General features: G+C 41.2%; 3 protein-coding genes across 3 annotated transcripts in view; all 3 read right to left on the bottom strand.

Moving 5' to 3' along the window:
• The window catches only part of LOC137267585 (uncharacterized), a 137,100-nt gene extending 114,409 nt beyond the window's left edge, over positions 1-22,691 (bottom strand). Inside the window, exon 1 of the mRNA XM_067802071.1 lies at positions 22,566-22,691. The gene's annotated coding sequence lies outside the window, so the exon portion shown is untranslated. The remainder of the gene's footprint in view (positions 1-22,565) is intronic.
• Positions 22,692-37,895: 15,204 nt separating this feature from the next.
• Positions 37,896-124,742, bottom strand: LOC137268761 (uncharacterized). The gene is made up of 57 exons (XM_067803341.1): positions 124,620-124,742; positions 123,305-123,355; positions 123,060-123,125; positions 122,497-122,520; positions 122,140-122,166; positions 116,941-117,047; positions 115,995-116,046; positions 115,567-115,770; positions 111,773-111,989; positions 109,768-109,940; positions 108,429-108,560; positions 107,481-107,632; positions 106,488-106,614; positions 105,181-105,429; positions 103,334-103,543; positions 102,684-102,785; positions 101,507-101,699; positions 88,389-88,528; positions 87,413-87,443; positions 86,831-86,946; positions 85,220-85,419; positions 84,519-84,804; positions 83,324-83,408; positions 80,927-81,091; positions 80,182-80,261; positions 79,472-79,592; positions 78,643-78,843; positions 77,525-77,637; positions 76,256-76,450; positions 74,862-75,599; positions 72,130-72,281; positions 70,994-71,175; positions 70,557-70,722; positions 68,557-68,731; positions 65,204-65,350; positions 64,889-65,085; positions 64,650-64,728; positions 64,142-64,288; positions 62,967-63,131; positions 62,547-62,639; positions 62,072-62,166; positions 61,491-61,638; positions 60,383-60,500; positions 59,314-59,512; positions 58,438-58,504; positions 57,680-57,841; positions 56,992-57,084; positions 55,718-55,894; positions 53,247-53,318; positions 52,711-52,821; positions 52,344-52,508; positions 46,077-46,337; positions 44,548-44,631; positions 43,549-43,728; positions 43,050-43,150; positions 39,339-39,493; positions 37,896-38,485 (listed from the first exon to the last, which is right to left on the bottom strand). The coding sequence occupies exons 1-57, from the start codon at positions 124,740-124,742 to the stop codon at positions 38,313-38,315; spliced, it is 8,544 nt and encodes a 2,847-aa protein (XP_067659442.1). The 3' UTR covers positions 37,896-38,312.
• A 9,761-nt stretch (positions 124,743-134,503) lies between these two features.
• On the bottom strand, positions 134,504-135,908 carry LOC137268551 (enhancer of split m7 protein-like). Its single transcript, XM_067803121.1, has 3 exons — positions 135,820-135,908; positions 135,497-135,592; positions 134,504-135,252 (listed from the first exon to the last, which is right to left on the bottom strand). Exons 1-3 carry the CDS (start codon positions 135,874-135,876, stop codon positions 134,581-134,583), a joined length of 825 nt encoding a protein of 274 aa, XP_067659222.1. The 5' UTR covers positions 135,877-135,908; the 3' UTR covers positions 134,504-134,580.
• Between the last annotated feature and the right edge of the window lie 8,271 nt (positions 135,909-144,179).

Raw genomic sequence — 144,179 nt, 5'->3', positions numbered from 1 at the left:
CCCCCTAGTTGAAGCTCGATCACCCAGTCATTCACTCACTCATTCAAGGACAATGGGGTTGCCTAGTGGTTAAAGCCATATATAGCGGTAAAGGTCCGGGTTCAGTTCCCCACATGGGTACAAGTGGGTACAATGTGTGAAGCCTATTACTGATGCCCCCAACCTTGAGAACTGGTGCCCCCCAACCTTGAGTACTGGTGTCCCCCAACCTTGAGTACTGGTGCCCCCAACCTTGAGTACTGGTGTTCCCCAACCTTGAGTACTGGTGTCCCCCAACCTTGAGAACTGGTGCCCCCCAATCTTGAGTACTGGTGCCCCCATACCTTGAGTACTGGTGCCCCCACCTTGATATTCCTGGAGTATTGCTATAAGTGGTGTAAAACCATATTCAGTCAATCCGTCAGTCAATCATTCAATCACGGGAGCCAATGTGATTGTACACGTGTTTTTGAAGTTAACTTGGACATTCCATTCATGTGCCACGAAACTACTCCATGCATATGATTCATGGTAAAACTATGTTTAACCTCAATAGAGACTACAATAGTGAGAACTAAACGCACTGTCGACCGCGTTCGCTTCTCTCACAACGTTGTCGTACTTTATAACCAAATTAAACCCTGTCGCCAGTTATATCTTTGATCTTCGCCCACACTCATAAAGGGATTGTTCCTAAGCACTTGAAAAAACTTTTCCTCTTTTGTTAGGGACTACTCAATTAGTGGAACACGGGAAATGTGATTATGTTCAGACACCAACAACAGATATTGAATTTCAGCGCCCATGTATGTTCACAGATACACGGAGACAGCGAGGAAGCTGCAGCTATACACTGTCTATATAGGACGATCGTATATCAAATAAGTCGGTTGGAAACAGCTGACAATACAAATAGGCCGGTCTCATATTTTTGTGGTAGTATTGATGTTTGTTCCATCCGGTCGTATCGATTAGCACATATGATGTGGTGTGCTTTATGTATCGTGCTTTACGATATTGGAAAACTATATGACACTAGATTCAGCTCAGGTAAACTTCACGTTAGCTTTGTTGTGTCTATATCGATGAACAATAATAAATGTTATTTAATAAGTTGCCAGTAACATTTGAACAAGGGACTACTGAATATTCAATTATTTAATAATGTTGTCTGTATTTGCAACTAGTGTAGAAATAAAGGTTTTGCTTTAAAACTAAACTCATCCGTCCCTTCTCTCATTCACTCACTCACTATTCATTATTCATGACTGGAAGTCACACATGCTCAACCCTTAAGGTGGTGGCATAACTCACAACCCAGATTTTTTTCACATTCACATTCACAAGTCACATGTAGCTATTTGTTGTTGCCTTGGCACCCAACAGTGTTACAGGAAGATGGCGGTCGTATCCCAAACTAGATTATCCAGTGATTAGAATGAGATTAGAATGTCATTCAACTTGACCCGCAAACCGGAAACGTAATAACTATAAGTATCACTCATACATTGTGTAATACCTGATGAGTGACTGAGTGAGTTAGGTATTCCGCAAGTTTTTAGCAATATTCCAGCAATACTCCAGCAGTATCACGGCGGGGGACACCAGGAAAGGGCTCCGCTTATTGTGTTCATGTTGAGAATCGAACCCAGGTCCTCAGAGATTCACGCTACCCCCACCGCCCCTCTATATTTGACGGCTTTCCAATGGTCGCAGATGAACCCGGTCTTTATACCTAAGAACCTCTAGACTTGCAAATGTGTAGAGAAAGATGACAGATGCCTAAGATACTTGACATATGGCTTGCAGTTCATGCTGAGTTGTCTGGAACGTTAGTATTTGCATACCGTAGTTAAGGCATTAGACGTCGGATTTCCATTACACGTGGGTCTCATATTGACGCCACATTACAGGCAGCATCTATCTGTTGTTGAAAATAATTATTTGTTTCACATTGATTTACGAAGAGTAAACATTCCCCCATTCACTTAGGGTATATGTTTCACTTCCGTTGTCTATTCCCTTTCCGGTCTCTCTTTGGTTTCAGTACTTTCAGTATGGCTCTGGGTTCACGCATTTCACTGGTTGGGGGTTTAGACGCGGGGATTGTTGCAAATAGAATCTCGCAACAGACAATTAAAGGCTTAAGTGAAATATATGACAATCTTACAGAGGAAATACGGTATTCGGTAAGGTTGTGTGCATACATTTTTTACAAACACTTTCGATATTGCCAAAGGGTGACACGAGATGGCGTTATTGCCATGTATGCCTCAGTGCTAGCTTCTGCTGTATATCACTTGAGTGAGTGAGTTTAGTTTCACGCCGCTAAAAGCAATATTCAAGCTACACAATGACGGCGGGATACAAGATATGATCTTTACAGTTCACACACTGTATCCATGTGGGGATGTTCTCTACCTGGGTATTTAAGAATGTATCCGCCCTATTGGATTCATGACGTCATCACCACCTGGACACCTGGGGTGTTTATGCATGCTGGGGCGGGAGAGGGGTTCCCTTCAGTGGATCGTAAACATAGCTTTGAAAGGCTGTAGGTCGGACTTACGGGTCATTCATTGTTGGAGTACAGTATGAATCAATCTGTTTCTTCAAATGAATGGGTTACTTGTCCAAACCCCTCTAAACATCTAAACATGTTGGATATACTCTCAATATTGGACATACCTCGATATTTTATGAAAATATGTATGCTGCTGGATACAATGTACATATGTATTCATGGACACATGCGTGTCAAGGGATTTTCGACGGATACCCAAAGGCAAGTTGTTCTCCCTTACATGTTGTTTGCACCAATGTGTGGAGGTACATTATGTTCTAAGAAACGGCACACTGGATGCTGACACAATATATCTCAATGTACATTAGAGAGGAGTGACTCATTTTCTAAAAATAAACACACCAGGTGTCCAGGTGTTGATGACGTCATGAATCCAATATGGCGAATATATTCTTGAATACCCAGGTATACAACTGAATACCCAGGTATACAACTGAATACCCAGGTATACAACTGAATACCCAGGTATACAACACGGGAATCAAACCAGCGTCACCGCCGTTCCGAGTGAACACCATAACCACAATGACACCCTACCGCAAACCCTGTCCCTCAATAGCATACTATAAATACCCGTGTAGCTTTAAAAACGCGGCCACCACGAGGGACATGTTTAAAACAGCACGGTATTATTTTTAGCATGATATACCCTCTGCCACAAAGAAGACAAATCGCAAATTAAAGCAAGTCGATGGGTGTTTAAGAAGTGAAACAGGTTCCACTCAACAATATTCAGGTTTAGTAGATGAATCAGTCACTATATACTTGTCAGAATCTTGGTGTGATAAAAGCACACCGTCCGATTTTAAATGAGGCCCATAGCACAGTAGTAGTAGTAGTAGTAGTAGTAGTAGCTGTTGTTGTTATAACCGCAGTAGCAGTAACAGTGGTAGCAACAGCAGCAGCAGCAGCTGCAGTAGTAGTAGTAGTAGTCACAGTAGCAGTGGTAGCAACGGTAGCAGCAACAACAACAGCAGCAGCAGTAGTAGTAGTAGTAGTGTTGCTGATTTGGACTTTGTCAAAATCGTGAGTTGGAAGTAGGTATATGCACAAATACGGATCTTCAGAACCGTGAAACGCAAAAGGGATACAACTCTTTCGATGTTCCCATAATGTGACATACCTAGTCAAAAATTCAACGGTCAAAACTGATAAATGAACTAAACGCAAAATAGCGAAAAAACTCACTTTTGGATGTTTCTTGCACAAATTGCCGACAAAATCCTCTAAAATCTCTCACTCGAAACTGAACTTGGTTTGAAATAATTTCAACACAGATGAAACGAAAAATCTGTTAATCGTTAATGCAAAACTTCTGTTTTATTTATTCAGATGTTTTGGCGATGTTTAACATGTAAACACTAACATAGGGGCATCCTACCTTGTAATTCGATCAGATGAGCTCCGTGATGTCAGCATTGTGGACAACATCTTCTTCTCACGAAGTGACATTAAATAGCCAGAACGTGTACATATAATAAAGAAGTTCCTTGTAATGAATACATCTAACAACTGAATTCCGAAATCAAAACACTTCGCGTCACAATAAATTATCTTTGTAAACGTTCCGACTTCTATACATATCCGTTGTTCAGTCTTGTGTTGCGATTATTGCGATAGCTGTTAGGACAGATTGAGGTCGGGAACGTGCCATGTATTAGTAGGATCATTTATCTTTATTACTATGAAACAATATTATTGCCATGGTGATATTACTGCCTGCTGTCTGCTGAATGACCTTGTGAATCTCGCGGTGTCTCGCTTTACATCCCGGGCCTAGTTTCTGGACATAGAATACTACATGTATACAACTAATTATATCTAACCTGAACCAGGTTATATATATATATATTATATATATATATATATATATATATATATATATATATATATATATATATATATATATATATATATATATATATATATATATATATATATATATATATATATATATATATATATATATATATATATATATATATTGATATTCACATTAAATAAAAGCCAATATATATAATATAATATACATAAACGTTGGCTTTTATTTAATGTGAATATTTGTAATAACATATTACAATTTAGATCATTCAGTAATCGTTTCAAAGTAGTTCATGACGTTGATCGAGTCTCTTGGCTTCGGAACTTTCTTTAAATTAGATGAAGAAAACTTCATTATAATTTATAAGCGATGACGGGACTCACGATCACATATTGCCGTGTGAAATGTGTCCCATAACGATACAAATATGCCATACCCTTGTCCCAATAGTCACTAGAACTATACATAATACATTCTGTTAGTCCTGATTCAGCATTTATTCGACACTAGATTTCCAAGACATGGGTGATTCTTGTGATGAATCTCACAGGGTAAGCGTGCGTGGGGATACCCGACAGCCTCAGAACAAAACAGAATCGTCAGATCCCCCAAACAAAAACAAAAAAGCATAAGTTCTTTGGAAAGAGTCGATCCTAATCCGCCGCGGCCTTTGGACCACGGTTTCAGACGAGTGACAATAATGTTCAGGTCTCGTATAACCCTGACTAGACTGCGAGACTAAAATGGTAGTGTGGGAAGATTGTGTATGCATGTATGCAAGCACTTGTCCTATATCAACCCGATACCTGATGGATTTGTCTCAAGATGAGGATGTTTGGCTGACAGGCACATCTATGTGATTTCAGCAACATCGACAGCACTGCTCTTGGTCGACATTGTTATTAGGGACAGATCTACAGTCGGCCGTAAAAGCTTAAAAATAGACTAAGATGGGGTTAATATCACCATGATCATCATCATCATCATCAACAACACCATGATCATCTCCGTCATCCTCATCATCAGATATGAGAATGATAGTCATGACCTCCAACATAAAATAGCACTATGACATTATGATACTGTTGTCGAATTTACGTCGCAAAGATACAGCAATTGTTTGTCGCACTCAGCAGTATGACAACTGTATAGAAGCGTTCTGTAGATAATTGAGTTTGAACCAGACAATCCAGTGATCAACAGTATGTATTCTGCAAAGGCAATGCTTGCCGCGCATCGCAATAGCATCTGGACTGCCCTCGGCCCTTCCTCTAATGCTATTGCCCTCAATGAGGTGTGTTTTATATGGACATGTGTTATTAGGCAATTCACAAATAGTATGTGCTCTGTGCGCTATTCGTAGGTAGTGTGTGAGTTAGAACAACTTAAGGTCGTTTTGGGCAATATTTCAGAAACACCACTTCGAAAGCTTTAACCTCCAAGCTGCTCCACCGCCCGGATAACCTTACATACCTTTAATTCTTTATTCACATGTTATGTTTCACAATGGATAAAGACAGCGTGCTTCAAGATCTTTAAAAGTCCGTGCTTCAAGAATTCAACATACATTGTATTTATACATCTGTATTTTCATTTTTGTTCTTACTTTGTCCCAATCAAAACTGTCAGTTCAGTTGACTTCTCATATGGATCTGATGATGTCACGTCAAGAGAGTTTCACCTCCAAGGATGTCCTAAGACCGCCACGGTCAAAAAACATCACGTCCCAAGAGCAACACGCCCCAAGTGTGTGACGTCCCAAGAGCAACACGCCCCAAGAGTGTGACGTCCCAAGAGCAACACGCCCCAAGAGTGTGACGTCCCAAGAGCAACACGCCCCAAGAGTGTGACGTCCCAAGAGTAACACGTCCCAAGAGTGTCACGTTCCAAGAGCAACAAGTCCCAAGAGTAAAACGCCCTGAGAGCAAAACATACCAAGAGCAACACGCCCCAAGAGAGTCACGTCTCAAGAGCTTTATGTCCCAAGAGCAAAAAGTCCCAAGAGCATCAGGTCCCAAAAGTGTCACGTCGTAAAACCGCCACGTCCCAAGTATCACGTTCCAAGGGTGTCACGTCCCAAACCGTCACGTCCCAAGTATCACGTTCCAAGAGCGTCACAAACCGTCACGTCCCAAGTATCACGTTCCAAGAGCGTCACGTCCCAAACCGTCACGTCACAAGTCTCACGTTCCAAGAGCGTCACGTCACAAACCGTCACGTCCCATGCCCTAAACGTGTCACGTCCAATAAGTTCTCACAGACCACGTCTTTGCCTACTTTACAAACTGGGAGACACATAGCTTTTATCCAATATTTACTGCAGTGAAGTGCGTGCATGAGAGGATTTCATTTGATCAGTCATAAAGATATGTGAAAACTGCAGGTCACGTTGTTCAGGGCACAATGAGTCATACCGTCCTGTTCTTGTTTCACTGCTTTTCCATGTGACGCGTCGACAGGCAACGGAAGATTAATTTGGCAAGGTGACAGAATCTGATGCTCTGAATTATGATGCTGGAAAACTGATAAATGCGGTACAAACCTGCACACTCAACCGCCGCTAAACAGCAGACACGCTCACACTTACTAGCTCAAGCTGACACAAAATGAATAATGAGTATTCTTCTTGTAAGTGCCATCTGCCGCACAATGTATATCGACTATCAATTACAGTTTAACCGGACAGTGTATTTTCACACAAAAACCAGCCTCGTGCCCCAGTGCACCACTCACAAGCAGAACAGCGGTTCATCTGAGTGCGTTCGTGCAGAGGAAATGGATTGCAGTAGGAATGTACCTGACTGACTCTTTATTATGCACATAATCTACGGGTTATATTATTTTCTTATATTTTAATTTCTCTTTATTTCTTATATGAGGATCGGGAGGTAAGGCTCACTGAACCGATTGAGATAGGTTATTATATCTCATGAGTTCTAGATCGTTGATGTTGATCACTGGATTGTCAGGTCCAAATTACTAAACTGCACATTGCTTACGAGACATACGATTACTAACGATAACCTATGCAAAGTTATTAACGTGGAAATCAACCTGCTGACCATATGAACTTAGGGTACAAGCCATATCAACAATTTTGTCAATCATGCGTAAGGTGTTACCAACAGTTTTGTTAATTATAATGTTTCAATCAGCCATGTTTTTGCCCCCAACACAACTCACAATGTACCCTACTTCCACTCATTCTCATTTTGACTCATCCAGGAAGATACCTGTGAAGATCTGAGTTGGACTCCAGTAATCCATGCTTATCGTAACAGGCTTATGATGCCTAAAATGTGCATTACTTTAGGCTTTCCTTCCACATACGTCGTGACCCGTGATGACCCGGGTTAGAAATGGCCTTCAACAACCCATGTTTGTGTAACAAGTAACAAACGGGATTTGGTAGTCAGGATCGCTGACTTGGTTGACCCATGTCATCGCATCCCAGCTGCTTAGATCGACGCTGATGCTGCAGATCACCGAATTGTCCAATCCAGACCCGATGTTGGGATATTGATCAGCGTGGCGTAAAACTTAACTCACTCTCGCACTCAAAGAGGACGCAGTTTGTTAAGTCATTTAGAAACTCCCATGTACAAGAATCAGATATCTGGGAGCTATCTGAGCTACTTTCCATCACTTGGTTATTTGAACATGTAAACACTACCGGCTGCCGTATTGCTCAGTAGGTGGAGAGTGCATTAAATGGACCTGGATCAATTTCCCATGGGACCGACGAGTGAGACAGAGGGCAGATTTAATAACCTGGCGTGTATACCTAGGTGCTCCGCCGTCAGGGACGTCATATTGTACGGTTACGTTACAACTGCAACATTGCCTCCCCGTTGATGCCGATAACCGGATCAACCGGGAAATGGAGAATGTAGATTTAACACGTCACAGTTCTGGAAAGTCAAATGTCCAGAAACTCTGTGTCCAGTTTCTGACATTGGATCTGTCACAAATCAAGCAAACCGTTACCATAAACATATACTGATAGTGAAACAAAGTTTTTGTCGAAAACGCAAAATTTAAACATCATGGGAGAGAATTTCTACGTTCGCTCAAAATTCACGTTTTGGAGGTTGTAAATGAATGAAAATGTAACAAAGTATGGACAATGTCTTCATCTGTTCTGGACTTGGATTCTAGAAAACTAAATGGTCACATGTTCTATTTGAAATGAATCTCACCATTACTTGTGTTTGTTAGCAGATGTGATTGACTTCATTTTCGCATTATTAAGTACAAACAATAAATAGTGCAGACTGTTACAAATTAAATTATGATTTTTGAGGCGTAAATTAAATCAGATCAGTAGCAGTTGTAGTAGTAATGGTAGTAGTAGTAGTAGTAGTAGTAGTAGTAGTAGAAGTATTTGTAGCAGTAGTAGTAGTATTAGTAGTAATAGAAACAATTGTAGTGGTGGCAGCAGCAGTAGTAGTGGCAGCAGTAGTAGTAGTGGTGATGGTAGCAGTAGAAGCAGTAGCAGTAGCAGTAGTTGCAGCAGTAGTAGTAGTAGTAGTAGCAGCAGCCGCAGTAGTAGTGTCAGTAGTAGTAGTAGTAGCAGTAGTAGTAATAGTGGCAGTAGTAGTAGTAGTAGTAGCAGCAGCAGTAGTAGTAGTAGTAGCAGCAGCAGCAGCAGTAGTAGCAGCAGTAGTAGTAGTAGTAGCAGCAGCAGTAGTAGTAGTGGCAGCAGTCGTAGCAGCAGTAGTAGTAGCAGCAGCAATAGTAGTAGCAGCAGCAGTAGTAACAGCAGTAGTAGTAGTAGCTGCAGTAGTAGTAGCAGCAGCAGCAGTAGTAGCAGCAGCAGCAGCAGCAGTAGTAGCAGCAGCAGCAGTAGTAGTAGTAGTGGCATTAATAGTAGCAATAGTAGTAGTGGCAGCAGCAGTAGTAGTAGTAGCAGTAATCATTATCCAATATGTAAAAGGACTGCCACAAAGCACGCTGACTTCAATAGGTAACATCCACACTGTTTTCAGGTTCAATCCAACAATTGTGCAGAAGCAGGTGTCTGACTAAAGAACGCCTTGTTGGTTCAATTAGCGGTAGGACTGCAACTTGGGATTTACCATACCTTTACATTATTACCAGCTCGTGTCATTCTATTCTCTTTTCAAAAGAAACGAAACTAAATACAACCAGTTTGAAGCAGCTGAACCACTAAATCAATAACCAGCGCTTGCAAAGGTATTTACAATTCGCCGCTCGTTTCCGAGCAGAAAGTACATATTTGGTGCAGACCGGTCGCATATTAAGTTGCACATTGATATTGTAAACACGAGTGAGGGAGTGAGGGAAGTACGGGTTTTGGAGTGAATGAGTTTAGTTTTACGCCACACTCCGCAATATTCCAGCCATATTGCATCGGTGTATAAATGAGTCTGGACCAGACAATCCATTGAATGAGATCGATCCACACAACTGGGACATGATGACGTGTCAAACAACGAATCTAACGGCCAGGCCATGTTAGTACCTTCTTACTCAAGCATGGATTGCTGAAGATCAATTCTAACTCGGATCTTCGCGGGTAACGAAGTATTTGGAAGGAAAGCCCGAAGCATGAAGGCCACTAATTAGTGTCCTGTGGGATGCTGCGAAGTGTTCGATGAATGTTTTGCAGTGACAGCTTCATAACACGTACGCGGACACATGCAGAGACGCAGGCGCACATGAACACATGCTTTGTCCCTTAGGAATCTAATCAACTATGTAGCCCATATCTTCAAACTTAATAAGAGTAGTATCTATGTAAATCGCTACGAACAACCTAACGGTATAAACCTTATCAAGCGTATGGTTTGACACAGTCGGATGCTGCCGAGTGAGTAAGTGAAGTAGGGCGTTGTGCAATATTCCAGCAATATCATGGTAGGAGACACGAGAAATGAGACTTCACACCTTGTACCCATGAGGCCTAGCGGAATCGAGCCCGTGCGTTCGGCGTGACGGGCTAACGCTTTAAGCACTAGGCGATCCCAACGCCCCTCCCATTGTAGAGTCACTGGTGCACTGACACCAAATCACCTCAGAATTTTGAGATAGTAAAGCTGAAAATGATCATGAAACCCCATAACAAGAACGCTTATGTGAAGGTGAAGTTAAGACACCCAACAGGTCACAGAGGGTACAGGCGTGACACCACTGATCCACAAACCAGATCTATCGCCAAGGATACCCATCCTTGACAGTCCTGTTGCTTGGTTTTCAACCTAAAGCTAGTTTTCCCACATGGCACTTCCCACTCTGCGTGTCAGTGCTCAAATGTGTTAATGTTTGATCATTAATGTTTCATCATCTCTATGCGTAATCTGTAACCTTGAACGACCTTGACCAACTTTGACCTACACCCACCTCTTATAAAAACACGTGGCAAATATTGCTAAGGGTTATACTAACTCGTTATTGCCAATCGATTACTCCTCAATACGCAGGTGATAAAAATACATTCTGTTGTAATTGTAAGCTGTTCACATTTTGGCAAAGTTAAACGCTGTATTTTGTTGATGTGACATTATCATTTCATGTCACGTAAGACAATCCTAAATAAACAAATCAGCACGTAAATAATCGTTGAAACATGGTCCCAAGATGAAATTTTTACAAGAAGTTCGTGTGCATTCGGAACACACCGGGGAAGAGAGGAAAACAAAATTTCGTATTTTTTAAAAACAGAATTTAAATATGAAGGCAATTTGTATATGATACAATATGCACGCACGTGTTTTGTTGACAGAGCAATACGCATAAAGATGCTTTGGTTGCTATGAACAATAAAACAAGATACTTTGTTTACAACTCACAACAAAATAAGATATTTTGTTAACAATGCACAACAAAACAAGATATTTTGTTAACAATGCACAACAAAACAAGATATTTTGTTAACAATGCACAACAAAACAAGATATTTTGTTAACAATGCACAACAATACTTACAATTCACAACGAGGTACAAAGTACAATGAAAATAATCGAGATATTTTGTTTAACGTGCAACGTACCAACATACTTCGCCTGCGGCCTCTAGTAATAGTGGCCAAGCTAAGTCTGAACTGAATAGTAACCCTCAATGCAAGTCAAAACTGTCGAGAAATACAAGCAAGAGGACAATCGGATATCTGAAAAATTTCACAAGTTATTGAACGATACCAGATATACGTATACAATGTCGGTGCCAAACCCACTGTGGGACGAAATTCATGTTTCTATCACCGGCAATTGAATCACTTCCCTGGGGAAATGTGAAATGCAAATATCATTCTAAACACCAATGAATATTTGCAAATATGTGTGCAAAAGATTTGCTAGGATGTCTGGAGAGTGTTTTTTTTTATTTATTTTTTTTATATTTATTTATTTTTTTTATTTTTTTTTTTTGGGGGGGGGATTAGTTCAACCGTAATCATTATTCAAGTACTATTTGTTAACTCGTTTCTGAGATGACTAAATGATAAATGTAAAACATTGGAACTCAAATCAGATCTAGGTTAGTGTGGTACATGACCTTGACCTTTGACCCAGAAACGAAACCTAATGCGAGAGCAAGTAACATACTGTCTGGCAGTCGAACCTGAACGATTTATTTTCAAAACACTAACCCCAAGAAACTTGATGTATTTATTTAAATTTGTGAAAAAGAATGAAAGATTTATCGTAATATATTTTCGACACATATCCCCACAAAGCGGGTGAGTAGATTAAACGACAATATACCATTTTATTACTTACTCGCTGGGTCGTTAGATATGTGACAAACAATAAACGATCCACAAAGCTTTCGTAAAGTTACGACATTTCTTAACTCTATACTTCATCACTGACTTACGACCGACGTAATAATGCGAACGCTCAGTGGATAGGGTCCCAGGGTCCCGATCCTCAAAAGCATTCGTTGCGCTACGACATTCGTAAGTCTATGACAAACTGTAGACTTACGACAGCTCTCAACGTTACGAACGCCTTCTGGATCTCGACCCTGGACCCCGTTCCACAAAGCGATGTTTGCGCTAAGATGATCGTAATTCTCTTTTTTTTTTCATAGACTTACAAGAGTCGTAGCAAAGCGATCTCTTTGAGCAGGGAGACTAATATATACTGATATTGTATATAATCCCTGCTTTGAAGTACAGGGTCCATTATTTGCATCACTGATTACTCAAGTAAATAATCACGAGTAACAAACATCGATAATTTTACGCACTATCCTCGGGCAATATGTTGACTTCGACCTCCCAGTCCCATCAGTTAGGTCAAATATGCCGAGTCATGACACGCCTGGGTTTAAATGTCAATAAATACTCTGAAGAATTGCCCCAGTGATGTAAGCTCAAGCTGATAATGGCTTCTCCATGCTATTATCGATGTAATATGTAGTAAAGCCCGACAAACTATTAGCATGTCGCAAGATGCCTTTGTTCATAAACATGTACAGACAACCACCGCTGTGTCGAAGATGACCTTCGTGACTTCTCCTTCTTCCAGTTATCCCATGTTCGACAGAACCGAAAATGAGGATTAAATGAGGAATATGCATGGACTATGTTTTTGGTTCGAGACGACAGTAGGTTCGTCACATCAAAATTCGAGCTAAGGGTGTTTGGAAATTGTTTAGCAAGATTTTTGTTGTGAAGTTGTTGCGTCTCGAACACGGCAGGATAACCATGTTATACAAGATGAAAACCACCTACGTGTTGACAGATTCGCACAGGAAACCAAGGTAACTCTTGGATTTGGACAATAGCCACCATTTACCCAAATGCCGCCGCTTTATCTGGGAGTTGTTTTTCTAGGCGTTTTTCCGTGATGCAACAAAAATATTACGACTGATAAGTGAAAAAAATATTTTCACCAGAATTGCAAGGCTTGTTTCTTACGCTAAGGGCAATGCTTCTACAATATACTACTCTTATAACGAATACCTTTATTTCGATCTGATTTGCACAACGAACCTGTTTGTCTGAGACAACTTGTATGTTTTATTCGGAATGCACCCAACGAACTAGATGTATATTTGTAACGAACCAACATGAGTTGGACCTTTAAATTCTTTAAACCCATTGTCTGTATTTCGAACATGGGTCCCACCTGTAAAGCCCAATCTCAGTGTGATATTATATAAAATATTCCTGAAACAGATTACCGTCCCACACTCAAAGGTTATTAATACGGAAAACGTCAAGTACAAATCCTAAATAGACAATGATTCTGATTTCCTTGGCCAATCAATTTCTTTCTTGTTTCTCTTAATTTCACCGGAAGCGAAATGGTCCAGATTCAAACCTGGTAATCATCACACCGACAAGTAAAAGCCATGACATAATTCTAACCAAAAAGCCTCGCCATCAGTCAGGAAGAGTCGCCGTAGTGTCAGAGTGGGCTATTTTGGAGACGATGACCACACTTCCTGAACCAGCAAAGACCATTAACCATATACTGTGATGGACAGCGAGATAGCCGTGGGAGCCAATCACTCTCGCCCTCACTACAAGCAAATTATAGGCATACACTCCCATAATACTGATTCTAACATTTCCGGCACGATAAGTAGTCTCGGGGTTGATTTCTCTCTGACCCAGATTCCACGTTGCAGGGAGTACTTCTGGTATCGTCTAGGCCCAGGTGGGATAAGGTAACTGCCGATAAATTGGTTGCTTAGTAACAAGTAGACTTCGCAGCATTTGGTGTCTGAGAAGTGGAAGTCTGTATGAAATTATAGCTTGTGACTTCATGAAAATTCACTCCGCGACAGTGAAAATGAGAACCATTGTGTTATAATTTATAGTGTGTAATTATCTTCAAGATATTTACCGTGATATTCATCTTCAAGATATTTAAACGGAAACGTGATTTTCTGTGAAAATTTGAAATGCTTATTTTGTCTTGACTTAGGTTAAATATAAAAAAGTGAAATGAAGTGAAAAATTCACTCCGCGACAGTGAAAATGAGAACCATTGTGTTATAATTTATAGTGTGTAATTATCTTCAAGATATTTACCGTGATATTCATCTTCAAGATATTTAAACGGAAACGTGATTTTCTGTGAAAATTTGAAATGCTTATTTTGTCTTGACTTAGGTTAAATATAAAAAAGTGAAATGTTTCTCGGACTCCGGCGTGTTACTTTTATTTGTGCGCGTTACAGTTTTTTATTTCCATTTGAAAACAATAATTTTGACTTGGCAGCGTCACGATCATCCATTTGCCCACTAGAAGAATGAGTGTCTGTAAGAACGAGTGTCACTAAATCTTCAACTCATAAACACGTGCTAAAGTTCCCAAGCTGTATTTCTGAGAGGAAAAAATAAAAATGTGTTTCTCCCTCGTTACTTATTTTTCTATCATTTTTTGTAAAGTCCTACCGTCCTCGTCACTTTTGAAAAATAATGTGCCCGAGAAGCATTTATTTTTATGCAGCCTTATATGGTATATTTTGTGGAACAGTGTGTAAACGTGAAGCATTTGTTAAGTGTGTGCACAAAAGTGATGGTGGTGATGCGTGGCAATATGAAAATGGGAAATACAGTGTACAGACATATGACTAATAACAGTATATTTTTGTTTTGTTAGGAAATGATTGACTCTGATTTGCGTCTCTTTGTGTCAGTTCCACAAGCGAAGTGGATCACATGGTATTATCTCAATGTGATAGTGATTCATAAACACATGTCAGTTACATCGTAGGGTCTCTGACTTGGCAGAGAATGTCTATATGCTTACTGAGTGAGTGTGTGAGTTTGGTTTTACGCCGCTTTTAGCAATATTCCAACAAAATTACTGCAGGTGGGACCAAAAATGGGCTTAACATATGGGGAATCGAACCGGGGACTTCGGCGCGACGATGGTTACTGGCATGACTTTGAAGCTTTTTAGAAATATTATACATCATCAATATCGTCTGTCGTCCTCCATAATATAAAATATATTACATAACTAATACAAAAATGCCAAGAAAAAATCAAAATTATCCGAATCTGACCAGGAATGTCGTTGTTGTCGATGGCGCCTGTTTCTGGCAAGCCTTAACTCTTGCCCTTTGCAAATACCACAAACAAGAGACCTAATGACGAAGGTATGTTTGTCATGTGCTATTTAGAAAGTGGTATCAAATAAACAGTATAATACTTCTCATCTAACCACAAAGCAGGGCGAAAACCTGGGATGCACACTTATTTTCACCTGAGTTTCAATGGCCATTCAATACACTTTCAGGACAAAAGGGTAAAAGGGTGCGCACCCCTGCACCAACCTCCACATACACCTATCACAAAGATGGCTATAGCCAGAGGGTTGTTTTGTATAGATTAAGAGTCTCACAAAGACAAATATGCATGCGCAGTACCACAAATTATTAATATGTTTACTTGCTCCGGTTTAAACGGATTGATCATGCGCAGTGATGACACATGTAACCGGAAGCCTGTTTTAATCAACCCGACATCCATTGATTTAATTTTTGTATTTTGTTATGATTATTGATAAAATTCCCATTATTGTCTTTCCATAAATGATGAAGCCAGCTGATCAGCTGACCACTGGCAGGATTCGTAGATGTCGGATTAATATCCATCAGCATTCCCAACTTGTAGGTGATTCTCAACGAACTTTATGTCTTTTGTTTTCCGCCCAAATGCAATGGCATATATACATAACTAACACATGGTTCATCGCCCATAATTCACTAATACAAGATCAATAATCATATTTATTTAGAGGTACGTGTGTGCCCTGGAGTGAGTGAGTGGGTAAGTGTGTCGGGTGAGTGACCGAGTCAGTGACAGTAAAGTGATATAGGTCTCAGACACACAGTACACACAGGAACACGGATATCATGCTCACAAGTCTAGAACCATAGTATCGGTGAACTGAGATTCGAACCCATGATAATGTTCCCGGGGTACCAAGGGACGGAACTTTTGCGAATTGCAGCACCCGCGTTCCAGAGTATTGAACCTTTTCCCAACAAAATAAACTACTCAAAAAAGAAATGCATAGGGAGTAGTTTTCCATGTAACTTTTCGAATTTGAATCATTGGTCTGTATGTAATCACTATGTAATCTATGGCGAACGCTGTCTGCAAACATTTCCGGGTTTGAATCCATTATCATTGAGGACAACTCGCCAGAACGCACCAAAATCTGTTTTCCTCAATAAAGCAATAAATTGTGAACGGGAAGAGATTCATGCAGTTACTTTTTGCAAGAACATTCCATGCATCATTTCCACTAAAAGTCGGGGGTGGGGGTGGGGGTTTCAATGCTCTTGCGACAGTTGACAATCTTAAATTTGTAAATGTAAACTTCCTGAGGCTCAGCGCAACAATGCGATTTGTCATTTGGAGGCTGGGGAGTCTCAGTCTGTGATTGCAAGGCAACTGAATGTGTCATAGAGCACCGTAGCAAGATTTTGGCATTGCTACCAGCAGCAAGGGTCAACACGTGATCGCCCAAGTCAGGTCGACCGCGTGTGATCACGCCCGCTCAGGACAGGTTTATTCGGCTTCGACATTTGCGGAACATGTTCACCCCAGCATCCTCAACAACATCGGTAGTGCCAGGACAGTGACCAGAACAATATCTGATCAGACTGTGAGGAACCGCTTACGTGAGGCTGATATTCGTTCCAGAAGACCTTTGCGAGGACCTGTCCTTACACGTTAACATCGGCAACAACGCGCAGACAGTGGTGTCTTCAACATCTCCCATGGCCATTGCAAAGGTGGCGAACTGTTATCTTCAGTGATGAGTGACGTCTTCAGTGATGAGTGACGTCCGATGCTGCGACGTCCCGATGGAAGAGCACGTGCATATCGACGTCGTACAGTTTCTTGCAGCATTGGACCGTTAATGTTCATTCAGGTTTGCTTCATGACTGTCCTGTATTGCTGAACCTTAAGTGTAAAAGCTGATGACAATTTTCAGCTATGCGTTTCTTTTTATGACTAGTATATATTTGGAGATAAAATACAGATTGGAAAGATGTGATCAATAATTCAGTAGAGTGAAATAATTGTAAAAATTCATGTGGAAAACCACTTTCAATCTGCCTAAATGTCGCCCTGCCTTTCAGTCAGATCATGAAGTTATGAACTGCATTGGCCAGTTTGGTTTTTGTCCTGTTAAAAATCTAGTCTCGTTTCCTCACCTGACAAAGATGTTTTCTTTAAAAAATCTTGACGAATACCTCTGTATTTGAAAACAACCTAAGCAACATCACATTAAAATTCATTCCAAACATTAAGGGTGGTCACCAGTACCTTGAGTTGTTCGAAAAGAGACCATGGATTCGATGGTTAAATGTCTGGGTTCGCTGATCGTTGATCAGTGGTATACTTGGTCTAGAGTCGACCACCTGCAGGATACGTGCTGCTGATGGAATAGTGACGATTGTTGGCCAAAACAGAATCACCTTTGTAGCAGTGAGTAAAGTATGGTTTCACGCCGTTTTATCAACATTCCAGCAATATCAGGTACACCAGAAATGGGCTTCACACATCGTACCATGTGGGCTTTTGAACCCGCACCTTCATCGTGACGAGAGAACGCTTTAACCCCAACCTCTGTCACAGAATAACATACTAACCACACAGAATCTCAAACAACTGCATAGCGCCTCGCTTTAGTAATATCGAAAACTCCGGTTATAACGACCACGCTAGCTTGTGATGAACTGACAACGATTATGATGAACTACGATTATAACGAACTACGATTATGACGAACTACTATTAACAATCACTTTGAGTTCATCATTTTCAGTAGATTCAGAATCCTATCAACACATTTCATGGATAACTGTAAAACACAATCGAAATCATAGATTGATGTGTGGACAGGGAAGTGTTATTTTTATCTTAAAAGTTTCTTCAGAAAGAAAAATTTAATTAAACTATTACGTGGAAAAATCGATAACGTTTTCATTTACTTGTAACGTTCTTCACTAGACCTCACAACATTAACGGAAAACATTTCATTTCGACTGGATTGTTTCTGCCTCTCACATTCGAAAGAAAGGAAAGCGGTAAAAATCAATAACATCACATTCATGCAAATTTCGTTTCATTGTCTCTGTTTTCTGATGTTTTTATTTATGATTTGGTGTCAATAGTGGCCTTTGTTTTGTTTATAATTTACGAAACTGTAACCTACGTGAATATTCTTTTGATCCAGTACTGGAACCTGGTAAGAGAGTAGCGCTGGTCGTTGTTTTTGACGTTAGTAACAGAGATATTGGATCATATATCCCGTATAACGAGACAAGAACAAAATGAGATTCAAATTCACAATATCGACTAGGAATTAAGAAACACAACATCAGACCACAAATAACAGGAGGCTTGTAAGTGATTTGTCGATCATTGCCAGCTTGCAAAGGAACAACGTGTTGGTGTTCTCTGCCTGCGTTTGGCCACAGTTAAATGCTAAAATTCTACAAATTGTACAATTCGTAAAAAAGGTATTCGCATTCGAACCAGATTGTTCGTTTCATGTTGAAACGTACCTCTGTATACTACACAGTATCCATATCTTTTACTATTGATGACCCGAGTGAAGATCCCGGATTAAATAGGTTTTCAGCAACCCATGATTGCCGCAAAAGGCGACTACGCTTGTCGTAGGAGGCGCCAAACGAGAATGGTTGGTCAGGTTTGCAGGCTTGGTTGACACATGTCATCGCTTCCCAACTGCGCATATTGATGCTAATGCTGCTGATCACTGGATTGTCTGGTCCACACTCGACTATTTACAGACCACCGCCATACAGCTTGGAAAGTTTGCTGAGTGTGGCGTAAAACTAAACTCACTCACTCACTCACTATATAATTGTGCTCGCATGTGCTTAATTATATATCTTTCTGTTTTGTTTTACCAAATTGTTTGTTTTTCCACTAGTGAATATTGATGAAAACAACCAAACTGGAAATGGGGGAAGGCTGTTCTCAACAGCGACAGTGTGACAGCTGCAGCACACCGCTTGCATTAACAATGAATGGAATATATGAGAACACGGGCGTTTGATAAGAAAGTAGCAAATAGTTGAGAGTTGCACTGCATTCGTCGTCACTCGTACTTTGCCGTAAACACCAAGAAAGGTCGAGTCGCTTTTCGGCTTGTCCGGAATTATCCAGGAAGGTAACAAATGACCCAAGAAGACAGACTGTTACACTATATATTTTAAACACACTGTACGTTACAGTCATTAATGGCTTCTAGGCAGCATTGTCTAGGATGATTTCAAAGAGCACCATGTGGTTCTTGCTTAACGTTTAAAGCGGTACATGGTTAAGAAACCAAAGTAAGGATTCTTGGAGATCAGTTGCAAATTGAGGTCACAGTGATCCATACAGAAAATCCAAATATATCTTAAAAACTTTGCAAAGACTGCCACCACAGGAGCTCATCTTATTGCCGCTGTTTGGCGATGAATCGTCGCTTCTTGATTTTATGTTTCATGTTTGTAGTTTCTGCGTAAATCTGCACATGACGATTACAGGCACGCAATTGGAAGGCCTGAGCTGCAATCGGCGCTTCCTTTCTCCTATTTCCACTGAAAGCTGACTGACAAGAAGTCATTGAACTCAAAATAATGATTGAGCAGCTGGTGAACACTGAGTTTTTCCTGGTGTAGCGATGAAGGAGTCAATTTCTGGAATACTCCAACTCACACATTATTCAACAAATACTGTTATTAAGATATCATATTGTGGAACATCATCCAAGCTGTTCGGATCGGAACATTTTGTTCGGTTGTTTGTTTGGTTCGCTGCTGCTTGTACGATGAAACACAGTGAACCAACTCACCGGCCATCCTGACCACGTGATAAATTTAGTCAGTGTTACGATATCAAAGGTTACTGCAGACCTCTATTCTGACCCAATCTTTCTAGTTCCAAGCCATAACTCACCATTTCTCTTTAGTACCAGAAGGAAAGATGTACACTGTTAAGAGAGTGAACAGTTTACACCGCATCCAGCACTTACTATTTCAGCTACGCCACGGCGGCCCTTTGAAATCTATGGTATACGTCACGAGCGTCGAGTCAGTCACTCTGAGTGAGTTGGTTTTCACGCCGAATTCAGCAATATTCCAGCAACATCACGGCGACGGATACCAGAAATGGACTTCACAATTTGTGGGAAATCGAACCCGTGTCTTCGGTATGACGAGCCAACGCTTTAACCACTAAGCTTTTCCACTGGCCCAATAACTCGTAGTAGTAGCAGTAGCAGTGGTCGTAGTAGTGGCAATAGTAATAGCAACAGAAGCAGCAGCAGTAATTGTAGTAGCAGTCACTATCCAGTATGTGAAGGGAATAAACCAAAACACGGTGTGACGAGCGAACGCTATAACCACCAAGCTACTCCACCGCCCACATTCATTCAGAGAACACCGTCACACGATCAATCACGTTAACGGCAACTGGATACCTAGCAAGGCAGGATGAGACTGTAATGTGACAAGGCACCTTGTGTTCAGTGCTTGCCATTAACCGTGAAAACATACAGGCCCTAAGGACCATGTAGAGGTGTGGGCCCTGATCAGAATGTGTAGGCCCAGTATTTTAACACGGAAATATTACTCTTGGAGAAGGGATAAAGATAATAATAGGGGATAAAGATAATAATAGGAGATAAAGAAGCTCATGGCCATAAGAAGCTGCAGAAAACAAAAGCTGTGGGCCCGAGTGGTTTCGCACCTATATCCCGACGTTAATTTCAAACGCTTCTTGTAATATATATTCCTCATGGAGTTGAGAAAGAAAACTGATCGACTGATGTACTAGCTTAGGAAACAATAGTCTAAGCGCTTTGATCATGCCTGTATGTGGGTTTAGTATACAAATTGTTCATTATAATCATCATGACCACATTTAGTCTATTATTCTTCGTGTTTCATAAATTATACCCAAGAGCAATTGCTGTCATGTCCTTCACGGCCATTCCCTTGGGCTCGTTTACACGAAGTGATATAAGCTCGACGACTGTTTGTATTGATAAGTTAACATGAGTCGGTTCCCGATATGGCCGCTAATGGGAGAACTGAATTTTACCACCTCATATCACACCAAGAACGCGTTGTAACAATGAAATGTCACATATTGCACTATATAACATGTGCGCTAGGATTCCAACCAAAAACTAAGCAAAACCGTCGTGTCAATGGACCGCATACACCTGCTGACATAACGGAATCCGGTGGTCAGTCTTGCTGACTTGGTTGACACATGTCATCGCTTCCCAAGTGCGCAGGTCGAGGCCCATGCTGTTGGTCACTGGATTGTCTGGTCCACACTGCATTATTTACAGACCGCCGCCATATTGCTGGAATATTGCTGAGTGCGATGTAAAACTAAACTCATTCACTCACTCACTCACTCACTCACCCATACATAATGTATGAACCTGAAAGCAACATATTCCTAAGGCTGAATGGGGCTGGACTTCATGTGAAAAGAAAGATGATGTTCCTGTTGTTGACGGTAAATGATGTCAGACAGATCTACACATAATATGCCGCCAGAGCAAATTGTTTCGCCGTGAAACACAGTAATAATAAGTCTGTGACCTATTGGAAATGGACAAAACCGAGATATGAGATGCGAATGTAACGGATTCAGACCGAGTCATAGGTTTCTGGTACACTCAAGGGAGGCAACCCCGTGCCATAAGATACATAACGAGACGTGACAATCGGGTAGAACAGTTATCTTGAAGAAAATATTAATATTTTATAATCACCGTGCGCCTTGAGTTATTTTTCTGTAACTGAGACTTCTGTAACGCCGTTTGTACAAGCACCTTTATATATATACATGTATACTCTCTCAAGTTCATAGCAACCGATGCTACAACATTTAAAACATTTATGTCAATAAAACAACAACCCCACGGCACGATTCTGGCAAACAGGTAGACTTGGTGGACAGATCGATGCTCCGACTGTGGAATAATTCTCGTTATAATAGAGGACTGGCATACATAATTAAAATCATTGTATCACGATACTCGATAAACGCACAACCAGACTGGCGAACGTCGAATGCAAAGTTCTTGTGTATAAGCGTTTTGTGTTAATATTTTCATAACATTAATATATTGCATGGAATATTTACCAAAACAGGAGTATTTGAAGGTCATGCAGATGTTTTGATCGATACAAACATCCTACCTTTTCATGCTCTAAGTCGGTGACATCACAAGCAGACGACAACCGGGCTCATCTCGTCTGCTCGCTTGTCATCTCGTCTGCTGCTGAAATCTGGCGGCAAACACTCGGATGCATTTTCCCGGTAAATGGTAGCAGATCACGTGACTCTCCGCTGTGAGACTGTCGCCAGCAGCTGTGGTGTTCAAGCGAAATAGGTGTCATTGCAAATTTATTTAGTTTTGCTTCTCTAATTTCCTGGAGGTGTCGTGCTATGAGAATACAAGTTCACGGTGAGTATTCTCGAGAAAAAATGTCCTTGTTAATTGTCGCGCTCTGACGCTAATCTCTTTGACGTATAACCAAACCATTTGCCTGTTGTATTTTTTCTTGTAGTTTCGTTGTTATGTTTTGTTTGTGTGTTGTTCAAAGCGTACTTTTCCAACATTATGATGGTGATGTTTAAATATTCTGGTCTGGACCGGTCTATGCAATGATTGATATTGTGAGCAACAACCTGTGCTATAGGCACAAGTTGTCAACCAAGAGAATCTATCAAGTCATCGATTCTGACCATCCAGTCGATAAATATTCATCTTGCTATGAACAGAGTTGTTGGAGGCCAGTTCGAAACAACAAATTGACTATAGGGGTGAGATTTATGTTTCATACGCTCCTTACTGCTCATGATCACTTTTGGGGACAATGGTGAGACAAGATATTTTCACTATTTTTGCAAACACGTTTTCGTCAAAGCTACATGACAGTTATACACAATGCCTGCTCGTGATACTATCGGGATCATTGAGCGATCTTTCAGCTATATTCCGTCACCGAATAATCAAGTCTGGACCAGACAATCCAGTGATCAGTATAAGAGCATCGATCTGCTCAAATAGGACTCGATGGCATGTGTCAGTCAAGCTAGCCTGGCCACCCGATCCAGTTAGTCGCCTCTTACGACAAGCATGGGTTACTGAAGATCAGCTCAAACCCGGATCTTCACGGGTCTTTTTGAAATCAAGGATATAACCTAGGATTAATTGTATTTCGCAAAATGATGAAAAGATCTGTCTTTGTTAACACACTCTGCCTGTATAGGTCATATTTTGTAAGTAAGACATATTTGTACTAAGGTGACATACATATATATCTAAATGTGGTAAAATGCGAATGTTCAAAGATAACAATATAATGGTGAAGCCAGCTGGATTTACAGGGCAATTAGTTTCGAATAAGTGTACTGAAGATGTACATTTGCGACAGTGAATGAAAACAAGTTATTATTATCCATAAAAAGATGCCATATTTTCCGTTATTATCGTTTCAATACTATATAATCTGTACACGTGAAAACTCTCTGTAGATTATTTCTGTGACATCGTGAATTAATAGTCGAATACAGGTTTTCTGTTTGCAACAAATGACAGCTCATGGAAACAATTATATGAAATACGCCGATGACAGACTTTACAGAACACCAAAACGTTTACAGCATTGATGTGTGTCTCTTATTCATTATTTATGTCAGATACATTGCAGAAAATAGTACCTTAGGTATTCGACTCAAATTTATCCCAGTAACAGTCTTATTCACTTCCCTAAGCCCGGTTAAATTTGTTCATTGCTTACACTGTAAACCGAACATCACACGCATAGCTGGAATGTATATGTCAAGACCATCATTGTGCTTTACTGTAAGAGTATGTGCTCTTGTACACGGGAGAATATTTTGTGTATAGTGCGTTGTGCTTGGGGGGTGTCATAGTTGCCATTGTATTCACCAACGCATGTAGTATATTTCAAGAGAATCTGATTTCACAGAATATAATAAGCGGGAGCCTGCGTGACAACGATACAAGAACTTGTATCGAAACGTCGCATTAAGAAGCTGTTCATCCTTATCTGACTCTCCAACCGCCTCTAAAGGTGAACATCATGTCAAGACAGAACATCATGTCAAGGCTACCATGGTGCTTTACTGTACATGTACCGATTATGTATCCATACTCATGCGCGTGTATTGTACGAGGTGCGGACTGCATATACTATTGTATTATTCATGCGGTGGTGGAAGTCTTAGAAGGGACAGGATTTGTACAAGATATTTATGTCTAGATATTTTGTATGATGGGTCAGGAAGGAGACAATTATTATTTTTAAAAGATGAGACACACACGTGTCACAGCTGCTTCGGTGTATTGTAAACTCACCCATCCGAGGACTCTCCGTTACAACGTTGCATAACGTCAACTGATTTTTGACCTGAGCTCTGTGCACAGGACCTAACACCAGAATGAAGTTTCCTGTGGAGTTAACAATGAACAAGAAATTGGTCACCTCAGTGACACCAGTGGCAAACAGTGACCTATTTTGATCTAATATCCATCAGAACGAGGAAATCAATGTCTGGAGATTCGTGGCATCAGGTCAAGGGTCATGATCAAGGCTACAATAATGGAAAGATTATCCCAATGACAGCGGACTGAAAGACGTTTTTGACAAACGAAGATTAAGTTACTTGGTTAGCTGTGCCTACCGGTACTTTCACGGTGTAGAATTAAATTACACTATCCCAACCACAATGGAAAGTTGAGCCCTTCGACCAGAAACAAACCGGTTGTTGGTTCAAGTTCAAGTTGATTCCAATCTTTGAAGGGCATTTAGGTGTGGAATAAGCAAGATTTATGGGTGTCGGTTTCTTTATTGTGAATACAAGGACGTTTTGGTGATGAAGGTGCAAGCATGCACTCAAAACGTACTTCAGGTGATGAAGGTGCAAGCTTACACTCCGAAACGTTCTTCAGGTCATGAAGGTGCAAGCTTACACTCCGAAACGTCCTTCAGGTGACGAAGGATCAAACATACACGCCGAAACGTCCTTCAGGTGACGAAGGAGCAAACATACACGCCGAAACGTCCTTCAGGTGACGAGGGATCAAACATACACGCCGAAACGTCCTTCAGGTGACGAAGGAGCAAACATACACGCCGAAACGTCCTTCAGGTGACTAAGGAGCAAACATGCACGTTTCGTCAGGTGACGAAGCAGCAAACATACACGCCGAAACGTCCTTCAGGTGACGAAGGAGCAAACATACACGCCGAAACGTCCTTCAGGTGACGAAGGAGCAAACATACACGTTTCGTCAGGTGACGAAGGATCAAACATACACGCCGAAACGTCCTTCAGGTGACGAAGGAGCAAACATACACGCCGAAACGTCCTTCAGGTGACGAAGGAGCAAACATACACGCCGAAACGTCCTTCAGGTGACGAAGCATCAAACATACACGCCGAAACGTCCTTCAGGTGACGAAGCATCAAACATACAAGCCGAAACGTCCTTCAGGTGACGAAGGAGCAAACATACACGCCGAAACGTCCTTCAGGTGACGAAGGATCAAACATACACGCCGAAACGTCCTTCAGGTGACGAAGGAGCAAACATACACGCCGAAACGTCCTTCAGGTGACGAAGGAGCAAACATACACGTTTCGTCAGGTGACGAAGGAGCAAACATACACGCCGAAACGTCCTTCAGGTGACGAAGCATCAAAGATACACGCCGAAACGTCCTTCAGGTGACGAAGGAGCAAACATACACGTTTCGTCAGGTGACGAAGGATCAAACATACACGCCGAAACGTCCTTCAGGTGACGAAGGAGCAAACATACACGCCGAAACGTCCTTCAGGTGACGAAGGAGCAAACATACACGCCGAAACGTCGTGCTATTGGCATCACTAACATTTGCTTTACTCATAGGTTGTTTGCATTAATTCGCTATTCACGTGTGAGAAGGACGAGTATAGTGAGGAATCGTTTTCTTTGTCGCCGTGGCAGATGATGACTATTATGCAGTGGTGTTCACGTCCGGTAGTGACGAGTGTTTCATGTATTATCATTTCATTTTTGTATTATCATAGGATATTTATATAGTGCATATATCCATGCAACTAGGGCTTGATCAATGCGCTGATATCATTTTTGTTCGATCACCGGATGTCAGTCTCCACGGCACATCGTATTATCAATCTCAACACCCTTGGAAGTATGCAACTGTTACTGCCTCCAGGCGCACAGAGGCTATTGTGGCTTTCTTATCCTAACGAGTTATTTCATAACAAGAGGTACGAGGTACATCATAACAAGATCGAGCTTGAATAAACAAAACCATCACCGATATTGTCAGCACAGTGTTATACACTGGTGGGTTATTGTGACAGTCGGAACGTCGCCGATACATCATGTGGTTTACAACGTTGTGGTTCCATTCATCTGATCTGATTTCACGTGCAGCGTCTAAATACACAATCTGTTGCTCCTACAAGGCCACGTTGGTCTATGATTTCACAGTGGCGACTAATGGATTGAAAATCACAACGATTCAGAATTAATGTCAGGTTTAAAATTTCAGCATATAACATGGGTAAAAATTAACAACAAATTCACGCATCAGCGGGCACCTGACTGAAAATGGCAAAGAAGTCGGAGCCTTGAAATCCAATATGGCCGCTTTCAGTCCATGTTTAGAGAACTGCGAGATGTCAGCGGTCGGGAGAGCCAAGGTGGTTCATTTATCATCGTTATTGAATAATCACCATAAATGCAAAACCTATCTCAAGTTGGCATCATTATATTGGAATCTGTGATGGTGGCGATACAACCTTGCCGAGAACACGGATGGGAGCAGCGTGGCACTGAAAGCATGTAATTACATCAGAACCGAAAGAGGACCATTGAGAATTCCACTTGCTTGTCGACTAGCAGCAAAATACCTTCTCTTTCTGTCTGTAGGCGTCCGATATCGCCGACTGTGACCTCCCTGTCACTCAGTGCGTCTCTTTGAGGATTCCCACGCGAAATAAGGTAAATTAAATTAAGTTTGCTGAAATAATGAATCAACACACAAAGTAATTATCTCAACATTGGTTTCTCTCGCGTGTTCAGCACCCTCGTCTGATGGTCTTGGAGACATATTCGGAGCTGCATGCTGTAATTATAGAAATGTTTGGTTGTATAACGCAATACTCCAGGTACAATGAGTAGTGTTAAACATAGGGCTTGAAGCCGCGGTGGCTGAATGGGTTAGATCGCAGACTTTGTGCGGTAGCAAATCGGTGGCTCACTCTGAGAGTGTGAGTTCGAATCCCAATTGGGATTCAGTTAAGGATTGAAAGTTGTTTAAGGAGCTATCATAATTTCAAATCGCTGTTACTGGTTTTCATTACAAGGCGGTACGTACATAAAATGGAACACCGAGAACAAGTTGCGTTGTTCTAAGTTAACGTTCATCAGCTACCGCACATGCATTTGCTTCACTGTTCCAACTACTGCGCTTACCCCCTTGTAATACAAACTAGTAACAACGATTTGGGTCTATGATCGTTCGTTGGACGACTTTTATCCTTTTATTTGGATTATTCCATTATAGTGTGTAGGTAACAGGTAGTAGCTAATATGATCGTATCGTTGAAACCGTAAATGTTGTTGTTTTAAGGTGTCTGCGAACTGCCTGTCTGCGTTATGGGAGGACACCTTTAGGAGGTGAGGGTCAAGGCTCGCTTACAGGGGAATCGTATATAAATGAATAACCAGAACCTCACCTCTTCTGGGATGATGATTATGTGTCTAGTACGGTGTGGACAACCGTCTTGTATCAACACAGCTTCTGGTTCTACTTCTAATGTTCGGCCCGGGAAGGTCCAGGTTAGAAAGTTACAGATTATAAGCACCAACAACAGATTTTAAGATGAAAGAGAATGAAATATACAAAAGCACATGTGATGTTGTTAGAACGGATTAAGTGGGTAAGTGAGATAAGCCAATAGGTGTTCAATATGATGGCTTTTTCATCTCACAAACCGCTGTTTATTGTATTATGTATGCTCAAAATCATCACTCTGGCTTCATGTACATTACCTGTATATATCCTGTTTAACTGTTAGTTAGCATCCACCTGACGGAGGGGCAAGGAATAGCCCAGGAATGTGGTGTAAACAACAACAATAGAGAAGAGGTTGACATCCATAACATTTTGTTGTATTCCTAAATATCAACTTCTAGAGAACCCACTGTCATATTGCGGCGCATAACTAAACTCACTCCCTCGCGGGGTGGACACTGCCTTCCGCTGTGGGGCATCGAACCCACACTTTGGGGGTGACAGATGAGAGCTTTAACCACTTGTCCAAGCATTTCCACACTTCATAGGCAATACTATTTAAGCTGTGGCCCCTGATTAAAGTGTTCGCTCGTCATGTCGAAGATATAGGTTCAGTGTTATTACAGTGTTACCAGTCAAGACATTACTAAAGTTGATCTAAACCCGTGCTCATCAGGAAACAAACTGACGACCAAAGTGAGTGAGTGAGCTGGGTTTTATGTCGCTTTTAGCAATATTTCCAGAAATGGGCTTCACACACTGTACTCATTCAAACCCGTGGCTTCGGCCTGACGAGCCGACGCTATAACCATTAAGCTATCCCACCGCTCCTGACGATGTAAGTATTTTATGTGAAGCTGTAGATAATCACAGACACCGACCTACGCGGACGTACGCACGCACGCACGCACGCACGCACACACATACAACCGTCCAGAAAGCTTTTAGCGACCAGTTATAAAAATAAACTGCCAATCATGCAAAAGTCAATGATATGTTGTATGAGAAAAGGCCGAAGCTGTGAGGTTAGTCGGAGGTACCAGATAAGGTATCAGTAAATGATACACCAAACTCCGTGGAGATACAATATTGTACACAGAGAACATAATTCTAAGTATTCCAAAGTGTTAACGGTTTCTACAAGAAGTTATTTCAGAAAGTATAGAGCAGTGTTGTCATGGTATCCCCGATTACCATAGTGACAACATTTCAAACCAGACATTCCCTCAGGAAACATTTCTTGGAATCATTCGTTGGTATTACATTAACGTACCAATATTGAACAAGATGACAGAAACAGAAATTCGCATCTTGAAAAGCATTACAAAAGACTTTGGTTATAAGGAGCTTCGTCTAAGACATCGCTAATTTTTGTTCGCTTTAAGCGAAGTTATAGGCACGTCGACTAAACATTCAGTCACAGGACCATGAGACCGAGACTGAAATTAAACATGTGGCTTGTATCGAGTAGTTCGTTATAAGAGGGTTCGTTATAAACTAGTTTACTGCATTACTTATGGTTGTGATTTGCATATAGCCACAATAAGTAAAAGTAAAGAGAACCCGGTATAGGCATATACACGTTGTATGCGATCAGGTTACTGTTGCCCAGATCAGTACAGAGGCTTGCTAGTCAGATTGCAAAAGTAATGCAAGTCACCATATGGTCCCTAGGATAGTGATCTACTTTTAGTTGTTGTCGATGTATAGCCCATTTTACACTGTATTGTCCAAAAGTAGGTTTCCACTTTTAAAGAATAATTGATGCATACTAGTTAGTTTTAACTCATATCGTGATATTCTGGTAAATCAATGTCCTTCGTTGACGGGGTTTTACTTATTATATATGGATTATGAACTTAAAACTAGTTTTAGTTAAGCTACTTTAAATCTCAACTCACTCACTCACTCACTCACTCACTCACTCAGGTCCCCGGGAAGCCAGGATTCGCTGATTCTGGTTGAGCAGTGAGTTTGTTGTTCACCGTGACCTTTAGGCAGATTCCAACGTTTGTGACACAAGTCATTATAACACACTCCCAGGTTATGTGCTGAAACATTTTTTAGCACCGACAACCGTGGTGTCACTGGGATACTTATTATGTTTTTCTTATTTAATATTTCATTTAATATCAGTAGCTGATGCACATAACGCACACAGGATAGTGCTTGGCACAAATCCAGAAAAGACATATACACGCAACCTTAGAAAATAAGATCAAGGTTATTAAATGAACAACAATGACAACACTGGAACATTAGGGACCTGACAGCAATGACGACACTGGGACAATAAAGAACCGACAACAATGACGACTCTAGAAGCATAATGAACCTACAACCATGACGACACCTGGACAGTAGGGAAGCCACTACATTGGCAACAATAGAGAACCGACAGCCAAGACGACACTGGAACAGTAGAAAGCCGACAACAATGCGCCAACAGTGGGACAGTAGAGAACCAACAGCTATGACGACACTCGGACAACAGAAAACCGACAAAAATGCGACAACAGTGGGACAGTAGAGAACCAACAGCCATGACGACACTCGGGCAACAGAGGACCGACAACAATGCGACAACACTGGGACAGTAGAGAACTAACAGCCACGACGACACTGGAACAATAGGTACCCGACAGCCATGACAGAACTGAAACAAAAGAGAACCAACAATGACGATATCGGCACCAACTACGGTAATAATGCCGTGACGTTTCAACAATCATGGCTTCAGTGAAAGCGTGATATTTTAAACCAATGACAATAATGAGTATTATGTCGGCTTTACAAATTTTAAAGCAAGAGCAGTTTAAACTAAGCAATGATAAGTACTACATACCAGTAACCCATTTTGAGTGGGTGAGTGGCTTGGGCTTAATGCCGGTTTGATGCAAGCCACAGACGTTTACAATTGTGGATCGAACGGCAAGGATACAATGGTGGTCGACCAATGTCGAACGCACCAAAGGGATTCGAACCACTATCATAGCGTTGCGTACAGTGTCTTGGTATGTGATTCTTCACAATGACTACCCATGTCACTCCGGCACGCCACCTCTCGTGGCCTTGTGTACGACTAGGTCCCCGTGATGGAGATTAAAACAGTCTAATACTACACCAAGGAAAGATAACTCTGAACTTCCAAACATGGGTCCCAGAATATCCTATATGCCGTGGCCAAAACAGCAATACAGTCATTGCTTTCGTAAATACATTTCGGTGTTGAAAGTTGCTTATCCTTTAGCTCAAAGTTTTTGTTTAAATTGTGCGTTGCGTTGTTCAGGGCAGGTTCGAGGTTCGATGTTAGTGAACGCTATGCATCTTAGCTAAGTTCGGTGGTGCTGCCATTTTCATGCTTGAAATTCATTTTACTACACGATTTGATTGGTTCGCCACGATTCTCGACAATATTGGGGTTCGAATCTTCTTGTAGGTCACCGAAAGAGGCGAGTAGTTACGTATGTGAACTGCGCCCTAAACCATTAATTCTTTGCAGAAAGTCCTATAGGAAACTGCCATAATTTGTATCCTTCAGGAAATACTCCTTTAGTGAGCAGCCATACACGCCTGAACGCATATTCTTAAGTTTTAATGATGATTAAAACTTCGCAATCAGTAATACCAGTTCATTATTCCTCTGACATAAAACAGTACTTCTTGCATTGCTCTCCCAAACTCTAAGGTTGTTCCTGATGTTTTGCAAAAATTGTCCTTTCAGTGTAGTGACTGCACCGTTTGATTTCCCGTAGAACATATTACGTGGGCGTAACGCGTGTATGTGCGTGCTTGTCTGTGTGTGTCTTGTCTTGTGTGCAGGATACGCAATTATAATAAAGACGTCAATGCCACAGAACAAACAGTCTCGGTTGTCTGTGCAAACTGGCTACGTCGCTGCCATTACGTCATAGCGACCGTTTCTGTGAACACCATAACGCCTAGAACCAAAGTTCTGTGCAACGGCAGTTACAGCATATCCTTTGCAAATATGTGGTGTAACGTTTACCAGGTTTGGCCAAGAATTGTTTTAAGAGTCTAAACACTTCAACCATTCACTCTTTCAATAGTCTCTATCCCACGTGTAGTGTGTATGTGTGAGACAAGTTTTCACTCCTGGCGACTACTTTTTTGCATGATCTAGATGACCCTTACACCAGGCCAAAATGTTCGTACATTTTCATGTTTGATGAAAATTCAAAAACATTTTTCATTTCAGTATAATACAGTGGAGTCTGCACATCCGGACTCTGCGTAATCCGGTTTTCTGAACAGTCCGGACCACTCCTTGAGCCACGACAAAATTGCTCTTAAGTTATTATTAAACCTTACTGTATAATCTCTTAGTTACGGATTACGGACTAAACTATCAAGAATCATCTTGTCATAAAAACAATGATTTACAACCCGGACTTAAATAAAATAATAATACAATAAAATAACAGCACGTTAGGTGCATAGGACTTCGTTAGCAGAATATATTATACTGACTCCATGGCATAATAGAAATACTGTTCTTCATGGCATTAAACCCAGTCGTTCAAATATTTTCCTGTTTGATATAAAATTTTAAGAACCAAAGGCACTATTTCCGGTGACACATGTTTTTCACACATAGTACCAATATGGATTCGAACCCAAGCCTGCAGCCTGACTGAACTAACACTTTGGCCAACAGGAACTCGACATGAGATGAGCCATATCACAAACGCTGGCCATCCGATCACCATAGCAACAAGAAGTAATAACCAAGAGATGAAACAATTAAGGCAAATACACAATCAACAACTATGTAGTTCAAAATCATTTATTTCTTGCCAGAGTCTTGTAAAACAAAAAAGAAAAAGGGACGGACAGTAAACTGAATGAAAAATGGTGTATTGCTTTACCCAGTTTGGGGGCAGTACTCCGCCAATATCACAGGCAAACTAGAATAGAAGAATCACATAACTTAAAAGACAATATTTACAAAACATGAATTATTACTCTTAAACAGTATAAACACAGAAAAAGCTTATTACACTGTAGACCCGTGAAGAACAAGCAAATTTGACGCCACATCATCATTCAATTGTTCTAGTACAAGTCTCAAGTATTATGACATGTCACCATTTCCATGAACAAACGAACTAATCAAGGCATCTTGGCAGAAAGAACTTGTAAATTTATAAATATGTTGGTCTTGCCAATGTATAATATCAAATATGTTGCACTGGTTAAAAAAACCCAGTACATTAAACAAATAATGAAATTGTGGAAAATATAAACAGAGTATTTTGTCTTCAAGGTTTACAAGTTACTTCAAGAAGGGTAAACTTAAAGGCTAGATGCGATTTCAACTACCTAATACATATACATTTTTTAACCAAACTGACTAGTGCCACAAAAGAATAATCATGCATTGTGTTTAGTAACTAACAACAATTTAAATTATTTCTAACTAATTTCACTAAATCTTCACACATTCGTTTTACAAAAACTCAACTGATATACAAATATACTGAATTTATGAAAATTATAGAATCAATAATGCAATAACACCCTTATGGCATGTAAGTTTTGTATATTTAGTCAGACAACAAGATGTAAAGTGTTCAATACTTGTTATTACAGAGAATTCCACAGGGGGCTTTAGAGTTAGTGAGTGAGTTTAGTTTGATGCCACTTTTGGCAATATTTCAGCAATATCAAGGTGGAGGGAACCATCGTGCTGAAGTAAGGAATCAAAGCCAGGTCATTAGTGTGATTGAACTATTTAACCACAAGTCTAGCCCACCATCCACAGAAGCTATAGAATTAGGGTACTGTATTATCAGAGGTCAGTGGTCAAACAGAAAGAATTTCACTTTTCAGAAAGAACTATATTGTAAAATAGTTGTACTTTTAGGTCAAGCCATGCTTAACATATAGTAATCCAGTATCAATACTTGTTCGTCACACCAGAAAAAAGCACTGCCATACCGAGTCACACCAGGTCTAATAGAATGTAGTATCAATACTTCCAGGTCACATCTGAGACACATCACAATGCAGTATTCATACTTGAGGGTCACACCATCAAAAGTTAAAAAGACATAATGAGAAACACTTGTGTAAAAACACAAGGTAGTACAACAACTCCTGTTTCAAAACATGACTGCAAAAACCCATATAGGCCATAAAAAATGAAAACTGAAGATTCTATCTTTATGAAAGGTAAATTTGTACAATTTAGGTACCCTGTTTGGAGAGAGAGTGAGTGAGTGAGTGAGTTCAGTTTTATGCCACACTCAGCAATATTACAGCTAATTGGAGGCGGTCTGTAAATAATCGAGTCTGGACCAGGCAATCCTGTGATCAACAGCACGAGCATCAATCTCCACGATAGGGAACTGATGGCATGTCAACCAAGTAGTCAAGAAGTCTGACCACCCGATCCCATTAGTTGCCTCTTACAAGCATGAGAGAGAGAGAGAGAGGGAGATCGAGAGAGAGGGAGAATAAAACTTAACACAGATGCTAGAGAGAGGTGGGAGGGAATATGGGCCATGTATAGCAGGTGTGAGCAGGTTGTCACACTGACTCTGTATATATACAGAGGGTGTTTTATGTATATAAAACACCCTCTGTATATATACAGAGTCAGCGTGACAATATAAAAGCTGTCACATACAGTAAATATATTCCTAATCAATTTCAATGTTGATCCAGTGACCCAAATGCATTACTTTGGACAATGACAACAACGAACAATACGCCTCACTAGTAAAGGGAAGCAACTCTAACTTCCTACTCTATACTGTCAACTAGATCTATTATCAAACACATTATTTTCTAGCCCAGCCTACATCATACATTAATATACAACACACTCACATGAACTGTTCAGGATAGGAATGCATCATATTACATTGACATCTGTTACTTAGTGTAACATCCAGAGAGATAGAATCGTACTATCACCTGTTGTAATCATTGTCTGATAGAATTCCACTGAAAAAGGTTTATTATATACTTGGAACCATTCAGTGAACTGTGCTTGTAGTGCAGATTTATCAGTATTGAAAGGATCTTGTTATCTAAATCACATTTCTCATATGGTGATATATTATGTTAATTGTCAAACAAGTATTCTAAACAATGTAAATATCCCAACTTGTGAACATCTTCTTGGTTCAACTGCTTCTGTTGTACAGAGGCTGTTTAGAAAAAAATCAGCTGGCTCCAACAAACTATAAAATAGCTGTATCGCTATAAATAAATGACATTCAAAGCTGCCATGGAGACTTGCAGCATTTACACCTAGTCTGATAATCCATCTGTAAAGTTCTGAGAGGGACATTCTTTTAAATACTGATTTCAGAGAGGAAATTATACAAAATCCACAATAAGTCTCAACCATACATGAAACGTCACCAAGTCATCCTGATTGTTCAATTAATGTTATGCCTTTACGAGTGGGTGAGTTTTAGTTTTACACCGCTTTTAGCAATATTCCACCAATATCACAGCAGGGGACACCAGAAATGGGCTTCACACATTGTACTCATGTGGGGAATCAAACCTGGGTCTTCGGTGTTATGAGTCAAGGCTTTAACCACTAGGCTACCCCACCTCACTCCCCCCTGAGCTTTGATTTTATGAATTGCATATTTTCATATCAGGTGATCTTCAACAATGAAACAGTTTCGTTATGTCAGGCAGGATTCAAAGACTGATAATGAGAAATGTCATCAATAGAAAACATTATCAATAATCCACTGATATTGAGGTAACATATTGAGGCAACTATATTGATAGTCAGCACACATGTTATGACATATGTCTTCACTTGACTTACCAATACTGTGCAACATACACATAAGGAATGTTATGACACAATATCAGCAATGTTATAACATAATATCATTTGATACATAATTGTGGGTAAAATTTGAAAAACACAAAACATGTTTTAAGTAGGAGATAAGAGTCAAAATGCTGATGTAGTTAAAGAAACCAGTTTGAAAATTATATACAGAGACATGACAGTGCAAGTGTTTGTTATTCTTGTCCTTGTTCCTTACTAGCTTGTGTGGCACTGAGGGTAAACATCTTGGAACACATAAATGAACATTGTAATGAAGTGCTACCCCCTTATTTTCCTTTGTATACATACATTAACAAATGCACATTGATTATCATGCTGTAATTGTCTGTGCCAGAGCTTGCAAAGGAATCATAACCTTAACAGTACTTTGTGGAAGAACTGCCTTGGGGGCTGTTTGAAAAATGCTATCGGTTACTAGAACAATGTGCCATGCAATCTCACCACTGTTGTGTCTTGTCATGTCATGTCATCATATGACATGTCATGTCACCTATTGTCATTTCACTAAATGTCATGCAACACATCATGCCAAATGTCATGCCACATCATGTCACCCAATTTCATGCCACATATCACCAAATGTCATATCACATGTCAAGAAAGGTCATGTCATGTCAAACCTCACCTCACCTCACCTCACCTCACCTCACCTCACCTCACCTCAACTCACCTCACCTCACCTCACCTCACCTCACATTACATCACATCACATCACATCACATGTCATTATTACACAACAAAGGGAGAAATGTCACAAAATGAATACAACAACTTGTTGTGTGAGTCATCAACGCCAGGTAATTGTCACCTACAGAGCATCCAGTCTGGCACAAACAGTCCAGATCAATAAATATATCACAGCTGCCACACTGGCAAAATACTGGCAAATAAACAATGAATTAATATCAGCCATGCATTATGACCAGTTACCCTGAGATACAAGGTTTCAAACCCTCAGCATACATAACCCTGTGGCATAGACAAGCACATGCTAGATGTCATGTGCTGAAGTCACATGGTCTCCATGTGAGTAAATATAAAGGTTGTGTAGGTGAGAATAGATGTAACTTGACTGAACTGAACATAGTCTCCTACACAGTTGAAGACTCAGGTCCACAGGTCCACAGGTCCACAGGTCCATCATGTATTATCAAGAGGTATCAAATCACTGAAGAAATAATAAATCTCTTCTTAAAAGTACCAAATCCCTGAGGAAGTATCAAATCTCTTTACAAAAGGTATCAAATCTCAACATGACATATCAAATCACTTTTTGAGAAGAGTCATGTCTTTTTAAAGAGTATCAAATCTCTTCCAAAAGAAGTATCAAATCTCTTTCAGAGACGTATCAAATCTCTTTCAAAGAAGTATCAAATCTCTTTCAAAGAAGTATCAATCTTTTTCAGAGAAGTATCAAATCTCTTTCAGAGACGTATCACATCTCTTTCAAAGAAGTATCAAATGCCACACCTATCACCAAGAAATGTACAAACAAAACGTGCTGTCATATTGAACAAGCAAGTCTAATCATATTTCATAACAGCCCTCTGTGTGAAGTGTAAAGGCATCTAAAATATGTCTTACTAGAAAGCTTTAACACTGTAACAGTAATAATACCAGCAGGTATGAAAGAGTCATAAATCAGCTACATATGCGCAGCCTCAATGACTCACTTCAAGTTCTAGACATCACAATTATAGCCTTGTGTGAACTGAGACTTGTAATAAGATAAACTCTTATTATTAGACTAAACCTGATACTTGCAGACATATAAAGTGCATACCGAATGGCTAAACTTAATCCGATTCTGTTGATAATCCTATCTAAGCCTTGGGACATTGCTTCATAAAAATGCTTATAATTATCAGTCAGAATAATACCATTTGTGACTGATGGAACAAGCTGGAATCGTTGGAACACTTCATGAAAATAATAAGGTGACACATGCACTTTCCAACGAAACAGACATTTGATTGATATTGGAATAAGCGAACTGTTTTACATTGAAAAATATAGCAGCTATATCACAGAGTGTGATCTTAATATAGACTAAAGTGATTCATGTCTTTGATTTTGATCAAAATGTGAAATCTGCACGCAAAGATATGGATTCTTATTGCCGAATATAGATTATGTGACATCTCAGGTTTGCTGGGCTGGTCTTTTCCCCATTTTGAGATGATTTGTGACTGGCAAGCTTGCGAAGTCTGTTGTTTCCTACTTTGAGGTGATTCCTGATTGGCTAACACAGATCACATGACACTGCAAGCTTGTGAGGTCTGTCTCTTCAGTGTCTTCTTCACAGGTATGGGATCTGGTTTGGCAATTTCTGCCACCTGGTCTTCCTCTTCATCTTCATCATCACTGTCATCATCATCATCATCATCGTCATCATCATTATCATCATCACGTTGAGATTTTTTACCTGAAGAAAAATATTGCCAGTTGTGTCTCACATTTACAGAGTTTGAATTTGCAGGTTATGTTGTAATTTCGTCATGAATTGACTGTTGTATCAGAAATCAGCCATAGAAAATGTTGCATTCCAATGATTACATTTACACATTATATCTGTATTTTCATTGGTTGAGGGCCACAAGACCTATAAAATGAGTTACTGCCATTACACTCATGAGATAGCAGAGAAAAGCTATCAGCCAATCAGTGACAGGGTACATCAAAACTTGTGATATCTGTGATTCAGTCACTGTTGAATTTGTTGTGTACTTAGAAAACAATCTGAAATCTAGTTGATGTACTAAGATATTACGGACTGACTGTTGGCTTCTGTCAATATCAGTTTCTTTCATGCACAAGACATGGTCATTAAATGCACTCAGTGTTTGATCAATAATAAATACATGTTTCTTACAGTTACACTGATCTAATAAATTCATGAAATTCTGAAAATTGGTGCTATGACTGTGTGAGCTTGGTTTTACATCGCTTTTAGCAATGTTCAAGCAATAACACAGTGGAGGACACCAGAAATGGGCTTAACACATTCTACCCATAAGAGGGGAATTGAACCTGGACCTCTGGTGTGACAAGCGAATGTTTTACCCTCTAGGCTACCAAACTGCCCCTGGTGCTATCAATATTCATGTTAATACATTAGGCAATTAGAAACACATGCATTACACCCCTACAAAACATTTGATGACTATATTTTATAAAACACAACAATCATCACTAAAAATTGATAAAATTGTGTGTGTGTCCTTTCTTTATATCACGACAGTCTAACATGATGTTCCACAGATATATTTTAGTCTTACCAGCAGTTCCTTCCCCTGGTTTCATTTCTTCTTTGGCATCATCTTCCTTTGACTTTTTCTCCAGCTGTTCCTTGTATCTGAGTGCTGTGGAGCTGTAGGACATCTGCTCATGTTTACTGCACAGCCACAGCGTCTTCCCGTTGGCCATGTGACACCTGGATCAAACAATGTATAGTGAGTACAGGATCTTCCAACAGGCCACGTGACACCTGGATCAAACAATGTATAGTGAGTACATGGTCTTCCCGTTGGCCATGTGACACCTGGATCAAACAATGTATAGTGAGTACAGGGTTTTCCCTCTGGTCATGTGACACCTGGATCAAACAATGTATAGTGAGTACAGGATTTTCCAACAGGCCATGTGGCAAATGGATCAAACAATGTATAGTGAGTACAGGATCATCCCTGTTGGCCATGTGACACCTGGATCAAACAATGTATAGTGAGTACAGGATTTTCCAACAGGCCATGTGACACCTGGATCAAACAATGTATAGTGAGTACATGGTCTTCCCGTTGGCCATGTGACACCTGGATCAAACAATGTATAGTGAGTACAGGGTTTTCCCTCTGGTCATGTGACACCTGGATCAAACAATGTATAGTGAGTACAGGATTTTCCAACAGGCCATGTGACACCTGGATCAAACAATGTATAGTGAGTACATGGTCTTCCCGTTGGCCATGTGACACCTGGATCAAACAATGTATAGTGAGTACAGGATCATCCCACAGGCCATGTGACACCTGGATCAAACAATGTATAGTGAGTACAGGGTTTTCCCTCTGGTCATGTGACACCTGGATCAAACAATGTATAGTGAGTACAGGATTTTCCCACAGGCCACGTGGCACCTGGATCAAACAATGTATAGTGAGTACAGGGTTTTCCAACAGGCCATGTGGCACCTGGATCAAACAATGTATAGTGAGTACAGGATCATCCCTGTTGGCCATGTGACACCTGGATCAAACAATATATAGTGAGTACAGGATTTTCCCACAGACCATGTGGCACCTGGATCAAACAATGTATAGTGAGTACATGGTCTTCCAACAGGCCATGTGACACAATGTATAGTGAGTACAGGATCTTCCAACAGGCCATGTGACAACTGGATCAAACAATGTATAGTGAGTACATGATCTTCCCGTTGGCATGTGACACCTGGATCAAACAATGTACAGTGAGTACAGGATCTTCCAACAGACCATGTGACACCTGGATCAAACAATGTATAGTGAGTACAAGATCTTCCAATAGGCCATGTGACACCTGGATCAAACAATGTATAGTGAGTACAGGATCTTCCCACAGGCCATGTGGCACCTGGATCAAACAATGTATAGTGAGTACAGGATCTTCCAACAGGCCATGTGACACCTGGATCAAACAATGTATAGTGAATACATGGTCTTCCCGTTGGCCATGTGACACCTGGATCAAACAATGTATAGTGAGTACAAGATTTTCCCACAGGCCATATGGCACCTTGATCAAAAAATGTATAGTGAGTACAGGATCTTCCCACAGGCCATGTGACGCCTGGATCAAACAATGTATAGTGAGTACAGGGTCTTCCCATTGGCCGTGTGACACCTGGATCAAACAATTTATAGTGAGTACAGGATTTACCCACAGGGCATGTGGCACCTACATAAAAAAATGTATAGTGAGTACAGGATTTTCCAACAGGCCATGTGGCACCTTGATCAAAAAATGTATAGTGAGTACATAGCCTTCCTGTTTGCCATGTTACACCTGGATCAAACAATGTATAGTGAGTACAGGATCTTCCCACTGGCCATGTGACACCTGGATCAAACAATGTATAGTGAGTACAGGATCTTCCCTGTTGGCCATGTGGCAAATGGATCAAAAAATGTATAGTGAGTAGAGGATCTTCCCACAGGCCATGTGGCACCTGGATCAAACAATGTATAGTGAGTACAGGATTTTCCAACAGGCCATGTGACACCTGGATCAAACAATGTATAGTGAGTACATGGTCTTCCCGTTGGCCATGTGACACCTGGATCAAACAATGTATAGTGAGTACAGGGTCTTCCCATTGGCCGTGTGACACCTGGATCAAACAATTTTTAGTGAGTACAGGATTTACCCACAGGCCATGTGGCACCTACATAAAAAAATGTATAGTGAGTACAGGATTTTCCAACAGGCCATGTGGCACCTTGATCAAAAAATGTATAGTGAGTACATAGCCTTCCTGTTTGCCATGTTACACCTGGATCAAACAATGTATAGTGAGTACAGGATCTTCCCACTGGCCATGTGACACCTTGATCAAACAATGTATATAGTGAGTACATCAAACAATGCACAGTGATTATAGGGTTTCCACTTTGGACTTGTGATACCTGGATGATATATAGTGAGTTATGATGTGAATCAACATTTCTTTTTACACAGGTTCCAATTATACATCTGATAAATGGAAAATATACACGCTTTCAATAGATGGTACACATTGTTCTAGATTGAGAAAATATTGCTCCATATACAGTGATCACAGCCATTGTTATGGCAAATGTAACCATAACAAATTCTCATGCCTGTGAAAAAGCCCATGTGCGGTTGACAGATTCTGCTAGGCAGTTTTGGTAACATCTGGACTCTTTGTGCACTGCGAAACATCAAGCTGGTATATGTACAGTACAAGTTTGATTACTGAGGTACCAAGCAGCAGTGTATGCATATATATGTATATAAAGAGACTTGTAATGCAAAAAATGGCATTACGATACATATTTTCAATAACAGGATCTTAGAAATATATATAAAAGGTTACATTCCTGAGACCCCATCTGTGACAATATATCCTTGATTCCAGTTTCTAAAGTAATGTAAACAATGCTATGAAAGTGGTTGCTGGCACTCATTCTATAATAATATATACAGGAAAGTGTTTCATACCATATATCACATAAACCAAACCTTACCTACAATGACCAACAGTTGTTTGGGAGATTGTTATCAGATAAGTCATGGTTTACCCGTAAAAAATCGGAAAATCAGAAATATCAGCAATGTACATTAAGAAACAGACCATAACATATGACTCGAGTCACAGAGATTTTCATGCATTGCATGGGAAGCGGTCATCTCATGAGGTAGCTGATCACTGTACAAGACTACTGGACGCCATGCGCACATAAATAATTTCAGGAGATGAGAGTCTGAGTGCATGGTGAACTGTAGAAGAGCGTTATACTGCTGACGATGTATGTGATAAATAAGTGTTTTTACAAAATAAGAAAGCAGTAGTTTACTTTATCCTCTGTAAACAATGGTACTGGATTAGTGATATAATTAAAGCTTGAAATCTCCCTTGCCTTTTGATGAGAATTGAGATGAGAAAATACAAGGCGATAACCATTTTTGTAGCACTGTTTACAGTACTTTAGCATTAAGCTCCTGTACCTGCACCTGGCAGTCCGAGGACTGACATTATAAGCCAAGTGGCCACCCAATCTTGTTAGTCTCCTCTTGGTTGCTGGCATGGGTTGCTGGAGGACAGTCTAACCTGGACCAATTCTTCATGGGATTAAACCAAATGACTCCCCAAAACTGATGGTACCCAAATGGTCCGGGGACCGTTTCTAAGACAGCATGTTCTTTGACACTTGGTTACAACATGAAAACTCATGGCAGAACTATTGAAGCTTGGCTCTGAACAAACTGACCTTGACAGTCCACACTTTGTGCCATCCTTGTCCTGCTCCATCACAGTCTGCAACAGACTCTTGTACTCCTCCTGGAAGATGCTGTCTGTCCTTGCACACCACTGCAACATGGAGAATGAGGAAGGATATTGAAAGGAGCCAGATACAATTCATCACACAGGAAGTGGGCCCATTCAAACATTCACTCACCCATTGACCCACTCATCCAGCCACCCACCCAGCATCTACCCATTCACCCACTCACTGACTCTCATCCATCCAGCAGACAGCTCACCTCATCCAGCTTCATCCTCAGCCTCTCCCCCTCAGCAGTCGTCAACAGCTTCATGTTCATACTACAGTGTTTCATGATGGATGGATAGACTGACTGATCTACCCACTCACTCACCCTCCCACTCACTCACTTACCCACTCATTCACCTACCCATTCACTCACTCACTCACTCACTCATCCATTCATTCACCCATTCACCCACTCCCTCACTCATAGACAGCTCACCTCATCCAGCTTCATCCTCAACCTCTCCCCCTCAGCAGTCGTCAACAACTTCATGTCCATACTGGAGTGTTTCAGGATAGACTGCAGGCGGGCCAGGTACGGTGCAACCGTCTTCAGGTAGTCGTCATCAGGTACGTCAAGACCGGGAAATGGGATGGTGTCGGGCACAGGATGCCATCCCTGAAACACCAGAAGTTAGTGAGGAGGGGCTACAGGATCATTAAACGGGTCGGCAAAATGTCCTTCAGGTATTTCACTAATGTGGGAACTCAATTCATTTATTCGTTTGTTCATTGTCTAACAGGATTAATTATGCACTCAGCAATATTCCAGTTATATCACGAGTGTTATCAATAATGGAGCCTGGACCCGATAATCCAATCACTGACATGTAGGTCAGTTCTATAGGGGAATAATGACAACTAAGACAGTGAGCTAGCATTCGTCATGTCTTACATGCTCACTGTAATGCATGAAAATATATATGGCTAGCATACTGTAATGAAATATGTGAAATATAATTACTAAGGATATTTGAGTAAAGCTAACACGGGTGAGTAAGTGAGTATTGTTTTATGTCGCTTCTAGAAATATTGCAGCAACATCCTGGGGACGGAACCCAGGAAAGGGCTTCATACACTGTACCCACGAGGGGAATCAAACCCGGGTCTTCAGCATAATGGGTGAACGCTTTACCACTAGGCTACTCCCCAGCCCCTAAAGCTAACATGAAATAAGAAGGAAAGCGTAACAAAACCAACATTCAAAATTATGGTTGTTGACAGCTCCATTGTTCAACTCCCAATATTCCAACAAGATGATACTGCTGCAGGGAGAGCCCTTTTTGAGTGAGTGTTTTTTAACTGTTCTTGAGAACAAAAAGACAGAGGTATTCCCAATACTTCAATAGGAAAGGGAAATAAGGCAGTAGCATATGAGTCAGGGTAAGGAGAAATCATCAAATTTCAGGAATAATTCCAAGAGCCATGGCAACTATACCTGTTCATGTTCACACAGCAATCTGAAGCAGTATTTGGATGCAGCCAGTTTAGCCTCCGCCTGCTTGAGGACCTCCTGGTTTTTCTGGAGACAAAGAAGCATGCTAGTAATTGTCCACTTATATATGGCGCTCAAATCCAGGCACATTACCTGCTCATGGCACTACGTACATTACTATCCATGCTCATACGACACCATCATACTTTCCGATATGTGTTAGACGCAACAAAGTAATCACTCACATTGCCAGCATATCCACATTGGTACCCATTTTTCAGCTGGGTGAACAGAGATATTGTGAATCTACATTTATTGTCCAAGGATACTATGCAAATGTGCCCACCTCAGGACCCAAACCTAGCTGCCTCTACCAGTGATCAAACCCAGGCCTTCAGTGTGATTGGCAGACACCTTATCCACTGCACTGTTGCACTCCAAAGGGGAGAAATTTCTCTATCTAACTTTTACCAAAGCCGCTTAAAGCCACTAAACGATGACATCATTCTTCTAGGGAAACATTGATTCATGTAAAAATATAGACCAAAACCGAAAGTGTTGTGATTAACTTGTATAACACAGTGTATGAAATAAGATCTGTCCACTCTCACAAAATGGGTTACATTTCTGACGGCCAGTCTATATTTACATTTAGTCAGCCTAATTGTCTGGCAAAAATTTCAGATGTTCCATACAGCTTAGTAAATTCACCATACCTTGATGTTTGGTCAAGTCAACTTTGGTCTGGTAGCATTTTGAAGTTACCAGTCCTGGCTGGATTTTGTTAATTTCATACACCGTATAATACAATTCTCCCTACGTCACAGTGTAATAGCAACTCAAAGTCTAGCATGAGAGTTTGTTGTTTACACTGTAATGCGAGAAGTCATAACCTTCTTACTCTTATCCATGGTAGGGACTGTCGAGACAGAATGTGCCAAACTGATCAGTGTCATAAAACAAGTGGCAGAATTCTTGCATTTTCAAGAAATAAAGATATAGAGGTGAGTCCCCACTGGAGTTAATGGTATCAGTACAAAAAGACAAGTGTCACTATCAGACTATTTATCATTATTCTGTAATCCTGTAGGGACCGTTCATAATGAATAGCCAGGGAAATAATGATGATTTTAAGGGGGCATCACTCATAATCTTCAGCTATAGTGTTTCTAAATGTGTGATGTCTTTTTCTCCTTGAAGTCTTATTGAAGTCATTTCCCAAATGAATGTATAGTTTATCTGAAATAAAGACACTGAAGTAGTTTCAAGCTCTTTAATAAATGACAAGAAACATGAAACCGAGAACAAGTAAACAGTTAAAACATAGACGTTTTGTTATTCACACTATAGCCTTGTTTGTTGCTATGTTTGTTAGCAGGGGAATCATCAATGAAAGTCAGTCACACATACTATCAATGCATGAACTGGTTTTTGTTTCTATCATGAAGTACCTGCTCTCAGAGACCGAACGATTGCAATCCATCAATAGTTGGATGCATCGTTATTGCACTAATAACAACACACCACAATACCTTCTCAATCTCCTTGTAGATCTTGTTTATCATCTCCTCTTGTTCCTCTTCATTCATCTCCTTCGTCTCCTCCAACAGCTTCTTATACCCCTCCTCGTCCCTGTCAGAGTTTCCCTCCAGAGCTCGTTTCTCCTCCTCCGTTAGTTGGGGTGGAGGGTTTATGTCCACCACCACAACATGGGGGTAACCTTCACCCTCCATAGTGTCTGCATACGTCATCAGTTGACGCAAGAACTTCCTCTCTGCCAATTCCAAGACCTCCTGCAATGAATATATAGCGGTCATGACATTTCCAAGTCCCAGAATTTGAACCATTGGCCTTCTGATCTGAAGGTGGATGCCTTGTCCTCATGACAAAAGACGTGAACCCCTCAGCAAGATGATAAGATAAGGATGTCCAGTGTGGGATGACTCCTCTATGCTACACATATACTACCCATACAAAGTATAGACTCACTAGTGTAAATGCAGCCACTTACTTCAATCAACTGTTCTAAACCATATTTTGCAAAATATTTGATACTGTTTAAAGGACCGTTTACACATGAACTGGAGTGTGTGTAAAACAAATTCGTAACATTGAAAATATTATTGTTATGAATTCAATAATTAGTGAAACTCAGTGAAATTTGGTGAATTCATCACAGAACTTTACAACAAAAAGCAGTTGTTTCACATGCACCATATTTACACATGCTTTTCAGCAATTTGATGCACGATCCTCGTGCAGTTCATCTGCACATGCTTGCTGTTAGGTTTCCCAAGTTAGTGGAGAAATTCGAACAAACCTGTAGAGGCTGCAGATTCTTTGAATAGAGTCCTGATTGGGGTACTTATAAGCAGTTAAATGTTCTTTAAATTCTTGCGACAGTTGTAACTATATTTTTTCAATGAAATATATACAAAACAAAAAACATCGTTTTTGTCTTGTGAGACCACCCCTACAGGGCCCCTGGCCCCGTGACAGCCAAGAGCAGGTAACTCTTCAGACTACAGCCTCCCGCAAAACACTTCCGTTCTGTAAGCAATACAGAGAGAATGTGGGGAGGTGGGTGGCCGTACCCCAAGGAGGACTCTATTCAAAGAATCTGCAACCTCTACAGGTTTGTTCGATTCTTTTTCATAGAGATCCTCCTTGGGGTACTTATAAGCATAAGACAGACTCCAAAAGACTGATCTTAGGGAGAGGCATTCTGTCTGCTCATAAACCTGACATAAGATGATAACCTTTATTACGAATTGAAAGTAACAAGGAATCAAACTTACCTGGTCACGTGACCTTCTGTGCCTTGAGGCAGGGGTGCGGACCAGGGCCAGGCTATTACTCAGTCTAACCCTACCATTCTACGAGAAAGTCGTAGGGTGCTTAAAAAATTGTCCCCCTCCCCCTTTTTTTTCTGAAAAAACAGGAGCCGAGACAGGCGACCGATATATCAAGGTCCATTCTCATACACCAGCCAGGGTGCTAGGGAAGGACTCAGACAGTCTAGACTGGTAAAGCAAAAAATACCACCACCATAATAGAGCCCACCACCAGGATAAAAGATGGAAAGTATACAGTAAGACACCACCACCATTCTACTTGTTGCAGCTACAATGTCAAATGATCGTTCGTCAAATGATCGTTCGTCAAATGCAAGGGTAGCTCAATCGGCTAGGGCACTCGTGCCCTGCCCACTGGTGAGAACTGACTGGACAAACCGAGCCCGCTCGCTTGACAGTCTGTCTAACTGGTAATGACGGATGAACATGCTCGGTCAGCTCCAAATAGCCGCAGAGCAGATCTCCTCAATGGGCAAGGCAGACGCATATGCCTTAGACGTCACCACAGCCCTAACCGAATGAGCTTTCAAACCCTCTGGAGGCGTACAACCTTTCGAGGTGTATCCCATACAAATGGCAGAGACAAGCCACCTAGATATTGTCTGCTTGTTCACCGGAAGGCCAGCCTTGCCACCACCATAACAGCAGAACAATTGATCATTCTTCCTAACGTCTTTTGTTCGCTTGATATAAGCCTTAAGGGTGTTACGGACATCTAAGATGTGAGCACGTCGAAGAGAGGTACCAGGCGGCGAAGGCTGTGTGAAAGCAGGGAGCTCAATAGGCGCTGTTACGTGAAAGGTGCTATCTCTCTTAGGACGGTAAGTATCTGGCAATCGAATGCTCACTCTGTCTTTGTGAAACACCGTTAATTCAGGGTTGGTGGACATAGCGTGTATGTTGCCTACCCACCTGCCCGAAGTTACCGCCACAAGAAAAGCAGTCTTCCATGTCAACAGCTGGAGGGACACAGCCGACAGATTGTGAAAAAGAGGACCAGACAGCGAATCAAGAACGACTGGCAAGTCCCACGCGGGACTAATCCGCCGGACAGACGGACGGATTCTGTCCACGCCTGCAAGGAAGCGCTGAACTAGAGGGTGCTGCCCCAATAATGCACCATCGACAGGAATGTGGAAGGCAGAGATTGCCGTGGAGTAACCTCTAACTGTAGAAGCGGCCAGACCGGCTTCCAGTTCAGATTGTAAAAACTCCAACACAGGTACTAGATCTGCAGAAAAGGGATCGAGAAACACACCAGCGCGCATAACAGGCCCATCTATCCTCAAATTGAACGTTCGTCGAATCCCTCCGCGAAGCCATAATTGTGTCTGCAACTGGTGCAGGAATTCCTCTCACATGGAGGCGATTCCGGACAGCGGCCAAGCCACCCACTGAATCCTGGGATTGGGGTGTGGCGCTCCGTTCTGGGATAGTAACTCCGGTCGAAAGGGTAATAGAACAGGAGGCTGAGCCAGAAACCTGAGAATTACTGGAAACCAGCTTTGAGCCGACCAAAGCGGTGCCAGAAGCACAAGTAGCCAAGCTGGTTGTGCGGTCAGCTGCAAGAGGACTCGTGAGATCAGAGGAACTGGTGGGAACGCCCACAGCACTCTGTCCGTCCAATCGAGCAGAAAGGCGTCGTTGGCTATCGCTCTCGGATCCGGTATCCTTGAGCAAAACACAGGAATCTGATTCGTCGCCCCAGAGGCAAACAGATCTACCTGGAACGACCCGAACAACTTGGAAATAATCCCAAATATCCCCCGATGCAGCATCCACTCATGTGGGGCTAGTATACGTCTCGATAGCGCATCCGCGCGGATATTGTCTATGCTCGTGAGATATACGGGGAGTACCCGAATGTCGAACTGGTCGCACCACAGCAGAAACTGCCACGCCTCCTGAAGGAGGGACGGAGACACTGTGCCGCCTTGCTTCAGGACATACGTCATAGCGGTCTGGTTGTCCATCTCTAGGCGAACCACTTGACCCCGCACTGACTCCACAAAACTCTCGAACACCCGGCGGACTGCTCTCAATTCCAACACATTGATGTGTAGGGTAACTTCGTCCTCGGCCCAGCCTGTGAGGGAGGCGTCAGTCTGAATCGAGAGGGAAGGTGTCGGTGTCTCTAAGGGGATCCCCCTGGACAGATTTCCGACTTCCATCCACCACCGCAGGTGAGGAATCAACCAAGCGGGAGTCTCGAGAACAGTCTCGTAGCTCTCCGAATGGGACCACAAACAATCCCCTGAGCCGTATTGAACCGTGCCCCCAAGATCACCAGATCCTGCGTGGGGGTCAGGTCTGATTTCTTGAGATTGATGATCCAGCTTCAACAGGATGTCCATCACTTGCTGTGTGGCATCGTGTGATAACAGGAGCCCAAGGGCCCTCAAAAGCCAATCGTCCAGGTACGGATGACAACACCAGCCCTGTGACCTGGCTTGCTGAGCTGGAATCAACATAAGTTTGGTGAGCCAATCCCCTGTCTCCACAAAGAGATCACTGACCGCAGTGTCTCCATCCTGAAGGACGGAACCTCTATGAGCTTGTTCAGCCCCTTGAGATTCAAGATAGGTCTGAACCCTCCGTCCTTCTTGGTCACAAGGAAGTAAATGGAATAAAACCTGTCTTCTTGTTGACCTTCCAGAACCACCTCGATGGCAGCCTTGTCCAGTAACGACTGGACCTCAGCACGGAGGACCTCAGCTTTTTTCCCGGGAGAACGGCACCGGCGTGTGCCGAATCCCTGAGAAGCGTGGAGAAGCGTGCTTCCACTGTGGCATATGGCCATCCCTGACTGTGGACAGGACCCAGGGATTTGAAGAGGCTGCCTGCCATTCCGAAAGGAATAGTGACAGCCTGGCGCCTACAGGGACTTCTGGCGCAAGGCAATGTACCCCCACATTCGGCAGTTCTCCGGCTGCTTGTGCGGGGGACACCAAAGGCTCTGGGCAAATGTTTAACAGGAAGCTAGGGCAGGCTTCCCTTTGCCCTGAAAAGGCTGCTGTTGCTGCGACTGCTGCAACGCAGGCCCCTTGCCTTTGCCTTTTGCCCTCTTGCTTCGTTTGTGCTGCAGCGGAGCAGTCCACTTAGCACCTTCCTTCAGGTAAGCCGAAGCAAGAGTGAGAGGCCGTTGGCGAGACGAGGAGGGTTGCTCTAACAAGGGCTTAGAGTCCTTGAAAGTGCTAACAGCCTCTGCGGCCTCCCGCACAACCTGCAGTGCCCCAGGGAAGAGAGAAGACCCGAACCTGTAGGGCAGTGCTAGGAGTGCCTGCTGGGTAGCGGGGCAGTACGTGGCTATGGATAACCATAACCGACGCAACCCCAGGACGGCCCCCATCATCTGGCTGGCACAGCACCTAATGCTGTCCAGCACCAGATGAGAGTGCACGTCAGTAAGCTGCCGGCCCAACACTGCCGACGGAGAGTCGTCGGCAGTGCTCCCATGGTCCAACCGCTGCCCCTGCAAAGCAGAAAGGTAAGCTGAATGGACAACTACTCTCAGCTGCTGGGCCGCACACCTATACAATTCCTCGAAGGAACGATAGGCGGACCTCAGCCCTGGAGCGGCCGTGGAGAAGGGCGGCAGGCGCCGGCCCTGCCTGGCCGAGGCCAAGGAAGAGGAGGAGGACCCCCCCAGGGTGACCGAGGCGTACACACACTCGTCCACCACCGGCAGATCGAATAGCGAATCCTCATCCAACTGATACCGGCGGCTAATCTCTGGGAGATCAAAGCACGACCGGGTACCCGAAAGGAGCGGATTCACTATCTCCCCAACCAGCGATGGGAGCAGGCGCAACCTCGCCTCGGCGACTTTAGTAGGCGCGAATGCCTCCCCAGGAAGCCGAAACTCCAAGGGGTCGGGCTCTGACACAGGAATAGAAACCTGAGGTAAGACCTCGGCAATTTTCTCTCTAACCTGTTTGAGGGACGAACCGAACGAGTACGTTCGCTACCGAGACGGAACTCGAAGGAACTGAAAGACTGAGAAGGGCCGAGCCACTAGGTTCGCCCCTGCCAGAGCCTGAACTAGGTCGCCTGGGCAACTGAGGCAAGCCCCCCACCGGAGGGTGACTCGAGAGCCCAGGAAATGGGTGGGGTGTCAATGCCCCCAACGGCTGGGCAGCACTAGGCTGCCTGCCCACTGTGGCACTAGGCGCACTGACCGAGGTCGAGCCGCCGACACCGGGCGTCGTTGCCCCACTTGCCCCACGGGACAAGCTGGGGCCGACTGCCCTCGGCAAATCCGACCGAGCGCCCGAAGCGCAGGACGGCTACCCAGAGGGAGGAGCGTTCTTCGAGCCTAAGCTCGGGCCGCGGCCTCCCTCAAGGGAACCACCATGGCCGCTCAATGAAGATCGGGCGTCAAGTTCCTTTCGGAAACTGACAGCGCCAAATCTATCATTGATTGGACCGAAGACATCTGTTGCTGAAACAAGGCATTAATTGAATCAACAGAGATTAATGGTGCTTGCGAAGTGGGGGTAGAGGAGCAGAAGATACAGTGGCAGGAGAAGGGGAAGGGTCCCTAGACACCCTGGCCTTCTTAGCCGACCCCTCCGAAGAAGAAGCTGCGCCTTTCTTTTTGTGGGAACGCTTGGATGGAGGACTCTTCGAAAACAAAAAAAGATCTTCTTGCAAACCACACCACAATCTCTCTCAGACCATTAATAAAAGACTTGGGCAAACAAACCAGTGGTTGCTAGAATGAACAATACTCCTGCTAATTAATGGTGACCCATTCATAAAAAATTTGGGCAAACAAACCATTGTCTGATAACATAAGCAGATGACATTTAATCAGTCACACCAGACATTGCTACCACTTCCATCCCTGAGATTTGCTGCCAGGAATTCATCCTGTAAAACCAGGAGGAAATGTCCGGAATCACAAACAAATGCCACGTAACCTTGATTACATGATTTCTTTACCTGGAAGGCAGTCTGTCGCTGGGTGTCTGAGGTCTGGACCTCTGTGTCCTCCTCCTCCTTGGGGATGAGTTCCTGCACCTTACTCAGCACATCCAGGAGCCCAGTCTCGTTCTCATACTGCAGGTTGACCTTCGGACACTCGTGGCCAACCGCAATCATACCAACCTGAGTCATAGGAATCAGTGAGGTAAATTTTGCTAGTTGGATATCATTTTAAACTTACTCAGCAATACTCTAACTGTTATCACCTCTGATCTAGAAGATCAAGAGATCAATATTACGAGGGACTGTTCATAACTTGTGGCTAAGGTGGGTTGATGATGATTTTTAGGTGGGGTCAAATACACGACCTTGACTTTGGACCTACCTCTGTACTCTCCCATTTGTAACTGGTTCCAACAACAACAAGGATGACAGGAATCTTCAGTGTGGAGATGGCAAATCGGAATTCCATTTTGCAATTCTTTGACTCTGCGTACTGAAATGACAGTTGGTTCATGTTCTGAGAAACATACTACTACAGTGGAAATAATGTTATTATCCTGATGCTCAGTTAGAAGACTCTTGATTGGTTAATAGCCAAGGCATATCAAACCAAACTCTGAAACATCGTTATCACCACCATCGTCATGATCATCATCATCATCGTCGTCATCATCATCATCACTACCACGATCCCCATCATCATTACTACCACAATCCCGTCATCACCATCATCGTCATCGTTGTCATCACCATCATCATCACCACCATCATCATCATCATCATCATCATCATCACTACCACGATCCACATCGTTATCATCACCATCATCGTCATTATCATCATCATCATCATCACCATCATCATCACTACCATGATCCCCATCATTATCATCGTCTTCGTCATCATCATTGTCATTACCTGCTCAGAGACACAAGCAATCATGACCTTGCACTTCCGAAGTCCATCAGCAATGTCTTCAAAGAAACCCTCCTGCAAAGACAACAACACAGTGATGACAAAAAAAAGTGAGCAAATTAGTGACTGTGTATGATACTGACAGGCCACCAAGATTGCCGTGAACAATCATCCCACATTTTTAAAACAATTTTTCAAATTTCTATCAACAACCATTCTATCCCGAGCACCTGGAAAACTTCAAATATTATCACAGTACCTAAAATCCCCATGCCCACCGTCAATAACGACTTCCGTCCAGTTGCTTTGATGCCTATACCTATGAAATGTTTGGAAAGAATTGTAAAGCGTTTGCTCCTGCAAGAAACAGAGCACCTTCCTCAGTTTGCCTACAGGGCTGGGCGTCAAGGACGCTACCATCACTTTATTAAACAATATTTACAAACATCTAGAACTTTCCAGGTATTCCTATGTATGAATTCTGTTTGCTGACTTTTCTTCAGCTTTTAATACCATCCAGCCTCATATTTTAATGCAAAAGCTATGTAATATGTCAGTCAACCAATGTGTTATAAAATGGATAGAATCTTTTCTTGTAAAAAGACCCCAGTTTGTAACTGCTAATAACACCCATTCAACAACAACATTCGTTTCCACTGGTGCCCCGCAAGGTTGTGTCCTTTCCCCGGGTTTATTTATTTTATATACAAATGACTGTATCAGTAGCTTTTCACAATGTTTAACTGTAAAGTTTGCAGATGATGCCGCACTTGCTTGACTTATAAGGCACTCAGAAAATGACTATAGCTCCGAAATCACAAAATTTCTTGATTGGTGTAACATCAACTTCTTTAAATTAAATGTTAAGAAAACAAAAAAGATGATTATTGATTTTCAGAAAAGTAAAAGTGAATTACTGCCAATTACCACTGATAACAAAATCATAGATAGAGTTGAGGAATATAAGTATCTTGGCACAGTGATAGATTCTAATCTCACCTGGAACAGCAATACTGACTACATATACAAGAAAGTATTTTAGTTTTCAATGTAAATTGCTGGTATAGGGGTCTGTCTGTTCAAAATCAATGTAAACTTCCCAAAATTGTTAACACAGCAAGCAAAATTTCTGGACTTAAAATGCAAGATATCAGCACTATTTACAAGCAGCAAATTGGAAAGAAAGCACGTAAAATTATAAATGACAGAACTCATATCCTATTTCCGGAATTTCAACTTCTTCCTTCTGGCTGTCGAATACATACACCGATATTCAGAACAAAAAGGGTTTGAAATTCTTTCATACCAGCAAGCGTCAGTGTTTTAAATGAATTATTTTAATGTTTGTTAATCACTTTACAATACTTTATCACTAGTTTCAAACTGTTACATAAATACTTTTAGAGCTAATGCTCCTCAGCAAAATTTTTTTTTTCTTTCTAATGTCGCCTGTACATAGCTCTGATTCTTAAATTTGCTATTATACATTCACATTTATCTTTACCTCATATACTGGGCCTTGTTGCTAGCTGTTCTAGCTGTTTTAGTACTACTTGACATATGAATGGGTGTTTTGTGTCCTTATGTATGTGTATCTCTTGTATTGTATGTGTTTCTCTTGTATTGTATGTGTTTTCAATTTTAACCGTGCAAAGCAAATTTCCTTCGGGATAATAAAGCATTATCTTATGTGAGTGGTGTTGAACATGAACACATGCCAAAACATATCAGTTGATAATCCCATTACCAATTGAAGGACATGTTCTTTATATCAATCTCACAAGATGCAATATGAAAGTGGTAATATGGACAACTAATGAAATGATGAAATGTTCTAAGTGATGGGAAGAGCTACCTAAAACACTCTCCAGAACACTATCATGTTTCAGCCCTTGAGGCACTGTCTCCAGAACACAATCATGTTTCAGCCATTGATGCGCAATCTCCAGAACACAGCCATGTTTCAGCCCTTGAAGAGCAATCTACAGAACACAGCCATGTTTCAGCCCTTGAAGTACAATTTCCCGAACACAGCCATGTTTCAGAACACAGCTATTTTTCAGCCCTTGAAGCGCAAGGTATGACAGGTAATGTCAATGCGGGCATGGAATGCACCTTTCCAGAGCCAACTGAACCAAACTCTTGGAGTATGATACCTTATTGTACACTATCTGATGGAGACACCACATTAGTAACACCGAGTATATGTAAAATGCATGTTCCAGAGCATGAATATCATTCCCACAGACAATTTTATGACACATTTGAAACATTACCTCAAATGTCATGCATGATATTAATGAGACAAACATACTGTATCTTGGTCATCTGTTCATGTAACTGCATTTATTTATGAACAAAAAATGTACGATGAAGTTTGAAATGTGAAATTCAGCACTTTTGGAAAAAGTAGACATCATAACTTGAAACATCTGTGGGAATCCTTTTACCATATTCTAGGAACTTTATCCCACCTGTCCCATCCTCTCAATGTCAAGCCAGCACTTGATTCCCTTGGCCTCCAGGAAACGCTTCAGTCTGCGAGGGTCACCCCAACCTAGCGCCCCCGGCTTCCCCTGGGACCCTTGCTCCACAGCCTCCTTTGAGTTGCACCAGCAGTAGCTGATGAAGCACTTAGGGAAGTCCTGTCTCTGAAATATATCAATATAACATCAGCATTACAGTCTAAGATGGGTGGTGGAGTAATCTTATCGTTAAAGCACTTGCTTGTCATGCCCAACACACCGGTTCAAGTTCCCATATGGGTACAAAATGCAGTTTGCAGTGGTGGAAAGATGTAGAAAATCTATCCTGTCCACAAGACTGGCTGGTCAATTTTTTCAACAGTCCAACCAAAATGTAGCCTGTCCTCTGTTTCCTTACTAAACTCATTTTCAAAAGCTAAGGGAGAGAACTCGGTTCTTATCGCAAACATATCTCATCAGTTTCGTTTGCAATGACTTTATCTGTTTGATTATCCTTGTATCCTTGGGCAACATTCAAAAAGGTTATAATCATTATATATATGTCACTGGTTTGTTAAAACTGACCTGACATGAGGACAGACTTGATTATTTTTTTTCAACCAGTCCTGAACAAAATTAACCAGTCTCAGACGTTAGGACGGTCTATCTTTGCTACATTGAAGTATATTTCTGGCATCCCCTGAAGTGATATTGCTGGAATATTGCTAAAAACAGCATGACTCAGCCTCATTTACTCATTGTCCACGGAGCAGTTGACAATGTCTTAGAAAATACCAACCACTCTGCAATCACTGACAATTCTGCCAAAAGAGATCACAGCAACCAAATACTTCAGCAGTTAATTTTCGTCTACAAAAGACACAGCCGCATCTCATTATTAATGATTTCTCCCAAAAATTTACTGTGAAATGACCTTCTTAAGAGCCTGAATCCAAATTATTTACTGTAGGGAACTGAGATACACTACCCTGATAACTGAGGATGTATATCCCCTTGATGAATGAGTGAGTGTAGTTTTACGCCGCTTTTAGCAGTATTCCAGCAATATCATAGGGAGGAACACCAGAATAGTCTTCACACATTGTACCTATGTTGGGAATCGAACCCAGGCCCTTGGTGTGATGAAAAAGTGCATTAACCATTATGATTTCCCCAATCCCCTATCCGTGATGAGGAGACAAAGAATCAAAATATTTCATCGGCAAAAAGCATTTTGTTTCCATCAGGGATGCGGACGACTCTGACAGACAGGGAATACATACCTTCTTCAGATGCCCTGCCTTGACCTTGACAGCCTCTTGGAGCTCCTTGATCTTGATGGCAAAGCGTTTTGTCTCGTAGATCTTTACATAAACCTACAGGGATGGATTGAAACAGGATACAGTGTATTGCAAGTCCATCTGCATTGTGTAAACTATGTAACACAAACTTCAAGAATTGAGCAAAGAAAGCTAAACAAAAGAATTATTTTGAACTAATGGGTTACGATGTCCAGATTATCTGTCTAAAGAGAATGAATCCACACCAGTGTCAGTTGTACGCTATGATGCTGACTTTAGTTAACCATAGTGAGGTCAGCGGGATGAACTTGGGATCAATATCATGAATGTTTGTCAGCATCATTGTTTATGGAGATTAAGACTAATGCCATTTTTAAAGTACTAATAAACTAAGACACCATGCAGAGTTTAACACTGACAGCCAAGCCACACACACCATCCTGATTATAAATCAACCAGTCCCTTTTTATCCCCTTTCTGATCAGTACCCTTTCAGGGTAACAACAAGTTCTGTTTGTAACATCTGTATGAAGCCACTAGGGATAAAACAGACACTCCAACTTGGGCACCACAGTTGGTATCTCCTCTTCACTTGTCTGGTCAAATGGTAACTAAAATACACTTGGAGCATTTTCTGTCCGAATTTCCTACACTTCATAGTTAAACTTACATGATCTGCAAGTAAAAGGTTAAGATCAGATTTCTGCCATTCAGTCGAGCCTCCCACCAGCGCCAGGAGGAGAGGTTTCTTCAGCGTCTCCTGACAGTACACAATCAGGTTCCGGCACTGCTCAGTTTCAATGAACTCGTCAGACATCCCAACCACCACCACCTGTCAACAACACGGCTGAATAACTCAGGAAACCGACTTCTGTCACATGAAAACATGACTTCAGACACCATCTGCGTCAGTGAGACATCATCTTATTGTTTTCCTTGATTTTGTGCATTTGTTTTTTCACAATGAAAAACCTGAAAATGCAGTTGCTATTCTCACTTTCTTCAAAAAGTTCTGAAGAGTGTTGTATCAAAAGTAATTATAGGCATATCACACCTCAGTGAATTGAATTATCTTTGTTCACAGATCATGAATCATGATTCTTGATGCTAAATTTTGTATCACTATGGTCAGCATGACAAGTGAAGCAAAGGTGTGCATGTCGTGTCATGTTTCGTCATGTCACGTGATATTGTAATGTGTCATATCATGTCATGTCATGTTGTGTCATGTTGTATCATGTTGTAACAAGATGTGTCATCTGTTGTCTGCATGCCCCCTAGTCTTTCTCTCGCCCATTGTAAGTTTTAATTATTCTGTATCTGGTACAAATCGGAGTGTCACAAAACATAAGTAACGAGGACATAAACTTGACAGAAGGGAAGACAAATGAATAATAAATGTTTGGCGTAGTTTTTTTGAATGCCTACCTGTGCTGCCTTCATGGAGAGAGTGAGGGTCTCCATGTCCGTAGTCTCTGGAGTGTCGCAGAATGATCTGTCAATGACACAACAGAGAACATCAAGTGAGTGTTCTGGTATTTTTGTATATATCATGACATGATGGTTGAAGATTCTGTAAGCTTTCTAAGATCATTTATCAGTTAGTGAACAGCAATAATGTGTGTCTTCAGCATAAAGTAAAGAGAAAACAAGCTCCAGTTACAGAGAGATTGTAATGTGTGTTTATGGCCACAGGAACTGATGGCATCAAAATTCTCTGCAGGGATTGTGATGCACTTTCATCAGATTTGAGATTTGGGGATCTCATAGAGATTTTGTTAAAATCACCCTACTGGGTACCCATCTCATTCTACCTGGTACCCTCCACATACCACCATGTGCCCATCTCATTCTACTGAGTACCCATCTTACCTACCACTTACCCATCTCATTCTACCAGTTACGAATCTCATTCTACCAGGTACCCATATCATCCTGCCAGGTACCAATCTCACCCTACCAGTTACCCACCTCATTCTAAAAACGTATCTCACCCTGCCAGGTAACTACCTCATTCTACCAAGTACCAATCTCACCCTACCAGGTGCCAACTACATTCTAAAAAAAGTACCAATCTCACCCTACAAGGTACCTACTAGATTCTACCAATTACCAATCTCACTAAATACCAGTCTCACCTTACCAGGTACCCACTTCATTCTACCAGGTACCCACCTCACCCTACCAGGTGTCCATCTTATATTACTAGGTACCCTTCCTACCCTACCAGATACCTATCTCATCCTACTAGATACCTACATTATACTACTCAGTACAATAAAACATCCAAGCCATGTAACTCACACTTTGTTTCCACCCTCACGAAGCCCCTCTATGATGTTTCCAGGATGGACCATCTTGTGCTCCATGTCCAGACTGGGGATGTTCTTCCTGGAGTAGCAGAAGAATATGCTGATGGAGGTATCCTCCAAGTCCTTCAGCTCCCGGACTGTTCGGCCCAAGTGGTCATCAAAGTCGCTGTTCCGGTCCGGCGGCATAATGGCTGGTTAATCATAGGTTTAACTCAATCAATATCACAACATTTTACATACAACTGATCTCATTCTTCGAATATTTCAAAGATGACTCTACTTCAGTATTTGCTTAATCATGGTTCCAACGTTCAAGGCAGGAAAGCTATCAATATGTTTTATGGCTGCAACATTGAGAGATTTAACCTAAAATCAATATCACATATCAATATCACACATCAGTATCACATATCAACATACCACATATCATTCTGAAGTACAATCAAAGACCTTTCTTTAAAAGATTTCAAAGGGCCTCACACAACTCGAGAGCAAAGTATGCTTAATCATATCTACATCATTAAATTCTCTTTCAGAGGCATCTTAAGAAGTTGGACAATCAGTTAAGGACAAAATGTATGGATGAACAGCTTCTGTATTCAGGTAATGCAAGTTTCAATAAATATCCCTTCGGGGCATATCCCCCAAAAAAATTTCCTTGAAGAGCATTTTCCCATAACCTTTGGACTTCTAGATTTATGCGCACCCCTCTTCTGCAAAATCCTGAATCATTGTCTAGGTATCTGCTCGACAACGATACAAGAATCTATTTCGAAAACAAGTTGTTCATCCATAAAGTTTATCCATATCTACACCATTAAAACTTTAAGTAAAGCTTTCAGAAGTTATACTGTCAGATCAGAGGAGCAGAAGTCCAAATGTAATGCACAGTGCTAAAACCAAGGCTTGACTGCTTGGTTGACTGGATACAACATCTCTTAATGGCGTCTACTGTTACTCTTGATATCAGTCACTGAATTATCTAGTCTATTCACAACTATTTACTGGCTTCCGTTAAACAGGTGGATTGATGGTGGTTGTGTAGTGCATAACTGCATTACCTTGAAGCTCAGGGATGGACATGATATGAAACGATTTGTCACACTGCAGGAACGGCGCCTTCATCTCTGCTGCACGCAACACTTTTGATGCAGGAAACATACATGGGTCCACAATGTTCTGCAAAGAAGAAAACATATTGACTTTTCTCACTGTTTTAACATGCTATATAAATGACAGAGTTATCTCCCTTTGTACTCCTCACAATAGGACTTCCTGTTTACTTACATGGCTTCAATTCCATTTTGTGTACATACATTCTATGAGATTTTGATGTAATTGTGAGAATGATGGTGTAAGTCCAGACTTAAATCATTCCATTTAGACTTAAAACAGGACTAACATTCCAATTTCAAAAGTCACATATCCTTGGTTCCTTTATATCATTTAGTCTCATGGTTGTAGTGGTCCGGCTCACTGATGTCAGTTGTATATTGTAACAATTTGGTGAATACGTAAATAGAGGATATTGTTTGAGTGCCCATGTCACACTCGTGCATAAATATCAGCAAATATCCCACACTCTCACTTGGGAATTACCAATATTCAGGCACTCGTGTTGTAAACATAGTATGTTAAATTATGGGCAGAAGCACTGTGACATCATGGCATTGTTCATGGTGTCATGTTACCTTGACAAAGTGATATTTTGCCCTAGATTACCATATGAAAAATATGAACCCCTATATGTTTGCACTCATTGTTAATAATGTTATATATTTCAGTGAGTCCTTTTAGCAATATGATGGCGGGGTACACCAGCAATGGAATCAAACCAGGTTCTTGGAATGACAAGTGCACACTTTAACCACTTGGCTACCACAAGCCCCATTAATTTGGAGTGAGTGAGTGAGTGAGTGAGTGAGTGAGTGAGTGAGTGAGTGAGTGAGTGAGTGAGTGAGTGAGTGAGTGAGTGAGTATGGTTTTACATCACTTTTAGCAATACTTCAGAAATATCACAACAGGGGACCCCAGAAATGGGGGTCACATATTGTACCCATATCGGAGACAAACCAGGTTTCGCTACAACGAGTGAACACTTTAACCACTCAGCTACCCCAGCTAATCTGTATTTGAGAGAAGAGCTATTTTGGGAGTTGTTCATCTTACCTCTGACTGGCAGTCCATGCAAGGCACAAAGTAGTCATATTGCACACCACTGTAAGATTCGGAAATAAGGCACTCAAATACTTCATGAACCAGGAAGAGGATGTTCTCCGGCTTGTACCCTTGAACCTTGACCAGAACATCAGTAGCACTGAAATATCCAGGGACTAAATTATTACAGACATTTGAAATCCCATGCAGATCCACTTAGGAATGATTTTCAGCTGTGTTAAACAACAAACAAAATGGAAACTAACGTTTGGTTTTATGACATGTCCTAACATTTAAAATTACCTCACTTGACCAGATTACTGCATTAGCGCATTAGCGCATTAGCCCTAGCTCAGTGAAGTGAAATCTGCATGTATACTGTACAGGTCTGCAGCAAACCAATTGTGTTTTCACAGGCAACAAGCAAGGTGGTCAGACTTGATGGCTTGTCTTGGGCATGCCAACTTATCTCATTGGTATTGATATTTACTTAGAAATTTCACTGCATTCATTCTGAAGCAATTAGCTACAGATGACAATAGCTTCAATATCAGTGTAGCATTAACCTAACAGCATAATTATTGTAAACATACCTGGTCTGCAGTAAGAGGGCAGTGTGCTGATTCTTGTTGAGCAGTGACCCCTTTTTCCACATCACCGACCCATCCGTCAACTGATGCAGCCGGACCTGAAACACAACCACAGATTTATCCTTGTCAGTCCCTCTCATACCCATGCTTGTCGTAACATGCGACTAACGGGACAGGTGGTCAGATTCACTGACTTGGCTGACAAATGTCATTGTATCTTAGTAGCATAGATCGATGTTCATGCTGTTGATAACTGGATTGGCTGTTTAAAACTTGAATATTTGCTGCCTGCCACCATATAGCTGGAATACAGCAGAGAACGGTGTTAAAGAACCACAACCAGTCATCCACTAAAGTCTCTCATGCCTGCATCAGCGTTTTCATCATCATTTCAACTGGATGATGAGAAAATGTCAAATTTTTCTGCCCATCAGAGTGCTAATTCATCATTCATCCTGGTTCTCTTGAGTATTCCTACCTGGGCTCTGTTGAAGAGTCCAGCGGGCAGGTAGTCATATCTGTACATCATTTTGGTCTCTCGGTACCCTGTCTTCAGCGCGGGCCAGTTGTACTGAAACATTACAGGGACAACATACGAGAACACAGAACTGACCATTATGTATCTGGAGGTATTTGGAATATGTCTCAACCATACTCTATTATTTACAGAAAAGTTAGAAGCTGACAGGGCACAATCTTGAATGGCCATTCTTACCTGCTATATCCACCTCTCATTATTACAGTTATGATATTGGTGCCCTCGTCCTTCAGTGGACATGACAGGAAAAACGATCTATGACCCACCTGTGGTTCTATGATAAGCAGTTTACAAGGCAGGATCTTAGTGTCCTCATCATTTAGAGGACAAGAGAGAACAAATTCTCTATCTATGACCCACCTGTGGTTCTACAGTAGGGAGCAGACAAGGCACAATATTGGTGTCCTCATCCTTTAGGGGACACGTCAGATCAAACTCCTCAGTAAGTCTCAGCAGCCAGGGATGAAGCTCATTCGAGTACTGACTCCAGATCTCGGACATCTGGCTGTGTTTCAGACGACCATTCTGAAAATTCAAGAAGGTTGGTGTCACACTTAAGGCAGGGGGTTTTCATACAGAAAAGTTCTTAACATTTACCAGTACTTTGCCTGGAAATGTATTCTCCTTACACAAACTACACTAACCATATCTCAGGACAAGATGGACTGGCGCAGAAAATGCAGTTACGAGAAGTAAGTGGTTCACAACAAGAGCAAACCCATTTGGTTTGTGATAGGTAGGCAGATGCAGGCATGTGCAGTGCAAGACAATGAAACTGATTCCATGCATAGCTGCACCCATCTTGCTCATAAGACACACATGGTCAGTGTAGCAAGTCAGTAATACACTACACTTGATCAAACAACCTGGGGTCCCTCTGCTCCCAATGACTAGCACCAGTGGGCAGCACTCATACCTAATTAACGGCTAATATGGGTCAACTGTCAGATTCGTGCTCAAAGCAAAACTGGGTATTGGATGGTGTCCACTCTAAGACTTGTAGGATTGTGTAGCATCGTACCCTGACCGTGTTGTTCATTCTAAGGAAGGTATGCTAGTGTATGGATGACAACTTTATTACTGTCAAATCCCAATGAGTCAAATTGCTGGTCACTAAGTAATGAATTCGACTTATTGATATATTCGTGACATAGGTATCTCTATGAGGAAAGTAAAAATGGTCAGAACCAACAGGTACTTCAAGTCCTGCATAATATTCAAGATGCTGGCATTCGACTCATCAAGATTTGACTGTACATTATTATACAACTTTTTGCTATAGAATCTATGCTTTTCTCGGTGTTGATAAAAAATGCCATTCAAACAGATCATTACTCATTATATCAACCACTGGTTTTCCTGGCCTATTTCCTCTTCCGGGGTTCAATTCACATGTGTACAACATGTGGTTCCTATTTCTGGTGTAGCCCGATATTACTGGAATATTGCTAAAAGGGGCGTAAAACTCAAAAACTCACTCACTCACTCACTCACTAATATCGTGGCATATCAAAACAACAAAAAGTCAGACTGACCTGCACTGGGCCTTCATGCACAGTGACCACGCAGGCCATGACGTCCACAATCCACTGTGGCCGGACCACGACATACGACTTGAGGAAGGGGGTGTTGAAGAACTGCACAGACCCAAGATCATGCAGAAACTGGATGGACTGAGTCAGCTGAAAGGGTTCATTGAAACATACAATAATGTTCAGAGGTATCCAACTAACAGAAACATCTGATTGGCTTTGGTTTAGGGAATACCATGCATTTCTGAGGGAGAAAGGAAAGGAGATAGAGATAGAGAAAGCAAGAGAGAGTAAGAGAGACAAAGACAAGGAGAGACAGAGCAAGAAAGGAACATGCAAGTATGAGAGTGAGAGAGCAAGAGAGAACAACAGAGGAAGAAAGAAAATCATTCTGAGGGTGAGACATACGTAAAAGGCTATCTTCTGTATAAAAGAATACACCGAAGAGGGGTAATCAGTGTAAAACTAATTCATACAAATATTTATGCCTGTCATAGCGCCTTCTACATACTTCAACTTCATCAACTATGCCGCAGACTTCTCCACTTTTCTGGACATCCTTCCAGGGCATCAGATCCTGATTTCTTGCCCTGAAACAGTGAGTGAGTGAGTGAGTTGGGCTCTATCCACCTCTTTCCAGCAATACCATGATGCAGCAATACTTTCCAAGAATGGGTAGTGAATTTGACAACATGGCCACCAATGTCTGCCCGAAAACAGGATTTATAAATAACAGGTGCATGTTCTCACTTTATGAGGACTTTCTCCAGGTTGAGCCAGGCCTCAGGAATCTTCTCTCCCATGTACTTCTGATCCAGGGTGACCTTGATGAGGTCAGACTTCAGCTTCTCAATGCCCTCCCCAGTGTACGAGCTGACTGTGTAGAAGCCTGTGATCTGCGGGTAGTGTCTCTGTAGGTCATCTGTTGGCATCCTTGGCTTCTCTACCTGAAGATCATCATCATCAACAACATCAACATCAACAGCTGTAGCAGCAGCACGACCACCATCATCATCATCAACTTCATCAACAGTTTACAGGCATGGCATGCAGTGGAGCACTTACCTTATCACAGTGTGTGCCAACCACCAGTATAGGAGCTTTAGGGGCATGGCATGCAATGGAACTGAGCCAGAAGTCCAGACCAGCATGTTCGTAGCCGAGTCTGATGTTCCACAGGAGGAAGTAGACAGCGCGGTTTGACAGGAAAAACTGAGGAATGTAAAGAATAACTCTTACCACGGTAAACTCTTACTGTCACAAACTATTACTGCCATTAACTCTTACTAACATAAACTATTACTGCCATGAACTATCACTGCCACAAACTATTACTGCCACAAACTCTTACTGCCACAAACTCTTACTGCCATGAACTATTACTGCCAGAAACTCTTACTGCCACAAACTCTTACTGCCATGAACTCTTACTGCCATAAACTATTACTGCCATAAACTATTACTGCCACAAACTCTTACTGCCACAAACTATTACTGCCACAAACTCTTACTGCCACAAACTCTTACTGCCATGAACTATCACTGCCACAAACTATTACTGCCATAAACTATTACTGCCATAAACTCTTACTGCCATGAACTCTTACTGCCACAAACTATTACTGCCACAAACTCTTACTGCCATGAACTCTTACTGCCACAAACTATTACTGCCACAAACTCTTACTGCCATAAACTCTTACTGCCATGAACACTTACTGCCACAAACTCTTACTGCCACAAACTCTTACTGCCATGAACTATTACTGCCACAAACTCTTACTGCCACAAACTCTTACTGCCATGAACTCTTACTGCCACAAACTCTTACTGCCACAAACTCTTACTGCCACAAACTCTTACTGCCACAAACTATTACTGCCATGAACTCTTACTGCCACAAACTCTTACTGCCAGAAACTATTACTGCCATGAACTCTTACTGCCATGAACTCTTACTGCCATGAACTATCACTGCCACAAACTCTTACTGCCATGAACACTTACTGCCACAAACAATTACTGCCATGAACTCTTACTGCCACAAACTATTACTGCCACAAACTATTACTGCCACAAACTCTTACTGCCACAAACTCTTACTGCCATAAACTCTTACTGCCATGAACTAGTACTGCCACAAACTCTTACTGCCACAAACTCTTACTGCCATGAACTCTTACTGCCACAAACTCTTACTGCCATGAACACTTACTGCCACAAACTCTTACTGCCAGAAACTATTACTGCCACAAACTCTTACTGCCATGAACTATTACTGCCACAAACTCTTACTGCCACAAACTATTACTGCCATGAACTATTACTGCCACAAACTCTTACTGCCACAAACTCTTACTGCCATGAACTATTACTGCCACAAACTCTTACTGCCACAAACTCTTACTGCCACAAACTCTTACTGCCATGAACTCTTACTGCCACAAACTCTTACTGCCAGAAACTATTACTGCCATGAACTCTTACTGCCACAAACTCTTACTGCCATGAACTCTTACTGCCACAAACTCTTACTGCCAGAAACTATTACTGCCATGAACTCTTACTGCCATGAACTCTTACTGCCATGAACTATCACTGCCACAAACTCTTACTGCCATGAACACTTACTGCCACAAACAATTACTGCCATGAACTCTTACTGCCACAAACTATTACTGCCACAAACTATTACTGCCACAAACTCTTACTGCCACAAACTCTTACTGCCATAAACTCTTACTGCCATGAACTAGTACTGCCACAAACTATTACTGCCACAAACTCTTACTGCCATGAACTCTTACTGCCACAAACTCTTACTGCCATGAACACTTACTGCCACAAACTCTTACTGCCAGAAACTATTACTGCCACAAACTCTTACTGCCATGAACTATTACTGCCACAAACTCTTACTGCCACAAACTATTACTGCCATGAACTATTACTGCCACAAACTCTTACTGCCACAAACTCTTACTGCCATGAACTATTACTGCCACAAACTATTACTGCCACAAACTCTTACTGCCACAAACTCTTACTGCCATGAACTCTTACTGCCACAAACTCTTACTGCCAGAAACTATTACTGCCATGAACTCTTACTGCCATAAAATATTACTGCCATGAACTCTTACTGCCACAAACTATTACTGCCACAAACTCTTACTGCCACAAACTCTTACTGCCATGAACTATTACTGCCACAAACTCTTACTGCCATGAACTCTTACTGCCACAAACTATTACTGCCATAAAATATTACTGCCATGAACTCTTACTGCCACAAACTATTACTGCCACAAACTCTTACTGCCATGAACTCTTACTGCCATGAACTCTTACTGCCATGAACTATTACTGCCACAAACTATTACTGCCACAAACTCTTACTGCCACAAACTATTACTGCCACAAACTATTACTGCCACAAACTATTACTGCCACAAACTATTACTGCCATGAACTCTTACTGCCACAAACTATTACTGCCACAAACTCTTACTGCCACAAACTATTACTGCCACAAACTCTTACTGCCACAAACTATTACTGCCATGAACTCTTACTGCCACAAACTATTACTGCCACAAACTCTTACTGCCACAAACTCTTACTGCCACAAACTATTACTGCCATAAACTCTTACTGCCATAAACTAGTACTGCCACAAACTATTACTGTCACAAACCCTTACTGCCATAAACTATTACTGCCACAAACTATTACTGCCACAAACTATTACTGCCATGAACTCTTACTGCCATGAACTCTTACTGCCATGAACTATCACTGCCACAAACTCTTACTGCCATGAACACTTACTGCCATGAACTCTTACTGCCACAAACTCTTACTGCCACAAACTCTTACTGCCACAAACTCTTACTGCCACAAACTCTTACTGCCATGAACTCTTACTGCCACAAACTCTTACTGCCACAAACTCTTACTGCCATGAACTCTTACTGCCATGAACTCTTACTGCCACAAACTCTTACTGCCATGAACTCTTACTGCCATAAACTCTTACTGCCATGAACTTGATCTTAAACTGAAACCAATATATACTCTTACAAACATAAACAATCACAAACACAAACATACACCAATATGAACTCTTACCAACATAACTTCACCTGATTTATTTGTCTGTCCATTTAATAACAACCAGTATTACTGATATTTGTGGGTTGTCTGTAAATAATCTTCACATGACAAGACAAACCAGTGGGGAATATTATGAACAACTGATTGTAACATATAACCCGACTATGCAACAACACACACCTGCATCCCCACCTTTCAATGGCTGCCATATATGTAACTGTGGCAGTTGTTTACATTTCCAACAATTTAATCAAACTGAATAAAAAATACGGGCAATACAGCATCTATGTTGCAGATAGTACCTGATGTGTGTTGTAGTAGACTGTCTGTCCTGCAAAGTCCCATGTACTGTAGGAGATGGGCTCGCTGGATCCTTCGACAGGGACATCCCATCGGGTGATGTCGATACCGTCGGTGATGTTTTCCCCGTAGTCAGTGTAATAGGTATAGCTGCCATCTGTCAGTACTCGAACCAGGCTGAGATAAAAGAAACAAAATTTCATTGAAGAGATCGTCTTCATTTCACATCCATGTCACAAGACAGGTTGGGTACAGCCATATGACAATCAAATTTACGACCTTTTTAGGGCTTTTTTAAGGCCACCTCAGCCAAATTTAAGGCCCACTGAGGATGATTAAATTGACTAATAACCATGTACTGGATAACAGATTTGTATGGAATTTCTGAACGGCATTGTTTGCTACAAATTTTGAGATCGTGTTTGTTGCCGATTTTGCAGAAGTTGTACTTTCCAATTTTGGTGGGGCTGGAATAGTGAATACTTGCTCATTGTTGGCACTTGCAAGAACAAAGGCATGGGTGACTGTATGCTTGAGCCACGTGCTCGTTCATTTACCTGATGCGAATTACTCCGTGCATACGATTTTAAAGCTGACTCGCCCATCTTCCCGAGATCAATGGTCTTGTGGCAGACATTGTATAATGCCTTGTCACAATCCCCTTTGAATGTATCCACCCAGCAGTGTGACCCATCTTGCACTGGATCAGTGGTCGTCACTAGGTCTAATGCGCGAAGCATCCTTGCTGCCAAATATGGCATTAACCTATGACCCCTGTACATGGCAGTGCCCGACAATGCCAGCTGGACACGCGACAAGTGTTAGAACGGCTGTTATAGAGCACTTGATTAATATGTATTCACAATATGTATATTCTTGAATTAAAAGATCAATTTTTTCTGCTGGGATCATTTTGTGGATACATACTGTTCCACTTAAAACAACTCACCTTTTATTTAATTGAATTATTATTCAACTACAAGATATTTTCTTAATGAGCTGCCCATCTTACCTATATTCAGCAATAGATTGATCCAATACAGGTCATGAAGTCAAAAAATGGAATGGTCCATGTTCTTGACAGGTAATGCCAATACTTTGGTATGTAAATACAACATCCCTGTTCAAAAATCCCATTAGCCCCGAACATGCATGACATTATTTCATGACGGTTTCGTGGCACACAAATGCTAATTGCTATCCTATCAGTGAATGAAATTTATCAAAATTTATTTAAAAATTGTAACTTAAAGGCTGTGTAACTCTGCATGAATCTTCTAATTTGAAAACACTGATAGTATTTTCGTAAACAGATCGTTTTAGATGCCAGGAACCCACATTTACCCTTGAGCTTACTTGGCCATGAATATGCAATGTGTGCATCTATTTTTTGCAATGACTTATATCTGATTGGTTGATAAGAAGGTCACCAACGATGATTGGGGGTTGTGCGTGAGCATTTTGAATAATGTATTTCCGTGAATGTTCGTGGTTTCCCGAACTGTGACGAAGCAAACTGTGATTTGTCAATGCATACATGTAAACTGTGACCGAAGTTTACTTATACTGATCTAGGGGCACATAGCAGTTCAACTTCCGATCCTTTACGTTTCGATAACATATTGTAATAGATCTATTTTTTTAAATATCTTTAAGATCAAATTTAAGGACTTTTCAAGGCAATCTTTTAATATTCAAGGTCTTTTTAAGTCAATGCTAAATTCAAGGTCTTTTCAAGGCAACTGTCAAATTTAAGGCCTTTTCCAGGCCCGTGCGCACCCTGCAAGATCAGCCACTTAGAAAGCACTTCACACAGTGTGAGTGCCTGATCGACAGAGAGAGAGAGAGGGAGGTTTACACACATCCTCAACTCTGCCACTGGAAAAAAACAGCAAGACTCAAAATCACAGAAAATCTGGGAATGCAAGGAGATCCTGTCAGGTAAGGCACATAACTCATGAAAAGGTTCAGATTGGAGTTTGGTAAGCTCAGAATGCATTACCTGGTTTTGCCAGCTCCTCCAAGTCCAACAAACATCAACTTCGTTCGTTTGCAGTCGACCGATCCCATCCTCAGTCGTCGCAGGTACCCCAAGATGGCCTTGAACCCTCGACCAACAACCTCTTTCGGAGGGGTTTTTAATGCAGGGCAGTTCTTCAAGTGCAGTTCTGAAACAGAGATATAAATACAAAACTTCTATTGAAACAATGTTGTAATTAAGTGACAATTTGTATAACAAATCTCAGTTATCATCAAGGTATTCACTAATTTTTGTCTATAGGGAAAATCAACAGTAGTAATACTAGTGTCTTTTTATCATAGACTGACATTAAAAATGTCATTATTTTAAGGCATAGTTATAATAGGAAGGGGATATGAACACGTGGCATTTTTAATTCACACATTCAAAATATTTTCAAATTCTGAGTTCCAACGCACCTTTCAGTGGAGTAGCTGTTATTTCTGCAGATACTGTCACCAGAGAGAAGTTGTTGCTGAGGTTTATTGACTCCAGCTTGGTCAGGCCTGATATGGAGTCTTCAATGCTGGTCAAACAGTTGTTGGACAGGTCCAGCGTCTCCAGAGTCGTGCACGCCATCAGGAACTCTGGGAGTTGTCCACTCCCTGAAATACATTTAACATGCATGGATGAGATAAGTTTCATGCGGTTTTGAAGAGAATTCAAGTTTATCACCGCCCTTCAGTTTAAATTGGTTTAGTTGGTTAGTTTATTGTTTAATGCCACACTCAGCAATACTCCAGGTATATGACAGCAATCTGTACATAACCAAGTCTCACTCCAGTGATCAACATCATGAGCATCGATCTATGCAATTGGGATACAATGATATGTGTCATCCAATTCAGTGAGTCTGACCTCCCAATCCTGTAAGTCAGCTCAATGGGGGAGTGGGGCAGCCTAGTGGTTAGAGTAATCGATCATCATTCCAAAGACACAAGTTTGATTCCTCACACGGGTACAATGTGTGAATCGTATGTCCGGTGTCCCCTGTTATAATACTGCAAGAATATTGTTCAAACTACTCACTCACACTCACTCACTCTCACTCACTCTCACTCACTCACTGAGCTAATATATGGGCTACCCCAAATATGCAAAACCAAGTTCTATGGATAGTCAACTTCCTTACTGCAATGAGTTTGACGTTTTGGCATAGTTACCAACACCATTATCAAGCAAGTTCACGAGATCTCGCACACATTACAATAAAGAAGTTGACTATACGTAGAACTTGGTTTTCCTTCATCCTTACAACATGTAAAATGCCCCTCAAAGAACACCCAGAATCAGCCTACAAACCAAGACCAGAAATTATGTATAATTCTGGGGTTTGGAGGTGTCTTTAACCAGTTCACTACATTTCAGATATTGTCATGACACATTAGCAAATTCATTACCAGATCAGAAACCTAGGCAACCAACTGTCCGTACTAACAGTGTAATGCTAAAAAGTCTCAGCAGCAAAAACATTGAAAACATTGTTTCACCTTAGATTTTTAAACACGACTCTTAAAGACAGATGAAGAAATTAATGTCTGTTCTTAAGTCACACTTACTTTTGTCTTTCGTTTGAGTGTCTTTTCGTTGTCCGAATCTGAGATATGCTTCATTGGACATCATGGTATTGTTGATCTGTATGACCCCATCTCGGGTCAGTGACCCTGTTTTACCGGGGTCAGCAGTCTGGAACAGATTCTTCCTGTCCTGCCAACCATAAGATCAGTGTATGAGTGAGTGAGCTGGGTTTGACTTTCAGGAGTACATACGTAATGTTGTGGTGCAATCTCTTGGCGTGCATTGAAAGACTTGAGTAATGCTGGTCAAAGATATGCATGGGTATAGTGCTGACAAACATAGAATCATAACTCAGGTGACTACTATCATAGTTTCCTGATATACCTAAGGGAGACAACTCTACAAATAGCAGTATTATGGTTAAGGTTTTGATGCAGACTAGGTTTTGACTGACCGTGTTTTCATCTCAAAGTAGAAATAGAATCAGACACCCCTGCTTTAAAGTCCTTGTCCTAAAGGAATGTCTATTCAAATTCATATAAACCCACCAACAACTCCACTTGCTGAGTAGCTTACATAACAGCCATTTCCTTCAATTTGATTTTAGCTTAAAATGATTACAAACAAATTGAGCTTAACTTGTTTGAACATATATTGACCAAACTCAAATATGACGACAGTTACGCTCATAACCAACTCATGTTATCCCACAACAAGACGAATAGCACCTTGTGCCCCTCTGCAAGAATTTCATATTGGTACATGAACATCAGAACTACTTCAAACAGGAACAATATCTCTATTCCTGATTGCTTCCAATGGTACTTATATCACCGAAGTTCTCATACATTGTATTGCTGTTTTTGTTTTTCCTTATTTAATTTAAAGAATTAAACCTGACATTTAATATCATATTTTTGAAAAGGGTTTAATAATCACAAATGGGATTTGGTTTACTGAACATGCAAATGAAATTTTTTAAAAACAGCTACATTAAATCCAAATGCAAAAACTCACAAAAAAAAAAGACTTAAAAACATTTCTCACACTGAACATCCGTGTATCATTGCTGTCTAGTGGAATTTTAAATGAATTTGCTGAAAAAACGAATGACCCTGGAAAACTCAGACTATGCAAAATGTATGCCCAATGTTAAAGATTAAAGTTGATAAGCTACATATAGATATAATATTATTGTTTCAAAACTCCAAGCGATTACAATTACATTTCCTAAAACTTGTTGGAAGTGCACATACAATCACCACAACAAGCCTGTAGGACAGTCATAAATACACTCAGATGGGCCAGCATCAATGGCATGATTCTAATCAAAGAGTTCACAATAGACAGCACAATTCTGTTAGCTGTGTTCTTAATACTTTCAATATGACCATATATTTTTCATGATTTTTTAAACAATAACACGCCATAAACGATTTAAGTAGTCAGGATTATTTTTATCAAGGTACCACAAACATTCTGATAGGTTTGTCATATTTTCACACAAAACAAACATCCATAGAGGGAAGAGTTTTCTTGGATGTTAAGGAAAGGTGCAAGTTGGTGATGAATATGTACTTCCAAACAAATTCATTGTCACTTAACAATGAAAATTTAGTAATGGATAAAACTTTTCTTCAATAAAGTTTAATGTAATCTCCCCATTGTAAATAAAACTGTACAGCTGAGCTTTCCATATAAACAACAGCTCTAATTACAAACATTAAGGAACAAGTGCTGTTTGTGTATATTGTTTCATAATTTTATGACATCAGGACTGAATGCACCTTTCAACATTTCATGTACTGATCCTTACTAGACAAAAATGTAAAACATCATGAACATTTTTGAATAGTGGGCACAAATGATACTTACATACAAACAATTCCTGATCATTAACCTTTTTATGCAGTTGTTCTAATATGTGAGTTTTGGTCCGAATACATGGCTGATGATTCATTGATGAACTGTCGAGGGCAGAGCCCCCGAGATGCAAATTCACTGACATATCATCAGCTACCAGGCTGTGATATATTTGGACCAGGCTCAAGTGACTGGATGAAGTAACTGCTTTGTACCTTGCTCTCATTCTGCATTCAAATTTTGAAATCTGTGTGGGATTTCTCAATTACAAATCATTCTGTATGAATGTTGGTAGTCTTTTTAGAATGTTTACATCCATTAGAGACAGACAGTTATATTTCTTCAGTGTAGCTGTGACTAAAATTGCAAAGAGCCAATCAGAGTTGCTGTCAAAGGCAGCTGGAAACCGTGGTGTAGCTATACAATACACCATGGCTGATATCAGGGGAACAGCAGTCAGAGCATGGTACTAGCCAGTATATTGTACACTTCACATACCTTTCAAAGACAATATTGTTAATTCCTTACTGGCATTATCTGATCAGATATGGTGACTACTACACAAGCAAGCATGCCATATGACTCATACCAAACAAGTGTGAAATTTTATGCGAGTATTATAAGTAATATGATACACTTGGTCAAGTGTAATAATTTCTTTCTTATCCATTTTATTCATGTACATCTGGGCAGTAAAGCAAGACAAGCAAGTGTGGCTGCCCTCTTCATTGACGTCTACTGTTTCATGAAAGATGCCAAAACACAGAAACAATGGTTGCTAGTTAAACGTGAAATGTCCATGTGATATATATGACACTACTTTCAACATATGGATAATAAATCTGGATATTATTCCGTTCTCAAAATGTTTTAAATGTTTTCAGCAGAGAAGAGATAAAATTTTACCTGTTCTGACATTTTCGACAGGACAGTGTTGTCATTGAGAAATGTTTCAAAGGACGTGTAGGTATATGTTGCGTTGGACGACGCCAGTGGCTCAATGATGGGTATTCCAGCTAAACCGAGCACTTTAAGCTGTGACGGTAAAGCAGATGGCAACTTCTCAATTATGTTGTAGTTCAAGGACAGCTTCTCCAAGCCAGGCATGATGGTACAGATTGTGTCCAAATTTGGGACTTTGCCCACATTGTCTGCGTGTAGCTCTACCAGATTCTTACACATCTGGACTACCACAGGAAGTGTGTACAGAGGATTGTGGGATATATTCAAGTAGACAAGTTTGTCCTTGACATGAGATAAGTCACCTGGCAGGGCAGCTAGTTTGTTGTAGCTAACATCGATAGATGTTAGATGATCACATTTTGCAAATGAGGGCAAGGTCATCAGCTGATTTCGCGCCAAGTTGAGGTCTGCAAGGTTGAAAAATCGGGAGAACACATCTTCAGGTAGGTCCTTTAAGTCATTGTTTCGTAGATCGAGTTTAAATATAAGATGATGATAGTTGTCAAAAGAGCTCAGGTCAATATGGGAAACTTCAGACAAAGGAGCCATGGCCAGCTCATGGGGTCTGCATTGTACATGTTCTGGGATGCCATTATTGCTCACGACGGCATTGAAGGAGTCCATCTCTCTAGCAGTCGTAAGCAGCGAGTTAACAGCAAGAGCTTCACTGGACTGCAAGGTCTGAAAATAATTCAAATAATATCGGAAATATTGTTAGAAAAACAAGTGATGAGACATATTATACAAAAATGCAGAACGCAGGAAGCAGACACAGCAGTTGAGAGTTAATGTGATGACGATGATGATGACGATGACGATGACAATGACGATGATGATGATGATGATGATGATGGTGGTGGTGGTGGTGGGGAGGAGGCGGAAGAGGAGGAGGAGGAGATTTTACATATGCTTCCCAACATGATATGTACCAGACATGCACAAGAGGTTTGAGCAGCAGGACACTTATTGTCTGTGCAACTCTTCATGGATATAAGATATGTTATATTTAGGGCAACGCTTTCTCAATAATGTACAGAATCCATACTCCTAGCAGTTAGCTCTGTTGAATATCTCAAGAGGTTTTATTGTGGTGACAGTCAAGTAAATGTGGCTAAAAACAATTATCTGTCTTACATAACGAGTATCAAATCTGAAGGTCTGAGGGAGACCCTAGTCGGTGAAGCAATTGCTCATTATGGCATAGGCATGGGTACAGGGTATGAAACATTTCTAGTGTTGCCTTTATGCAAATAACAATGCTGAAGAGGTATACTATAAATCAAGACACACTCATTCATACCATGTGATTATGTATGTAATGTTTTACAGACACCCACCAAACGTTCTCCTGTGAAAGTAGTTCTTCGCTGTAGTTTTTTGGACTGTTTAAAGATGTGCCTCCCGCTGATAAACCACAGCATCTTGAAATACATCCGCATCAGTCGACTGAAGGCAATCTCCATCTTCTCTTGGTCCTGGTCCATCTTTGCTGCTCCCGGACACAGTGCTGTTAGTTTCCCTGGCAGAGTGTGCTGTAACATTGTGTGAGTTGTCAGGAGATCTATATCTCTATGTTCAAAAGCAGGGTAGTTGTTAGGCGATCTGTATATATGTGTTGAAACAAAGGGTGAATTTTGCCAGATCTGTAGTTATTTGTTCAAATACAAGGTGAGTTGTCAGGAGATCTATATCTCTATGTTCAAAAGCAGGGTAGTTGTTAGGCGATCTGTATATGTGTGTTGAAACAAAGGGTGAATTTTGCCAGATCTGTAGTTATTTGTTCAAATACAAGGTGAGTTGTCAGGAGATCTATATCTCTATGTTCAAAAGCAGGGTAGTTGTTAGGCGATCTGTATATATGTGTTGAAACAAAGGGTGAATTTTGCCAGATCTGTAGTTATTTGTTCAAATACAAGGTGAGTTGTCAGGAGATCTATATCTCTATGTTCAAAAGCAGGGTAGTTGTTAGACGATCTGTATATATGTGTTGAAACAAAGGGTGAATTTTGCCAGATCTGTAGTTATTTGTTCAAATACAAGGTGAGTTGTCAGGAGATCTATATCTCTATGTTCAAAAGCAGGGTAGTTGTTAGGCGATCTGTATATATATGTGTTGAAACAAAGGGTGAATTTTGCCAGATCTGTAGTTATTTGTTCAAATACAAGGTGAGTTGTCAGGAGATCTATATCTCTATGTTCAAAAGCAGGGTAGTTGTTAGGCGATCTGTATATATATGTGTTGAAACAAAGGGTGAATTTTGCCAGATCTGTAGTTATTTGTTCAAATACAAGGTGAGTTGTCAGGAGATCTATGTGTTCAAACACAGGGTAAGTTGGTCAGATCTGTAGCTATGTGTTCAAACACAAGGTGAGGTTGTCAGATCTGTGTATCTAGGTGTCCAAACACAAGGTGAGTTTGTCAGGAGATCTGAATGTATTTGCTCAAACACAAGGTGAGTTTGTCAGGAGATCTGAATGTATTTGCTCAAACACAAGGTGAGTTTGTCAGGAGATCTGAATGTATTTGCTCAAACACAAGGTGAGTTTGTCAGGAGACGTGTGTGTATGTGGTGAGGAAAGTGAGTGAGTGAGTGTGTGAGTCCTACCTCCTGCAGCAGCAACGCCAGATACGTCAGTATCAGCACTGTCTCCATCTCTGTGTACCCAGCGAGACTGGTGAAGGGAATTCCAGGGTGATCCACCATGTGCACATCAAACTCTGGAACAAGAGGCTCTCAAGTTTCCTTCTGCCCTTTAATTAAATCAGTAATCTGAAATATTTAAACCCTGCCTAAAACACAGCAGCTTGTGATGCTAAAAACTAGCCACTGCTGGGGTAATAGCATTTTACAGCTAAAATTTACAGAATTGTCATTAAAACGCCCGCATGTTATCAGAAATGAGCGGTCCACTGTAACTTGACAATGCCCACAAAATGCTTGTTATGTGACATCCATACGTAGCTTAGCTCTAGACGTTCAATCACCTACGGCTCATTTGAACTTGTGTCATTAACTGATGACACATCTGACTCACATTCTTCACATGTACCGGTGCCATCATGCACTTTCTTGCTGGTACCAGCCTGAACAATTGTACCATTAACTACAACATACAACAATGAAAACCTGAACTGGAACTCTAACATTAGTGAGCACTGAAAAAAATGTTGGCTGGTAGTATCGGCAAAGGTCAAGGTCAAATGTTGTCACTGTCATCTGTGAAGATATCTGGTTTGTTTTGTGACATTTCCCTATTTGTATTAATTGTATCAGTGACCTCTGTTATTTGTTGTTAGGAGCAAATCCTTCAAAACCGATGCCGTTGTTTTTATTCTTAATTTATTAGAAACTCTATCCATTTTAGCAGCAACAATGGTAACACTATTTTTCAGTGCATTTTCATTGGCAGAAGCCCTCAGTATTTTCGACTGTCCTCCGTCATCAATGCCCTGAATAATAGTGTTACCTTTATGGTCTGTAACAATGTCAGAAGGTCATTCTGCTACATATTCAACAATGCTCACTGTAATTAGCCATTTTAAATCATGCATGAATTTCAAGGCAATAGATTCAGCAACAAAATGAGACATAGATGACAAAGAGCAAAGATGTGTTTGAGTCTTTGGAACACTCAGTATGTTGAACTCTGTCACTCCAAGTCTAAACTCATTCTTAGATCCTGAACCCCACTCATTTCCTACCCACAATGCCTCACAACTTACTGTCTGGGTGACACAGGAAGTGGATATTCTGTTCCGTGTGGTTGGCAATGACTGACATGGATGGATACCGAATAAAGTTGACGTCCAGTGACTTGGGCAGAACGCAGAACAGACGCTGGTTGCGAGTCAGAAACTCACTAAGATCTTCACGCAGATCTGGTGAAGGATCTTTCAGCATCTTCCTCACATCCTGCTCAAGGACTGCAAGTAAAAACCAAGTTATTTTGAAAACAGAACAACAAGGAATGTCCAGGTCTCTTTACACTTTCAAGAAAAATGGGATGAAATCTTCATGATATGACTACTGATTTTATGGCACTAAAACTAAGCATCTGATGGACTGTGAGCGAGTTATTTAGGTTTAACACCAATCTGAGACATATTCCTGCTATATGACAGCAGACTGGATATAACTGAGTCTGAACTAGACAATCTAGTGATCAACCGCATGAGCATCGATCTACGCAGTTGGGAAAATATGACACATGTCAACAAAATCAGCAAGTTTGAGCATCCGATCTCATTACACACCCCTTACGACAAGCAAGGGTTACTGAAGATTAGTTCTCACCTGGCATCTTCATGGGTGGCGTCTGAAGGAGATTTACACAACATACAGCTATGGAGGAGTTTCTATGGCCTAAAGTTTCATCACATCTTGAACCATCCATGTCAGTCTACTTCAAAGAGTTATGTGTTACTTGCAGCAACGTATTTATCTGGTTATTTATCATACAGTGATACAGTACACTTGGGAGAAGGAGGCTTAACTATCAGTGTACAGAAATGTGAACACCAAGAAACAGACAGTTTCCCTTTACTGATGTACCTGAGCCCCTGTTTTTCACACTCTGGCAGCGAAGATGCTTTGGTCCACTTGATGATGTGAGGGAGCTGGCCATGTTGAGACATCTCAACGTCTCATCTGGGGGAGTGCCTTCTTTCTGGATCTGGAGACATAAATATGAGACTCTAGAGGAAAGTATTATAACAACACCTCATCCTTTCATCTGGTGATGTAAATCCCAAGCATGTAACACATAGCAATATAAAACCATAAAACCAAAGAATGACAAGTCTCTCTGCCAAAACAGATTCCTCTGGACCAGAATGTAAACTAGACATGAAAATTCATCAGATCTAATGGCTCCTTCCAGGATCAGCATCTCTAAACCTTCCACATCAACGATACACTCATGAAAACTTACATATGGTAGTTTGACTGTTTGCTTACTTAAAACTGAACTCAGAAATATTCCAGCTATATGGTGGCTGTCCGTAAAAAATTGAGTCTGGAAGAAACAGTCCATTGATCAACATCATGACAATTGATCTATGCAACTGAGATACAATGGCATTTGTCAACCAAGTCAGCAAGTCTGACCATCCAATCCCAATCGTCGCCTCTTACGACAAGCATCTGTAGTCCATGATATTAACAAACAATGCAAGCCAAGTCTAGGTTTGAGCTAGTGAGGGTTCAAATACAAATGAGGACTCAGAAGTTTCATGACAGATGAGAATTCTTTTTCAACTTACATCAGAGAAGACATCCCAGGGTACCGGTTCTGCATCTTCTTCTTGAAGGTACTGCGCCCAGTCAAACTGACGGCCATAGTCTGCAATAGTCACATGGAGGACACACAGCCCATAATGTCTTCAAGTCACATTCTAGAAGTTGCTGTTTACAGTGCTGACCAAACTTTATGGATAACAACTTCGAAGCATCACATCCATGTAATAAGGAAGTTGTTGTCTATAAAGTTTATTCAATATCCAATGACAATATCCATGGCGTTATCCCATGTCAGAGCAGCGTATCAAACAGTTACACAGTCAAAATGAATTGAGGAGTCTTAAGTAATTGTTCCTGTGAAAACATGATCACAGCTAGGATACTGATTAGCCTTGAAGGTAAGTAGCAGTAGAGTTTTTTATGAAGTGACCTTGACCTTCAATGCCCTAGATGACTTGGGGAACAATGTTCCTCTGAAAACATGATCACACCTAGGATACTGATTAACCCAGAAACACTATATAAATATACACTTTCATGCCAGCAGATGTAAACATGACTAAGAAAGCAGAAAACAAATATAATCATGCTTTACAAAACTTGAATCCTCATCTTCACCTATAAACAAGATCATCAACAAATGAACTGCACTTCTTCAGTAGATGTATTCATGAATTGGGTGTTTTAATCAGTGAACTTAAGGTTTGATGTTTTCAGACAAGTGCTAAAAGAGTGCCCCCAAACATTTAAGGCTCAATTAGGACCTACTTTTAGGAGCCTGCAGTTTTGGGGTGTAGTTCTTGTTTGTGCGGCCAACAGCAGCCATGTAGCCAAGAGGATGAAGATGCTTGGCATCTGGCTCTGCCCAATAATCATATTTTGATGTCCAGCCATCAAAATGGATTAACCATTTGCCATCTTCTGCAATTTCCGCTGTACATCAACACAGAAAATATGTATGAGAGCATCAGAGAAACAAACACATGAAAGAAATACAATGGTATGAAACACTAAGAATTAAGATAGAAGTATGAGTATACCAGTATATCGCAATACACTTTTCAAACGATAAGTTTTGCAATATGTTTTCAGAGAAATGGTATATTGTGTAAAGGACGTGTGAAGTTCTTGTGATTATCTTTAAGGCTTAAATCAAATTCCATAGACTTTCATTCACAACAAATGTTTTCTTTCCTTATTCAATGACAAAACGTCATACTTAATACTGTAAATTGTACAAAAAGGTCAGCAGAACAACTGACAGTTCAACCTGATTTTGAGATTAATGCTATAAGAACCATAGCATATCCATTTAAGGAATTATAATGTAGAAAGTGGGATTGACAAGCAAATTAGTGACATTCACTGTCAGAACCTTAAAGGTCACATGCAACGTAAAACACACCTTTGCAGATTCTGGTACCTTTCGGTACGCACTTACTGAAACAAACCATAAAAAATCCCAATTCAACCTATAAAGTGGAAACAAACGCGGTGAAAAAAAAGCCCGCGAAATCGGAGTTCAAACGTTTAACTAAATTCCCCCCAGCGCTGGGGGGAAAACTGGTTTCAACAGCTGTGATGCGCTGCGTCCATAATGCATACTCAGTGAATAGGTTCGCGGAGCTTGAAAGAGTATGCATGACCAGTGTCTGAGGTCGTGAGCAGTAGTCTAATCTTGGTTGTGTACATAAACAAGTAAATAATCTACTCGTTACGTAAAACAACTTGTTGATTGTGGTAAGCAGTCTCTGTCTCAGAGAAAGCTCAGTGTCTGGTTTATTCACACCTATATGTCTGCCTGCCTGCCTGTCTGCTAAAGACAACATGCAATACACAGCTTTAATCATTGACCACATGCAATTTGAACTTAACACCTATCAGACTATACGACATAAAGAAAATAAGTTGATTTATGACTCGTGCACCCGAGTCCCGTGTCTGCCAGATTATGTAATTAGGCACGTGTGATACACATGACATGTTTTTATGTCTGTGGGTTGCAAACAAACTACATTCACTTTTTTCGGATGACTGGATCTGATGGAAACATGTGCAAACTCTTGTCAGTTTCAAGTCCTGCTTTGTACTTGGACGAATGACAGATTCCAGCCACGCAGTAGTTTACCATCTCTACTGACATGATTTTTTATTGGATCGTGCGCAAATTCAAAGAACATGTATTCTCTAAACCCAACATCTGTATAAACATTCTTCATGGATAACGACTTCTTTTCGTGTATATGATTTTGTTTGACAACAGTATATGAATCCATACTGAAACGATGCATCAAGTACACAAAAAGAAGTTGTTATCCATAAAGAATCTTACTTTCTTGTGACTGGCTATACTTCTAAAATGCCCATCAAACAGATCATCTTTCTGTACACACAATCATCCCTCAGCATATCAGCAAATGAAACAGCCAATCGGAAGCCGTCGTTACACTTGAGTGCATATCCATCCGCTATGACTGGGTTCGGTCTCCCGAGGGCTTCGTTTCGGGGGAAGTAAGCCCAAGTACAAATTATTGCACTTTTGAATCCCGATTGTACGCTTATAATTGTGTTTATTTGTTTTTTCAAAAGCAGCAATGTATATTATATATCATGAATAAGTGATAAATGTGTTTTAATTATGTTTGATTTTTTGGTTGCATGTGACCTTTAAGTTCCCAATATATTGCAATGTGTATCACAACAGAGGTACCTGAATCACAATATCGCAATACAGGTACCTGAATCACAATATCGCAATACGGGTACCTGAATCACAATATCGCAATACGGGTACCTGAATCACAATATCGCAATACGGGTACCTGAATCACAATATCGCAATACAATGTATTTGCCAATGCACAGTCCTACTAAGAATGGACATAACATATACTAATTAACATAAAAAGTAGACACTAGAAATGAACACAAAGTGTGATCAATTGAAATTAAGTAAAAAAGAAGAAACAGTGAAGATATTGCATGAACATAGGTAAGCATGAAACATGAAGATCAGGCACGGGAAATAAAAGAAGTGAAACACCAACAAAACAAAGAAGAAATTAACACAAGCAAATGTTTCTATGGAAACCTGACATTCAACAGAATAAAAACAAACTGAATCTAATGATCAAATCTGTATTTTCAACATGCAAGATAACTTACTGATAGTTGCCACACACACAAGAGAAGGGTTCAGTAAATCCAGTGCTTCCAGCTTCATGCCGACCTTCACCTCAAGGTTAGATTGCTGGAAAGTGAAAGATGGTGGTACATTATCATACTAAGACTTATTTGACATTGTCCTACAGCTGTTATTATGGTTTCTTTACTGAAGAAACTGGGGTAGACAAGTGGTTAAAGATTCCTGTCACACCCTAAACCTAAGTTTGAATTTCCACTCTTGTCTTAAGACAATACTCAGTCCTTAAATGCTGGAAAGCTTTTGGTACAGTTGCTTGTATTCTTGTAATCTGGTTATGGTGGAATACATGTTTTGGATGTGTGATTCCAAGAAAAGAGCAGTGGATGAAAAAAATATGCCTTCTCTTCTCTCTGGCCAGAAATAAGGCCAGTTCCCTATGCCCCTACTTCACAAGAATGTAAAATGGCTGGTAACTAGGGATACATTAAGTTCCAATAAACACCAACATTCTAAACACTACTCCAGTTACACCATGGCAGCTAAATGAATATTAAGGTCAGACATTCAAAGAAGTGTGACTTACCAATCAGACCTGAGGCCTTTTCAAAACCCAATACACAAAAGAATTCAGACAACAAAGTCTGACATGGCATATTTTAAGACAGTCACACTTGTTAAAACAGCAATTACTAAAGAGCAGCAAGTTGTTCCAAAAGAAGCTACAAAAACCTTTTCCACATCCATAAGAAATCCCTGCTATAAGCAGAGTCAGTCGACTGTACTGCTGTGACGATGTCAGGTGTATGTATTTGTTACGGCAGTATTACAACTGTACAACATTGTTTGTAGACAGAAGCTGGACTAGACAATCAAGTGAGTGACCATGCGATTCCATGACAAAGCATGTGTTAATGAATCACTATGAAATGGTGATAACACCAGGTGTTGGCTGAAAGATGAGCATATACAGCCTAACCGATGACACCCTTCATACACATATGCTAAAGCAGTCATTTGTTCTCCTGAAATAATTCAGGAACGTATAGTACATGTCAAAATAGGGAATTGCATCAGACATAATTTTTGTCACTGATGCATCCAATTTCAAAATTTCCTCCACAAGTCTACTGTAAAACGTTTTGATCGTAACAAGGTGTAACTTTGATCAAACAATTTCTGGGCTAACGTCATCAAAAAAATCAACACACAACTTACCATGAAACTGTACCCACTCAATGTGAAAGAACAGTTAGGATCTTCATGTTCCACACACAACTTCAACGGCATGGCCGGCAGCGATATCCGCTCAACCCTTCCTTGTCCAAACTTGTACTTGACAGTCATCTTATCCTCTTTATCTGCCACCAGGGTGAAGGTCACTGGAATTCCCACACTTCTGACCGTACTCATCAGTTTGAAGTTATTTCTCTTGCCGTTAACCATTACGACACCATCACCCCTTGCAAGGTCGAAGGTCAAGGCTTCTTCATCTTTTGGAGAGCTAAAGTGAGATACATACTGATAAAGTACCATGAGTGGAGAGTCTTTCAGATTTGGTCTTCAGCAACCAATCCTTATAGTAGATTCAAGTCATGGGATCAGGTGGTTAGGCTTGCTAACGCAGTTCACGCATGTTATCGTATCCCAATTGCGTAGATTGATGCTCATGATATTGATCACTGGGTTGTCTATTCCAGACTGGATTATTTACAAAACACATAGCCGGAGTATTACTGAGTGCAGCATAAAAAAACAACCAACCAACTAACTAAACAACCCACGATTTCCAAAGATTTCAATTTCCTCTACTGAGTGTAAATGCTAAATCAGGTTATGTACACATTGAGGTACAACAGAGACATTGGTGTCTTACTCAAACCAGTGAGGATCACTTCGGTAATTCAGGTTGAACTTACACAAACTTCAGTTTCACACTCGAGCTCACAGACGTCATTAAGGTGAAGGTCAGAGTAGGGTTATCAATCAAGGTCAGGGGTGTTCTCATTTGTGCTGTTCCATTGGCTTCCAGAACAACGACTGATCCCTCCATTTTACCCTTGACAAGCTTCATGTTGTTTTCTGTGAGGAAACTTGGACGAAGGCCATCTTGTGCACTCTAAAAGTGTCCAAAGTACAATGTCAATCAATATCAGTTATTCCAAGTCGTACACACATCAAAGATATGAAAAGGATGAGGTCAAACTGCACAAGAAGTACAGGTTCATCAGCAAATGAATACTTCTGAAATTAAATACACCAGCTGATGTTCTAAAACACAAAATACAACACAGACATAGATATATACTAAACAGCAAAAGAAACTCAAGTCAAGTTTCTAAATAGAAGACATAAACATGAACACTAACCTCTATGAGATTTAATTTTTTCAAAACTTGCATTTCTTTTGCTGTTCAGTATACTTATCAGAATACATAAGGGAACCGTATAAGACTGAGGCGAATATTTCACCCACAGACAAACACCGAAAGATACAATCAACCAATAATCCACACAATGCATCAGTCACATTCTCTCTCCCCAACAAAAAGGCTCAATCACATTCTCTCCTCAACACAAAGGCTCAGTCACATTCTCTCTCCCCAACACAAAGGCTCAATCACATTCTCTCCTCAACACAAAGGCTCAATCACATTCTCTCTCCCCAAAACCAAGGCTCAATCACATTCTCTCTACTCAAAACCAAGGCTCAATTACATTCTCTCCTCAACACAAATGCTCAGTCACATTCTCTCTCCCCAACAAAAAGGCTCAATCACATTCTCTCCTCAACACAAATGCTCAGTCACATTCTCTCTCCCCAACACAAAGGCTCAATCACATTCTCTCCTCAACACAAAGGCTCAATCACATTCTCTCTCCCCAAAACAAAGGCTCAATCACATTCTCTCTCCCCAAAACCAAGGCTCAATCACATTCTCTCCTCAACACAAATGCTCAGTCACATTCTCTCTCCCCAACACAAAGGCTCAATCACATTCTCTCCTTAACACAAAGGCTCAATGACTTTCTCTCTCCCCAACAAAAACGCTCAAACACATTCGCTCTCCCCAACAAAAAGGCTCAATCACATTCTCTCTACCCAACACAAAGGATCAATCACATTCTCTCTCCCCAACACAAAGGATCAATCACATTCTCTCCTCAACACAAAGGCTCAATCACATTCTCTTTCCTCAACACAAAGGCTCAATCACATTCTCTCTCCCCAAAACCAAGGCTCGATCACATTCTCTCTACCCAACAGCAATCCCTCATCCCCTCACTCACTAAACAGCCATCACATCATCCCCTCACTCACTAAACAGCCATCCCATCATCCCCTCACTCACTAAACAGCCATCCCATCATCCCCTCACTCACTAAACAGCCATCCTGTCAGGCCCTCGCTGACTAAACAGCCATCACATCATCCCCTCACTCACTAAACAGCCATCCCATCATCCCCTCACTCACTAAACAAACATCCCCTCATCCCCTCACTCAAGTCACCACACTCAGCCCCTCACCTTAGCCAGTGCTGCTGCAGTACTTGTCAGTCCACAGTGCTCACACAGCACCCTCCCTCCCATAGCTGTTTCAGGGGCAGGGAACTTGTGGCCGTACAACATTGTGCTGGACTTGCCTGAAACAATCACACTGTAATCAGTCTTTTCTCTTCTGTTTGTAGTTTCAAGCCACAGTTATCAATATTCTATCTGTAAGGCAGTGGTCTGAACATAACTGAGTATGGACCAGACTATCCAGTAATCAATAACGAGCATCGATCTACACAATTCGGAACCAAAGACACATGTCTGTCAGCAAGTCTGACCACCCGATCCCATTTGTCACCTCTTATGACAAGCATGAGTTACTGAAGATCAGTTCAGACCTGGACCTCACAGGTCCATAAAGTAATAAAATAATCATACTGTTGAGCAGGATAATTCAAACATTTATCTAGGACTGATATTAAAGGCATCACACAAATTCAAAAGTAATAAATCAAACTTGAATTCATTAGCTGTAGCGGTCATTAACCAAAACTAGAGCTGTTTTTAACCACAAATGTCTTATTGTTTATCTAAAACAGGCCAGAGAATACCTACTAGGGTTTTCTTTATCTGAAGAAACATCAGCCTACAAAACAAAATAAGTAATAATTAGATTCAGAATCAGCTTTCAGGACATAAAATCTTGTATCACACATGTAGGCACATGAATAGACCTATTGATGTTATTAGGCTCGGCGTGCTTTATTGGTGGTCACTAGATGATACTGGTGGAAGGTGAACCACAGAACCTCTACAGATGGACACTCACCTGGTGGGGGAAGATTGTTCTGTGGCAGGACATAGCTGGTCACTAGATGATACTGGTGGAATGTGAATCACAGAACCTTTACAGATGGACACTCACCTGGTAGGAGAGATCATTCTTGGACAATATGTAGCTGGTCACTAGATGATACTGGGGGAAGGTGAACCACAGAACCTCTACAGATGGACACTCACCTGGTGGGGGAAGATTGTTCTGTGGCAGGACATAGCTGGTCACTAGATGATACTGGTGGAAGGTGAATCACAGAACCTTTACAGATGGACACTCACCTGGTAGGAGAGATCATTCTTGGACAATATGTAGCTGGTCACTAGATGATACTGGGGGAAGGTGAACCACAGAACCTCTACAGATGGACACTCACCTGGTAGGAGAGATCATTCTTGGACAATATGTAGCTGGTCACTAGATGATACTGGTGGAAGGTGAACCACAGAACCTCTACAGATGGACACTCACCTGGTAGGAGAGATCATTCTGGGACAATATGTAGCTGGTCACTAGATGATACTGGGGGAACGTGAACCACAGAACCTGTACAGATGGACACTCACCTGGTAGGAGAGATCATTCTGGGACAATATGTAGCTGGTCACTAGATGATACTGGTGGAAGGTGAACCACAGAACCTCTACAGATGGACACTCACCTGGTAGGAGAGATCATTCTTGGACAATATGTAGCTGGTCACTAGATGATACTGGGGGAACGTGAACCACAGAACCTGTACAGATGGACACTCACCTGGTAGGAGAGATCATTCTGGGACAATATGTAGCTGGTCACTAGATGATACTGGTGGAAGGTGAACCACAGAACCTGTAGAGATGCTGATTCGTTGTTTCCCTTTACACATGCCACGCGCAGCTGCATGGTGTTTCCATCTAATAAACAGATACAGAACAGATAACCTGCATCAATTTATTACCTGTATTGATAACCGTTCAGGAACTATATTAAAGGGTAGACAAAATTGATAAAGAATTTCTTAGAATCTTCATGGTTTGTCAGTTTGTTGTTTTATGGTACACTCAGCAATATTCCAGCCATACGGCAGCAGTCTGTAAATAAGCAAGTCTGGTCCAGACAATCCAGTGATCAACATCATGAGCATCAATCTACACTATTGGAATACGATGATGTCTCAACCAAATAAGCATGCCTGACCACTCGATCCTGTTAGTTGCCTTTCACGGTACAATCTTAGTGTTTAGGTGCAGATATTTTGTTTAATATGTGATCAGTTCTGAGGTTTCCAAACAGCAATACAACAAAGACTACTAGAAAAGGATAGTCTGCTATTGCCTTCCTCATGTAAGTGCTGACTGATTGATCGCTTGTCTAACATCACAGCATTATTCTAGCTATGTGAAACCTGTCTTTAAGTCTAGATGGAGGTGACGGTTTTTAAAGCATTAGCTCATCATACTAAGGACACAGGTTCGATTTCCACCATGGGTACAATGTGTTAACCCCATTTCTGCTGTTGCCTGCAATGATACTGCTAGAATATTGCTAAAAGTGGAATAAAACTCACTCACTCACTCACCATCAAGTCTGCACTAGAAATCCACTGACTGACATAATTAGGCCAGACCAATGTTATTTCTTGTTTTACGGATGAGTCTGCCATATTTTCCAAGAATAAGAAAACTCACAACAAAATACTTTTCAGGTTGTTACCCATATTCACTTCATAAATTGCCAAAAGAATTTAGGAGGAATATTTCTCTGATTGGATTTTTTTTTTTTTTTTTTTCTTTTTGTCCTAGCTGATTTGGGGATTTCAGTGGACAAAAATCCATAAAACAAGAAATAAATGGCCTTAGCATCAATAAACACAAAGTACTTCAGTTCACCAGCAAGCATGGCCAACTGACAGGAAAGCAAGTATTTCAGCAGCAGACAGCCATATATAAACTGATGTGAATAAATAGTTTGGTCTTGACCACTGAATCTGATGGCCAATAGCAAGTCAGTGAATTCAATTCATTATTCAATGGTCACCAGAACCGAATATTAGTGAATATTTATGTTTTTGTTTAGGGAGTGTGTTTTACTTGAATCCTTACATCCTGAGATACGCAAGAATGGACCATGTACTGGCCTCAGTAGTATAGGGAATGACAGTTCTGGACCACTTTCAAGAAAAGTCTCTACAAAGCCTTATTTACTAAATAAGGCTTTGGTTGGGACCTTAGCTCTTGCTACTATTACCCCTACTACAAAAAGGTTGGGTGCCTATGTCACGTTTATATCGATGAAACAGTTTAACGTGAACCGCCTACGATCTCTTTGGTGTTCATAATAAAGGCTTGCTGGGCTTTTTGTATCCCCTGTGCTATGTACTTTTTTTTCTCGTCCTCGCTGATAGCAGACTTACGAGACTTGGATCGAATATCTTGTTTCATTCCGTTATATTTTTTGAGTTCAGAGAGGATTGAACGAAACTCCTCTTCTGAGATCTTACTATCAGAGAGTGCCGTGGAAATACGCTCACTCACTGTGTTCAGCTTTGCTTCGGCCAGAACCCTGATCTCGTCGTGTTTCAGTGCCTTACGATGCAGTCTGCGTGATACCAACTTAAGCGCCAACCCTAACACCCCCGCTATCCCAGCTGTTATTTCAAAACCTAGCACTATAGGTGCAGCCACGATGGTGGTTAACAACCCAACACCTGCAGCCCCTAGTCCCATGCTGGTTGCCATAAGGGTAGTGTCAGCCCCGTCCACGATATTGAAAGCTCTATTGTACTTCTTACATAGTGCTTTCCGCGTGTCACGGTCTTGTTCTAGTTGACGTTTTACATCACATAACTGCCTCAAGCGGAACCCATCTACGGTTTCCAGCGTCTTCGCTACTTCCTCTACGACTGGGTACAGGCCCATCCTATAATATATATTTTGAAAGAGATTTTAATTGGGTTTCAGTTAATATTCTATTAATGAATTTGAAGTCTACAAGTTCTAGACTATTAGTCAGGGTAATAGGTGAGAGGCTAATAGACTTTCCTGTTGTAACAAAAACCCCCCTGAGGCTTATTAAGCGGTTTATAGGACCCGTGGTATCCTGTTGTATAACAATATCACAATATTCGTATATGTGTTGTTGGTCATACCAGTGTATTGACACCCCAGGTAAAATTTGGTGTACTTTTGAGATGTTTTCATTTTCTACAGGCGAAAAGAAGACTTCTATGATGAGTGTGAAAGGGGGGGATATATCAAGATTTTTTATATAAGGACTATTGCTAAATGTTAATTTATTTTCCCCTATAGACCTTAACCTACTTTTTTCGGTATCAGTAGATATCATGGGTATTAATTCCCTCTCCGGAATGAAATCCCCGGCCCAGATACCGTTGTTCCTAATCTTAGTGATATACCACGTATCTACGTCTATTGTGATATAAGGTGAGGTGAGTGGTAAGTTGATCAACCATTTAGGCTCTTTAAAATCTGATAACGACACCCGTCTGTACACGTTGTCTTTGAATTGCAGGATATATAAGGCGTCTTCCTCACCAGGCTGATCGAATCCCTCCGTATCTCCTAGGTCGTTAAGCGTAGTGTTGGGTCGATGACTGGTCATTATTATACTATTACGATATAATTTCCAACTGGTTTTTTGATAATAGTTCAGGGGTGAACTTCATACCCATGAAGTGTATGTTGGCAGGCAGGAAGATATTGGTTAGTGATATCTTGTTTTCCACGATCACGTTGACCCCCTGCAGACTGGTGTTGGAGCCGACACCCACCCGCACGTAAACGTTGCAAACTTGATACTGGTGTCGTTTCCCCCACCCGAGTTTGATCCCCTTCACGATCTCGACATCATTCCCCGATGGTTCCCCTAGGTAGACTTTGATGATCAGTGTTGAGTTTGCCGGTAGATCCTCTAGTATAGTGACCACACCTTCGAATTCAGACACCAACTGCAATTTCACGTTTTGTATGGTTAGTTTACTCGATAGCATGTGGGCTGCCATAGTGTCGAGTGGGCTGACGACTATGCTACGTCTCTGAGTTGGGACGTAAGCCACGAGCAGGGTTCCATTGTTCACGACTTTGTTTAGGTGGTTGTCTTTGTTATCCGTGAACACGTAGGGAGAGACGAGTCTAATATTGAGAAACCAGTCGTCGTTATCGGGTAACAACACCCACTTGTCATCTTCGGTGAAGACGAGCATATATGGTTTGTTTTGGACGACGGTAGTGCTCTCAACATCGTCTAAGTCGAATAGTTTACCCCCGAACGATGGGTATATTATCCAGTTATTATCACCGGTGTTGACAAGGGCGTACTTAGTGTTGACTTTTGCTCTTGTGGTATCTATTATATCACTTAGGGCTCCACCGGAGGGGACTTCAACGCGTTTGTAAATGTTGTTTTTCAGTTGAAAGGCGTACGATGTACCATCTACTCCGGGAGCGTCGAAACCGCGCGTGTCTCCGAGGTCGGAGATCCCGATATTGACGCATTTTTTAACTCCGGGCCCTTGTGCGCTGGTCATTTTACATGAAGCGTTAAGCTGAGGTATCCTATATTTACAGGATTATGATTTATATCTAACACCGATATTGTCAGCTCAGGTATGTTGCCCTGGATTAATCTCTTATACTGCCGTGGTGAAAACGACTCAGTTCTACCGTCGTTGTATTTCTCAGTTTTCACCGGCACTGCTCTCAGTATAGTGGAAGGGTGACCTCCTTGAATGTTGTACGTTGTGCTCACCTGACCGAGATGAATGTACAGCTCTCGGTACGGTACTAGGTCGGGTAACTTCGTGCCTGTGACGGTTGTTGGTTTTATCTCGTCAGGAGACATACCGAGTATCCTCGCTAATGGTCGGCCGAGCCTCAAGGGGTTTCTTCCGTTGTTGATTAACACCACTGTACCGTTTGAGTCGTTCATCTTGAGTTCGGCTCCCAGGGGTTTGAAGACCTCGTCGTTTAGAGAGCACACGCTGTAGTAGCCGTCAGTTATCTGGCTGCGAGTTCCACTAACGAACAGCTTATTGTTGCTGATATTGATGTTAGTCCATTGCGGTAGGTAGGTGATATCGCAGAGTGCGACTTCGAGTTGACCTGACGTGTTATCGATCGCGTGCGTCAGCTGAACGGCCTCACCGCTCGTTATTCCTGGAAGTGTTATGTACATATTATAATATATAATTTATATATTATAATATGGACTTAGCACACTTGAAAATCGTGGTGAATGCAGATGGCACGGGGTTTAAAACAACCTTTATTAATATCTTTGAAAACTATGTCGTGTCCGTTAATAACGCGTAGGCGGTGGTAAACTTGAATCAAAACCCAATGCAGTTTTGGCAGAACCAACTCAACTTTGCTGTGTGGTGTGCGACGACAGGGTCGGGTGTGACACTAGACTACGGTATAGACGAACTGAGTAAGGCGGTCATTTTGTTTCATATTTATTATCAAACGAGACGAATATTGAAGGAAATAAGTGCTCCTCTTCCCCAAGATATAGGGTGGAGTATGACGAATAACGGCTATGATAGACGCGCTTATGAACGTATTTGTGGGGAGTTTGAGATTCCAACGAATAAAGACTTTCGCCTTCCTGGTGTGAACCATGGTCTCGGTATAGTTCTCGTGTACTTCTACAGGTCCGGGACATATCAGGCCGGTTCTAAAGATGGTTCATACAACCCACACCGTCATACATTTACAGGCCCCACAACGAATGAACAGATCCATGTCAGCTGTATAAAGCAAACCAATCCTGATGCAGCCACAGCCTGGACTAAAATGATCTCAAAAACATCGAAAGAATTCACTCGTGCTGGTACAATACGCTTGAACGACTCGATTCGAACGTACGTGTGGGCGCTGTTGGGTGCGCAGTCTATGACGCGTTCCAACATCCTCGGTAAGGGAACTGCTTACGACGCTCAGAAACAGTTTGTTTCCAACGTTGAGGATGCTATCAATTCTCCAGTTGATCTCCCGCGGGCCATCGAACGCTACCAAAACGTGTTAGAATACGCCAGATCGAAAGTCAATTACGTGTTCGGCGTGGGGTTGTACATGGCTCCGAGTGATATGCAACTGAGAGTAAAAAAAGTGGTGGGTTATAACAACAAAATAGTCATAGCCACGAAGGATCAAAAGTTGGGTATCAACCCCGATATTAACACCGCCCATATCCCACACATCCCACCACGTGAAACGGGTATAGTGGCGCCACCCCCGGAGTCTAAAGTTCATGTGGGGGTACCCCCCACACACCCCCATATGCAGGCTCAGCAGCATATTTATAGTAAAACGGCCCTGGTGGTTGGTGGGGTAGCTTTGGGACTTATTTGGTTAAAGATTTTTTAGCCGCTACGTACACCAGACCCGCCACGGCGACGATGGCTGCCCACAGGTTTTGACTGAGCCACATGGCAGTTTTAGACAGAGCGCTCAACAACCACGAGACGATGCTACCCAGGATGCCGGGAAGGGCTTCGGCGGCTTTACCAGCTAGTTTAGCTAGGCCTTCCCCGAGTTTTTTTATCCAGTCTTTAACACCTCCACCGCCTGTGGGAGTGGGAGTTCCCCCGCCGGCAGGTGTGGGGGTTCCCCCTGTCAGTGACACCACCAGGGTTGATATGATGAAACCCAATGCAGTCAGAATGCTGGCGATGGTGATCCCTTGCTCCCGGAACAATATCCGAATCCTGTCTGCTAACGTGGTGTCTCGGTAGAGGACTTGATTGATGGTTTCCCGCACACGGTTGGCCTGGGATCGAAGCTTTTCTTTGTAGCCGGACGCTGTCTCCAACCAGACCTGCCTTTCATCTTCCAAATTACGTATTCGTTCCTCGATGGTGGCTTTCAGAGACTCGTCCTCAGTTTCACCGAGTTTGGTCTTTTCACGGGCGATGTGGTCGTCTATCTCACTCACTTTGGCCGTGCTTTTCCAGAGCTGACCACGAATGGTTTGCATCAACAGGTCCAACCCCTTCAGTTCCCGAAAGGTAGTTTCGAGGCCCGGGAAGGGCTTGTTCTCGTAGTCGGCCAACACCTTTTCAATATCATAAGTCATGTTTTGAACCGATGTGGCGTCCCTGATGACTTCCAGATCTTGACGGGCCTTCGGGGGAATCTTCTTAGGTCGCGCGCCACCGTAATCTCTGAAACCTAGTTCATTTTGGACAAAGCCAATATTATGGTCTTTTCTCAGTGTTGATAAAGCAAGCGGTTCTCCCGTGATTTTATTCATGAGATCGATCTCCTGGTTATTATATAAAAAACGCATCTTGCCCTGGTCATCAACGGTAAACTTGGTATAGTCTCGCCACAACGGTTTGATTTTGTCTCTTTCTGCAACTGCTTTGTAATAATCGTCAACGGCGCCCTTCACGAGTGTGGTCCTTGGTGAGAATGAGGTCTCCTGCTCGACAGCCGGCTGTAGGCTGAATGAGGTCTCCTGATCGGCCCCTGTATCATCCATAGTATCATCCCACATCTCCCTCATAGGTATGTCTTCATCCATTATTTAGTATTAAAAATATATTTCGTTTATATATAATAATGTACGGCAGAAAATTAGATCCTTTCAGAAGATTGAGAGAGCCATTAGGAGCCAGAGCCGTGCGCCAGTCGGTGACCATCACCAACAATCCAAGCAAGATAGACCAGAATCAAACTCTGCTGGTTAGATTTCCAAACCTTGGTGAGAATGACCTCATTGTACCAGGCACTGTTCGACTGGCGTTCAATATCACGTTGACCTCCGACAACGACAAACGCGAGCTAGTGCGTAACATGGGGCGAGCCATCATCAAGAAAACGACCGTCAAGATCAGCGGTAACGAGGTGCTGAGCATCGACGACAGCGACGTGTTTCACTGCTACAGGGATCTCTGGAAAAGCGAGAGAGAACGAGTCAATGATGTGTACCAGGGTATCAGCAAATCAACCCCGGGCACGCATAGGGTATGTCTTCACGCAAGACCAGCAAGACAAACTATCGGACGGTGAAAAGGCCATCGCTCGAGCATACGGGAATCGATTCTGCGTGCCGCTCGACTTCGAGTTGCTCACGGGACACGCACCGTTTTACCAGGCCGCGCTGGGTGATAGGCTCGAATACGAGCTCACGTTTAACGACTATAGCAAAGTAGTGCGTACGCCGAACGGTGATGAGGCCAGTTATGCTATAGACAACATCTCTCTGGAGTTCGACATGGTCACTAGCCCGGAGCTAGCCAGGCAGGTTCGAAGTCAGTACTCTGGGAAGATGGCTATACTGTACGATCGCGTACTGAGGCATAGATCAGTCGTGCGAGATAAGAGCGACACTGTGTGGAATATCAACCTGAACGTGCCGGCGCGATCGATGAAAGGTATCCTGGTCGTCCCCGTGGAGTATTACGATCCATTCCGGAGGGACAGCGAGAAGTTTTTCAACCCCGAGATTGAAAAGGTGGAAGTGACCATCGAGGGCGTGCCCAACCAGCTGTTCAGTCATGGTATGAGACCACACCAGCAGTGGGATGAGATAAAAAAGCTACCAGTGGGGGATTACATAACAAAGGACCTGGACCTCGGCTCCGTGCAGATCGGTGAATACCTGACCACCAAGTACGCCCTATGGTTGGACATGCGATCCACGGATGATGATAAACTGCACGGTAGCGGGCGTCGTATAGATAACGGCAGCGAAGGGATAACCATCCAGATTACTAAGAAGGCTCAAACCGCTGGTAAATTGAAATTATATCTGTACGTTATTATGGACGCGCAACTTAATATAGACAATGGGAGATTCGTGCAAGCCATCTATTGACCTCCCCACTGACCCACACTGCGCCATAGTGTGCGGGCAGACTGGCTGTGGGAAGACCGTTTTCGTGTTGGATATGTTGGAGAGTTACTACAAGGATGTGTTCGATAACATCGTTATCATGTGCCCTACTCTGAGCATGAATAAAACGTACGCGCGACCTTGGGTGATGACGGACCCGGACGTACACAAAATCGACCCTGGAACACGTCTGCAGGACTGGTTGAAAGCTCTTCACGAGAAATTTAAAGGGGAACCGACGCTGTTCATACTGGACGACTGCAGCGCTAATCGCGAGATAACAAAAAAGAGAGACATGCTATCGTACCTGGCCTTCTCCGGCCGGCATGCAAATCACAGCGTCTGGGTGCTAACGCAGAAGTTCAACTCTGTGTTGAAAGACCTCAGGGAGCAGACGCGATGGGTGGCCTTATTTCACTGCAAGGACAGGGATTCGTTCGAGGAGTGTTTGAGAGAGAACGATGTGATGAGTAAATTAGAACGGGAACGGGTGAAGAAACAGCTCGCTGAAACTAAACACGCTAAGCTCGTGCTCAAGACCGACCAACCAGTAGCATATATAGTATGCTAAAGCTAAGCAAAGCTAAGCAAAGCTAAGCAAAGCTAAGCTAAAGCTAAGCTAAAGCTAAGCAAAGCTAAGCATATAGCTATGATATTCGAAGTGTTTGTCGTGTGCAACTTAACCTTCATTTCTCTGTGTTTTGTCTGCATCGGGTATTATATAGTTAAAACTAAATATTACTTGTTATATTATAAGATGGAGTGTGAGGAATTGCTCGAACAGTTGGGGGTCTCCCCCACGCCGCCGGCAGGCCCCACTGTGGGGTGTACCCCCACTGATGATAAGCGAGAGAAACTGGTGGCGTTGGCTGTTGGTGGCAAAGCCAAACATTACTTTGGAGACTACACTCCGGATAAAATTCACAAAATGTCAGCCGAAGAAATCGATAAGCTGTACGCTAGATACGAGTCCCGGCTCGGAGCAGAAATGACAAAGACAATAGGATCGGCTATGACCCAGATATACACCGGTATTGTGTCACACTTCCTTCCCATTCCACCAGAGCGCCGACTTTACCTGTGGGAGGACCTAGATAAAGACCCTTTTATCGAACACGCCGTGAGCTCTATCAGCTGCGAGCTGTACCACAAATATGGTATGTTGTTGGCTCCAGTGACGGCGGCGATTATCACGGCAAAACATTGTCAATTTGAGAGAAAGAATAATAATAATAGTATAGATGGATGCTGCACAGGAGACCCCTCCCGAGGTGAGGGAAACCCCAGTGGTGGTACCCCCAACAGTGGAGGAGACCCCTTCACAGGAACCAGTGAGGGAAGTGACCCCAGTGGGGGTACCCCCAACAGTAACCAGGCAGAAGAATCCTAAGAGAGTAGCTGCCGGTAAAAAACGGTGGTGTAACCAACATAAAGTGGCCAACCCAACCCGACTGTTGTTAGCTGTAGGCGTAACTGCTGCCTTGGCTATCTCGTGGTTATACGTGGGGGTACCCTCCCACAGTGAGCCACCACCCAACAGTGAGCCCCCCACGGTAGACCCGCATATCATGTTATAATTTTAATATTTTATATCATATACATAATGTCTGAGGGGAAAACGTTCGTCAACGACGCATACCACGCCACAGTGGTCGCCAGTCTAGCCGTAGGGTACGCTCGGTTGACTAAAATGGTGCTTAAACAACCAACTATCAAGCTAGATTTCAACCTGCAGGATATGGGTATGCTCATAATGAACCTTGGTATGGCGATGGCCACAAAAGACATCCTAGTAAAACAAGGAATAATACCTGATAATATAATGAAATAAATATAGGATGGCCACGATAGCTATGATGGTCGGTGGGGCGTTAGTGAATGCCCTGGCATTTTCCGGGAGTAATTTCCTCTTCTCGAAACTACGAGATGATCACGCGGCTGAAATACAGGAAGAAAGGAAGCGGCACGATCTCGCTACTGAGAAATTACAAAGAGCACAGGCCGAGTACGTTAAAAAACGCCTCCAGAGGATCGATTTTATTAACGAACAACTCACGCGTGAAAACCATGCCGTTCAAACATTCAACGATGTTGATGAAGCAATGAAAGAATACTACCTACTAACTGGTAAACAATTGGAACCGCTCAATAAACCCACACTCGCTCAGTACTACACACCATCCAAGGGACAAATGAATCGTGAACTGGTCTTCATAGTGTTGGGTATAGCAGCTACTGCGTTGGTTGCGAAGCAATTAAATTAAAATACCTATATAAGTAAACATGAGACCCGCTCCATACCGATGCGAATACATACTTATGGGGAAGACCGAGGCCTGTGGTAGGAAATGCAGGAATCAGGGGTTCTGTTGTTTCCATATGGGAAGTCCTAACTACACGTGTTCTGTGTGTGGTATCGGGGTTAAAGGGCACTACTGTCTATGTAAAGCTCACGGAGCGAATGTAGTCAGACATCAACTCATCTATGAGAATAAAAAAGGCTACATAAAAGAACGTAGGCGACTGCTCAAGATAGACTCCAATTACAGTGCGTGAAACAGCCACTTAAGGGTTACCTCCCTTTACTGTGAACCAATTAGACATTGGTTCTCTTAGGTGTAAACACTATGGCTACTGTACGCGAGCTGAAGCGGGTCGCAAAACAGAGAGGTGTGATCGGGTATTCTCGAATGCGGAAGTCAGCATTGTTGAGATTACTAGGTTTAGAAGCCCCTCCTACGGTAACACAATTAAAAGCTCAAGCAAAACAGCTTGGATACACGGGTTATTCAAACCTGGGGAGAGCCGGGTTAACCGCATTGTTATCACATGCCCCCGTAGCAAAACCTCCCACTGTAAAACAACTGAAAGCCGAGGCACACGATTTGGGTTTAGGCGGGTATTCCCGTATGAGAAAACCACAGCTTGTAGAATTATTACGACAGAATAGAGCTATTGACCTACAGTTCGTGCGCACTGAGCGCGCTGTAGGCAACTATTTGAGAGGTTGGCGCATGCACGTTGATAGAAACATAGACATTACAGATATCAAGCCTCTGATAGCTGATAAGGTCAACCAGGAACTAAATAACCTAGGAAGTATCAAGTTTCAGATCACAGTGAAAATGTCGCTCGATAAGCAGGTTGGGAGTACCACTGAATATGTTCAGCCTTACTTCCGAGGTCAACAAGAGGTCGTCACACATACAGAGACCATTGGCACATCAATCGATACCAGTTTTCAGCAGATACGAGAATACCTAGAACGCTACACACACTTGGGGTCCGGGTGGGCTGTAGATAAAATCGATAATGTCTATCTAGACATAGCTAACTACGTGCCGTTCAGAGGCGGGTCATACCTAGCCTTGCCTCCCTACTATAAGAACAAACATGCCATAGTAAACGTTAAGAATAGAGGAAACGATTGCCTGAGGTTAGCTATCAGGTCAGCCTTATTTCCAGCTGACACTCATTCAGATAGGCTTTCTAGCTATCCCCAAGACGATGGGCTCAACTGGGATGGTATAGATGAACCCACCCCCATATCCCAGATCACTAAAGTAGAAAAACAGAATAATCTGGCTATAAATGTCTTTGGGCACGAAGGTAACAAAACAATAGTACACAGGGTCAGCCCGGTGAAGGATCGCCAAGTTATCAATATATTCATGATCCAACGAGGTGAAAAGTATCACTACACGTGGATAAAACATCTCAGCCGGTTGTTGCACGACCAGTCGAAACACGATGGGGAAAAACACTTTTGTGTACGATGCCTACCCGGAGGAAGCCAAAGCGTGGCTTGAAAAACAAGCCCTGTGGCAGATCTATTTGCCGGCACCACGCTACGTGCCTAGAAGGAGGTTCGGTATTAACATACCTAATAGCGTTCACCAGGCAGACCTACTGTTCCTACCCCACGACAAGAGGTACAAGTATGCCTTAACCGTAGTGGACGTAGCCAGTCGTTACAAGGAAGCCGAACCCTTGACCATGAAAGATTCGGCCCAGGTAGCCAGAGGATTCGAACGCATATACAAACGCAGCCCGCTGACGTGGCCGACACAGCTGCAAGTTGACCCCGGACGGGAGTTCATGGGTGCCGTGTCACAACTGCTAGCCAAACACGATACAAAGGTCAGGCGTGGCACGGCCGGAGCCCATCGCAGCCAAGCCATAGTTGAGAGATTTAATAGGACTTTGGCTGAGCGCTTGTTCGGCCATCAGTATGCTAGGGAGATGGCCACCCCTGGAAAACGATCGACTGAATGGGTCACGAGGTTACCCAAGGTGGTGTCGGCAATCAACCATGAAGTCACCCGTCTCACCGGTAAGAAACCGGCAGACGCTATCAAACTAAAATCAATAGTTGCAGAGTCGGCCGCTCCATTGCGTGGGAAGGAGAAACAGATACCAGATAGGGCCCTAGTGAGGTATCTATACCAGCCGGGGGAACACGAGGGTGATAGCCGTAAGCGGGCCACCGATCCTATATGGTCAGTCAAAACTTACAACATAGATAAAGTGGATATGAAAGCCGACGAACCTAACTTGTACTACTTGAGGGATGGGCCGGGTAGGGGGTTTGTAAGAGAAGAATTATTGATCGTACCGTACGGCACAGTGTTACCTCCTACCAACACACGGTAAACGTGACATAGGCACGCCAACTTTTTTGTAGTAGGGGTAATAGTAGCAAGAGCTAAGGCCCCAACCAAAGCCTTATTTAGTAAATAAGGCTTTGTAGAGACTTTTCTTGAAAGTGGTCCAGAACTGTCATTCCCTATACTACTGCCTCACAGTAGCACATGTCATGTTAGTTTGTCAAGATCACACATGGCGCTGTTGACCATAACTATTACCAACCAAATTTCAGTGTCATGGTATCAATGGTTATTGTTGTGACAACTTAGCAGTGACAACATGAGCACTCCATAGTGTGCATCAATCATTTAACCATAATATTGTATTCATGAATAATTATTTGTAGTTGTTACCTAATATTTGTGAAACATATTTTCAAAACTGACCTTTCTTGACTGTGACTTCCGTGACCCCATCATGCAAGACTACTCCATGACTCCACAGCATCACCGGTGTGTGGAGCTTCAGTACCGACGCCAGCACGAGGTGGAACAAGGCTGTTGAGAACTGGTGGGGGAAGGTGTACTGGCATGACACTTTCAGACTGTGAGCTTCATGGCGCTTGTCATGGAAATGTGTCTGAGAAAACATGGTTCCAGAAACTTCACACATCTATCTGGTAACATTGACTTAAGTTGTGAGCAGGATACTGAGTCTGGTTTAACATTGCTATAACAACATTTGAAAAGTATCATGGACAGGTACACTGATGACAGAGTAAGTGAGTGAGTGGGTTTGGTTTCATGCAGCTTTTTGCAATATTCCAGCAATATCATGGCAGGGGACACCATAAATGGGCTCCATACATTGTCCCCCATGTTGGGAATCAAACCAGATTTTTTGGCGTGATGAGTAAACGCTTTAGCCAGTAGGCTATCCCATCACCTTCCCCCATCCCCTGATGAGAAAGGAAAGCTAGAGAGTGAGTATACTGGGTTAAATGCTGCATTCAACACTATTTCACCTGTATCACAGCTTTATTTTATATGGGAGTAGAACTCAAGTAAGTCAAGTGAAGTAAATATCAGACCACACTGGTAAGTGCTGATGAATTTGTATCAGGACTCGTCCATTTGGCAAAATGTTCCACAGAAACTTGCCTGTATATTAAAAATATCACTTAATTAATAATAAATATATTGTAACAAAATATAAAAAGAAAAACTCACATTTTGTAAGAAATGTGGGAAAAGTTAACGAAACTAGCTTGTTTTGACAGCAGATTTCTCTTCTGTGTGTATTTTTCAGGAAAACAGTTTCATTATATTCTGAAATCTTTTACACACTAAAGCTACAAAGTTTTATGTAAGCAAAGGTACATTTGATTTTGCGGTGAAACGTTTACTTTCATCAACTTCCCATACGGGTATCTTCTGTACAAGTGACTGGCAAACAAGCTGCTAAAGGGAGGTAACCAATGTAACATGTCTCCAGTTGTCTCTTACAACAACCATTAGGAATTTGATATCAATATACCCCATCTGCGGAACTATTACAGAAGGAAATACTGACATGGAGCCAGGTATGAGGTAAAAAAAAATCCTGCAAACTATCACCCCTTACCAGTGGTACTGGAGGCTTAAGGTCAAGGTTACCAAGACAGATAAGACCTTGAGGCATGAAGACAATGCCTAGACTCTTCAATGGTGATGTCAGTTCAGAGATCTGGAATGTAATATTCTCTGAGGTAATTAATTAGAAACGATAAGCAAACTTTTTTAAAAAACATTTCAGTTATTTGAGAATTATCATCAAGCATTCAGGAATAACAGATTATTTGTCATCTTTGCTCCTGTGAATACATTACAAAATCTGTGACAAGAGACAGAAGTCACACGTAGTGCATTCCACAGACTAATTAGCATGTCTTGAAACTGACAGCTGACAGAATGTAACAGAGGAAATTAATCGGGGATTTGAACCCAGTATCAGCGGATCCTGAATTTGCAAGGGAAAACAACGCTTCAAGTTGATTAATGGTAGACAAAGACACTGATAGATTATAACAGTAACACTTTCCTCCTCGTTTCCATGATTATCCCACTATTTGAATAATGGTTCTTGTTAGGAAAATGTTGTACTTTTACATTGACAAATACAACATATTGAATTTGCTCAAAGTACTGTTAATTCAAATTATATTTAAAAAGGACATATCCTTGTAGATTTTTTTTTCCATTTCTCGCAGAATTAAATTAAATGAATATAAATACCTTATTTTCATTGAGTTTCAGCTTCTCTTTCAACATTTTCTGAAACTCTTCATTTGTCCATATAGGTGCGTTGTCCCCTACGCTGACTATTCTTCCATTGTTTGTGCTGCCACCTGGTGGTGGACCGGCTACTGCAGTGAGAACGCTGGCAATCCACTCCATCGATGTGGCATACTGTTTACCTTCCAATTCCAGAAAACAAACTTTGCCCTGAAATAAATCATATGATATTTTGAAAAGCAAGAAAACTGTGTAGATGCTAATTGTACTGAAATATGACAAAACAGAAAAATATATTTTTCAAAATACAAAGACAAGTTCAATGATTGTAGAAGGTCATTCAGTGAACATCACTGATACAAATCATCATTAGTTATCACACAACACTGATTACTATCACCAATCTATTTTAGCCAACAGTCCTATTCAGGGATTTCACTTCCTTTGTAGGCTGTTCATAATAAAACATGGCTGGGGGCAGTGATGATGATTTGTAAGAGGTGGGAGGGCGTGTCACCCATTTTCTTTTTGCAGAGGTAGGGGGTGTCATCAATTTTGTGAATAAAAATATTTTTAAATTATGCTTTAAAAATGGGAAGAGTGTCAGTGATTTTGAGCATGATCAGTAAAATGACAATGCATCTCAAATATGTACAAATAAAACTTATTATCTGCCAAAAGGAGTCTGTTGGAGAAAGAACTGTCTCGGAAAACTATTAAAAGGATTGGGAAGAGGTTGGAGACCGGTATAGGCGAGGGGGGCTATGATGCTAGCACTGGGTGACTAGTTTCGTCCAGGATTGGACTCATCAGACAAAGAAGCTAGCAGTGAATGGGTATATATATATATACTGTGCGGGAGCCGGAGGTGGTGGCTGGTGATCCAGTGGTGGGATCAGCGTTTTGGCCAGTGGGTACTAAAATTACCGGTGGTACCAGTGGAAATGCCGGTGGTAGACGGTTTAGCGGTGGGTTCCGGTGGTTGACGGTGGTTATTGGTGGGTCAAAATACAGAAACTCACACAGTAGCCAAAATGGCGAATGAGCCCATATTACTCAATCATAAGTAGTTGTTTCCATTTGCCTGTCTCTGAGCCCAGGTCCTCGTGACCATGCAAGGATTTAAGATTTACAAAAGATTGTTTTTGAGATGCCCTCTGACCAGAATTGCTTCAAAGTACAATACATCAAGACAAGGTCGGACACTTTGGTGTACCCCACCTGGCTGCTATAGTAATCACTATGCTATAATTCCATCATACAGTAATCGATTAACACTTAACACAAACATGATCGTGGATGACTGTCCAGTCTTGCACCACTCATGACACTTAGCAACTTTTTCTGTATTTCTGCATGTTGATTGAAACCTGATTTTGACTCTCAACTAAATGTTTTTGACATAAATGGATGACAACATAACGGGGATGTGGTCAAAGCAAGCCGTCTGGCTGGTTGATGTCATTGTACTGTGAAGCCTTTCAAGGCAGAGGTCATCTCAAATTTTTATACATATTTTTTAAAATTATTCATCACAGGACACACAGCCTGTGATTGCAAGAGGCATTGTGAAGTTACTTTTTTACTGTCTATGTTCATTTCTTATATCACATAATCAAATGCAACTCATAAACAGTATGACAGTTCTGAACAAGAAAATGGCTCAGTGCAGAATGGACTTACAGGTACGCTTCTATATTCTGATTTTCGGTAGGGTACATTTCTGTATACAGAAACGTATCTGTGGTACAAATCTGTAGCACCTGGGCTGACAACGAATCCTTCAGCACAAGTATTGAAATGACTTCCTTTTAACTTAATGAGATGGCACTGCTGGTTTAACTTACCAGAATATTGAGTAGTCCAAGAGATGCTGCCACAAGGTGTGGATTGCTCTTGAACAGGGAGAGTCCTTTCAGCAGCATCCCTGCTGTAGGCATGTCATGAAGCCCTTCCTTGAGCAAGTCAGCCATCTTGGCTGACAACAGTTCCTTTACATCAGGAGAGTCTACTAAGTTCTGGTACTCTTCACATCGTCCATCCAGATCCTCAGCACATGCCAGTAGAGCCTTATTGAACACATTCTTGTCAGCATCCTGCAAAATAGGATGAGTTTTAGTTGTACACCACTTTTGGCAACATTCCAGTCTTTTGACAGCGGTCTGCAAGTAATCATGGCAGAGGACACCAGAAATGGGCTTCACCCAGTGTACCCATGTCGGGGAATTGAACCCAGGTCTTAGGGCGTGACAAGCTATCGATTTAACAAAAGCAAAATAAGGATTTGGGCTAAACATCGACTTGAACAGTGCCAAGCAGTAGGTGAGTGAGTTAAGTTTTACGCCGCAATATTCCAGCAGTGGCAGTCTGTAAATAGTGAAATCTGGACCAGACAATCCAGTGATTACAGCATGAGCATCAGTCTACACAGCTGGATACCATGACATGTGTCAACCGAGTTAGCAGGCCTGACCACGCAATCCCATTAGTCGCCTCCTACTACAAGCTTGGGTTACTGAAGATCAATTCTAAGGATCAAATCTTCAAATGTCAGACCTAGCATTTTTGCTAAATCACAGCAGATCAGCTTGTGAAGGAGGAAAACCAGAAGCAGGTTTCCTATACTGGTATTTAATCTCATGGATGAAATTTCTGCCCCCACATGTGCTATTTACAAACCTTTAGAGAATGATTTAAAACTTAATGCCACATCAGCAATATTTCAGCCTCACAGTGACAACACGCCTAGGAACAGGATCAGGGTGAATCTGGGATTTTAACCTGTGATAACAAACTTCATCTCTGCAAAACACCTCTGTCAAAGTAGGCAAACCTTAGTGCATTAATAGCGTGTTTGTTCATCCAGTCTGTTACCATAACCATGGTATGGTGCTATGACAGGAGTGAGTTAGTGAGTGAGTTATGTTTTACGCCGCTTTTTAGAAATATTCCAGCAATATCACGGCGGGGGACACCCAAAAATGGGGAATCAAACCTGGGTCTTTGGCATGACAAGCGAACACTTTAACCACTAGGCTACCCCACCACCCCACTCTGATAGGATACACAAAGGATATGATAACCAGTCCGGGACTTGAACCCATCAGAAGCAGATCCTGTAGGTAAAGGGGACATAACTGATAGTAATACTTACTGAAAGTCCCATGGGAGTCTCTTTGACTGTAACTGTGGTGACCTTGAAGTCTGTGTTGAGACTGTCCATCAAGTACATACCCCGACAGTGGACCTCCGACTCCTGGTAGTCTTCATCCGACTCCAGGCTGTCACACAGAGTGAGTGAGTGAGTGAGTGACAGGGTTAATAAACATGACTTGTTACAAGAGGATTTGTACTATGTCTGTCTAAGTAAGAGGCCGTTCATAATTTATGGTTGAGGAGGCGGGGGATGGGTAATGATGATTTTGATAGAGAAGCATGTACAATATAAATGACCCTCCTAAAATTTATGTAAAAGGTAACTTACTAGACCCCCCTCCCCACCCACCCTGCATGTCATGTGCAAAATCAATGACCACCACAGTGTGTCTGTTAAAAACTAATGACCCCCCTACCTCATGAGGACAAAATGGGTGACCTCCCCTTTTAAAAAAAATCAGCATCTCACCCTACTTGCCATGAATATGAACAGTCCCTAAACCGATGAAAATGTTGGTTAGAATTTGTCTTCAGAGGCGCCTAATGGGATTGGATGATCAGGCTCGCTGACACGCCTTCATAATTCAATGCCCAAGCTATTGATCACAGGATTGTCTCATCCAGACTCGATTACTTACACTGCCATAGAGCTTGAATACTGGAATATTGCTGAATGTGGTGGGAAACAACAAACCAACCAACCAACCCAACACTGTTAAAGTATGAGTGGGATACAATTACAGTGCACTCTTTTCAACTCAGACTCTTTCTTTCTCGGATTCCTGTATAAACTGGACTGAACTTACGGTCCGAACCTTTAGGCATCGATATAAGAAATTTCTGTGTAACCCAGACTGCTGTCTAATTTGGACTTTGCAGTCAGTTCCAAGCTGGTCTGAATTAGACAGAGGGTGCTGTATACAATACTATTACAGATCACTGACAATCACTTACATTTAACAAAACTCTGATCTTAGAGAAACAAACTCACCTAATTTTGGGGGGTTTGTAAGTCTTTGTGATAGCCTTGAGTTCCCCAACAATGGTGCCAATTGTGGTCATGATCTTGTTCTTGAGAATGTTCCCAGACACAGCCTTGACCTTCTCACTGTCTAGTAACGCCACAATGAAGCCACACTCTCCCTGCACAGACACAAGTCAAATTTGCAAGGACATTCTGACACAACCTGATCTCTACAGATCTGATTGTACAGTCATCAAGGCTTAAAATCTAACTGACTAAACATAGTATTCTGCAGGTCATATTATCTTACTCACACATAAATGTCATTTTCTGATTGGCTGAGCACTCTTTTACTATTTTCAATGTACACTTCTTACAAGCAAGGAACATTTCATTGTACCCTGCTGGGAAAGGCAAACTCATCTGGTACTTCATGGTAGTGATTCTTTATCTCGAATAACATTGAATCACGTGTGATGTGCAGAAATTACCAATGTTATGCGAATGCAAATCGATGGGAGGCAGACAACACCAAATCTGGGGTTTTTTGTTTGCAAAATGTAGTGATGGCTTAAGAAAGATTTGTATCCCTGCTTCAAACAATTCAAAATTAATATTGAAATGATCGTGAGATAAATACATTGTTCACTGGTCCTTCAGGGGCCCATGGGTTGATGTACCCTCCATGGTTGTTTATGTTTCCCTCTGGGCACAGGGAGCATTAACAAAGATCAAGGGTACATCAACTCATGTTCCCCTCATGACCAGTAAACAACTTAAATTGCTGTATTTCAAAAACAAACCTAGACTGCTCTGAATGGAAATATATAATGGATAGGTAACACCTTCTTCACGAACAATATTCACATCCTAGGTTGGGCACGCTAGGAACCATTTCTGTTTTGTGTTGCCTTTCCAATGAGAGACAAAAAGTACAAACAAAAGCAAATATTTCTTCATAGGGCATTCTCTCACCCCAACTTTGGAGGCAACTTGGCAGATGACAGCAGCGATTCTGGCAGCTTCATCTGCCACGTTCTTGTCATCACTCAGGTCAGTGGTAATGACATACAGAGTCCTCGGTGTCACGTACAGGTCCAGAAAGCCCTGAAACAAAACACAGGTGTCACATATAGCGACAATTCCGCAATGGGCCAGTGATCGAAATATTTTTCAAACTCAACCAGTCAGTCGGGCTGAGGTGGTCAATAAATGTTGCCTGTCTGTCTAGAGAATTGCTTGTTGGCACTTTTGACTCATAAACTGCATTATTTTACAAAAACAACAGTGTTTGCCCTAGACATCAACATTTAGGAGTCATCATGACTCCCTGGTATCACGAGAGGGAGTCATGGACATGTTTTTGGGAGTCAACTTCAGTATGCAACTTTTAGCAAGACATCAACTGTGACAAAGTAAATCAGGTCAAGCATTTAATCAGCACTGAGCATTCAACCGGCAAACAATAAAGTAACAGCAATAACTTACAAACATTGATTGGTGAACTTAGGGCCCAGAAGCATTGCATCAAAAAATGATGCAAGCTTTCAAATCCACTGCATACTTGAGATAATTTGTGTGTCAAATACACAGTTTTTCTGCATAAGGGCAAAAACTGACAAAATCAAGTAATCATTGTTTCAGATGTGAATTAATTCACCAGATTAAAAATAAGAAATATGAATTTAAATTCTTCATCACAACTCCAGCCTGTGACATTTATAAAGAGCTTGTTAAACAGTATTTCACTTATCGGTTTACATCCTCAAAATGATACAGTTTCTGAAAAGATTTAATAGCGAAAGTTTAGAGCAATACCCATCTCAAATATATCTTCTCACATATTATTCATACGAACCCTCCAAAAGGGAGGCATTTAAAAATGTCAGCCAGACTATAGTGCTGGTGGAGAGTTTATCTTCAGACAGCCTGACACAAAAGTTGCCAGTCTCGGACAGGCTGTTTGTTGACTCAACAGATTCTTTTTCTCTCAGATTAAACTTAAAATTGTATTTTATTGTCAACTACTGTCTTGACAATAACAAAGGATATTAATAAACCATATTCTAATATTTCTTGATATGTTTAAGCCTTTGTGCTGGAACATCTTCAAACGTTCTACCTTTGTTTGTTTGTAACCCAGTGAGTGACATCATGAGCATCAATGCACATAAATGGAAGCAATGATGTCCATTAACCAAGTCAGCGAGCCTTGCCACCCAGTCTCATCAGCTGACTCTAAAGTATGGATGCTGAAGATCAGTTCTAACCAAGATTTTCACAGGTTATGTGTGAGTAAATTGGCTGACTTTACCTCCTGGCATTCAACTATTGGGTAGACAGTCGAGCCGATCTTGTAAGCAGTGTCGACAGTAACAGCCTGTGGACTCTGTGGTTCCTTTCGAAGGTTTTGTAGCAGATTGGTCGTGATGGAATTCCGCCTGACGATCACCACCTTCATGGAATCCATCCGTCTCTGGGGGATGTCTGCGGTGGAAACACGGGCGTTAAAGGGGAACTGTGCTCGGAGTTCTGGCGCCCAGTTTCTGCCAAGTTCTACTGATGAATCCGAGACATTGGTTTTTGAAATTTTAGAAGTAATTAAATCCGATTTATAAATCTTAAAAGTTGAAATACAGAAACTAGGACTGATGTCGAAGGTGCTTCATTCAAATTTTCTGAGCTTGTCAAATCACAAATACAACAATTAATCTACACTGACTTCATGCCAATATAACTGACATATCTCACAGCACATGAACCACACGGTCTTCCCTTCCACCTAGCACCTACTAACATTATGATATACAACAAATAACAGTCGATATAACGGAAGTCTAAATTTTCCAGAGGTTCTGAAACTGAATCTCCAATTTCACCCTGTTTTTGTGTTGCAGCTTTCTTTAATCAATATTTTCTGAAACTATGCATTCTACATACATACTACATACATACTACATACACATTCTTCCCACTATACTTACCTATATGCTTGACTCATCATAATCTAAGCATCACCATCTTAAACAAGTAACTTCCAGGTAGCCTGTGGCTACCTTTTTCCCACTCAGGCCAAGACATTGATGGCAAGATAGTGCAAGCTTAATTTCTATCTAGAGAACTGAATGCGTGAGAGCGTGAATGAATGAGTGATTATGTTTTTCACGCTGCTGTTAGCAATATTCTAGCAATATCAAATGACACCAGAAATGGGCTTCAGACACTTTTCCCAAGAGGGGAAACAAACCTGATTCTTTGGCATAACAAGCTAACGCTTTACCCACAGAGTTGACCCACCACCCCAGAAAGCTATTATACTTTTGTGTTGCAAATAAATATGTTCAGTGTTGGAAAAGAATGCACCTGGTAAAAAAATCAGAGAACTTTAAATGGCGGTGTTCTGAAGGTTTTTTGTGGAAATCGTAAATGTATCTAATCAACTAAACGTGATAACACTTATTGTTTATGAGGAACTAAACATGCTAACAATTATTTCTAATGAGAAACTAAAGAACTAAATATGATTACACCTATGTATGAAAACAAATGTGTGAAGTACTAATTAAATATTCACACTTTTTGTTGATGAATTTCTAATAATTTAACTAAATTTACTCCTAATATCTAAACACTAACTCTGTTAATGTTCAAAACCCATCTAATACCAAACTAATCTAACCCCGAAAATCTAACTTCTAACTTTCTTTACTATGAAAACCCAACTGATTGTCAAAACCAAAGTATGAACTTAACCTCACTCAAGATGTCCGTTGTCTGCCATGTTGAAAAACCAACTCAAAATGTCTAACATTAAATCTGGGATCCTTTGTAGTTCACTTGCAGGTAAATCTCATGCAGTCAGTGTCTACGGAAAGTGTGAAAGGGATATGTTCCTACAATTGTATTTTTATTCCATAAATATTAACTAAACGAGATGTGTTTTAGTGAACACTCACGAACAGGTGGATTCTGGAGATGTACTGGTAACGTTTGTTATGATTTGCAGTTCAAATGGTCAGAAACATGACAACAAACATAGTGTCCTTAAACTGCAAATCTGTTTACATCTGTGTGTGATCTTAGTTTTATGCACCTATTAGCAATATTCCAGCAATATCACAGCAAGGTACACCAGAAATGGGCTTCACACATTAAACCCATGTTTGGAATCAAACCTGGATCTTTGGTGTGACGAGCGAAAGCTTTAACCACTAGTCTGCACCGCCGCCCCTGTCAAGTTATCAATAAATTCAACTGCTTTAGTCACATTTAGGAGAATTTCAATTGGGGCTTTAATAGAATTAACAACTTATACAAACCCTTGCTTGCTTTCCCATCTAGTTTGGCCTGAAGGGTAGCTTCAGTCGGAGACACCAGAGGGCAGCCCTGCACTGTGTCCTGGATGTATCCAACATACCGCGGAGGAACTGAGCGAATACCAGTGCCAGCTATCTTCAAGAGGGTTATCTTTGTACAGTTGCGAATAAGGGGTCCAAACACTGCCTCTGTGACCCGTTGGCAGCCAGTCATGTCCATCTGGTGCGCAAAACATTTGTTTGTTTAAACAAAATGTGGGATTCAAAAATGTAATTTTCTGAATAAATTTGATATTTCATTCTTATCCTTCCTCATGCTTAATGGCTTATGTCTTCCTCTCTGTGAAGGTTGTGGAACACTTGAAATCCCTTGAAGTTCCCTTCTAAAAGAAGCAGACATAAAATACACTCACCCAACAGAAGCCTCCCTTTTCCCACCACAAATGTCACAAGCTTGTCACTCTCTCCAAATGAATACAATTACTAAGAATTCAGCACGCCTAAGAGGGGCGGCTGGGAGGGCTGAAATCACAAGTCAGGATAACTATAAAATATCAATTTTATTAAGAAAATTACATATTTTTCCTTATCCTGGCTCATGTTTTATTGCTTACAGAATCCGACGGAAATGGCGGTTGGTCAGGCCACACTGGATTCGGCTGGCTGTCAAAATTACGTCCGATATTCCCCCCTAACAGAAACTTGTAACGGCAATAATTTGGTCCTGTTCTTCCAATATTCATTTGTAATTTGTGGGGGGATCACATCCAGTTGAACTTGTCTTCTGAAGAAGGCTTCATTGACTTGAACATGATGATATCTAGATTAACAAGCATCCTGCTAGTATCTAATGCAACTAAATGTCAAGATTATAATCAAGACCAGTTGCGACCTTTCTTCATGTACAACTATCTTCATTATGAGAACAGGGTCATAATCACTCGTGCTAGTCTGTTCAAGAAGTGAGCATGGACTCTCAACTATTATAGTCTGGTGTTGAAGCCAAGACTCTCACTTCAAGTAGATTGGAGGCTCGCGATGTTCCAGTCCTGCTGCTTTATAGGCCCTGAGGTAGTGTTGCAAGATACTTCCAAAGACCTTTATGTGCAGATTGAGATTGTCGACTATGTTCAATAGTAGAAAGGTCGATTCGAGCAGTAGCACGCTGTGAGATCTTGTTGATCTCTGCTTGTTTATGTAGAATACTACTGTAGACCTGTCTGTGTGAACCATCAGTATTTTATTCCGCAATGCTGTCAACCACAGACGAAATACCTTGATTACTGCTTTCATCTCCTGGTGGTTGATATGTTGAGATTCCTGCTGCAATCTCGTTGTTCAGGTAAGCACCCCAGTCTTGTAGTAATACATCTACAGAAGGATGGTTGATGTAGACCTGCTCTAACAAATACGTTTCTGCGCATTCGACTGGCAAGTCCACCATAGCAGGTATGGTCTCAAGATGTCCGGTCAACCAATCAGGATGTGAAACCATGACGCAGGAACCGCTGTCATTGACGTAGTTGTAGGCGTCTTCATCTGGTCATATCCTGAGGCGTTGTAAGCAGACAGAGTAGACATTGTCACTATCATAGTGGTAACAGAGAGAGTGGAACTTGTTCTAACATCGGCTTGAAATCTGACAGACCGATCCTTTGGGACAGCGATGTATTTCAATGTAGTGATGAATCAAATCCCAAGGAAAGGAATTTATCTTCAGAAGTCATCCGAGCTGAGTTAGTAGCCTGATAGTGAAGTCCAACTGTAGACTGAGTTGACTTCTCCCATGATGAGCTTGTATGCCGTGAAGATGCGCCATTCTTCGTCTTCAGATCATCAACACTGTGCATTATGAGGGAGTTGACATTCGAAGGAAGTCTATTTATGGCTGGCTGGCTGTCCGAGCAGAAACTGCCATTCATTGCTGCAAGCCTCCTGATGGGCAACGTTGAATCTGCTGTTAGAAGACCTCTATGCCTCCTGAAGAATCAAATGAGGCTGCAAACTGCTAATCTTGTGTGTAATCAATGTCTTCCCAATGTTGGAAAGGCTGTAGCGACTGTTGATAGCTTTCTGACACTAGAACAATAACACCACATTCTGCTCAGGGCGTCTTCTCTCGGGGACCAAACAGATTCTAGATGTGACGTCACCAGTGTGGGCAGTCAACTGATCATCGTGAAATCTTGTGCAGACGGTGATACCCTTGCTAGCATTCGGGCTTGTCCGTAACCATGCTGTTTGGCTTATCCCACAGATACACAAGCAGGCACATGTATAGATGAGTAAAAGCGTGCAAAATCTCCCGCCTCTTAAAGCTGATGTAGACAAACTGTCCTCCAATTAAATGTGCCAGTATTTTTCCACCAAAGATAATACCATCATTATTATGGCGTCAGTCAGTTTGTGTGGTTGATCTCTGGTGCAAACAATGGGGGCCAGCACTCTTGTGATCTGAGGTGTCGTTTGCAGTGGTGTCTTATAGCTGTCTCGAAGAATCTTCATGACATAATCGTTGTTGCAAAGTCCCCAGTTCCTCAAGTAGAGTTGAAGACATCCACCCACTTGAGATGGGTGGTACAGGGTGGTAAACTCCAGCCGTTCTGAACCTGATCTTCACTGTTTACCTCCCTCAGCATCCCTAGCAGTGCAACCTGACATCGGGGGGTGCTTGTTTCTTCCATTGGGGTGACGAAAAAAACCTCCCCATTGTCAAAGTGTCGATAGACTTGATCTTCATGGCCTCTCTGGAGTCCTGATTGACCAATTTAGCAACCTCTTCAATTGTCCCATCAAAGACTGTTGGCACTGATCAAGGAACTCGATATAAGGGCCTAGTAAAACTTTCGCTCCAGGATGAAGGGGACAGAAGACTCTGTTGGCACAACAAATTCAATCCTGCAGATGTTGAGGCGAGGTACTCTGACCTAAAGTGCTGATCCTTCTTCTGACTAATGAACTTGGAATTGAGTGTGTCGTTGATAACTCTGGAACAAGCAAGTCTGAAGAAGATACATTGAGTGGTGGTGTCCAACTGCAGTGAAAAACGTAACCTCACAGAATACAAGTTCAACAACATAAGAAATACGTAATTGTGGCACCAAATCCATATCGTTGTGATAATAAATACAAACCAAAGTTGTATACTGCTAAATTATATGTAAAGGACCGAGATAAAAAGGATATAAAAGTAAGGGACTCAAGTTGACTCCAGCCGACCTAGTCAGGCGATGAGGAGACAGTGACAAGCATGGCAGGTCATGTGACTGGGCAAAGGGAGGCTTCCAGTTGGTCAGTGTATTTTACGTCCGCTTCTTTTAGAAGGGAACTTCAAGGGACTTCAAGTGTTTCACTACCTTCACAGAAAGGAATAGATAAGCAACTAAGCATGAGTCAGGATAAGGTAAAATCATTTGTTTGAGGTAATAATCCCCGGTAGGCTGGGATGGAAACAGTTATACAGCCTATAGCTGTTACTCAGACAAAATGTTGTTAGCCCTTTTGAGGTTGTAAGACTTAAAAACACATCTAACTGCAACTTTCATGTCCCATGTTCATATAATTCAAGACAGAGATGGAAGATCATTTTGACAGAAGCAGCCCATAATTGCCATTCAGACTACAGGTTTCAAAAACACATACTGACTAAAAATTTCCCAAGTTTGTTTGACTATTCTGATTGGCTTTAACGTGACCTGTCACATATGTCTTCAGATCCAACAAGAATTAAGACCTGATTACGAAAACATTGAATAAATTTTTGTTTTAATAACCTTTTATCTTAAGCTACATCTTACCGATTGTAAATTGGCAAATGATCTTGACATGAGTGTGATTCCTCGATTAGTCACCAGACGGCAGCCTGCCAGTATAACGCCTTCGATGTTATTCAACGCACTTGCTGACATACTGCTAACAAGAACAGCAAGGGCAGCATCGGTCAGAGTCGGAAGGCCAGTGAAATCCAAAATTGAGGTTTCTTTAATGCTTGCAGCCAGCTCCTGGAGGACAGAGAGGATATACCAGACTAAGAACATACACACATAAACAAAGTTCAGGATAGAAATACTGAACCCATCTCAGAACACACAGAGCCAAACAACCAACCACATTCATAAATCGAAATGAGTAGTGTGCAAGAAAACAGCAGGCCAGAGTTTGTTGACGGCTGACGAACGGTGATGACATCATCATCACAAAACATAGAGCAATGTTGCAGACTTACCGCAATGGTAGAGAAGTTTGATGCCTTGACTTTAGTAGCCAGCTTTTGGAACCTGAAAAATATACATGTTTGAAATTATGTATAAGACTCTGGTAAGGACTCACTCACTCACTCACTCACTCACTCACTCACTCACTCACTCACTCACTCACTCACTCACTCACTCACTCACTCACTCACTCACTCACCCACCCACCCACTCACTCACTCACTCACTCTCATCCTAGGATGCTGACTTCATCTCAATCAGAGCTATCATCTCTGCTGACCGGTGGATCAATTCACTTCAGCTCTTAAAGGCACACTATCACACCACACTTTCCTAAAAATCAATATTAATACTAACTATCAGCCCCCAGTGAAGCTTCTGTGTAATTTACTCCGAAAAAAATAATATGTATTAAAATTACAATATAAAGTTAACAAGTTCAAATGAATTAATGCAACATTGCATTAAATTGATTCTTGTGCCCTCCATCGACCAATCTTTACTTCAAGCAAACCCAACAGAGTTATTATCTTTACACTCTTTACGAATATCCTGTAGCACAGTTTGTGATTGAGGCCAGTTCAGTAAACACTGACAGTAAAACACGCATGCAACAGTTTTCAATATACAGAGCAATTGTTTACATTCCTCATATGGTAAGTGTTCTCTGTTTGGACGCTACTCATCTCTAAGTCCAGGCGTAAGACATCAAGTGATGAGGGACAATAAGTCTTTCACTGTATCAACACGAAGCTAATGTGAGTCCATATGGCCCAAAAAATATATTATAGATCAACATATTGTTTAAAAAGTGAGTGAGTGAGTGAGTGAGTGAGTGAGTGAGTGAGTGAGTGAGTGAGTGAGTGAGTGAGTGAGTGAGTGAGTGAGTGAGTGAGTGAGTGAGTGAGTAATATTATTATGAAGATCACACAACTGACGACTAGCATCTATGAATACCTTGACTTCAGAATTGTGGGTTCTGCTTTGGAGGCGTATTGTAATGCTGAAAACAGGTCATCAGCCTGACGATTTGATCTAGCTTTTAAAATCTTGGTGGATTTCTCCTGAAAACAAAGACAATAGAGATTATCCATCCGCATACAGTACTATCAAGTAAGTATGGACTCAAACACAGTTCCATTAGGCAACCCAGTGGTCAATAGTATAAGCAACATTTCACACCAGTTGGTTACCACGACATCACCCTGGTTACAGATCGATAGCTGCTGCCATCAAATGTGTAGTGGCTACAATATCCGTCTGGAATGTCACTGGTTGATTCCTGGTCACAATATATGGAGATATCAAAAATGGTACTTGTTGTATCTGTGCCTGGTACTTGGCTTGAGGTATCCAGGACCAGGGTTATCCATACTCTACTGTGGTCTAGCTGGTATCTCAGACAGCTAGCATGAGAGAACTCACTGACTTTGACATGTTCCAAACTATTGCTGCACTAATCAAGCATTTCACTCCATATATTTTCACAAAACTGTTGTTACCCATTCAAGAATGCAAACTTGTGTCAAAAAGATATCTTTGCAAGCTACTGTTGCAAAAATAAACCATCCAAACTTGTGTCAAAAAGATATCTTTGCAAGCTACTGTTGCAAAAATAAACCATCCAAACTTGTGTCAAAAAGATATCTTTGCAAGCTACTGTTGCAAAAATAAACCATCCAAACTTGTGTCAAAAAGATATCTTTGCAAGTTACTGTTGCAAAAATAAACCATCCAAACTTGTGTCAAAAAGATATCTTTGCAAGCTACTGTTGCAAAAATAAACCATCCAAACTTGTGTCAAAAAGATATCTTTGCAAGCTACTGTTGCAAAAATAAACCATCCAAACTTGTGTCAATAAAGACACCTTTGCAAACCATTGTTGCAAATTTTAAGAAAGCAAATAGTTAAGTCATTAAGAAATGGCCTCCATTTTGTCAGTCACATGACGCACAGCATCTTGTGTCCAGAGTTTGAGGTTTGACTATGCACTCCTGCTACCATGGAAACAATGTTATCCCAGTTGAATGTCACATTTTTTCCTTTTAAAATTGACAAAATACAGATATTTCTCAAGGATGAACGACTGATTATTTTTAACACAGCACTCGGCAATATCCCAGCTATATGACAGTGGGCTGTAAAGAATCAAGTCAATCCAATGATCAACAGCATGAACACCCAATTATGCAATTAGGATATGATTACATGTATCAACCAAGTCAGCAAGTCTGACCTGCCAATCCCATAAGTCGCCTTTTACAACAAGTATGGGTTACTAAAGGTCAATTCTAAACCGGATCTTCACCAGTCGAGGGAACCTTGGGAATACACACGTAGCAGTAAACAAGCTGAACATTCCATAGTGGGCACTACAGTAGTACAGGAGCGGAGTCAAGCTACTTTGTCCTATTGTTTCTTAAGCACAAGTATGACTTTGATGATCTAAAAACGTCAGGACACCAGATTTAGCAGAAACAGAAATTCAAAGTCAAGTTTTGAGTCTGAATGGTTATCTTACTGTGGCACTTATGATAAGAATTTTTTATGTGACTTTGAGTTTCCAGCAATTCAAGATTAACTCATCAACAGAGTTGTGCAATATTACCGGTATACATCGGTACAGTACAAATATCATGACATGGTTCAGATTCGGCAATATACAGGGTCATCCAGAGTTAGCTCACTTTGACCTATCTGCCCTTGATGTCAATATCAACAAAATGTGTTCTAAAACTGCCAAATATAACTTTATTTCTGTTGGTTTCATGTGACTTTTCACAAGTGGAAGTATCATCATGAGTGGCCCAGAAAGTGTCCATATTCTATGAAACGCATTAAGTTTCGTGGGTTTCAGTGGTTTCATAAGTGTGACATTTTGGAGGAATCAAGAGGCTGGTCAAATGGACCAATTTTTTACTTGGAGTTATTTGTAGAATGCCTGGATCTGAGTGACGATCTTACATTGTTGTCTTATTTTTGTTTGTTTCATAATGGTATGTACGTTATGAATATATCATAAAGGCTTAAAGATCACATATACTCTTGAGCGGTACAAATGCATAAATCATTTATTGACATCACTATAAATAAAACTACTCATTTCGACATTTAACTGCCCTAAATCAACCTTTTTGACAACAAAGCACCTCTCCTGCGAACAAACTTTCAACCAATCAGAGGGTGCACCTCCATGACATAATATGAGGTGTACCTATGTGTGTTGCAGTAGTATTCATGTACAATCCCAAGGTAGAATATCTTGTTTATAGGTTTGTCATGACAACTATTTTGAAAAATGAAAGCTCCATGTTTTCACAATCTCCTGGCATTTAATCTTATCACCTGCTTTGCTTATTTTCCAAGGTACAACTTGTTTTCATAGACAATACTGTCTAAATCGCTGATGGCATAATGGTTATAAATTGCTCTGTTACAAGTGGTGTCATACAAATTCTTTTTGGTCATGATTCAAAAACATATTTAACTACAAGTAGGAAGTAGTTTTGATCTTTTAAGTTGATAAAAACAAACCATAATCTAGTTGATTCTAAATCTGACTTCAGATGTGGCGCCCTCTTGCAAAAATCCGCCAGTCTGAATAAATGCTATTTAGGATTGTTTTCACACAGTTACAAAATCTAAACTGGTAGTAAAATATGTATTTGACTGATAAACAATAGGATTTTGCATAATTAATTTTTTTAAATGCCAATAAAAAGTTGTTACATGCACGGATAAAAGTGACGTGCTAATGCCAGAGAAAAATTTCACTTTTTTATTTAGCCTTAACAATAAATACATACTGCATTGAAGTGCATTCTGTGAACAACACTGACCATGAAAGTCAATTTTTACAATTACCTGTATCATTTTGTTGCTACACTTCCATTAAAAATTCCACATAATGGATCTACATCCTCTTATTTATCTGTAAACAACTGGCATATACACTTGGGACTGAAAAGGGGTGTCTGAAAGTATGGTGTAACAGCAACTGAGAAAATGATGTGTCACGCTGATAGCTATTATGAATTTATGGTGTGCACACTTGGCAGAAACCTTCCAGTCAGTATATTACAATGGGTATTTCAATATCTCTTTAATTATTGAAATATATCACAATATAAGAATCAAGTAAATATCCAGCCCTATTCATGAAATTTGATTTTTTTTTCCACATTCTGCACAGATTTGCTAAACTGGAGTTCTCCTTTTTTAGGTGAGTGAGTGAGAGAGTTTAGTTTGACGCCGCACTCAGCAATTTTAAAGCTGTATGTCAGCAGTCTGTAAATAATTGAGTCTGGACCAGACAATCCAGTGATCAACAGCATAAGCATCAATCTGCACAACTGGGAATGGATGACATGTGTCAACCAAGTCAGCAAGCCTGACCACCCAATCCCGTTTGTCACCTCTCATGACAAGTGTAGTCACCTTTAATGGCAAGCATGGGTTGCTGAAAGCCTATTCTACCCCGGACCTTCACGGGTCTCATTTACAGGTAGTGTTGCCATGTCTAACATGCAGCTGTGAACTCTTGTCCAGCCATATTGGACAAGCTTCCTTCAATGCACACCTCAGAAGCCTGGGTGATTCACCATGCATTAAAAGTGAGTGAGTGGTTTAGTTTTACGCCGCACTCAGCAACATTGGCAGCGGTCTGTAAATAATCGAGTCTGGACCAGACAATCCAGTGATTGCACTGATCTGCGCAATGGGGAACCAATGACATGTGTCAACCAAGTCGGCGAGTCTGACCACCCGATCCCATTTATCACCTCTTACAACAAGCACAGTCGCTTTTTATGGCAAGCATGGGTTGCTGACGGTCTGTTCTACCCCGGGACCTTCACGGGTCCCATGCATTAAGAACTATGGCAGTGTGTAAAACTCCCCAAATCTGAAGCCAGATAGCCAGATTGGTAAATTTTAAAAATTACCAGTCTGGATAAAAACTTGCCTGGCTAGTCTTTGGCAATAAAATCAGGTTTCTGAATACTACACTGTTTGTAGGCATTGTAATGAACAACACAGCACAAACAGGCAATGCACCGAGTTTAGGTAAGCTGAAAGGACATGTGTTGTGATTGGTTATCATAACATTAACTGTCCAATCATAAGCAGTTTAACATATTTTTCAAACTGATGACAACTGATTCTGTCTGATATAATGAAATCTCCAGCCTGCTGGGTACTTACATGACTATTCCAACTTCACAAGTTTCAGATCTCAACTAAAATTCATCACATTCAAAAGAGCACCTTTGAGCAGTATTTTGTATTAAGGCGCTATAAAAATGCCTAGCTAACTTATTATTCTGACTTATTACAACTCTTTCAGATTAAGCCAAAACTGAAAACTACTTACCTGTGTCTTTCTTGGATATGTATCTAACTGAAATTTTAAATGACATGTCATGTAAATCCCGTATAAAATTGAGTGAGTGCAGGAGTGTGCTTTTAGCAATACTCCAGCAATATCATAAGGGGACACCAGAAATGGGCTTCACACACTGTACCCATGTGGGGAATTGAACACAGGTCTTTGGCGTGAAAGCAAATGCTGTAACAAGACTGCCCCACAATCCTAATGCCATATAATAAGCACTAAAATCATACAAAAATGTTATTAAAATAAAATAAATGGCATTTGTATGATTAGATTCAAACAGAAGTATGACTTTATAAGTGACCTGATATATCATGATCAGTGTATAACTTGTCATCGGAAGAACTGAAGGAACAATAATCACAACTCACCCTTTCCAAACATTTTGAGTGTTTCAAAAACCATAAATAATCTATAAAATCATTTTCAAATTTCAAAGAACACAGCTAACAGAATTTTGATGCCTTATTTGAAGAAGACAGAGAGTCACCTGTTACTATCCAAATACAGTCACATGTATTTGTTTACACAAATAAAGAAGGATCAACAAATAAAGATATAGGCAAACATTTAGATGCAGAAAGTAGGTCTATAAAATAAACAAGAGTCATCAGAGGATGACAAATCCCCCTAGCTCCAAAAAATTGGAATAAACAAATCATCTGACAAATCCTAATCATTTCCATGAGAACCATGAAAGATATAAATGCAAAGAATGTACAAATAGGAACAGGCACCTCTTCAGGATGACTCGGTTACCTACCTTTGACAGTCTAACATTACCAAACACCTGAAATAACAAATGTTTGTGTCGTGTTAAAAATATTTAATAAGCATTTGAGTCGTATATGCTTTTAAGATGAAAAAAAACATTCTTCGTTAGAGGTATGTGGGGGAGGCAGTGTGTCATCAATTTTGCTCTGGGAAGGTAGGGTGTTACATCAGTTTTGCTCTGGGAAGGTAGGGTGTGTCATCAATTTTGCACACATGTACTTGGGGGTGGGGTGGGGCGTGTCACATGCTTTGTACATAACCTGTAGGGGGGTAAAAGGCATTGACCATTCTCCTCCAATACAATCATCCTCACACATCCCCACCCCGCTAAGCCAAAAGTACCTACCTCAGCTGGTGCAAAATCCATGTCCTGAAATGATAAATGGTGTTAATGTTTTGTAAGTCAGGAAAAATGAGAGGAATGAACAATCAAATATAGATTAAACTAAAGTATGACTTTTCCATGATGAAACATACATCTTTATGAGTGACAGCTTCCTGTTTACTGCAATATTACGTTGTTGGTTTTAACACTCTTCAGGGCGATGGGGTAGCCTAGTAGTCAAAGTCAAGTTTCATTCCTAACATGAGTACAATGTGTAAACCCCATTTAAGGTGTCCCCCCATAATATTTGTTAATGTAAGAAAGTCCAAAATTGTTTGTGTTCGATTATTAGAAAATATGATCAGATTCTTAATATACAACGTTACATTGTCAAACTGATTGGTCACCAAGTCACGGTGACAAATGTTTTATTTCTTTTCATTTATTCAGAATACCACGACCTAATTCAAACTTGTCCAAAGTATTGGAACAATACTTTGAACCTTGTTTTACATTATAAACAGTGAAAAGTGTGTGAAAAACAATACCTGCCAAAAAGCCCACCTATCCCACCTCCATCCTACCTCCTGCCCATCTGCCTGCCTACTGTCCTCCCACCAGCCCATCTGCTCACAAGCCTGCCTGTTCACCTGCTCACCAACCCACAGGCCCTCCAGTCACCAGGCCCATCTGCCCACCTGCAAGACCACCCAAACAACCACCCATCAAACTGCCCACTGTGAGTAAGATTCTGCACCTAGGTTGACCAACTTCCATATTTTCAAAGGCAGTTAATTTTAAAAGGAACATACAGATATTACAGCCTTACCTGAACCTCTGTAACAATGTCACTGGCGTTTTGTTCAGACAGATAGTCATCCTGGAAAAGACCAAATCAAAAAATACAATTACTGCAGTAAAAGGTGGTCACCTTTAGAGCTATCAAGCCAGTTCTTTTGACCAATTGATCAAACCATTTGGAATAGATCAGCCAATCAAACCTGGTGATTAGACCAGTTGATTGTACAAGATAAATCAAACCAGTTAAATTAACCTCTTTCTGTGAAAACATTATCAAACCACATGATTAGACACGTTCATCAAATGAACTGATCAATTCAGTTGATTTAAAAACTATATTTGACAAGATGATCAAACAAAGTAATTAAACTAGTTCATCAAATTGATCACATCAGATGAATCAAACACTATATTTGTCTGGATGATCAAACCAGGTGATTAAACTAGTTGTATATCAGAATTATATTTCATTTGTTCTTCAGATGACACACGCAATAAGGAGTAAGAACTGACCCTCGAAATGTTATGAGTAACAACTAACAGAGGCCACACTCAGCATTGCACCAGTCAATATGGCAGCAGGCTGTATATAATCTGGACCAGAAAAAGCAGATTCTAGGACAGAGTTTGAATTCTTTCACCCACTGAAATACTGTTCAAAGAGGTACTGAATCCAATTCACTCACTAAGTTGGACTGGCTAAGACGATTGATAATCAGAAATATTGTTGAAAGGAAAAATATTAATGATGATCAATATGAATATTGTGTTATCGCTGATATAAAATATCCCAAGGGCTGACAGGATACAACTGTGTTTCAGATCTGGGAGCTCAGGTATAGTATCTCAGAGGCAGAGAGGATACAACTGTGTTTCAGATTTTATGTTTGAAATCATATAATAAATCTTTCTTTGCAGGTCACTGATGCTGACTAGGATCTAGTCGATCTTCAAGCCAAGATTCCACAAATGGAATCAAAGACACTCAGTGGGAATTTAAGCTGAAGTACATCCTCCATGTTCAGGTATGAGATAAAATTTTATGATAAAATGCAGTTTTAATTTACGCACACAATACACAAATTTGTGTCTTAATTTTTCCATGGGCTGCTTCAATACTATGTTCAGGAAAACTGTTTCACCAACAATTCATGCATAAACATGTCACCAATCAAAAGTGATGTGAAACATATTCATTTCTTTCAGATTTTCTAAGGCATTTTTGCTAAAAGTTATGTCTCTGATGTTTATCAACAATCCATTGATATGATTATCGATCTGTATGATCTGTATCGATAGGCAGTCGTACTAAAAAGCCACCATATAACTTTTTACAACAGTACCTGCAGTGTGTCCACATTCTCTCGGGCTTCCACCAGGGAATTAATCGGGAGAATGTTTGTCACTTCCTGTCTGTTGATGTCTGAAGACACTTTCTTCTTCTTCACCGGCCCCCTTTTCTTCATGGCTGCTGTGTTTCTTGTGTTGTATGACTTCAGTATCAATCAGCTTGGCTTGCTGCTAGTAGGTAGGCTTCTTGCTAGTTCATAGCTAGGGAACAAAACAAATCTGATTGAGAAAAAATTATGTTGAAAAACAAACCAAAATTACACTGAGTCTTGGTTTGATAATAAATGAAGAACAAGAATAACTGGTTTGTTCATTTGATATTGCTGAAATACTGCTAAAGACATACTACTCATAACAAAATCACTGAGCCATCATTGCATTGCCATGTTGTTGGTCAAAGACAAACAGAAGAAGATCAGGTCCACACTCCTCGCTAATCCCTACGTCTCTTAAATCAAAAGACAAATATTTTTTTAGGAAAGGAATAAACTCGTGTTTCAGGTGTCACAGCAAGATGTTCACAGCAAGAAACTCCTATCAAGAAACACACATTGTATATTTAGAAATCAGTTGGACGCATCCTCATATCATGTCACTCTGTATGAGTGAGGGAGTTTCAGGTTTACATGGCTTTTAGTAATAGTCCAGCAATAACACAAATGGAGACACCTAAAATAGGTTTCACACATTGTTCCATATAAAGAGTCAAACCTGAGTCCTCGGCATGACGAGCGAACACTCACCATCTGTAAGAAACAGACAAATCTGCAGTGGACAGATACCATATACTCGATGTAGATACCATATACTCGATGTAGATACCATATACTCGATGTAGATACCATATACTCAATGTGTGAAATAGTCACTCACCCACTAGCTCACGGCTAGTTAAATCCGGTCGGGACAGTGAATCTCCACAGTCACTGGCTAGTGAATTTTCATGGGGTCATTTTGTTAATATATTACTCTCTTTGACTTGTTCAGTTGTGGTGTATTTTGAAATCATGTAAGATTATGGCCTGCTAAAAATGTTCAGCATGTTAACAGGTTAATGATAACACCTGTGTCATGTCAAGAGTATCATATTATATCTGTTTTTGGAATCGTTCACTTAGTTTCTGCATTTCAATTTCAGGCTAGTCATTTATCCTGTGGGATAGTAACCTTCAGGCATAGCTAACCTGACTGCCTAGCCTGACAGCCTAGTCAAATTTGGAAGCTTTTGCACATACATTGCACTTGATACACTACTAATCTGGTGTATAACCACATTTCAAGATACATGTGTGAGGTTCAACTGGCTTTTGATGAATCGAGGCAAGCCAGACCAAACAGAGACTCTTTCGACTGAGGCTAGCTTGAGAATGGAGTGAGAAAAGGGCTTCTCTTTAACAAACCAGTTATCTTTACATATCTTGAGAATGTATAGAAAATAAGGCTTCACTTTAAGGAACATGTTTCCATCAAATGCTTCACTTTGAGACTCTACTAAGAATCTCGAGATATAAAGACAAATGATGCTACATGACTGAAGTCCTAATTGCTTTTCACCGCCCAGGCCAAATTGGACTGAACAGAAACTAAACAGTTTTGATTGAGGCTATGTTGGGAAGAGATAGAGACAAGTACTGCACTTTAACAGACCAGTTATCTACACATGTGGCATTTTGTTATAGATGTGGCATTTTCTAACACTATAAAGTGATGTTTAGGTACATATAATACCAATCCTGATTGAAACACAGTTCAAGATACGTCTGTGTGGTGTAAGATGCATTTGATGGCCCGAGCCAAGCTGGACCAACAAGGGCCTGTAGTGGACACTTGTTGGACCCAGGTTGTATTATTTTCAGCAATACAGGTCCCTGTGGCGGGACCAAATGCTAGTGATACAGTGTCTCTGGTGAGTGAGTGAGTGGACGGGTGGGTGGGTGGGTCAGTCGGTCACTGCGTCAGTCGATCGGTCACTGCGTCAGTCAGTCAGTGAGTTTTACGCCACACTCAGCAATATTCCAGCTATATGGAGGCGGTTTGTAAATAATCAAGTCTGGACCAGACAATCCAGTGATCAACAACATGAGCATCAATCTGCGCAAATCAGAACTGATGACATGTGTCAACCTTGTCAGCAAGCCTGACCACCCGATCTTGTTAGTCATCTCTTTCGACAAGCATAGTCGCCTTTTATGGCAAGCATGGGTTGCTGAGGGCCTATTCTACCCCGAACCTTCACAGGTCCTCTGTTGAGAACATATAGGAAAGAATGCTGCACCTCAAGCAACATGTTTGCATCAAACACTGCACTGTTATTTAGGTAGATACAATACCATTTTTTTCTGTGATGTGCTCTTGTTAATTTAAACAGTTGCATACATGCTGGCAATTGGATTTGGGCTGGTACTGTATACTATTTAGAATATATAATGGAAATACATGTGAATTTGTGTGTGTGCAAATGTATACTTGGTTTCATTCTTTATAACATATTACAAAATGTTGTGATGTAGTATATTTCTTTTAATATATATTATCATGCCATATTTGACCACTGACATTCACCAATATCCACTTCATATTTTACACCACCCCAACATCAGCTATAAACTGTCAAGATAGTTAACAAAGAAACATAACAAGTAACTCAGGATTTTTTTGGCTTGACTGTAGATTCCACATCTGAGAGGACAACGACATGGTGAGTTTTGTATCAGGCAGCTGAATAGATCAGTACGCCAGGTTAACGAGAAAATATGATGGTGGAACACCACTTGAAACATAATTCCAGCTATACCACAACACTTCAGCATCTTGAACCTGGGGGAAAAAATGAAGTGAGGAAACCCATAGTTGCAACATCCTGTTCGAACTGAAAAGTAAATTAGTGAGTTTTGACTTGATATTGTCATACAGATTTATTTTGGTATTCTTGCTGATCATTATTGTCACTCATGAACTTGAAGATATGCAGAATGTATGTGTTATTGTTAGATACATGTGTGATATATACGCACACAGAGGTGCATCACTGTGTGGGATCTTTGTCTTGGGATCGTGGGTGCATGTGCGTGGGTGAGACTAATCACTATTATTACACACATGATCTATCCAAGCACTACTTCATATAAGGTGAAAAATACGAGTAACACAAAGAATGTCGGGAGAACTGCATTTTACCGGGCGCACAGTTTAATTAGCCGAGTGCAGCACGATCGCCTCGGTTGCGGTATACTGTAGTACAGAATTCAGAAGAAAGAAAACAGTTCCGCATCATGTATCGTCTGTTGCCGAAGACTGAATTAAGTGCATTAATTGATTCAAGTATTCTCTTTTTACAGCGTGTCATGAATACCATCGTGTTTTGATTGCAGTTTTTTTAGTCTCACGCACGTCTTAACGAATTTCACAACCTCAAATATGATAACATGCAACATACCTGGATTGTGCACCTGTAGACACCTGACTTGTCGCCTGCTTACAGCTGTTTACAGTGTTGATAGGAAGTGACGTATTTTTAATCTGGTTCTCGCATTGCGCTGCTCTTTGAATCATTCTATATCTAATTTAGAGACAGGCGCCCAGCCATTGTGAATCTCGGCATATATCCACTCGGCAGGGCTCAGTGGCCATTTGATGCGACGCGTCGGCTGAACGGCAAACACATAAGCGCTCGCCATATGAAATTTGCAAGAAAGTAACTGACCCAAAATGTTTTTAAACATCTATGTCCAAAACAAGAAAATTGATATCATTTTGTTCCCCGTTTTACCATTTACACTGTTTTGTTCGTCATTTTCCGAAAACATAATCCTGAATGTGTACTTTAGATCTGAAACCGAGGTCAGCCCTTTGTTCAGATGACGTCATATCGTACATTCAATCACTGCTGTATGGGAAGCTTGTATAGCACGTATTGGAGTTGGTCAAGATGGCTTGATAACGCATTAACACAAATCTTAGCAATAGTTTCCTCTTGCATGCAAAAATCAACGAAGCACTCGTAAAATATGGATTATTACCTGAACTAACCACAGCTGTGGGTTCATGTCTGTTCGTGGACTAACATATAGACACTGAAATTAAAATATTTTACTGGCAAAAACGGTTAATAAATACTGTGAGTAGTAATCATAAAAAGTAGTGAAAAGAAGTCCAGAGACTTTCATTTTCAAAACTATGCTGACCTCGACTTGTCACATATTCTAGACTTGCACGGGCTTTCTTGCATATATTTGATTCGGGTTCTGTATGGCACACCTGTCTGGTACCTTTGATTATAACAGTGTCGCAAATAAATGAAGAGACGGTGTTCTGGATAGCTAGACATATTGCAATAGAATGAAGAGACGACATTATGCATGTAGATACATATCGTAACAGAACGAAGAGACGGCCGGCATGCTGGATATCGAGACATATCGCAGCAGAATGGAGAGACGGTATTCTGGATATCGAGACATATCGCAGCAGAATGGAGAGACGGTATTCTGGATATCGAGACATATAGCAGCAGAATGGAGAGACGGTATTCTGGATATCGAGACATATCGCAGCAGAATGGAGAGACTGTATTCTGGATATCGAGACATATAGCAGCAGAATGGAGAGACTGTATTCTGGATATCGAGACATATAGCAGCAGAATGGAGAGACTGTATTCTGGATATCGAGACATATAGCAGCAGAATGGAGAGACGGCATGCTGGATATCGAGACATATCGCAGCAGAATGGAGAGACGGTATTCTGGATATCGAGACATATCGCAGCAGAATGGAGAAACGGTATTCTGGATATTGAGACATATAGCAGCAGAATGGAGAGACGGTATTCTGGATATCGAGACATATAGCAGCAGAATGGAGAGACTGTATTCTGGATATCGAGACATATAGCAGCAGAATGGAGAGACTGTATTCTGGATATCGAGACATATCGCAGCAGAATGGAGACATGACATTCTGGATATCGAGACATATCGCAGCAGAATGGAGAGACGGTATTCTGGATATCGAGATATATCGCAGCAGAATGGAGACATGACATTCTGGATATCGAGACATATCGCAGCAGAATGGAGAGACGGTATTCTGGATATCGAGACATATCGCAGCAGAATAGAGAGACAACATTCTGGATATCGAGACATATCACAGCAGAATGGAGAGACGGCATGCTGGATATCGAGACATATAGCAGCAGAATGGAGAGACGATATTCTGGATATCGAGACATATCGCTGCAGAATAGAGAGACGGTATTCTGGATATCGAGACATATCGCAGCAGAATGGAGACATGACATTCTGGATATCGAGACATATCGCAGCAGAATGGAGAGACAGTATTCTGGATATCGAGACATATCGCAGCAGAATGGAGAGACGGTATTCTGGATATTGAGACATATCGCAGCAGAATAGAGAGACAACATTCTGGATATCGAGACATATCGCAGCAGAATGGAGAGACGGCATGCTGGATATCGAGACATATCGCAGCAGAATGGAGAGACGGTATTCTGGATATCGAGACATATCGCAGCAGAATGGAGAGACGGTATTCTGGATATCGAGACATATCGCAGCAGAATGGAGAGACGGTATTCTGGATATCGAGACATATCGCACCAGAATGGAGAGACGGTATTCTGGATATCGAGACATATCGCAGCAGAATGGAGACATGACATTCTGGATATCGAGACATATCGCAACAGAATGGAGAGACGGTATTCTGGATATCGAGATATATCGCAGCAGAATGGAGACATGACATTCTGGATATCGAGACATATCGCAGCAGAATGGAGAGACGGTATTCTGGATATCGAGACATATCACAGCAGAATAGAGAGACAACATTCTGGATATCGAGACATATCGCAGCAGAATGGAGAGACGGTATTCTGGATATCGAGACATATCGCAGCAGAATGGAGAGACGGTATTCTGGATATCGAGACATATCGCAGCAGAATGGAGAGACGGTATTCTGGATATCGAGACATATCACAGCAGAATAGAGAGACGGTATTCTGGATATCGAGACATATCGCAGCAGAATGGAGACATGACATTCTGGATATCGAGACATGTCGCAGCAGAATGGAGAGACGGTATTCTGGATATCGAGACATATCGCAGCAGAATGGAGACATGACATTCTGGATATCGAGACATATCGCAGCAGAATGGAGAGACGGTATTCTGGATATCGAGACATATCGCAGCAGAATGGAGAGACGGTATTCTGGATATCGAGACATATCGCAGCAGAATAGAGAGACAACATTCTGGATATCGAGACATATCGCAGCAGAATGGAGAGACAACATTCTGGATATCGAGACATATTGCAGCAGAATGGAGACATGAAATTCTGGATATCGAGACATATCGCTGCAGAATGGAGAGACGGTATTCTGGATATCGAGACATATCGCAGCAGAATGGAGACATGACATTCTGGATATCGAGACATCGCAGCAGAATGGAGAGACGGTATTCTGGATATCGAGACATATCGCAGCAGAATAGAGAGACGGTATTCTGGATATCGAGACATATTGCAGCAAAATGGAGACATGACATTCTGGATATCGAGACATATCGCAGCAGAATAGAGAGACGGTATTCTGGATATCGAGAATTATTGCAGCAAAATGGAGACATGACATTCTGGATATCGAGACATATCGCAGCAGAATGGAGAAAGCATTGTGAGGTCATGGGTAGAGTTAACAGTTAAGCTTCACTGTTCAGTTCAGCTCAACCTGATGAGGGGGCTAGGATAAGCCTCGAAACCTCGTGACAGTAAACTCAAGAAGTTGCTATCCATAAAATTTGTCCTGTGTGCATCGTGACGTCGAGTACCAAGGGAGCAGACGTAGTGACGTCATTACAGTGTGACGTCATGCAAAGGTGTAAAACAGTGCAATATTCTTCCGCAGCGTTTTTGTGAAACAGGTTTGGGTTTGAAACCGTAAAAATAACAAAAATACGTTATTTTGTTATTTTAATGCATGTAAAACGTGAGTAGTAAATAAAATACTATCGTTCGGTCAGACACCATAGGCAGGACACTCGTTTCGTATAATTCGTTTGTAATGAGACCTCGTGTGATTTTGCGTCAGTTTTCAGGAGAGGGCGACTTCCTGGCGTGTTTAGATAAATGGGAATATAAGCCAGAATGTATGCATGCGTGTATGTGTGTGCATACGTGCGTGCGCGCGTGTGTAAATTTACAATACACTGTTCAAGGCACGTGATTCATTAGGACGCACATGAATTGACAATCTGGACGCAAATAACTGCAATTAATAGTATACGGAACGACGTAGATGTATTTACACATTAAAATATATAAATAAGACTCTAAATCAACAAAAACATATTTCCTTGATCAATTCCCAGTATATCCTCAGTATTTTCATCAGGTACGATTGATCAAAAACTTGGTCCAGTAATTGTAAGGATCCGAATGTTGCTTGGGGCACGTGTTTCTGCGACTGAAAAAAATATCCCACGTGCGCCGCGCATAGTGACTCACAGTGACCCACATAGTACAACTACAAAACAGAATAATAATAACTTTTAATACGTTTTTTTTCACAGTTTTCAAAATATCAAGAGTTATGTGCACGTGGGGTTATTTTATGTGTTTTAAGAGGAGGAATCGTAGGTTTTCCTTTAAGAAATTTGAGCTATGAGCTGCAAAACAAAATCCACAAAATGTTACATAAAGAAATATGTGGAGTCGATAGGAAATTCATCCAAATCTAGATTGTCAATAAAACTAACCATCCCTTCTAGGTGACGACTTAAGTTTAGTGTAATATTAAATCGCACGTGGCCACAAAATGATATGTCTTGTTGTCTCTGTTTCTACTAGTCGGAAACATACTAACAATTCACTATTTGAATTGTTCTGTTATGAACTGTAACAGTGTTAAAGATCGGATTCTTCACTCTGAGTACGAAGAGCATGAGTACGAATCCCTGATTGCTGAATCCACAAAAGTACGACTGAGAAAGTGTAATCCCAAACACAACCTATCTTGGGGACTGAATCCCACCTGGAACTGCACTATCTGTGTGAGGAGTTTTGCACAACTAGACATCAGATTGAGACAGGTGGAATTCGTTGAGTGGGCTCAATCGTGGACTATAGTGTCAATGACAATTACGTCCAAACGATGCGCCCATTCTCCATATGACGCTCACGCCCCTATCCGAACCAACCGGAAGTTGTGACACTTCCATTAACAGGTGCGGTAATGTCACGTGACCCAGCCAGGCGTGACGACGCGAAGTGTCACTGCTATCTTTTGTGAGAGATACAACGATGGCCTGCCTCCCAACATCATCTCCGTGGTGATAGGACGCCAGCGAGCAGGCTATAATGTTTCTCGGGCGCGTACAAGAGATATCAGCGGCGCGTGGATTTCTGACATCTCGCGTCCAGGACAATCAGCCTGTGTTTGCGCAGCATGTCAGACGTTGTGTACATATCTAATGACAGGATGATGGGTCTGTGAGAGCACAGGAATGTTTGTGTAGCTCCTGGAACGTCTATTGACACTGCTGACATAGAATCACATGTACCGTTAAGTGGCCTTTAACGCAGGCTCCGATTGCAAACTGTTTCCTCATTGAACTCCCATAACCTTGATTCTGTGCGTGTTGTGATAGTTGTGCAAGTTCTAGTTGGGATATACACAGAACATTTATTTAGTCGTCAACCCAGAATACAAGTATTGCATTCTGAGGATTTGCAATTTAATGTAGCACAAGCGTTTAAATTTGTTTTTATTTATCTCTTTTTGTTGCCTTTAATGTCGCACCCAGCAATAGTCCAAATGGACGGCGGCTTGTAAATGAACCAGACAATTCGGTGACTGACGTCATGTGCATCGGTCTACGCAGCTGGGATGCGATGACGTGTAATTGTATATTCGTGTGATAGTGGAAATAACATGTCATCATCTCGTCAAATTTGTTTTTATTTATCTCTTTTTGTTGCCTTTAATGTCGCACCCAGCAATAGTCCAAATGGACGGCGGCTTGTAAATGAACCAGACAATTCGGTGACTGACGTCATGTGCATCGGTCTACGCAGCTGGGATGCGATGACGTGTAATTGTATATTCGTGTGATAGTGGAAATAACATGTCATCATCTCGTCAACTCAAACACTGTAAATGTATATTTCATTAATCAGCGCTTGCTTCTCTTACGAATTTTGTTATTACTTCAACATTGAAACTGCCCATTCAGCTAAACGACGGCTTAATTGTCGGGACCCGAGGATCCCCAGGACGTTGCAGTACCCATGGCTACTTTTGGCAGACAGTTAAATAAATGGTCATAATTAGAAAATACGTCGTTTTTATTATTGCGTTGTTACGATCTGCCTATTTTTTAATTTTGAAAGTTGTTTCTCGGACATGGTACCTGCATTTGTTTCCAACAGTGCAAGCAAAAATGTGAACATAGGAGTGATTCAACTAGGTATAAATATATCTAATTCTAATGGTAATTCTATTCAAACTGAAATGAATACCCAATGAGATGGGAGATTCAGACCTAAGAGAAAATTGAGCCTAGCCTTGTTTGGGACTTTTGCATTGCAGCACGGACTTGGCGGGATGGGAAAATAATGTGGTTCGGGGACTGTGAGACAGACTATTAGGTAAAGGGTTCAAGCTCGGTTATGTACAGACAACCCGTAGTATCTCAGGATCCTGGCATCCTGAAGGGCCATAACTCGTAAGAACGAATTGCAGTGCCGCATGAGTACAACGGCGAAGTCTCCACGCAAGACCAATAAATTTGCGGAAAGACATATTTTACTTTGGTACAAACAAAACAAAACACGTTTTTTATCGAATATTTATTAAGCACTATGGTTTGATATCACAGGTAAGGGTGTGAAGGAGGAATTTGCTTTCCTTGTCACCATGGTCGCCAAACATCGCCTGTAGTCGGCGACTGAAGGCCCGCACGAGCACAGGGCTCCATTTTTATTGGCTGAGAGTAAAACCACGTGCTCTGTAGCCACGCAGTAACTCTGGACTCGTCAAAGTTTCTGTTTGACTTTTTATAGTCCGTTTTGAACAGTTTTGTATCTGAGAGATTGGGTGTGTGATAGTGTCCGGTTCTCTGGGTGGAATGTTTGATAATATCAGGAGAACCAGCATATCCACTGTCTGAGAAACTGTTTTCTTCCTTCTCTGGGGAAGTACACACTGTCCTGTTCACATACGCATGGGCAGCCGGATGTGGATACTGGGAACTGTGGGAAGGCACGCTACTCAGTCTTTTATGGCACTGACTTGCTTTTGACGTCACAGCTTCTGATGATGACGTCATGGGTAACTGCTGGACCTGTGTCATTCGTCGAGAAATGTGTTTTCTCAGCTGACGATGTACATTGTCAGACACTCCCGGCAGAGACTGGATGTAGGAGAGGATTTCTTCAGCACATTTGGAGAAACCATGTTGGAATCTGGCTTGAACTGCTTCTTTCACGTGTTGGTGTGTTGTGTTGATCTTCCTGACATTCCTCAGATAATCTACAGTGGTCTCCAGGATCTCAGCCTTCTCCATCTTGTCATAGTTGGGGTCCTGGGAAAATATAAAAACAATGAATTACCGACAGAACAAATATAAGCATTGTGTATTGTACAATGTATAGTTACAAAGCAATATGAAATATTAAACGAATTTGAAAAAAAATCAAGAAGGATTTTTCTTTTTTATTCGTTTCTTATTATTTACTCATATTTATTCCTTGAGCAAGCCAGAAGAATTCGATAATAACCGCTCTAAAAATATGCGCTGGGATGCCTGAGCTGAATATATAGCTTACATTTTGTTGTTCTGCTCCACACACGATCCCCTTGATTTCGGACAGACACTGGTTAATTCTCGCCCGTCGCCGTTTTTCAGCCATTAGCTTTCGACCCTGGAGAACAAAGTATAAACCCGTTATCATTTAGATATAAAATGCCTTTAAGCAAACATAATGAAGAATTCGATGCTGTGAAATCATATCTAAGGCTGAGAGAATGTAGTTTGTAAACAAAGTCATATCATGAATAATTCATTAGCCACGTGCATAGTGCAGGGCGGTGATAATTGTCCATATATGGACTGTCTGTTCGATATCAGAAAACAAAGAAGAGTATGTACCTTTCTATATCCAATATATTCCGAGTCTGTTTCCATCTGTCTCTCAAATGATTCCATGACTGCGATGTGTTCAGATCTAACAGACAAGTTTGTGTGTTGGAACGCTGCCTCCCCGACCCGCCTTTATACCCCTACATTCCCCTACCCACGCTAATCTATGCACAGTTAGGTTTTGACATCTGAATGGCCCGGCGCGATCCGATACGCGCAGCCAATCAGCGCACGACTTTTTAAGTGGTGGCACGCGCCGGCTCACGTTAAACTTCACCCGGAGACAGATGTTCTTCTCACGAATCGACAGGGATGATATTCTTCTGGAGCAGAGGCCATCTTGCTTAGCGTGACACGAGGAGTTACGTGGACGAGCACCGGCCTATCAACAATCTGGCGCAATATTCTGTCATTAACCTGTCCTAGACATAATAGACTCTTTCATCAAATATTTTTAACAACTTTCTTTCTAGAAAGTGTCAGTCGCGGAATAGCGTCACATGTAAGTCGAGTTGCGATATACCGTTATGTGCACTTAGAAAAGTATATAAGAAGCGAGTGAGTTGATGTGGCAATTGGTTGCGTGCTTAATTTAAAGCACGGGTCAACCGTATTATAGTTTTAGTTCAGAGAAAATGAGGAATTCTGGGAATGTTTTCATAATCCAAAAAAACTATTCAAAAACTATTTGATTCGTTAGAATTTCATAGGCCGGTTTGTTTGTTTTTTAAAAAGCAGCCTGAAGTTAGCAGCAGGTTCGTGTTTCGTTATTCGTTTTTCGAATAACGAATAACGTGCTAGCAGCGGGTTCTTTATTCAGACGCTCTACATGGAATCTCTATAGTAGTGCTGTCATATGCACTGAACGTCATGAAGTAACACATTGCTGCCCTGCTTGAAACACGAACCCGCTGCTAACTTCAGGCTGCTTTGTTAAAATGCATTAGCAAACTTATGAATCGAAGCAAAACATACCAAATGAAGACATCGTCAAAGGAAATCTTATCAAAGTACAAATACCTTTGTACAAATATTTAAAAGATAAATATTATTGATATATTGACGTCACGTCTCCGTGGATAATGGCGCAGTTAGTGTTTGTGTAAAATAAGTGTCTGCGTTTAATATTTACGAGTTTGTCAGATAAACATTTCGTTGACACACGTAGATACAGACAATACTCAATAAAATCTGATTTAAAACGGCATAGAATAGAGGATGTAAATAATTTACATTCTTAACTTCCAAAGCTCGACAGGGACGAGACAATCGAGTTAATCTCGTTCATTTTTCAACTTAGTAACACTATAAGATAAGATGGACATGGCTGTTTGACGCGAGGATCGATAGTGACGTCATTATCTTACTTGTCATGGCTAATTAATCTTCTTAATGAGTCGCCAGACCTATCAGTGCCATACGCGCGTTAATGGTTAAATAAATCATGTCTAGACTGGTTAAACTGGCACATTTGGATGAATCCATATACAGTAATGAACTATATCATTATCTGGGAAATAAAGGAGGGAGGGAGTGATTTTAGTTTCACGCCACACTCACCAACATCCCAGCTATATGGTGGCGGTCTGTAAATAATAGATTCTGGACCAGACAATCCAGTGATCAACAGCATGAACATCGATCTGCGCAACTGGGAACAGATGACATGTGTCAACCAAGTCACCCGATCCCGTTAGTTGCCTCCTACGACAAAGCCATATATTGCTGAATGCCTATTCTACCCCGGGACCTTCACGGTTCGGGAGATAAAAAAAAAATGGAAGTTAGTCGTTATGTACCATCTGAAAGGTTTCCTTCATGCACGAATAGAAATTTAGAAATCTTGTCCTACGACAAAAATGTCATGAAACATATATATTCAAAAAGATACACAATTTATTTACAGTATACTTTCGATCAGTCTCTGAATATCATTTTGATGGAAACAAACAAACCCATTCAAACCGCAAAGGAGCCCAAGAAGGACAAGAGATTCAGAATTTGAGGAAATCTAGACGTACTTCTCTTAGGGAAGAGCAGTCTGGAAACTAGACTAACAACTGAAATGAACATATTTTACTGAAATGGTGTCATTTATGTAAAGCATGCTTGAAATGTCATGGCGTGTGTGAATGGAACTGCATTATGAAGAGAGCCATTAAATATCACATTATTATTGACTTTTAGGCTCGTATTCAGTGATTTCGAAGAGATGTAAGAGGAAATATTAAAAAGAGAAGAAGAAAACGAGGAATATCATACTAGAGAGTCACACAGTGCAATGGTGTTTTATTAATTGTGGTGTTTTATTAATTGTGGTGTTTTATGTTCATCAGATACTCTCAGGTACAAAAGGTCTATGAAACACTAATTCACAAGTAAAATACAAGAACACCATAATGATAGAGCACTGATAAAACATGCAAATTCTGTGTATTTATACTTCATACTAATTGTAACTAGTTTGACATGTGCATATATTGAATGTATAACACACCACAATCTTCTCTCCACACTAGGTGTTATACATCACCTTGTTGGTAGCCATTGGCACGGACGAGTAATTACAATCAAGTACTCACTAAGTGCCGCTGACGTCCTGAGCTGTTGCTGACAAACAGGACAGTCAACCAAGTCATAATGAAACTGTTGAGTGGGGTGTCGGGCTGACAGGTTCACCCCAGGGGATATGACCTGTGTACCCCACCCGGTCAGTGCAGGCGCAAAGAAAAAGTTGTTACTAGTATGTCCTCTGTTTGTACAGCTGCATGGCAAGAAGCTCAGCGGATGTTGGGAGAAATGGTCTTTTGTCTCAGACTTTACATTTTTTGTACATCGTTTGAAGGGAAGAGAGGTGAACTTTAAAATATTAAATTAAACGGTCATTTTATACATTCTAGAAAAAAAACGTCATAGTTTAGTTAAAAAGGGTAAAGTATGTGATTAAGACTAGTCAGGTATGAGTTTGTACTCGTTGTGATAGGATTGCGTTGTTTCGGCTGATTGCATGATATATTTAAAACACGAAAAACGTTAGTGGGGCGTTTAATGCACAATTTGATTTGAGTTTCGTTCATTTCTATGTATGTGTCTGTGACAGAAATAAGAATCACCTTCGCATAAGAATGCACATATTTGTTTGTTCTATCCCTCACCCTTTATAGTCATAATCAGCCTGTACGCACCCTATTCTAAACTCAACTAAATGGTCAGTGGTTCTCGTTTCAGTTTTCATTTCTCATTCCACCACATCGTTATAACATTATTTCAGAGATCATATTTTGGTTTGCTTTGAAACAACGCTTTACAACGCCTTCTACTGGGTGTGGCTTTTGAGGAGGACACAACTATTTCAATATGTTTTCTCCTAGTGTGTGTGAAACAAATATAACTTGAAGTAATTTCTGTTTCTTGTAACAACTGACTGAATGAAACCCAAACATACGTTTTGTTTCACTCTCCGAATTAATCAACAGAAGTCAATTACTAAACTATCAATAGTCACACATACTATCGATGCATTGATAGCCTTTCGTGTCCATCATCGATTAATTGCAAGCTGTCGATACTTCGATGCGTGGTTACGCTTTAACAATCAGCGTGTAAATTGGTTTATAATTAGTTGTTTGTGATCAAGCCCCTGTCTTAACGTTTATTGATCATATTTAATGCAACATGCCCTTCTCAGTAAAGTATTAGCATTGAAATTTGTCTGTGACATGTAAACTTGTGGTGTGATCTTCCATAACCCTGTTGTCACCTCCACTCCCAACGTCTGTGTCTAATAACAATTTGCACGCGGAGGAGATTAATCCAACTGACTGATACGACTGTCTGGCTAGTCGATAAGATAAAACTCACTGTAAATTTAATCCGTTAAATCTGTTTACTGATATACACTTGTCTGAATTAATCTAAATGATCCAATGTTTACGAAACCTCTGCTATCAGTAACTGTATCACACTCCAGTTGACATCCCGTCCAGCAGAGTGAGGTAACCCCATTAAGTGTCAACACCTCAGTGTCTGTTATAAACACCAGGATATACCACAGATCATTATGACGTCATGCAGAGATCAATGACGTAACGGCATTGTTCACCGCCACCCATCCGGTGATGGAGATTGTTTGTAATGGTCATTGTGGTGAAGAACCCCGCTGGACTGGACAAGAAACAGCTGATTATGGACAAATTTGATGAAATGAGATTGGGTAATTGACAACAATATTGCAACTTAAAGTACATGTTGAGCGGTATACTGCCCGTGTTGTCCACAAATGAGTGAGTAGCTGAGACCATATCTGTTCGTTACAACCTTAAAGACGATCTGATTCGCATAGACACATGAACGAACAGATGTAGCTAAATAATAACACTGAATATACTGAAACTCTGTAGACGCCAGAGAATAACCAATGTAGATTATTCCTCGGGACGTTCACGGCAACACAGCACTGGAACTCTATAAATGGATCACTGAATAACCAATGACAACAAAAATGCCTTTATTTTTCAAAGACTGTATATTACAACAATTTGTACTGTAATGAAATCAAATTAAATAAACCTTCTTTTATCAATGACCACAAGACGAACTGTTAAGTACTTCCAAATAACTTTCACCAAGAATCGTAGAATTCTCTTTGAATACTTCATAAAATAGCATTCTCGATTGGATTTCAATAGTAGTCAAAGTAAAGGCTTGATTTGATGGAACAACATGTAAAGAATATTCACTATTGGGCATTTTAACATTTCTGTTTCATTTTATTATTAGCGCTCTGATTTCGCACTCAGGTGGGTAAATTTGTGGAAGGGAACTGGCTGCATGACCATTATTGATTAATGTCAGACTATCGCAATATAATTGAAGATTATATTGGCTTGGTTCTGCCAATTCGCACTTTTAATCATAACCATCAATAAATACATGGTATCACATAAAATGAACATTTACAATCGTAAAAATTACATGAATTATCAAATAAAAAAACCCCAGGAAATACATTCTTTGAAATAAAGGACAGGCTTTTCCTCTGCGAAGAAACGGGGTCTCCTAAATGAGAAAAACGGTCTAAAGATGCAAATGTTATTGTGTCAAACATGATGAGATCCGGGGTACTTTAGGGAAATCCCCTACTACACACCAACAATGCTCACAATGCCTTGTAAATCTGTGTCACGGTAAATCTCTCAATACCCCAGCAAACATTCCTCCACTCTCACTGTCATCATCCCGCTATAAAACCCCGTTGATGATGTTGTGACACGTAGGAACAATGACAGTGACGGATGGCGCACGCGAAGTGTCAAAACGTCACGCGCCATTAATTTGCAACGTTATTGGAGTTGAGGTTGTGTACTGTTATTATCAACGCGGACGAAAGCCCGTTGTCGAGGAGATTCCTTCACAATACTCGACAATGGGGTCAAGTAATATTCGAATTCGCTTCAATTGAGTCACGTGGCATGCGAGCACCTGTTGTATGGAGGACTGTGATGAGTGTGGGAAAGTTGAAGGAAGACCGTGACAAGGAGACATCCTAACACGTGCACCCTTGGCGTTTTACGTTGCATGCCGGAACAAGAAACAGTCATAGGAGTGTTTGGGCACCTTAATGCATTACGAATTTCAATACACATCCGGCGTTACATCTGTTTTTTTAATGTTTTTAATTTGTTGGGGTTTTGTTGGCTTTTTGATTTACCTCAGCAGCCATTTTCCTAAAAAATCAAATTCAAAAGAACGAGTAGGAAAATAAGGTATGATCAACGTGAATGAAGATATATAATAAAACGTTTACGTAACCGTCCTCCTTTTACATTTTGAAAAGTTTATGTTCTGTAAGGGAAAGCTCTACTAGTGATGGTCGATGCGAGCAGGGAAGCTCTAACAGAGTGGTGTAGATTATATATCCCTAATGGGAGGTTTTAATGAGGACCGCATCGGGGTAAAGAGCTGAAGATGTTCGTTTATTTCTATTTGTCATAATAAAGAAACTGACAGTTATAAAGTATCCCCTTTTTGTATTTCACTTCTAAATACCTTTCTGTCTTTCACATGTCTTTCTGTGTTATTTCCATATTTTGACATTTTCCTTTTTAGTTGTGCACAAAACATTCGTAAGTTACTTTCACGCCCGTATAAGTAATAAGCACAGTCGGTACTTGAATTGTACATGTGTCAATAGCTAGCCATGCAGACATGAAACATATACTCAAAGAAACAATCCAAGTCTAGGCCACCACAGTTTCTAGAAACTGAAGAAAGTCTCTGGGCTCCCTTGTATTTTTTTTTAAAAAAGCAACAACAAAAAAACCCAAAGAAACAATTCACTCTAAAACATGCTTATTTGATAGATTAGATGTTATATTGAACATCCATGAAACAAACGCTTAAGGGGCGGTGGGGGAAGGATGGTGGTTAAAGGCCACACCGAAGACCCAGGTTCGATTCCCCAGATGAGTAGGCTGTCCCTTTCTGGATTCCCCCGTCGTGATATTGCTGTAATATTGCTAAAAGCGATGTAGAACCATACTCACTTACTAACCAAACGTTTACAGTTGAGTTTAGAGTAATGCTGAGTATCTGAAACTGTACGATTCTAATCAACTTCATTTGACTCGAAATTAGCTACAGCGAGATAGGCGAGTCGGCACCTATAGTGAATCTGGGTTTGCGTTTTTTAGAGCGATTACATACAGTAAGGGCTGGGAAGAAGGGAAAATGACACGAAGACAACAACAGACGTTGTTTTATCAGCGCGATGTTACTGTTTGAATTGATCAAACCTATTATCAGACAACTGCACACAGATTTTATGTCCACTTCAAGCGCATGTCGCGCGACTACAAATGTACTTTGTAATCGGGAATATGTGGTATGGAAATTATGTATGTACATTTTCTACTCGTTATTAGGTTTTGCAACAAAAGCGCGTACGCACGCACACACCTCACATACGAGTGTAAAACGTTGCGCAATTAACAGTGACGTGATGCCCCGTTATCTTGGGTTCTCTGTAACTATCCGAGTGAGATAAACTCAAGGATGGCAAACTTGCGTCACATCTGATACGATTTTTAATGAATATTAGTATTGCCTATGTTTGGAGAACATTCTTGTATTAGACATGGTCTAATGGGTTTAGTCTCCATTCGACCACATCTCAGTTGGTCCACAAAAACAATGGAAGTCAATTAAGGCAACTCTCATAATGAGATGGCCTGACAAGGATGGGTTTAGTCATTAATCCCCTACATCTTTGTACATAATTTGTCAATTGCGTGATAGCAATACGACTGAGGACGAAGTCCACCTTTTTATTAGCTGTCCGTTATATACGGACTTACGATATGACTTATGGGAAAATGTACTAAATATTAATCCTTTATTTCTCTCTTGTCGCCAACCGACTAGACCCCATTCATAGTTAGTAATGCTAAGTTAATTAAACCTCTAGCTGCACTGGATAGTAAAATTTAATAGACGTAAACGCATATTGTAGTCCTGTAACTAAATATTTTACTGGTGAACATGGAACTGTCGATACGTTATTCACTATAACTATTTTTTCTGTAGTGTCTTGTGTCTCGTAGGTCATATGCCTGGGTGTTATATTTTAGAAGTGTTTTAAATTATGTATGTATGTTATATAACATTTATAACATGTGACACATACATATGTAATTTTTCTCTCTCATCTCTGGGATAGTGGACAAATTGATCTTGTTTTAGTGTTGTTATAGGGGCCTTCAATGGAGTAGGATATTTAGTGAAGATCTAAAGGCAAATACAACTTGGTTAAAATAGAATGGAGAGTAGATATGATTCAGGTATATAATACTTGCAACTCACTTCTCTGCTTTCATTTCTGTAACTTCATTGTATAAAATGATCGTTTGGGAATTATCGATAGTCACAATGACTAACCTACAGAAAGCAGGTTTCCTGATGGTAGACAGCGCAGATGACAGACAGCTGAGATAGTGAAAATGTGTTGTAAATGTATTAGACTGTATTTAAGACTGTAAATATTGTGTTATAACTCATATGTATGTTTGTATTTCAATGAATGAATGAATGAATGAATGAATGAATGAATGAATGAATGAATGAATGAATGAATGAATGAATGAATGAATGAATGAATGAATGAATGAATGAATGAATGAATGATACAGGACGACACATGCTGATTGTAATGTAATCACTGGCCAACAGACCATAACATGTTGTTTTAAGACTGTGAGCGAAAGGAGATGTGGGCGAATAGAGAACATGTCGGCCTAATGTATGTTGTATCCACCAAGTGACATTTAGATGAAGATTCTATGCTATATTTTCAGCTAAGGAGTTGCACTGAA

The sequence above is a fragment of the Haliotis asinina genome, chromosome 16, assembly GCF_037392515.1.
Source record: "Haliotis asinina isolate JCU_RB_2024 chromosome 16, JCU_Hal_asi_v2, whole genome shotgun sequence".
Classification (NCBI taxonomy): Eukaryota; Metazoa; Mollusca; class Gastropoda; order Lepetellida; family Haliotidae; genus Haliotis; species Haliotis asinina.
Note: the sequence above shows the minus strand (reverse complement) of the source record. Positions and strands in the feature narration are given on the sequence as shown.

Coding starts and splice junctions, on each gene's coding strand:
- LOC137268761 (XM_067803341.1), bottom strand. CDS start 124,742: ATGAAGAAAAGGGGGCCGGTGAAGAAGAAGAAAGTGTCTTCAGACATC. Junction 85,420..86,830: donor CTGCAGCAGCACTGGCTAAG/GTGAGGGGCTGA, acceptor GGACACTTTTAG/AGTGCACAAGATGGCCTTCG. Junction 43,151..43,548: donor TGAGGATGAAGCTGGATGAG/GTGAGCTGTCTA, acceptor TCCATGTTGCAG/TGGTGTGCAAGGACAGACAG.
- LOC137268551 (XM_067803121.1), bottom strand. CDS start 135,876: ATGGAATCATTTGAGAGACAGATGGAAACAGACTCGGAATATATTGGA. Junction 135,593..135,819: donor AATATATTGGATATAGAAAG/GTACATACTCTT, acceptor TTTGTTCTCCAG/GGTCGAAAGCTAATGGCTGA. Junction 135,253..135,496: donor GTGGAGCAGAACAACAAAAT/GTAAGCTATATA, acceptor ATATTTTCCCAG/GACCCCAACTATGACAAGAT.